A 125145-nucleotide genomic window follows, 5' to 3' on the forward strand; every position below is an offset into this window, starting at 1 on the left:
TGAGAGCTTCTTATGCCATAACCAACTATCTTCGGTAGACGCTTTAGCGTAGAAACAGAGAACTTCGTTTCCTGGTCCTGAAGATAAATCAGCTACGTATATGTTGCCTTTCCTTACGCCACATAGTGAAGAACGCTTATCCTTGATATGTTTGATGATACATATCTCCTTTTCAAAGTGAACATAATATCCCTTGTCACAAAATTGACTGACACTCAGGAGATTATGTTGAAGTCCTTCAACTAAAGCAACATCCTCTATGATGATTATTCCAATTTTGTACTTGCCATATCCCACAGTACGACCTTTGCTATTATCAGCAAAACTGACTGTTGGGCCAGCTCCTTCTCTTATGTCTTCTAGCAGGGATCTATTGCCAGTCATGTGCATTGACGCTCCACTGTCAAGCACCCAGGTAACACGAACAATTCCACTGGCACCCTGCACAAGACAACTTGATCAAACATTCTTTGGGACCCACACTTGATTGGGTCCAGCAGACTTAAAGAATTGATTTCTATCAGGTAATACAACAGAGCCTCTTGGACTGATATTTGGCTCACTCTTGACTGAACTTACTTCCTTAACAACAGCCTTGTAAACCTTGGTTTTAGGCTTTGGAACATAAGTCTCCTTTCTCACATGAGAAGGACTAGCAGTCTTTGATCTAGCATGCTTATTGTTTGTGTGTTGTCTAGGTGATGTGTTTTCATTTTTAGCATGCAAATTTCTAAAATAAGCAGACATAGTATTGAAAGCACAAAGCATACAGTTATCAACACCACAACATTTATGACATGCATCAAAAACAGGAGCAACAGGCATATCAGTCATAGTAGTAGGAACATCAACAGATTCTACTCTAACCTTGTTAACAGATTTAAAGTTCTCAGTAGAATGACATCTATTGTCTCTGTTCTTACTATTCACAAAGTTATTAGGCTTGTTGAATTTAGTTCTCTCAGAGTTGACACCTAAACCAGCTTTAGGCAACCTAACATTGCCTTTCACTTTGATTGGTTTCAGTGATGTCAGGATCTCATCTCTAATCTCATTACTCTCTTTCATTTTAAGATCTTCCTGTTTGAGTTCATATCTAATGACAACAGGAGTTTCTAACAGAGGTTCAGCTACTGAGGATTTAAACAAAGGTTGAGGGGAATCTTTCAAAACAAAAGGAATCCCTCTCTCCTCAGCACTCTTCTTAAAGGGAGTAATGTTACTAGCCTTACCTACAGATTTGTTATAGTCAAAACCTATTCCAACAGTTCTCTTGATCTCTTGTTTATCATTAAGCTCTTTGACTATAGTGGAGGCATCCTTAAAGGCTTTACATTTCACTTTCTCTTCGTCTAGCTGAAGTCTTAAAGCAATCTCACCTTTCTCTAGAACTCTGACTTTAGCACATTGTAATCCTAAATCCATAGTCAGTTGTTCTATTTTAGGTTTTAATACTTTCATCTCATTCATCTTATAAGCATGAATTTCTAAGACTAAAGTATTAATTTTAAGATTAGCAGCTTTCATCTTTTTAATAGCATCATCTCTTTCAAGTCCTAATTGCATAAAAAGTTTAGGGCATGTAGGATCTACCTGAAAGCTTCCAGCAGGAGGAGGTGAAGATGATCCAGCAATAGCCATGAGAGCAACATTCCCTATCTGCTCTTCTTCATCACTGTCTGTATCATCCCAGCTTTTCCCTTCTGCCAGATAAGACTTGCTTTTGAAACTTTGATTTCCAGAAGCACCCTGATGCTTTCTCACTAGTGCATCATACTTCTGCTTCAGCTCGTCGTACGAATCCTTTCTCTTTCCTTGAACCTTGGGCTGTTTGCATTCAGTTGCAAAGTGTCCCGGTTCACCACAATTGAAACATTTAAATTTGCTTCGATCCACCATCCCAGTCTTGTATCCTCCTTTGCTCGTAGAAGATGAATAACCTCCTTTTTGAAACCTGTTGGCAGTAGGTTTGTACTTGTAGGAGGGGTTCTTCTTGAATCTCATGTTTCCAAATTTCTTGGCAAACAGTGATAGAGATTGATCTTCTAACTGTTCTAGCTCTTCCATTGTATAGAACTCTTCGTCACCACTGGAAGAGGCAGTCGGACCCATCTCAGGCACAACAAATTCCTGAGTGGTTTTAGAAGGAACAACAACATCCTTCTTTTCTTCCGGTGCAGGTGACTCAACAACTAGAGCTCTCGAATGGTTCTGTGTTTTACCCCAGCCATATCTCTGTTTACTCTGAACTTGCTCCAGTTCATAAGTTTTCAAAACTCCGTAGAGTCTTTCCAGAGAAATCTCATTCAGATCTCTGCTTTCCCTGATGGCAGTGATTCTGTGTTCCAGATGTTCGGGAAGTGTTAAAAGAAACTTCATGTTGACCTCTTTCTTGTCATAGAATTTCCCATTCAGATTTAAATTATTTATCAAATTATTAAGTCTGATAAACACTTCTGAAATCCCTTCTCCGGGATTGGAACCAAATTGTTCATACTGAGCCATCAGTATCTCTTTCTTGTTTTCCCTAACTTCCTCTGAGCCTTCATTGATAATCTCTAATGTATCCCAAATTTGCTTGGCGTTCGTACAATTTACAACAGCATTGTACATTACTGGATTTAGAGATTCAACCAATATTAGTTGAAGAGCGTCATCTAAGTTCATCTGTTCACTCTCTTCATCTGTGTACTCAGAAAGTTCTTTCGGAATGACCTGATGAGGTATTAACACACCATCCTCTTCGTGTGCTAATATGACATTCATCGGAGCAGTAACACCTTTGTCCAAAATCCCGATGTATTTTCTGTTCGCTGTTCGGAGGAATAGGAACATGTGCCTTTTCCATAGGCCAAAGTGTTCTTGGCTGAACGGTGGGATTTTAATGCTACTGATCTTTTGGGTACTCATTTTTAAGGATTTAAAGTGAATAGTGTTTGGATGAGAAATGGATTTTTGAAAGAAAAATATTTTAAATCAAAATTAATTTTTTTAAAAAAAATTAATTCGAATTAAAAATATTTAGATTTAATGTGAATAGTGTTTGGAAGAGATTTGGATTTTTGAAAGAAAAATATTTTTAATCAAAATTAATTTTTGGAATAAAATTAATTCGAATAAAAAATATTTGGACGTTACAGAGTTTGTATAGGATCTGATACGGTAAAATGGTATCAACCGCTCTGATACCAATTGTTAGGTCCTGGAACGATTGTAGAAGGGGGGGTTGAATACAATCGTCACTAAAAATAATCGCGGCGGAATAAATCTGATTGGAATGTAACTTGTTAATCAGATTAATATTAATTAATATAACAATGTTTTAAGTCGTTATATAATTAATATGGTTCGTTTTAATGTCCACTAGTTCGTAGAATAAATTTGACAGAAAGTATTCTAACTCGGTGGAACAAAACAACCGAATGATCAAAGCACAGTAAACTGCGGTTTTAACGAATAGCAAGTTTAGCACAACTTGAAAGCTTACAAGCACTTTGAACACTTTGAAATGAAGGAGAATGAGCCATATTTATAGGCAAATCTCAAGAACTAGGCAAGACAATGGTGCAAAGACAATCTAGTGGTTGCTATGACAATTTGGCACTTTGTCTTGCTGAAAAACATAAGGTAAGACAATCATAAGCATTGTCTATAGCTTAGTAAGACAATCAGAAGTGGTAAGACAATCTTTGGGAAGCGGTAAGACAATCTGGGACATTGTCTGACACTCCAAGCGGTAAGACAATCATCCTGATTGTCTTTGGAGCCACACGGTAAGACAATCAGAATGATTGTCTTGCCAACCATGCGGTAAGACAATAGCAGGGCACGGTAAGACAATCTGAGGGATTGTCTTACCGTGTGTTGGAGGAGGGAAATGGCACGGTAAGACAATCTGTTTGATTGTCTTACCTTGTTATTTCTCAAGACAATCAAGGAAATTGTCTTTCCTTTTAATTCCAACAAGACAAAAGCTTATTTCTCTTTAATTAATTAACCAATTAACATCCACTTAATTATATTAAATGCATAAATTCATAAATTAAATTAATTCGAGATAGAATTAATTTAATAAATAAATTACACATCATATATAATTATTTTGAGAAGTGGATTAAATAATTAGATAATCAATTATCCCTTTTCTTCTTCTTCAGAGTCTTCAGTCTTCTGTAGACAATTAAGATCTTCGACTTGAGTGAACTGCCACTTTCTTTTGACGTAGAATATTTAATCAGATGAGCTGATGCACAAATGTACTGTCTGGTTCATCTGTAACTAGCTCAATTAAATATTCCTTGTCATTTAAACAATTAAGCTGTGACTTGTTCGTCGATTCTTCGTCTTCTTAGTTCTTCTTCATTTGTAGACACAATTTGGAATCTTCTGAATAAATAAAGTATTTAAACTTTATACCTTCTGATCTTCTGGACGTGCTACAAAAGATTATTTGTACACTGAGGCTTGATCATATTAATGAACTTCTTCCAGTGGTTTGCAGCAGCATCCTGAAATTCTTCTGACATAAAATCTTCAATAAATCATTTGACGTTCTTCGTACGGATTCCGGATAACAGTACTTGCTATTTTCTTGCTTTCTTATCAGAGTTGAGTTGATTCCTCTTAATTACAAATAGGCTTAACATATGCCTTTCATGCGCGTAAGATTGATGCTAGGCGAGATTGCCTGTGAGATGTTTACGAGGCTAGTTATGGTTAGAATTGTTCCATTTCAATTCAGTTGTAAATAGATTTATTTATTTGGTTATCAGTTACTCTTCTTATCGAGGTTTAATTGATAATGTAGTTTAAGTTGTAATAAGATTTGAGATTTTGGTTTCTGATTTCAGTGTTGTAACCTATTAGCGATCCTGTTTTTAGGGGGTCAAAGTGGTTTGATCTAAATCTCTTTTAAAATTTCCAGATTTTTAAATATCTGTTTTACCTTTTTCCGCAAATACAGGTTTTTAAATGATTTTTGTTTTAGTGGCACCAAATCCAGACCCCCGGATTTGAGGGCTGTCACAGTTGGTATCAGAGCTATAGGTTATAAGTTATTGAAATCAGAATATAGGTCGTGATAGGGGTGTGTTTAGTGAAACCTCACATAAAGGTAAGTCAAGACTATTGGTTATAGTCTTTGTTGATGGAACTGAGATTGAGGTTGGAGTAATGATTCTGAGTAATCATTTTGGGTATATCGTAGTTCCCAGTCCTAGAACTAGTGAGTTTGGATCTCAAGAGAGACATGATGGAAAACCTTTAGTTTTTAATCTTTTTGAGCTTAAGGTTGATTTTTGAGTAACCAGTGCCAGCTAGACTTGTGGATTAAGCTGTCTAGTCTAGAGTATTGCTTGTCATCTCTACCACTTATAGAGTATTGGGCAGAAGGTCATTTTTTTATTTCTTATAGAGATATTTAGAATGAGTATGAGAATTGTTGGCTCAGCTAGAGAAGCCAAGTGTAGAATTCTTGATTTAAGAGTTCATATATATATATATATATATATATATTTCTTGTTAGACTACTGAATATAGTGTTATGAGTAGGCTAGAACGTCATGAAGTTGAAGATGGCTTCTGACCGTGTCAATATGGATAGGACTTTTTACTAAAGCAAATTGTGGTGATGGAATCTTTAGAGTCGGATACGAGTCGGCCAGATAGAACTTCGAGAAGAATCGTTACAATCGAAACGAGCCATCGGGGGAATCAATCAAGGAGACATTCGTGATAGTATTGGCAATACCTTCCTCATTTGTTGATTATATTGATTATTTCCCCCTCGGTGAATTATTTTGATATCTCTTTCATAGAGGTATTTCATGAAGTATCAAATTCTCATTTGCTTAAGTTATCAAATGATGCTTATGTTTATTGTGTCAATTTTGACTATTCTTTTCATCAAACCTAGCACATTTGAAATCTATTTGACTTCGACTTCTTTTTATAGAGATGTTTGATGAAAAATATATCTTCTCTCTCATAATTATGCAATGATGCTTGTACTTACAGTATCATTATTAATTATTCTTTTCATCAAAAATAGCACCTTTGCTATACATTCAATTCTAAACCCAAAATGTCTCATTCATCAAAAGACAATCATTGTTAATTGATTTTGAAATTCTCTCATATTTTCAACTCTAACTGAGATGAACAACCCTACTCAGAGGGGACACAATGACTATCTGTCTGTGTGATAGAAGTTTGATGGGACGCCATCACTTGTGTGTTGTGCATTACAAGAAGGCTAATTACCTTTAGTAGTATCTTCATTAAGATACGCAACATTAAGTTCTCTGGATCAAATTGATCGCTCAGTAACCATTTATTCCTGATCAGCTATGCTTTGAAAACTCATAAATCTGATATATTTTAAGATTTGATGATTTTTATTTGTCAATCAGTTCTGAAGGTATGCCAATCAGGTTTGAATGAATTCATCTTGCCAATATATTTCAAGATTGTGTATAGTACTACAAGAACAAAAGCGGATCACGATGCGACTTGCAAGCAAGAAACTACTCTCGTTCTTTCTTCGCGGATTCCGAGGACGGAATCCTTATAAGGGGGGAAGTCTGTGACAACTCGGGAAATTCTATTATTATTTATTATTTTATTTTTGATTTTCTAGAAGTGCAGGAATAAAATTTTACATTTTATTCCAAATTGATGATTTTCAAAAACAATTTTGTGAGTGGATGCAACTATGTGATTTAACTGTGTTACGTGTTAAATGTTCATTTTTTTTGTTTATTTTCTGTCAAAGCAGGTAATTTAGAATTTTGATTTATTTTATTATTTTGATAAATTAAAATTGTCTTTTGATTTCAATATCAAAAACTTTGTTTTATTTGAGCAGAAAAGATTTAACCAGATTTAAATTGTCAAAATATTCAAATTTTGGTAATCTTATATTTCTGTCCGATTTAAAATATTTGAAAGGTTGCAAACAATTATTTTAATTAATTGTGTTTTAAATGATTTTGAGCATTATTTGTGGAAATAGAGAAAAGCTTTTAAAATATCATTTTCACGAATATTGTGTATTTGGGATATTAAATATTTTTAGAAAATTTTATTTTAAAATTTGGGAACAAATTTTGGACCCTTACATTTTATTGGTTGTTTGAATAGCTTTTGTTTGAGAAAGTGGGGTGTGCCTAGTTTTAATTATAAATAGATTTTCTAAGGAATAAAATTAGAAAACCAACTGATAATACAGTCGAGGCGGTGGAGACATTTGGGGAAAGGCAGAGCAGCAGCTAGGGTTTAAAGTTTTCAGATTTTCTTATCCAATCAACTAGAATTCATCAATCAAAGATGAGAAAGGTGAGAGTTGTGCGTGTCTCGCGTGTTTATATACATATATATTTGTGTGATTGATTGTTGTTGGCCGAGAATCGGAGGTTTGGTGGTTGTTCTATATAACGCTGTTGGTGTCGAAGGGCGGCGGAGTGCCGCGATGATGAGGTTTGGTTACAAGAAAGAACAGAGACAGAGGGGCAGGCTATGGGCTGGTGACTGATGTTGTGGGTTGTGGCGATTGGGAATCCGACGGAGAGGTGCCGCGGAGGAGATGCCTCCGATGGTGAAAGAGACGGTGGCGGTGTTGGGATGTGAAGCAGAACAGGTGATGCTGATGGGGGCTTGATGATGGGGTTGAGTGCTGGTGACTGATTTGTGTGAGGTGTCGAGGAAAAGAGCAAGAACAGGGGAGGTGGAGACCAGTAGAGGAGACTGCTGGTATGGAGGCGGAGCTGCTGGGTCGGGGCAGCGACACCGAGGTTGGGGAAAGTCGAGAGAAAGGACCGATAACTTAATCTAGCTACTGGTTTGTATGTGCAGTAGGTGCTCTTGTCAGTTGGTGTATGTGTATATGTACACAATCGTGTTCTGGTTACGCATCAGGGTTGAAGGTAACTAATTGTGTTGATTGGCTGAGATTTGGAAGTTTGCGGGTCGGTGTGGCTGGATTGATTGGTTACAGCAAGGAGTATGAATGGAGGTTGGGATTCGTTGGGTGACTGAGTGTTGGTGTAACCTCTGCAGAGGTGGAAGTAGTAGGGAGGTTAGAGAAAAGGGAGGAGGAAGTCAAAGGTGGGGGTTGTAGTAGGTGGTGAAGGAGTGTGGTTGTGAGGCTGTGCAACCCATGTGTGAAGAGACAGGGTGAGTAAAGAGGAGGCAGATTAGTATGGTTTCGTGGGGTCGTGATGATGGTGAGTCTGTGCGGGATTGATTTAGTGTGTTTTCCTGCTGAGCAGTGGTCCGAGACGAAGTTTCTGGGCTCTTACCGGAGATGATAGGAGATGTGGAGTATGTGTTATAAACAAAGGTTGTAAAGGGTGAATGACTGCTGAGTGGTGTCGACTTGTGGGGACTGCTTAATCGATATGTGATATCAATAGGAGTTCTGGGATGATTAATCAAAGGGCGGTGGTTGAGTATTGTTCAAGTAGCAAGGTTTGGGGTTGAAGCTAAAGCCGACGTAGATGACAGATCGGCTAACCGGCTAACTTTCAAGAATAAAATATTGATGATGTTATTAATATAATTATTATTATTGTTTTTATTAACAATAATGATAATGATTTTAATAATAATCTTTTAATATTTTATGAGGTTGATTATGGGTAATTGTCGATTAATTATAGTGAAATTGTGTTTTATCTATAGTGTTGATTTAAATTTCGGGTTGTACTTTACTGAAAATCTCGCGACAGTTAGTATGATTTTTAATTAAAATTCTAGAAGTTGTTATCTACTTCTGAGAATCCATTTTATTTTGGATTAAAATTTAATATTATATTGTCGCTATTATTATTGTTTAAATTCCGGAAATGATTGTTGATTATAAAATATTATTGAGTTTGACTTGTTAATTGTCGGATATGATTATATTTTGGGTCGAATGTTTATATATGGTCCGATATTTTGACAGACTATCCTTTTGACGTATATTTATACTATTTGGACATAAGAAGTTGTGTTATTGATTTGGGAGTTTCTCAACTTCTAGAGGATGTGTTATCCAAGCTTTATTAGTTTATTTTGACTAAAGTCTAAATCTGTTTGAGATGTGATTGAATTACAAATGGAATTGTAATTCAGATTGGCTTGAATTTTATTTTTTTTAATTAGATTGTAGTCAGGGATATATTGTCATTGTGATAAGTGTTTGTATATAATGAGATATAAGATTATATACATGATTACTATAATATTTATATTTTATATAAATATTAAAGCATGTAAATTAATTGGTACGTGCTGATGTGATTATGTGTTTAATTGTGTGACACTATGTGTATATATATTATTTGTATATAATATATATTTATATGGCGAAGGGTAGTAATATAAATTCGATTGTGCAAGTTAGACGATGCTCTGGATTATTCTTCATCAACTGAAGTATTGGTTGCTATCACATATAGTTTATCGAGAAGCGAGCATCAACGACTTTCGGAAGCAAGCAGATATTGTTGCAAGACAAGTCAGAAATATTTTGATAAGGCGACATTGTGCCGTAAGATAGTCCAATAGAGTATAGTCATTGCGGAACTAGCAGAATTGAGACAAGTGTAGAAACCTCGAGTAGAGTGACTGTGTGTCACCTGTTTTTCTGTCAGAGGCAAGTATCCCTATTCTTATTTTTTTATTTTAAAGAGCAAATATTTCAATTCCCTCTTTTTAGCAAGTTTGTAATTATGACTTGTACTTCCTGCAAGCATGTTTCCATCTTTAAAAGTGCAAATACTTTTACCTTGTCTTGTGATTTAAAATATCGAATATCTTTAGTTCGATACTTTTTACTGTTATATGAACAGTGGCAACTTTATTTGAAAAGTATTCTGATTAAGATTTAATCAGTTTTCTGGAAATTATTGTCTGAGTTCCTTTACAGTTCGAAAATTATTGATGACTCTATAGCAGTCATATTTCGACATTACAATATATGCCTGGTCTTCTGTCCCAGACATAAACCCTGGATTTTAAATAACTAAATAGCTTTGTTTTTCCTTTGATCCGTAATACGGTGAATTTTTATACTCAGACTTTGCTGAAATTGGTTTTGACAGTATTTTGAAATTGAGAACAAAAGAGTTTTCAGAAGGTTTTGAAAGAAATGATTATATGGCATCAGGGGCTATTTAATACTCCAGCCAGATAGACCAGCAAAATATTGTTTTAAAAAGAGATGATTAGTCATCTGCTTCTGGAAGAAATCGGAAGATTTCTTTGTTTTTGCGTAAGAGACCGAGACGGCGGTCCAGCGGAGGGCTATTTGGGTATTATTGAAATATTATAATACTTTTCTGCCAAAGGCCAATGTGTTGCCTTGTATTGGTACCTATTTTGAGGCATGTTTCCACGAAACATGCCCGGTATTATCACATGGGTTGATCAACTGTGATAGTACGCCGTTGTTTAAAACCTGGTCATTATTGTTTAAGCTTGTGATAGCTTATGTTACTGTCAAATATATTTTGTGAATTTTCAAACATATCGATTTATATGTTTGATAAAATTTTGAGTTACAACTGTTATGATTTACTTCAAAAGTTGTTTTATTTCAAGTACTCTTATTTAATTCAAAAGAAATTATATGTTGTGGCTCTTGCCTTTTATATTATCTTGCTGAGCATTTTCGCTCACTCTTGCTATTATTTCTAACCCTTTCAGCTAGGGGGTAAGATGATTGACCAGTGTAAGCTGCGCGTAAGATTGATGCTAGGCGAGATTGCCTGTGAGATGTTTACGAGGCTAGTTATGGTTAGAATTGTTCTATTTCAATTCAGTTGTAAATAGATTTATTTATTTGGTTATCAGTTACTCTTCTTATCGAGGTTTAATTGATAATGTAGTTTAAGTTGTAATAAGATTTGAGATTTTGGTTTCTGATTTCAGTGTTGTAACCTATTAGCGATCCTGTTTTTAGGGGGTCAAAGTGGTTTGATTTAAATCTCTTTTAAAATTTCCAGATTTTTAAATATCTGTTTTACCTTTTTCCGCAAATACAGGTTTTTAAATGATTTTTGTTTTAGTGGCACCAAATCCAGACCCCCGGATTTGAGGGCTGTCACAAAAATCCCCGTCTGATTTCTTTTCTATTTTTAAGGAATGTAACGGTCAGTGACATGAATGAAATTTAACCCGTTTAATGATCTAATTGCAAGTTTTTAGTTAGTTCAGTGACCGTACATGTCACTGAGGATTTTATTCAAGCTAACTCAGAAAGCTTAGTCAACTTTCAGTCCAATTTTTAATAGAGTCTAACGATAAGGGACTTGGATGAAAAAATTTAAGAGTAAAATGATGTGATTGAAAGTTTTTTGAGTTCGATGACTCAATTGCAAATTACTTGTTAGTTTAGTAATCAGAATGTCAATTTTTTTAATTTTTTTAACGTAGAAACCCGCAACCGCTACCTTTCGGGTGCGCACATGTTAAACCACATATTTATCGAAGTTCGTGATTGAAGAGGCGGGGTTGAGTTTTAAACGAAATGAATCACGATTGTCATGTTATTTTATAATTTTGTATCTAACTAATATAGAAATTTTAGGTATTTTATAAAAAAATTGGATTTTTTTTTCAAATCTAGTTGATAATGATTGGTTTCATTTACACCTATAATAATATAATGTGATTGTTGTATGAAGAGAAACTATCCAATTAAATAACTAATGAATTATTTGAAAAAAAAATTGGAAACATAATCCGAGTACATAGTATTATTCCATTTATATATATAATTAAAAATATTTATATTAAATAAAATAAATATGTCATGAACAAATCTATTAAGTTAAATGTTTGTCAATCGCAGAAACCCTTAAAAAACAACATTTATCACAGATGCTCCATAACCTGCCAACGTTTTCGAATGCAATTCGATTTCATTATTTCATGAAGCTGATACACTGATACATTAAGAAAATTTTGTGCCAAAACGGTTTGCCTAGGTCAAAGATAAAAAATTCTGTAAATTGTTTACAATCTGAGGATTTTACATTGTTCATATATCCGAGAAAGGTCTCAACGAGGTTTATAAACTACCCTTGGAGAGTCCTTTCACTCAACTGATTCATAGGGCTTGTCTTTAAGACAGCATCTTTATGTGGAACTCCCACTAGCACCGCAACACCTCAGCCCTGGAAAAGTGGTTCATTTCGATATAAGAGTTATGAAAATTTCCAAGAACTTATAGGACAGGGAGTGGTATTGGAATAGTTTGGAGATTCACTAAAGAAAACATACACACAATGCTTCTGTCTACTCCATTGGTCATTTCAGCAATCACCTAGACAAGGAGAAAATACAAACATTTGTTACACAAGGTAAAACTATACACACGGATTTTGTCAGCAAACATATTATGGGGCCGTTTGGCTGAGCTTAAAATAAGTGCTTCTTACTTAAAATAAATAAGTGGAGTAGAAGTTAGAAGCCAGACAAGACTTATAAGTGATTAAAGTGTTTGGCAAATAAGCAGAAGTCCTGAAACAAAAGCTAGCATTCCTAGCTTTTTATAAGTGCTTCTTGACTTATTACACAAACAGTACGAAATAAGTGCTTCCAACTTATAAGCCCAGAAGTCGGCTTAAAAGCCGTAGCCAAACACCACCTATATAAGGTTCAGCGGCCTGATTACAAAATGACAAATACGTTACCAACAATAAAATGCGTTATATTTTAATAAATAATTATAAAAAGGGATAATAGGCAAAAAGGTAACTGAACTCATGGCCAAATTGCAGTCGGGTCACTGAACTCAAAAAATTTGCAAACGGGTCACAGAACTAGATTTAAATTGCAGTCAACTCACAGAACCAATAAAAAATTGCATTTAGGTCACTGCGCCGTTAAGTATCAGTTGACTTTAACGGAATCCGTAAGAAAAATAAAAAAAACTTTAAAAAAAGTATAAAAAATTGATTTTTATAAAAAAATTGAAAACTTAATAAAATCTGAAACTTTTGAAAAAACTTTCAAAAATATGTAATTTTGAAAAATATAAAAAAATGTAAACATTTCGAAAAAATCTTGAAATTTGGAAAATGTAAAAACTTCGATAAAATTTGGAAATAATTCTGATTTCAAAATTTTAGGTGTATTTTTGAATTTCTAGATTTTTTTGATTTTTAAAAAAAATTCAAAATTTTTAGATATTTTTGGAAGATTTTACATTTTTTTTCATATTTTTTAAGTTTTTTCAAAATTTTCAATATTTTTTTAAGTTTTCAGATTTTGATTTATTAAAATATATTTTAATATAAAATCAAAGCTGTTTCTGGACCACATACAGCTTCCGTCCGGTTCACAGTTTTCAGTTTTCACTTCTTATTATTCTTATTTTCTATTTAATGTCAATGCATTAAAATCCTTGGAATTTTAAAAGTTTATTGAACAAAGAAGAAATAAAAAGTTTCCATACTAAAATTATTAGTAGATAGGTTCTACATAAAATAGGCAACTACCCCAGACGACTGTTATAAAAATCAAAAAGTTTAAATAATTATATGAAATTAAATTATGTTACTCAAATAATAATAATATGAATATAAACATGATATATTTCATATATACTTCAAAATATTGATATTTAAAAAAAAGTATATCATCAACTAATGTATTAGGTGAAATATTCGCAACCCTGAAAGCCAGTAAAATTGCACCAAAACCTGCAAACGTTTTCGAATGCAATTTTCGATTATATCATTCCATGAAGATGAAATGCTGATACATTAGTAAATAGTAATACATGTGCCAAGACGTTTTGCCTAGTCAAAGATAAAAATTCTGTAAATTGCTAGGAAGGTCTGAACGAGGTTTGTAGTTCCAAAGAAACTACCATTGAGAGTCCTTTCACTCGATAGATTCATGGGGCTTGTCTTGAAGACAGCATCTTTAGTTATGTGGAACTCCCACTAGCACAGCAACACCCCAGCCCTGGAAACGTGGTGAATTCGAGATGAGAGTTATGAAAATTTCTAAGAACTTATAGACCACAGAGTGGTATTGGTATAGTTTGGAGATTCACTAAAGAAACATACGTCATGTACACTTCCAAATGCTAAAATCACAGCAGCATCTATGTGTCCGGGACACACAATGCTTCTGTCTACTCCTCCATCGGTCATTTCAGCAATCACCTGCACAAGGAGAAAATACAAACATTTGTTAGACAAGGTAAAACTATACGCAGGGGTATTGTCAGCAAAAATATTATATAAGGTTCCACAGCCTGATTACAAAATGACAATATGTTACTATATTAGTTACCGGGCACCATAAACAATGAAGAACTATATATAGGACAGGAAGATGAAAGGGAAAGAACTTACAGCAAGCCCTACAGCTCCTAACCCCAAAACAGCCACTGTTAAGCCTTTCTTAGGCTTTGCAACATTCAGTGGAAACCAATCCTATGAAATCCAAAACCAGCAGCCATTATTTGTGTAATATATACAGGAACTTGGACATACAACAAAAGTAGATCATATTTACATTCATACCACTGGAAATTCAACACCTAGGGACAGAAATTTTGTCAAGATCAGCAAGAATCTTAGCAACACAGCCCACATGCACGAGAGTATACTCGCTAAACATATATGTTCCAACAGAATGTAGTATTGGTTTTCCATTTACTGAAAATCGCGACTTTCCATCACTAAGCATCACTCTTCTATCAGTATTGATCCCGAGGAGATCACACATATTGCTTTCCTCTGACATCATCCCCTGGTGCCAGATCAGCCACACCCTCTCCAAAACTAGTCTCCACAATTCCTCCTGCTTTGGGTCCAAGAATATGAGGAAGACGGGGGGTTTTCCCTGAAATAATCATATATATAAAACAAATATTAGTTTCTTCACGTTTATAGAAGGACTGTACTCTATTACATATACTGATTTGATATGCACAATCTTTTTTCTGTTAGGTATCAGCCCATTACAAGGTAACATGGACTTTGGTGATCCAAAATATATAAGGATAATAATTGTATGTTTAGACAATTATTATAAAGAATATGTTTTGGTCACAAAGATAGAAGACCTAGTTTGAATTGGATTCTGATTTTAGTTGGAAATCAGAATTGGATTAGGACTATGTGTAGCTGTTTTAGAATTAGATTCTGATTTGTCTAGTTTGAGATGGCTATATATACATAGTCATATTGTGTTTGATAGGTGTGCTCAAGATGTAGACTTAAGTATCGCTTGCGGGCGGATACTTGAGTAGTAGGCTTGAGTATCCAAGTTTGGTTGATTGTATTATTGATAATGGTTTTGATTAATAATACAAGTTGGGACGTGAGTTTTCCACGTCAAATATATTGTTGTGTGTCTGCTTTGTATTAGAAGATTGAATCTCGTGTTTTATCCTTAACATTTTTTACCTGATAATTGATATGCATTTCAGGTTGCTTGCTCTCATTATATTACCCCATTTAATTACATAAACATATATAAGTTCCACATGACATTGTAAAATTCCCAAAATTATATAATTATTACACATATAGAATTCTCCAACGATTATGTGCTTGTTACAAACTAACACCGGTGTTCGGCCAAATTAATTGTCAAGTGAATATAGCAAGTATCTAAAACAGGGATAGTAATTATATCTTTTAAGACTGATAAACTGAGTTATTATTTTATACTTAATCAAAGTACTAAAAATGGATGAAGATAAAAATATATTACAAGTTATATATTAATTTTCAAGCCGACAATTTTACCTCACTTCCATTATTGTACATAGGCATCTAGATTAATTAGAACTCCCGGGTATTTTTTAAGACTGATAAATTGAGTAAGAGTATTATTTTGTACTTAAATCAAGGCACTAAAATGGTTGAAGATAGAAAAAAATTACAAATTATATATTATTTTTCAATTCAAATTTTTTACCTCACTTGCATTGTACACAGGTATCTAAATTAGAACTCCCCGATGTCTCCAATCCTCCTCCATTTTTTCTCATGCCATCCAGCTTGTATCGTGTGTACCTTTTCCCCCCAAAGATTTGACATATAGAATCATGGCTGTCATGTAAAGACGTTCAATAAAAAGCATGAAGGACATAAGCACAGCTACAACAAGCACAATTAGTGACACTTGCAATTGCTTCCAAGCATCAATCACACTCACTGCTATCTGAGGCTCTTCAAAGATTGAATTTCTCATAGTTTCGGATATGTGTTGTAGGGGAAACTGAATTTATCTGATGCACTTCATAGTTACCCTAGCCCCCCTAAGCTATAAAAAGACTCCACTTTAATTCTTAGCACATTAGTTTTTTTTCCCCACAACACTTTCTTTTATCTTTGCACTCCAGTCCTCCCCCCACCCCCGCAACACATATCCGAAACTATGAGAAATTCAATCTTACAAGAGCCTCTGATAGCAGTGAGCCTTAGTGATGCTTGGAAGCAACTGCAAGTGTCACTAATTGCCTCAGTCTAATACTGTGCTTCAGCTTCACGTGCATGTTTAGCACCAGAAAACCCAGATGACATGGTGAGGAAAGCCCCAGATTGCAAGAGTAGATGTGATCACTGCCGTTAAACATGTTGCACACGGCTAGTGTTACATAATTATTTCCCATGATTGACTCCACCTTGTATAACCTGGTCAAACCACTGTATAAGTTACTAAAAAAAACAGTTCGAATGTTTCTCATGGTCAACCTCAATATTTATGAAAAATTAGTGTAGTAGAGCTAACCAAATAATACCTCTGATACGAAAAATGGTGCTCCAGATTGGTTCTTTCTCTTACTTCCAAGCTTTCAAGTGAGGATCCATCCGTCGCCTTGGTTAGCTTCTAAAAGTCCAATAATTGCTTTAGAGCTGTGGAGGGGCATGACATTTTTAAACAATATTATGAGGACAAGTAAGAATCTGGTATCAATTTTTTCGTAAATCAAATCTTTATATATAAAATAATTTCTATATACGAGACAAATTAATAGGATTTACGAAAAGGGTCTTTCTAACCCCCAAAGTAAACAAAAAACACATACATATCCCGCACCCTAAAGCTTATGAGCTAGTCCTGATGAGTTTTATAATGCTTTTTCGAGGCTGCTACAAACAGAAGCTAGAGAAAAGGCCAGACTTGAACGATCATGAATCTCTAATCTCTGTTTGCAACCAACACACTGACAAGTAACAAAGTATTGTCAAAGTTGCAAGCTTAATTAGTGAGCACAACCTGAAGTAGTGGTTCTACATTTCAATGGTGAATCAGATGCATAACTTTAAATGTAAAACATCGTATCAGTTATCACATTTTGCCCGATATTGGTATAATTTTTTGCTGTAAGGTATACAGAAAGGAAGAAAGAACGAGGAACTTTAACTTCTGTAATATGTATTGTTGCTTTTACATCAAATATATCTTGACACGTAATATAAGGTATTGGGTTCTGATAGAACATATTCCCTTTATACAACTAGTTACAACCTGCAGGAATCAAGCCACCTAATGAAAGGCCTAAGTATGTGTATTGCAACACTATATCATAATAACTAACTTTAGTATGTAAAATTTAAAATTAGAAAAAATATTAAAACATACTATCAACTCTGAAAACCATATTGTTGTTGTATCTGAATCTTTATTAGTGCTCACTTGCTTCTTGTAAGGTGTGTTTAAAAAAGTAAATATACATTTTATTGCAATTGATAGCGAGTAATCAATAATAGAAGGATACAAATATAAAATATAGGAAATCATGGTCTATATATGAAGTGTACTGACATAATATAATAGAAGGATCAAATATAAAATATAGAAAATCATGGTCTATATTCTATATATGAATTATGAAGTGTAATGACATATACCATTTTGTACTTTGAATATCTGCTATTATCGTCTTGGAATTAATTCATATTATGAAAATTTTAATATTTAGATGATTGTCCATAATATTGATTATTTATGACCGTATCCTACTTCATATCTTGTATTTTATTTTGTATAATTAGTTTAAGCAACCAACTAAATTTCCTTATTATAAGCATCAAAAAGAGTAAGAATACTTCACTGTAGTAATAAACACACACCCACACTAAGATTGAGATAATACATCAAGGCAATACCTTAGATCATCGATTTCAGTAACTTCCGTTTTGCATGTCCGCAGAGCGTCCTTGCCAACAAAGACTTCAATTCAAGTAGTTCAATCCTCTTTTGCAATACTTCCAATTGAAGTCCATTTGTCCTGCGTAACTGCAAAAACACAGAATCCGTCCAATGCACTTCATAGCTATCCCTTGCCGGCCTCATCTATAAAAAGACTCACCTTTCTTAGTCCTTTGTAAGCCCTGCAGTCTACACATCAGTTTTATTTTTCCCTAAACACATTCTTTATTATCTCTGCACTTCAGTTCACCCCACAACAGATCTCCGAAACTATGAGAAATTCAATCTTTCAAGAGCCTCGGATAGCAGTGAGCCTTAGTTATGCTTGGAAGCCACTGTGAATATCACTAAATACACGCCAGTATTCGACTTTGCCCTCTTTGCATATATGGGTGCTTATGTCTATCATGCCTGTTATTGAACGCCTATACATGACAGCCGTGATTCTATATGTTAAAGCTTTGGGGGAAAAGGCACACACAATACAAGCCGGACGCCATGAGTAAAAAATGAAGCATGATAGAGAATATCCGGGAGTTTTGATCCAGATACCTATGAAAAACAAAAAGTCAGGTAAAACTATAACTTGACATGTAGGGTTTCTGGAACTACAATTATGCACATGCATATATCCTGACATATTGCATTCATACAAGGAATACATATTTCTTGTAACCAATTAATTTTTAGGGTTTCTGTAACTGTCAACAAATGATGTACAATCCATCAGAATGATCATCAGTATATTTCTGATGAAAGAGAGCAATCAACCGACTTTGCATAAAAACACAATTAATTTACTAAACTAGATGCACCACCGTGCTATAATTTAGGGAAAAAGCTATCCGAAAGATCAAAAATCAGTATAATAATTCTATATCTGACATAATTGACAGAAAAATTCTGATTTTATACCTCAAATGAAAAGCAGATCCGATCCTTGCATCTTCTTGTTTTCTGGATCCCTCCATCACACTAAGGCGGCGGCGATTATTAAACTTTTAGAAGCCCGAATGGATTGCTTGGAAATAAGAGAAAGAACCGAACAACATCATAACAAATGTTGTGCATCTGTGTTTTCAAAGGGAGTGCAAGAAACCAGACTCTTCACTGCATCAATAGTTTTACAACTTGCGCACCAGATCATCGTACTAATCTCACACCTTTGATTCTCGCTCGATCTGTCCGCCGCCGCCGGGGAAATTCTCTCCCCGGCGGCGGCCGTTGAGGGATGGACTTTGCTCTGCAGACCGCGGTGCCGATCAAATCGCTGGTGGTACAATTTATAAAGTATGTGTTGGATAATGGATAAGGATTGCTAGAAAACCTACCTTGTCATCACAGTCCATTGCTGTTTGACACGTACTTCAGAAAGCTTACTATTTTGACACGTACTTCAACATACATATTTATCTGTTCATATGACATTTTAGTCACTCAACTAACAACAAATTTATAATTAGGTCATCGTACTCAAAAAATGTTTAATCAAATCACTTTATTCTTAAAAAATTTCATTAAAGTCACTTGCCGTTACACGTTAAAATTTGTAACGGAAAGCTAACTAATAGGGGTGTTTTGGATTGGGATTTTAAAACATTTTTTTGCATTTATGAAATCCGAGGGTATTCGATTGGGATTGTTTGAAATCCATTAAAATCTTGAGGTATTCAATTGGGATTTTAAATTATGCTACAAAATCCGGTGGTATTCAATTGGGATTTTAAATTATGCTACAAAATCCGATGGTATTCAATTGGGATTCTTTAAAATCCATTAAAATCTGATTGTATTCAAATGCTGATGGATTTTTTTGCATTTCATAAAATGATGGATTTTGTGGCATTCTTCAGTGTATTTTAAGTTTCTTGAAATCCCACCAAAATCAATGGGATTTTGAAGTATTGTGCTTAAATCCTATAAATTCTGCGACATTTTATCAAGAATCCGCACAAAATCAAAATCACACACAATCCATTAAAATCCATAGACTGAAAACAATCCATTAAAATCCCAATCGAATACACCCCCGTAAGCTTTTCAGAGTTCGTTTGAATAAATACACCACGGCATATGCAATCAGCCGAAGTAGCCTTTTGGTCACCGAACTTGATAAAAACTTGCAATTAGGTCTTTAAACTAGGTAAATTTTCATTCAAGTCATTGATCTTTTACTTACCTTATAAATTGAAAAAGAACCCGAATTCAGGTTTTTTATAATTATTTCTAAAATATAAAAGTCTCGGGTTGGGAATAATATTTATTCTAAAACAAATTCATCATTTCTCTTATATTGTTTATACATGTAAATATATTTATCATGTGTATAATTATTTATCATTATTGAATTTTTTAATAAAAGTTGTGTTTTTGTTTGTACTAAAATGATTTCTTATAATTCCTCTGTTTGGGTTTAATGGACGTCTAAGATTTTTGCACAGTTATTAAGGAGAAGAATTTTGTGAGGTGAACTACAATCAATGCCAGACAAATTCTCTTTTATGCCCCCATATAATTGAATAGAGTTTTTAAATCAACGTGAATTTAAAACATTAAATAGGGACAATACAGGAACTTACAAGTATGTTTGACATTGAAAACCGAGGACTATTATTAAATAACAAAACAAGTTTTTTAAAACGTCCATTAAACCCAAACAGAGGGAGTATATAATTATTTTTTTTGTTTTATCATGCTTGTTGTCTCATTTGTACTAAAAAAACCCCATCTGGTTTTTTTTTTCTTCTATTTTTAAGAAATGTAACGGTCAGTGACATAAATGAAATTTAATCCGTTTGATGACCTAATTGCAAGTTTTTAGGTAGTTTGGTGATTGTACATGCCACAGAGGATTTTATTCAAGTGAACTCAGAAAGCTTAGTCAGCTTTCCGTCCAATTTTTAGTAGAGTCTAACGACAAGTGACTTGGATGAAAAATTTTAAGAGTAAAATGATGCGATTGAAATTTTTTTGAGTTCGATGACTCAATTGCAAGTACCTTGTTAGTTGAGTAATCAAAATGTCTTTTTTTTAACGTAGGAACTCGCAACCGGTACTTTTCGGGTGTGCACCGCGTAAACCCCATATTTATCGAAGTTCGTGGTTCAAAAGACGAAATAAATCACGATTGTCATGTTATTTTATAATTTTGTATCTAGCTAATATAGAAATTTTAGGTATCTAATAAAAAAGTTGGATTTTTTTTTTTTCAAATCTAGTCGATAATGATGGGTTTCATGTACACCTATAATAATGTAATGTGATTGATGTATGCAGAGAAACTATCTAATTAAATTACTAATGAATTATTTGAAAAAGAATTGGAAACATAATCTGAGTACGTACGTAGTATTATTCCATTTATATATATAATTAAAAATATTTATATTGAATAAAATAAATATGTCATGAACAAATCTATGAAGTTAAATGTTTGCCAATCGCAGAAACCCCTTAAAAAACAACATTCCTACATTTGTCACGGATGCTTCATAACCTGCCAACGTTTTCGAATGCAATTCGATTTCATTATTTCATGAAGCTGATACACTGATACCTTAAGAAAAATTTGTGCCAAAACGGTTTGCCTAGGTCAAAGATAAAAAATTCTGTAAATTGTTTACAATCTGAGGATTTTACATTGTTCATATATCCGAGGAAGGTCTCAACGAGGTTTATAAACTACCCTTGGAGAGTCCTTTCACTCAACTGATTCATAGGGCTCGTCTTTAAGACAACATCTTTATGTGGAACTCCCACTAGCACCGCAACACCTCAGCCCTGGAAAGGTGGTTCATCTTGATATAAGAGTTATAAAAATTTCCAAGAACTTATAGGACAGGGAGTGGTATTGGAATAGTTTGGATATTCACTAAAGAAAACATACACACAATGCTTCTGTCTACTCCATTGGTCATTTCAGCAATAACCTAGACAAGGAGAAAATACAAACATTTATTACACAAGGTAAAAACTATACACACGGGTTTTGTCAGCAAACATATTATATAAGGTTCCGCGGCCTGATTACAAAATGACAAATACGTTACCATATTAATTACCGGGCACCATCAACAATGAAGAACTATAGACAGGAAGATGAAAGGGAAAGAACTTACAGCAAGCCCTACAGCTCTTATCCCCAAAACAGCCACTGTTAAGCCTTTCTTAGGCTTTGCAACAATCAGTGGAAACCAAACCTATAAAATTCAAAACCAGGAGCCATTATTTGTGTAATATAGGAACTTAGACATACAACAAAAGTAGATCATATTTCCATTCATACCAGAAAAAACATCACACCTAGGGACACAAATTTTGTCAAGGGGAGCAAGAATCTTAGCAACCCAGCCAAGATGCATGATAGTATACTCCCTAAACATGAATGTTCCAACAAAATGTAGTACTGGTTTTCCATCAACTGAAAAGCGCGACTTTCCATCACTAAGCATCACTCCTCTATCAGTACTGATCCTGAAGAGATCACACATATTGCTTGCCTCTGACATGATCGCCTGGTGCCAGATCAGTCGCACCCTCTCCAAAACTATTCCTCCTGCTTCGTCTCCAAGAATTCGACAAAGACGGGCTTTTCCCTGAAGTAATCATATATAAAACAAAAATTAATTTCCTCATGTTTATAGAAGGACTGTTTTTTATTAGGTATACTGATTTGATATTTCTACCTGAGATGCATCTCATGCTACTTATTCTCATTATATTACCCCATTAACATAAACAGATATAAGTTTTACATGACTTTGTAAAATTCTCAAAATTATATACTTATTACACATATAATTCTCCAACATTATAGACTTATTACAAACTAACACCAGTGTTTGGCCAAATTAATTGTCTCCTACTAGTGAATATAAGTATCTAAAACAAGATTGTAATTATATCTTTAACACTGATTAATTGAGTTGTTAATTTATACTTAATCAAATTACTAAAAATGGATGAAGATAAAAAAATATTACGAGTTATAATTTTCAAGTGGACAATTTTACCTCACTTCCATTGCACAAAGGTATCTAGATTAAAACTTCCAGATATTTTCTAAGACTGATAAATTGATTATTACTTAAATCAAAGTACTAACATGGATGAAAATAGAAAAAAGATTACAAATTAAAAATTATTTTTCAAGTCAAAAAATTTACCTCACTTCCATTGTACATGGGCATCCTAATTAGAAATCCCGCATGTCTTCTATCCTCCTCCATTTTTTCTCACGGCCTCCAGCTTGTATCGTGTGTACCTTTTTTCCCCAAAGATTTAACATAAAAATCACGGCTGTTATGTAAAGACGTTCAATAAAAAACATGATAGACATAAGCACGGATGGTGACACTCGCAATTGCTTCCAAGCATCACTGAGGCTCACTGCTATCAGAGGCTCTTCAAAAGATCACATTACCCATAGTTCGGAAATGTGTTGTGGGGTTGAAACTGAATTTATCTGATGCACTTAATACTTACCCTAGCCCCCCAAGCTATAAAAAGACTCCACTTTCTTAGTTCTTTGTAAGCCTGGAGTTCGCACAATAGTTTGATCCGCTTTCTTTCATCAATTAATGGGCGACACATCTCTGAAACTATGAGAAATTCAATCTTTTAAGAGCCTCTGATAGCAGTGAGCCTTAGTGCTGCTTGGAAGCAATTGCAAGTGTCAGAAATTGCCCAGTCTAATACTTTGCTCCTGCTTGACGTTGCTTGTTTAGGACAAAGCTGCGAGAAAATCCAAATCACATGCTGAGGAATGCCCCAGATTGCAATAGTAGATGTCATCACTGCCGTTAAACATGTTGTACACGGCTAGTGTAACATAAATATTTCCCATAATTGACTCCACCTTGTATAACCTGGTCAACCCATTGTATAGGTTACTAAAAAGAACAGTTCGAATGTTTCTCATCGTCAACCTCACTATTAATGAAAAACTGGTGTAGCAGAGCTAACCAAATAATACCTCTGATCCGAAAAATGGTGCTCCAGATTGGTTCTTTCTCCTACTTCCAAGCTTTTCAGTCAGGATCCATCCATCACCTTGGTTAGCTTCTAAAAGTCCAATAATTGTTGCCTTAGAGCTGTGGAGGGGCATGACAATTTTAAACAATATTACGAGGACAAGTAAGAATCTGGTATCAATTTTAGTTGTAAATCACTATAAAATAATTTCTATATATGAGACAAATTGATAGGATCTACAAATAATTGTTACGAATAGGAGCATCAAAAACAGTAAAAAATATTTAATAATAAACACACACACAAAGATTGAGATAATAAATCAAGAGCTATATATACCTTAGATCATCAATTTCAGTAACTTCCATTTTGCATGTCCGCAGGGTGTCCTTGCCAATAAAGACTTCAATTCAAGTAGTTCAATCCTCTTTTGGAATACTTCTTATTGAAGTCTATTTGTCCTACGTAACTGCAAAAACACAGCATCTGTCTAAATTCTAATGCACTTCATAGTTATCCCTTGCTGGCCTCATCTATATAAAAAGACTTGCCTTTCTTAGTTCTTTGTAAGCCCTGCAGTCTGCACATCAGTTTTATTTTTCCCAAAACACATTCTTTATTATCTCTGGACTTCAGTTCACCCCACAACACATCTCCGGAAGTTCCGGACCAGAATTATGAGAAATTCAATCTTTCAAGAGCCTCAGATAGCAGCGAGCCTTAGTTATGCTTGAAAGCAACTGTGAGTATCACTAATTACGCCCGTATTAGACTTTCCCTCGTTGCATGTGCGCTTATGTCCATCATGCTTGTTATTGAACGCCTTCACATGACAGCCGTGATTCTATATGTTAATCTTTGGGGGAAAAAAGGCACACACAATACAAGCCGGACGCTATGAGAGAAAAATGAAGCATGATAGTGAATATCCAGGAGTATTGATCCAGATACCTATAAAGTATGAACAACAAAAGTCAGGTAAAACTATAACTTTACATGTAGGGTTTCTGTAACTATTATGTACATGCATTTATCCTTACATTGCATTGCATACAAGGAATAATTTTTTAACCAATGAATTTTTTAGGGTTTCTGTAACTGTTACAGAAATATAACTCATCTTCAAATGTTTGAGTCCAGGTCTACAAGCTCTTTACTGGAGCTGCTGCTTGTCACTCTTAAGGCCGAGGGCGATCCATTGTTCAATTCTTAATGATTCAACCAATGAAACAATAATCGTACTAAGTTTCGCGCTATTAAACTATTACTAGAACTCTACTAATAAGAATAAAGTTCAAAATCTATTGTTCGAGGGCAGATAAATGTGAAGGCAGTACGAAAATGGCAAAATCAAGGTGTGAATGCCAAGTATGATAATAGGGCCAAAAGTAATGGCTATAAAGCAGGAGCTCTGCAGAAAGGGTTACACCAGCAGTATACCAATGACTCTGAATATGTCATGTCGATATTTGACGCAGATTTTCAGCCTACGACCGAATAATATTTTTTTGCCTGGTTAAAACCGATGAAAGTCTTCTGACTCGGCTTCAACAGAACTCGCAGTATAAATCAATATAAGCATCTCAGCAAGTAAGAAACAACACCAAAAAACTACTTTGATATATACTTAGGGGCTGGTATTGTATCATGACTTTTAATGACAAATTTTGGGAGGATGACTTTAGTGGATTCTATAGACTTTTAATGACTCTCGTTGACTTCTTAAGATTTCAAAAACAATTCATGACTCCCGATACAATGACTTTTAAAAACTTTAACAGACTTTTTATTCTTATAGCCCATTCACACAGGTATTTCTACTTGTGAAATGTTTATTATGCTCTGAAGTTAAAATAATGGAGATGAGAATATTGGTATCACCCGTAGATACAAATCATTATACATTGATTAAATCATTATGTAGGTGTTTTAGCTGGAAAATATCCTTACTCGAATAGGAGTACTGGAGCGGCTGGTTAATTGAGGGAAAATAAAGTCATGTCAAATCTTTTCAAAAATGGCCTGACAATTTTCTGAAGAAATATATGCAATTTTCCATAGAAAGTCATTAAAAGTCTATCAATTATATTTTTCCACCAAAGTCATTGATATATTGAATAACAACTGACTTTTAATAACTCTTTAAAAGTTGTAATTCAATACCTCAAACTTTGAAAGACTTTTTAAAAATCCTGATACAATACCTCCTCACTTTTAAAGAGTATTTAAATGTCTTAATTGAATACACCTAGATTTTAAAAGTCAATAAAAGTCATGAAAAATCATGATACAATACCAGCCCCTTAGTCTTTAAGTTTGTAGGTACTGCTGCGGTTTAGCGAATTCAAGCAATTAAAAATGAAGGTGGACGAAAAGAACGAACAACTGTGGAGGACATGGATCTTGCCGTAAGAGCCAGTTTACAGGGTTGGAAGTTTATAAATTACCTTAATTATCAATTTAATTCTTTTTAATTCTTTAATCCAGTAGTGCCATAAATCAAGAAAAAAGAATCCCAATATTCTTTTATAATTTAAAAATGAACTACCCAAAAGATCAAATCAGAATAGCAATTCTATATCTGACATAATTGACAGAAAAAATTCTGATTTTATACCTCAAATGAAAAGCAGATCCGATCCTTGCATCTTCTTTTCTGGATCCCTCCAGCACACTAAGGCCGCGGCGATTATTGAACTTTTAGAAGCCCGAATGGATTGCTTGGAAATAAGAGAAAGAACCGAACATCATAACAAATGTTGTGTATCTGTGTTTTCAAAAGGTGTGCAAGAAATCAAACTCTTCACTGCATCAATAGTTTCACAACTTGCGCACCAGATCATCGTACTAATCTCACACCTTTGCCTCTCGCTCGATCTGTCCGCCGCCGCCGGGGAAATTCTCTCCCCGGCGGCGGCCGTGGAGAGATGGACTTTGCTCTGCAGACCGCGGTGCCGATCAAATCGCTGGTGGTACAATTTATAAAGTATGTGTTGGATTATGGATAAGTATTGCTCGAAAACCTACCTTGTCATCAGAGCGAATTTAGGTCCATTGGTGTTTGACACGTAGTTCAGGAAGCTTAACATTTTGACACGTACTTCACGTACTCGCTTTGTCACTCCTGCGACGGAATTAACAGTTACTGTAACTCTGTAAGTGGATTGAATAGATTTTGATTAGCAGATTAAAATAGAAGTTTTCGTCGGCCGATTGAATTAATGATTTTCGTGTAAAATTATTTGATATATATCTATTTCATTAGATTTCTATCACACATACCAAAACTTCTGATCCATAAAACTCCATAATATAATTTATAAAAATTAGTTTTGAGATCAAATCTTTATTTCAATCTACTAACTATTAAACATTATTATTAGCGGAAATCACCCGAATCTCTAATTTTAGACCAAAACGCTAACTTTCAAATTACACATTTAAAGATTGTTTTTCACTACTTGGCACCCAGATTTTAAGAGATATTTATAGTATAGATATATCTTTTATAAAAACAATTTCTTATTCAGTATAAAAATTTAAATATTAAATTTTTATTTAGAAAATTAAATTTAAATTAATTTATCAAATTATATAATGAGCAATTTCAAATACGTTCTGAAAATATCCGTTCTCCAATATAAATAATTGAGGGACATAGTGAGTATATATTTCGGTTTCGTTGATGGAATGAAATGAAAAAGAAGTTTCGGAAAGAAAGAAAATAAAATGAAAAAGTAATGATTAAATATGGGTTAATCTAAATTTGTTATAATGAATATGACAGAAAGAACATGTTAAAACTTTTCAAAATATATATGTGGGTTATATTTTTTGTTCAAATTAAAAAAAATAGGATAAAAAGTTTATACATAATATTTAATATCTAAATATATAGTTTAAATATATAATTTAAAAATGTGATAATATGATCAAATAAAAATATTATATTTTTAATAATTATAAATTTAGCTAAAAGTTTTGTTATGCGTTTGTGAGTTGGTATTGTAAATGGGATGAAAATTTCCCTTTTCGAAATTGTAACTTGGTGTCGCGTGGGACACTCTATGTAGGTTGAACCTAGGGGCTAGGGCACAGGGATACGAGGAAATATGAGGGCTAGTTTCGGAAGTCAGTCTCCCCACCAGAAATAAAAAAAAAATATGTTTGTATCCCCGGGCCACAAGCCCCGTAAAGAATCGATACACTAGCATTTCGTAACCCATTAATCTTATAGACTTTCGGTCGACGAGTTGAAGAAGAAGATATCATCTGTCGAGCTTGAAGAAGCTCCATTGAATTCAAATTAATATTTGAATCGAAAACACAGGTATTGAAAGATGCAAAAGGAAGAACACATTCGGATTAGTGTACATAATCGCACTGCAGATAGATGCATTACTATAGTACTGTTGCTCACTAATTCGGTTTTTTTTATTGATTTGTTCAATTTTAATGATTTGTTGATTGCTGGATTGCTATGCGTTACGACTCGATTAATGACGGATTTGTGATTTCGATTGGGGTGATTCTGTGTAGGGTTTTGGAATTGTTAATCTTGTGGAAGGCGAGGTTTTAGTTAGATTTCTACTGTTTTTAATTTATTTTGGATTGGTATACGAATCTTCCTTGAGTGAGTATCTTTCTTAGACGACGTCTGTGGAATGCAGTGTACAACTGAAAGAAAAAAAAGGCTGTTAAGGTTTTTCCTCTCGAATATCGGGATTTTCGAATTCGGTTGATACTTTGAGTTCTCAAGCAAGAAAAGTATTTTGGGGAAAGTAAATATTCTGAAGTTCTTGTGAAGGCAAATTAGTTGTTTCTTTTACCTTTGTGGGGTATTAATGCTGGAAGATTTCGTGCGCATTTACTTGTAATTGATGGAATGCTGGCTGTATGGCACACTGAATAGCAGATCTGAGTTTACTGTTTTTTTTTGTCTGCGAGCATCTCTGTTGATCTGTCGACTTGTCCAGAATTACGGTTTGGAATATTTAGTTTTGGGGGTTTATGTCTTGTTTGGATTATTTTAAGTATTGGCATGCAACATAGCTTGAAAAAATATGCATATGTTTATGTGAATGAGAATGACCCTTTGTTATCTTCATGCAGACTTGAATTTGCAGTTGCTCTTGGGTTCTAGCATCAATGACTGGGATTAATAGGAAAGGGAAGGCAACTTGCGGTGAAAGTCCTGGGAGAGCGTTGGTTGACGGCATAGAACCTGAATCTGCAAGCATGCTTGGTAGAGTCGATCTGGGACTCAGTAGCTTCATTAATCCTGAGCTGACTTGGAAGAATAGGCGATCTAGGAACTCTCTCGATCTAAAATTGAATGTTGGTGCTGAATTGGGTACCAGAAACTGCAAAAGGGATCCGGACTCGTCTGAATCTGAGGAAGTATGAATCTTTTAATATTATTGTTCTGTCTTGTATACTATAAGCATGCTGCTTAGTGCTTATCTTAATTTCTAAAATGGCAGATTGGTGTTGCTGTTCTTGGACAACACTTTGATGAGAAAATAGTTAATGTTCCAATAAAGAAAAGGAGATTTTCGATCAGGCCTCCATTACCTCCATCACCGCCACCGAGAACTCTTTCTCCAGATCACAAAGATTCTTTGTTGCCTCCACTGCAAACTCCTCAACAAGCCATAGAGTCTGAGCAGATTGTAGATATCAAACCTTTTGGTGCAGGTATACAGCTTTCACAGGGTTTTCATCACAACAGCAAAAAAAGGGTTTCTGATAACTTTGTAGCACCAAAATTTGAAGGCAAAGTTGATGAGGTTCCAAATGATAAGAAATATGAGATGCTAAAAGAAGGGTATGCTAGTTATGACTTCTCTGGTATTGAACTGCTTGCTGCAACTGCCTGCTGTAGCAGCATTGACAATGATGTGAAGCTAGAGGAGACGTGTGCACTGAAAGCATTTGCAAAGGTGGAAGCTGTTGATTATCCTAATGCCACTATACCTTTTATTGAAGGTATTGCATCATCTGTAACAAGCCATGTCTCTGGCAACGAGTTGGTAAATGAAGATGATAGAACAACTATTGCTGCAGTTAGTAAGAATGTGCATGACGGTGTAGTTAGGAACCGTGCACATTGGGACCTGAACACTCTGATGGAAGAATGGGAAGACCCAGGTGATGTTACACCTATTGATTGTCAGATAAATTACTCAGAAATGGTCACTGGTGGTACTCATTGTGAAAAAATCAATACAGGGCAGAGCAATATAAATGTCCTGGCTAATACTGATAGAGATCAGAAATCTATACTGTTTAAAGAGGCTCTGTCGGATGTTGGATGCTTTAAGGAACTTGCAGACGGCACTGGTGTTGCAGTTGGCAGATCTTGCATAGATGAAGATGCATTGAAATTGTGCTCGTCTCCTGATGGAACTGATATGAAGCAATATTGTTCTACAACTGAACGAGTAAAAGAGGTCTCAAATGCTCCTGTTCATGATACAATAGCTTATCTTCCTCTTACAAGTATAGAGGCATCCGGTAATTATCTATGCCCAGAAGTACAACATACTGCAAGCTTACATGTTTTTGAAGAAAAGATGTATGCTTCCAAACGTGAACTCGAGCAAGTAGGAGGTATTTCATGTGGATTTAAGGTTGAAGAGAATGAGAAACTGTCATCAGAATGTCTTGAGGTTGGGAAACTCAATATTTTTGCTCCTAATTTACCACTTCTAAATATTAGTCCTCTTGAGATTGATGAAACCCAAATCAAAGATTGCAATTATTTTGCGAATACAACCGGGTCACCCAATAGCAAGACTCCTAAACGGGAGGTGATAAGCACAGCTACCTTTAAGGTGTCAGATGCAATAAACCCTATGGTTGAAATATATAGAACTAATCATTCCCATCTTTCTCCCAAGAGTGAAGCTTTATCTGCTTCAAGCACATCTGTTGCCGTTGGTGAGGTGAAGCTTCTTTCCAACAAGGTGTCTGCAGCTGATAGTAATGTAATAGATGATGCAGTGAATTATGGACCCATAGGACTCGTTGTCAAATATGATTGCCCAAGCAAGTTTGATCAGGATAATAATATGAGTGACTGCTATGATAAGGATAGTAAGAAGGCTTACAATAATTACGTTTCAGAATTTGAGACTGGTTATGATTCCTCATTTGAGGATGGAGAATTGAGGGAGCCGGGTGTATATACTTGGGAAGATGATGACTTAGAGGGGGAAATTGAATGCGTGGACTATGGTTCAGAATATGGTGATAAAGATTATTTGGACACTGTTAACTCTAACTCGGCACATGTGGAGAATGGTCATGATGGTTATCAAAGTTATAGAAAGAGAACTTTGTCATTAAATAATAATGGCATCACAAAAGTTGGTGATAACACAGTAGCCGTGGTTGGTGATTCTAAGCCACTTAAACAATGTTTTGGTGGCAACTTTCGGGATGATAGACATTTAGCTTTCACGGAGGCTAAAACATTTGGTGGGAACTGGTACAATAAACATTTTGCAGAAGGTAAAGTTAATGGTTATGATGACAAAAGTTTATATGCTGGTGAATCTGGGACAAGGACATTCAGGGGTAACCAATTATCTTTTAGCAAAGGACCTTCACCTTTTGATTCTGTAGAAAAGAAAAGTTATCTAGGCGTACATAGGAACAGGTTAGAGTGGATTTTCACTTCACATATATTTTTTTTTAGTTTATTGTTAATTCTTTTTGTGTGGATTCTTTTCCTAAATCTAATTACTGCTAATTTATCCTTGTCAGATTTGACAACTCTAATTACTCAAATTCTAGAGCTGAGAGGGGATCTTTTCTAGAAAAATCCAGGGGAAGGGGCAGATTCTCATATAAACCTTCTGCTGGGAGAAATGAGACAGATGGTCAACGGGTTGATTGCCCAACTAGCTACCGAGGCACAAGAAACCGTTACCATGGCCCAGAGGGTCATGCCTATTCCAGGCCCAGAGATTTAACTGCTTGTTTTGCCACCAGAATTGGTGAACCTAAATATGAAGATGACAGGCGATCAATAATTTATTCATCAAATATTGGCCGTCGCCAGTCTTCCATGGGGAGGAGATCACCAGCTAACAGGGAGGATTCTTATGTTGTCCAGAGAGAGATACCACCAGTTCGAGGTATAGACCAAGATAAGAGTAGAGGCAGGTGGGGACAATATACTCAAGGGATCAGGAGAATACCTAAACCTGAGTACTCTGAAGATATACCTCCTAATGACGCTGCTCGGTGTCGTATCCGTAGAGAACCGTATTTCGGGAGAGAAAAGGGGTTTTCTCCCTACTACGGTAGTGGCAATTTTATGCGTAGAAACTCCTGCTCACAATCTCCAACGCGCTCTCTAGTTGCCTGGAGTTCACAGAGAGATTGTAACATGAATACACGGAGGCGTAATCCAGATTTCAGGTCTGATTCTAGAAGCGAAAAAATAGGGTTTCCCTTTAGGAACACTTATCGGGTTGATAATAAAGAAATTTACATGTCTCCACCAAAAAGTAGAGTGTCCCCTCATAGCAACTCCAGATGGATTAATGATAGAAACTACACTGACAACCATTTCAGGGACAAAAGGTCACCTTTCAGAGAGTTTAGAGGTGGGAGGCAGAGGATGGAATATAAGGGCTATTTTGGAAAGAGGTCGGATGGTATCTTCCAAGCCAATATACATCATGGAAGATTTCAACAGGTTTCCAGCAGAAGGGAACCTGAACTTGAAGTAAACATTGATGAGAAAAGCAACCATGATGACAGATATGAGATAAAGCATCAAGTAAGGCATTGTGATACTGGTGGCACTGTAGGGAAATTCCGCTATAATGCAAATGATTGCAATGCTAATGATGACAATCTTGAGCATGCTATTAAAAGGGATATACCTAGAAATGGTGCTGGAGAAGAGAGAGGTTTGAGATTTAAAAGCGGTGATGATATGGGTGCTGGTGCTTTATTTGCTGGGCAGCTGGATTTTAGCGAGGATGCTGCAACCAGGGAAGAATAACATGACCTTTGTATTTGAATACTCATACTTTTTTTTTTCAATTACAAGTGAATCAGCACTTAGGAGTTTTGAAATGGATCTGAGGTGTTGGTTTGGGAGGAAGTATATATATTTTATTCTTCCTGCCTAATTCCAGCTGCCTCTGCCCTTAGAAATGGTACAATTTAGTTTTGCTTTTTTCCTTAGTTTCTTAAATTGATTCTATAGCTCATCCTTTTGTTTCCTTAGTCATGTGTCATAGTTTCCTGTGTGATAACATTGGCACTATACAAATCCATAATTTCACTGAGTAGCTATGAAATTTCAGCTATTTTCAACCTTCTGGCTCTTCTTAATTTTGAATTATTTTTACTTCAATGCGTCCTGATAAGTAAGCCTAATGTTATAGTACATATTATATTGGAACCACCATGTTATTTTGTGTTTTACCTTTTCCCCATGCATTATGCATATGACAAGACATTATATACAGTGCCTGAAACTGGTAAAATAAGCCCCTTGCAATGAGAGATCTACTGTTCTTTTAGAATCCGTCACTAGGAAAATGGGAGGAGCCTGGAGATTTCCGTTCTCACCTTCAGCATCTGCATGCGTAGAACTATATAAAGCTCCTACAGCTTTGGGTGAATCAGCCCAGTAGATGATGCAGCATGCTACATGAAGTAACTGAGGGTCGTGATAGTACGACGAGCAATATATGATACTTGATGTTCGGAGTCTGAAGTGATGCCAAAAAGTTGCCACAATATTATGCTCGAGATGCAGGAAAAAGAGCAAGGCGAGATAATGTTGCCAAGGGCTAGTAGGTCTGCTTTTTGTACTTGATGCAGGCTAACAAATGTGTTACTCCCTCCGTCTCAATTTATAGGTCTATTTTGAAAAAAAAATCTGTCCCAAAATACTTGTCATTCTCTTCTTTCAATACAAATTTATCTACATATTAATTGTGATTTTTTTGAAACTCAACATTATTCTCATTTCTCAATGCACTAGATCCCTATATTTATTGTGATTTTTTTGAAACTCAACTATATTCTCACTTATCAATGCACTAATTAATGATACATGAGAAAAGATTCTATCTAACTAATTTTTTTCTTAATATGCGTGTTTATTCCAAAATGGACTTATAAATTAAGACGGAGGGAGTATCATGTTAGTATTTTCTTATCCCATCATTACAACATTTTTTAAGGGTATATGAGTATTTTAATAAATTATCATCTGTACTGATAAAAAAGAAAAAACAAAAATTTTAAATCAGATACCTCTCTATCTATATAGGTAGGGATTCAAGTTGTATACAGAAAGTTTACGCTTAAAAGCTACTCCATATGGCTGATAGGTACACAGGAGTTCTGTATTTGCGGTTATTTTAATCACATTTATTTATAATTTTTTTATTACTTGATACGTATTTTAAGATGCATACAAAAATATAATTTTATAATTTATTTTTTTCTAAATATTTAGATATTAAATTTTTATTTAGAAGAAATTTATAAAAAAAAATTTAAAAATTGTTAAATTTCTGTCAAAAAAAAATTGTTACTCATGTAATATATTGACCGTCTTCTACATATTCTACCAGTTCATCTTTACTTTACCTGGGGAGTGCAATTTAACCAGCTGAAGCGTATGAATGAGATTTTCATCAAGTTCAGTGCCTTGGATATTTTCCGCAAACTTAAATGTAAATAATTTAATTATTTATCACTGTTCTTTTTTACAACTAATATAGTACTCCCTCCGTTCCTAAATAATAGTCGCTTTGACTTTGTGCACGTAATTTGAGGTGTACAAAAAATATATTTTTATATATTATTTTTCAAATTTTTTTTTTCTGAATAAAAGTTTGACATCTATATTTTTATTCAAAAAAAGAAATTTTGGAAAATAATGTGTAGAAATATGTTTTTATTGCACCTCAAAATACGTGCAAAAAGTCAAAGCGACTATTATTTAGGAACGGAGGGAGTAATATATTATAATTGTCCTAGTCTTGCATTGAACGGTTTATTTATATTGTACTCGAGGTAGCTCCAGCAGAAAACGTTGCAAATAAATGGATTTCTAGCCAACAGAATGTACTTGGATATCTCAACGTCCAAGAACAGCACTTGCTTTCAAGCTTTGTTCAAGTCTTGCAACACAGCAAGCTTCCACTTTTTGCCTATGTTTTACCTAATACTCTGCTTTCTCTCAACTCATAACAATTTATAATCTAAACTTGCTATATAAATCAAGCCCTGCAATCCCATATCACACACACACACACACAGTTGAAGCAAAATCTTCTCCCTGAGGATTTCCTCGGCAAATTATCAGCAGCATAAACGAAAGAAATGGCCCTTTGTTTTAGACTGTCGCGTGCTCTACTCTTTCTATTCGTTAGCTGCATTGCGGCTTCTCTGTTAGCTGAATCCGCATTGAAGACGTATCAGTTTGATGTCAGTGCAGTAGCTAATAGTACCATCGATATCTCTGTTGCATATAATTATTAGTTCAGGCTGATCTCAAATTTGTTGAATGTGATGCTCAACAGGTTCAAGTGAAGAATGTGAGCAGATTGTGCCATGCAAAACCAATTGTTACAGTAAATGGTTTGTTTCCAGGGCCTACTGTATACGCCAGAGAAGGAGATCAGATTCTTATAAACGTCACGAATCATGCACAATACAACATGTCCATCCATTGGTATACATAATTAGTATACAATTTTATCTGTTTATGCATGGTTTTGGCTCATTGAGTTGATTAATTATGATGTGAACATGACTGCAGGCATGGTCTGAAGCAGTTCCGCAATGGATGGGCTGATGGACCGGCATATATAACACAGTGTCCGATCCAAACAGGGAACAGCTACACTTACAATATCACTGTTACAGGCCAAAGGGGAACCCTTTGGTGGCATGCACATATTTTGTGGCTAAGAGCAACTGTTTACGGTGCCATTGTTATTATGCCTAAGGAAGGAACTCCATTTCCATTCCCCCAGCCTTATCGCGAAGCTAACATAGTTTTGGGTTGGTTATGACTTGTGCATTTGACATATTCATCTCAGTTCCTTGAAATTTCAAGATTCGGGAAGATGACTAAAATTTTATGTGCGTGCAGGAGAATGGTGGAATGATGATGTAGAAACAATTGTTAAGCAAGGCAATAAGTTGGGATTGCCACCACAAATGTCTGATGCTCATACCATCAATGGAAAACCAGGACCCCTTTTCCCTTGTTCTGAGAAACGTAAGTTCAAAATGAAATGAACGCGCTCACAGATACTCTCTCGTACTCTGACAATCTCTTGTAGTTATGTTAATGTGTTTTTTTTGGATATGTAGATACTTTTGCGATGGAAGTTGAGTCAGGGAGAACATACCTTTTAAGGATCATTAACGCTGCACTCAACGATGAGCTCTTTTTTGCTATTGCTGGTCACACCCTGACAGTAGTAGAGATTGATGCTGTTTACACAAAGCCCTTCACGACGAATGCCATCCTCATTGCACCTGGCCAGACCACAAATGTACTAGTGAAAGCTGACCAATCTCCAGGCCGTTATTTCATGGCAGCAAGGCCTTTCATGGATGCACCAGTACCTGTTGACAACAAAACTGCCACAGCAATCTTGCAATATAAAGGAATTCCCAACAGTGTGCTTCCTACCTTGCCTCAACTTCCAGCTCCTAACAATACTAACTTTGCACTAACATATAGCAGCAAACTCAAAAGCCTAAACACTCCACAGTTTCCTGCAAACGTTCCCCTTCAAGTTGATCGCCATCTTTTTTATACCGTTGGTCTCGGACAAAATGCCTGCCCCACCTGCCAGAATGGAACACAATTAACAGCATCCCTGAACAACATAACCTTTGTGATGCCAAAGACTGGACTCCTGCAAGCTCATTATTTCAACATCCCTGGTGTGTTTAGGACCGATTTTCCTGACCGTCCCTTGGCCCCTTTTAACTATACGGGTGCACCACTCACAGCTAATCTTGGGACTACTTTGGGCACCAGGTTAAGTAAGCTAAAGTTCAATTCTACTGTGGAATTGGTGTTGCAAGACACGAATCTCCTCACAGTTGAGTCTCACCCTTTCCATCTCCATGGCTTCAACTTCTTTGTCATGGGAAGTGGGGTAGGAAACTTTAACCCCAAGAAAGACCCTGCCAAGTTCAATTTGGTTGATCCCCCTGAGAGAAATACTGTTGGTGTTCCTACTGGAGGTTGGACAGCTATCAGGTTCAGAGCTGATAATCCAGGTAATTTATATAGCACAAAAATATATACATTGGGTCTAGAACTTCTAGATGAAGGTCTGAACTAATATTGCGGATTTGTTTTGTTCATTTTAGGTGTTTGGTTCATGCATTGTCACTTGGAACTCCACACAATGTGGGGTTTGAAGATGGCTTTTGTGGTTGAAAATGGAAAGTCCGTAGACGAATCTATCCTACCACCACCTAAAGACCTTCCTCCCTGCTAGATATTGAGAATCAAAGAGATCCCGATCTGTTCTTCCAAGCTTGCGTGGCATGTAAATTTAGCAATTTGTTCCAGCAAAGCTGAATTTCTTGTTTGTTCTGCAGTGATGCAATAGATTCTTCGGTGAAGATGATTAGATTGGGTAATACAAGAGTATTTCTTGCTTCTGGGTCTAAATTGGACCTTCATGTGTTAAATAAAACCTGATCAATGAAGTTTCAAGTTCAGTTATATCTTGAGTTTTATATTCTTGCTAGTTTCTCAGGTCAAGTACTCACACTTGAAACAATATGGCATTAGTCAAACAATTTGCTTGCCTTTTGTCTAAAGAAAGTCTGGTACCATAAGCCGAAAGTGGTGCAACACTTTCAGAGGTTTATAAGTGAAGTAAAAGCAAAAATCTTTAAAGTAAACCCACTGCCTAAAATTCAAACAAGAATGAGAAATTCAATCATGAAGCTATTAACAGACAGTGTTATTTTGACAAATTTACGTATGGACTACAAGTCTACAGGACGCGAATAAGTGTAGCTGTTTATGCACAACGAACAACTGATACAGCAAATGTATTGTGAGAAGTATTCATCATCACCAGTTGAAACTGATTGCCTCAAACTGCAGATTTTTCGCCAAACCAGATGAACAGATCCTCGCAACCTCATGCCTCATCTTCCTTGGCCCGCAAACTAAGACTCCGACATCTGATTCTTTACGTCCAAACAATATACCTATTTTTTTATGCGCAAATAATTAATAAACAATCATCAGCTCAAAATAGAAAAAGGCTACAGGGAGTATTATGAATTGCTTACTCTTGAGATCAGGCCTTGAACCATAATGCACTTGAGTAGCTTCGACGATGGACTGATGTGGAAGGCTTTCAAGCTCCATACCTTCATCATTTGTTATCAGTCCTCCAGGGGATGTTGGATTGGACATCTCCAAGTGCTGGATTTGCTTCCCTTCCTTGGCATTTCGTCTCTTTTGCCACGCGAAAATAGCACTGCTGCATACTATAACACAGACACATACCAAAAACATGTCCCACAGAATTCTGTAACTGTAATGGTAAACAATTGGATCAGAGTAATGATCAAATGGGTAAATGTAGTATCTAGTAACAAAGGCCAGGAGAAGAAGGAACATGATGAAAGAAGACGTGATGATGGCGCCAAGCCAGATCCAGCTGTTCGGGCCAAGCACTGCAGTGACAGGAGCCGTGATGGGATTAGGCTTAAAACGTATGGTTTGGAGATGTTTTTGGGATTCTTCTCCGCTATTATCATTCTCCTGAGTGATGTAGGCTTCTATATGGAGTTGGATCTTTGTAGTATCTAATGGAGTGGCAGATAATGGTAGTAGAAGGTTTAGCATGCTGAGATGAGATGAATTCTTGAAAGCACAAACGAGGATAAGCTTTGGGATTTTGCTCTGCTGTGTGCTTTGATATATGACTTCCCGGATGATGGAAATGAAAGGAGTGATCCCACTACCTCCACTGATCATCACCAAAGCCTCACGCCTGTAAAACAATCAACAACCCAAATCTAAGCATGGAACAAGAAATTATAATCATCAATTCAAAATAAAATTAAACGATAATATTGTTTCTATGATCCAGATCATGAAAGCTTGGAGCCGAAGGTGTTTTTTCTTCTAATAAAAAGAAAGAATAATTACCTAAGAAAATGAGATGAAGTAGGACCATAAGGTCCTTCCACAGATATCTCTAGTTGCTCTGGTGTAGAAGAAAGCTCTCGGTAAAGCTTTCGGGACCAGCTTCCTTCGGTTTTAATAACAATACTGAGAGTATTAGGCTCCAGGTTCGAGTTGGAAGTGATGGTAAACGGGTGCCACTGCAGCTTTGAAATGCTAGGCACATTCACAGACATTATGCTAGTGGGTTTATAATCCAATTCTGGAAAAATAAATTAACAATTATGAGAAATATTTAGAAAATCATGATACAGATCATGTTGAAATTAATTGAAAAAAATGGCTTCTTCATTAATTCACCTGGGCTTTTGCAGAAGTTGAGTTCAATGGTGTCGCAAGTTAATAGGCGTGCTGATATCAACATAGCATTATCTCGCGACTGTAAGTATCTTAGATATCGATCAATGAGGAACAGGAAAATTCCAGGAAGAATCAAGCAGAGATAGGCAACTCCAACATGCAGCATGTAGAAGATGAGGTAGATAATGTAGAGATGATGTGAATAATAGAATAGCTCATACATCTTTCTCCTGAATTGCGGAAAGCTTAATATCCACATGACTAGTGACACCGCGAATGCAATCACTCCCGCAACATTGGATAAGTATGTGCTGCTCCACTCCAGTGCCTGAAGTATAAGTGATTTATTGTATATAAGTGATTTCCATCACACGAACAAGGAGTCTGAACAATTTGGTGAAATGAATTATCACATACCTCAACCATTTGGTTAGTCATGGCCCAGTAGATGAAGAAGCCCACGCTGTGTGCGAAGAACAAGGTATTGGAGAGATGACCAAGCCAGATATGATATTTGATACTAGACTCTGATGTGAGGCCGACTAGAGGCAAAAGAGTAGAACCCCGAGTGACAGGAAAGAACAAAAATGCCCAGCATGTGTTACCGATGTATCCAAGTCTCAAGGACACACTACGAAACTTGGCTTCCCAACTGTCATGTCAAATTCAAGGGAAACAAGCATCAGTGAGATACAAGAACTAGTCCTTAATTTCCAGTGCAAAAGCAGCATAGATGAGATAATATCAGTTACAGATGCAGAGACTTACACTTTCTCCCCAGCTTTATGCATATGAAGGCTACCAAAGCTGACATACAAATAATTGGCAAGAGACCAGACCATAAGCACAAGAAACATGAGTGCAAATATGAGCTCCATCATGCTGACTATTCCCAGAGGAGCCATCACGAGGACTGGACGTTTCAAGAAGGACAGACGGCTGCTTTTCTTCGCGCTCCTGTCAGTAGAAAACATTGGATTATAAATAAAATCACTAGCTTGTGAGACATGCAAGGAGCAGTGTGACTCCTTGAGCCATGCATATACTCACCTTTCAGAACCAGACTTCTTAGATATCTTCTGCCAATGAATATAAATTCCTCCAAAAGCAGCTATAAACATTATGGGGAATGTGAATAGCAGAAGATTTGTACCTGAAACATTTTGAGATTGTTTAGACTTAAGAACCTATAACAATTAAAAAGATCACACACACACAGAGAGAGAGACTGTAGTGACCTTGCTCTCTGAAGTAAGTAGAGTTGAGCTTGGCTTTCAGCCTGGGAGTCCATGTGTTCTTGTAAAGCTTTGTTGGCAGCATAACCCAAGCAAAGAGCCACCCCAGAAACAAAATAAGGAATAACATCCTCATTGTTGCAGTTGCAAGTTTCAACATAGCTCTTAGTTTTGAAGAAGCTCTTCAGAGAGTTGGAAGATCCAATTAAGCACTAGGCTTTCCAAATGCAGTTGATACCTCAGCCTTGTACGTGTTGGCTATTTATAACATTCAGAATGTAATTTTTTATGCATCATCAGAGGTAAAGAGTGAAAAGAAGTTCAAAATTAGTCGGTCTTTATGTTGCTCTTCATGATCAAGAAGAGTCAGTTATATTAACTTTGTAATGTAGCAGAAGAGTAATGTATACATTAGTGGTATAGTTTTATTCATTTTTTCATTTTAGCATGGTGAAAATTTAAGTCTGTTATACGGTAGTCATATTATCTTAATTCATCAAGCGGTTATCAAAATAAATTTTCCTCAATAAAATAGTCCTTAATCACTTTTCTGAACATAAAAATGATATCTGACCCTCTTATATTCCCGCATGTGACATAACCTCTTATATAAATAAAAACTATAAAGGGTCGTTTGGTTGGAGAGGGGGTATGGGGTTGGAATGAGGAATCGGGTTAAGATGGTATGGGTTTGAGGTATCATTTGTGTTTGGTTGAGAAGTAGAATGAATAGGGTTGAATTATAATATTTATGAGTTATTAATTGTAATTAATTTAAAATTTCATTAAATCAATATCTACATACATTTTTGAGTCATTAATTTCATTTTGTATTAATATTTTACATGAAACGATATATATAGTAATGAAAATAAAAGAAAAATAATTTGATTCCTAAAACCCATGTTTCATACCCACCTCCCCCTTTAGGTATGAAAATCTCATACCTTGTGGGTTTGAGGAATGGGTTTGGTGAAAGAAAATTTGCAACCAAAAATCAGGTATGGGGTTGGAATGAACAAAACCCATACCTGATACCAGGAAAGCCCCAACCAAACGACTTTAGCTAAAGGGAATAAGAAAATTAAAAAAAAATGATGTGAAATGCCACATGCATTAGTGTACAAGAAGTAAGAAGCATATTCTATCTGTCTATCACATAAATATTGTAATTCAAATTCTTATCCTGGATAATAACAAGTACTCCGCAGATGATATCAGAATGTAGTACAGATTTGGCAATGGCTACCATGCTAGTACAGTTGACTTTTGGTTCAAAAAGTCAAGTACACTACACAAGGAAGTACAGTTTACCTGGTACAGTACAGACTCCATCTCTAGAATCTGGTATGCTTGCATTTCATTGACTAATTGCTAGTTTGTTCCAGTTTTTGAGTTGCCTTTGCAGTTTGCACACAAGTGTGTATTCTCTTAATATTATTTTGTATATATATGAATTATTATAAAATCATACAAGTGACATAATGTACATGGGGCGCGCTAACGCGTTTTAGCGTGAGAACACCGAGAACACTATTATTTATATAACATAAAAAAAATAACTACAAAACTGTTCTCACTTGAATCACGGTGTAATATACATGTTGTTTCAGTATCACATGTTTTTAAGCACCAATAAGCCAAAACTGATGCCAAACAATGTAGCAAGAGAAACTCCAAATATACCAACCAGAATTCCGGGGACAACTAAAGAACCCCATCCTTTGGCTGTAGCCATTCCGCATGCTGTCGTAGGACCTCCAATGTTAGCATTGGAAGCCAGTAGTAATAATTTTAGGTCCAATTGGAAGAGCTTTCCTAATCCAAGGATTACAAGCAGGTGGACAGTTACTTGAATGAGTGCAAACACGAAGATGCTAGGTGCTGTGTTAATGACATTCCAGATGCTACCACTCGCACCAAGCACAGCAAAAAATACCTAGTAAACAAATAAGGCATATGAACCAATTTGCAAAAACATTGGACAAAAGGGCATACAATTAGCTACAAAACTTCCAAGTTCATCCAGCCAAAATTCTAACATCGGAATTCTAATCTTGCACAAAGTTCATTTTAATTTATGGTTCAGTAGATAGCAGCAGTTAAACAATGGGCAACAAAAGCCGTTTAGGACAAAGTCTGAAAAATAATTTCTGCAAAACAAGGAATCTAAAGAAATAAAATCCCTAATTGTTCTCTTGGTATAGGTCAAAAGAGTGATAAATTTTTTAATGTAAATATAATGGGCCGGTACAAATAAAAGTACCTGATCATTCAGCGACAAGTAGCAAGCTATCATGGATTTATTCATAGATATGAGGGTGGATATGCTAATATTAAAGGCCTCTTGCGTGAGTGTGTTCGATTATCAAATAAATAAAAAAGAACGAATATGCCAATGCCTACAACTGAAATATCTTTGTCATAGAATGACCTTCAACAACCCATCACACTGAAAGAAAAACAAATAATGAAAGAGATGAAATAATAAAAAATTGAGATAATGTGGTACATAAACATTATGAGCTCATATTATGTGAAAGCTGTTGCGCATGTTCATTCCTAGTGAATGAATCTGCTCTGAACAATTAAAAATAAGGTTGACATCTCATCAGCTGCGCAAATTCCCTGATAATTAACTAGTGAAGAGATAATGATTAGAGTAAACTGTGGCAAGAATGTCATATTCATATTCTTGATGTCCATCGCTTAGTAATACTAATATTAATTAAAAATGAGATTTAAAATCAACAATGGAAACAAGTTGATATGAAATTTCAAGGTTCTCAACAAGTTCCTGATCATTGATAATTTACCTATACGACTGTAATAATCATCTAAAAACTATTTTCTTCATGTAGTACTAACAACTATATTGATAGGTATACACAATTACCAATTATATCAGAAGTGCAACTAATAAATCGTGTAAGATTTGGACAATCAGGGAATCAGTTGAATAATATATTAAATACTCATTCTGTTCCAAAAAAATAATCTCAGACATGTTTTAATACAATTCATTTACAAACTTCCAAAATTGAAATCATGAGATTTTATTTGATTAAAGGAAGATTTGCAACTGAGAATAAATTTTCTAAATTTCAAATTCGATGTATGCATCTTACAATCAAGATTTTATGAATATATGTTAAAAAAAACTTAAAAATATTGGACTAGTGGAATAGAGGGAAATAATAAAAGATGGTACCTGCATCAACACTACAGCAATAGCATCACCAGCAGGTGCAATGTAAGCAAATTGTGTAGGAAGCAAAGTTGCGAGAATCACAACAAGTGCTGTAACTATTGGCAGAATGCCTCCTTGAACACCAAGTAATTTGGACATCCACATAGCAGATTTGCAGAGGGCCATAGAAATAGCAATTGCAGCAGCAGACTGAAGAACAGGAAGGTTGCTTCCAGAAGTCCACTCTGTGGCAGCACCATCTGACATTATATGATGCTGTATGTCAGTGACAGACCCAGAATTTATGCAAGTACTTTGGGTTTTGAAGAACATGGAAAAAGGGTTGCATTTACCATATTTCTAATTATAACATATTTTTATATGATTTAATAAAATCATACTGACCTTCAGATTTCTACTCATTTAAAGTACTCTATATATACAGCTTGAGAATATTTGTTTGATTCCAAGCTGTTCATGATATCATTAATATAACCCAATGCAGTCTTCAACAATGTCAAATTCAACTGTGACTGTTAATGAAATTTTTTACTTTTAGCGTCATGTTATGTGAAATTTTTACTTTTATCATCATGTTATGTTAAAAATTACTTAAAAATTTACCTCGAGACCCAGTTGATCATAAGATATCAGTAATATAATTATAATAATATAATTAAGCCCTGGGTCAATTTATATACTGGTTCCACTACTGTGCACAAGCTTGTGTGAGATCCATCAGAATCTCACATAATTCAATGGCGTGAATATACATACCATTGGACGAAGGAGGCTCTGCAGGTATTTTGGAGGCTAGCATAAATAGTATAACAAAATATATGGCACAGATAACATTGTCAGCAGCTACACCAGCTGCCAGCACAGATGGTGAAACTTTAAGTGCTTCTCCAATTGCAATATAATTAACCGCTGCAACCATCAAAAGGATAACCAAAGTTCTAATGGTGATGAACTGAAAAAAAAAAACATTCTGAGCAAAAAAGAAATTGACAACTGCAAACTACATAAAACAAGAGAAATAGAGGAGCATTTGTTTTTATCTTCAACTACTCTTAACTCCCTTTGGCTTTCTACTTACAAAGGGGAGGACGGGCGAGGTAGGTAGCTGAGGGAGGTTTTATCAGAATCTCAGATAAATGTTAACGAAATTTACAAAGCTGTAAATATACCCAAGCTGAAACAGGCCAACTGGCAAACATTTATTACAGAACTTCATTTATTAACAAAATACCTCCACCGATGTAACTACCCATCAGACATGCAGCTATTTTCCAAGCATCTTGACCAAGTGACCGCATAGGCACCAACAGGAACGCCACTAGAGTTCCAATTACTGTCGCTACTGTCACGGGATCATAATGCAAAACAATAAAATGAATATACTACTTCCTACGAAGTAAACCACCCTTTCTATGCCACACATTTTATCTAAATAAATACTATCAAGCAAATGACTCTTCAATTAAATGTAATGTACATATATTGTGTTCGTGTGTTGCCAAAGAGAAAGAGAGAAGCCTCAAGCTTTTTACGCCAGTGGGATTTCTTTCGCTGCTTGTGCAATTTAGAGTCAAAATAAGTAATAAGAAAGCAAATAGATATATTATACATGCAAATTAGTATTTTATGGAATTAGATTTAGTGCCTAGATAGGAATCGGATTAAAAAGCATCTATGTCTATGGTCATGTCACTCTTCTTTAGGCATGATGGAATAACATGTTTACTTACGGTACAAAAACAAACAGTGATTTATAACTTCTTTCACATTAAACTAGAGTTGCTCGCGCCTCACATAGTTCAAATTTATCAAACTTTCACTCTTTACTTCATCACAAAAACCATGAGTCTAACATACCTCTAATCAGAATCTGCAACACCATCCAATTGATCAGCTAACCTAAAAATGACATAAAGACATGCTAAAGTGAAAGTAACCTGTACTTAATAAGTTTAAAAAAAGCACAAAGCACCTTCAAGTTGATTTAGAAATTTTCAAAAGAGAACAAGCCTTTTCCTTATTATAAAATTAGAATAAGTTCCCACACAAGTTACAGAACATACAATACCAAGATTTTGAACTTTATATCTTAAAAGTCAAACCCGAATAACGTTTTTTTATTTCCCCCACCCAAAAAGCTTATTTCATGCCATTTTAAACATTAGTGGTCCTGTGGACAAGCACAACATCATGAAGCAATGAGGAACTTTGCATAAGGTACTTGTACCGATGGACTTCTCTACAACTTAATTAGCCAAAGCAGCACAACGCTGAAGAGAATTCCATGTCAGATATATAAACACAGTTAAACTAAAGATAAAAACAATTATATATCATGAAGTAAGAGAAGTTTCCAATAGAAAAAAAGAGACTAGATACAGCCTTCTCAAAGTTTGAGAGCAATGCAAGTATGAGACTATGACCTGATCCAAGCAAGAAGGCAGAAAACAGTGTCCCTGTTGAGTGTATTACGTTCCACATATCTGCTCTAAACAACAACAATGGAATTGTCAAAGGTAGAAGATATTGAAACACAACTGAGTATGCAGGCGCCTCGTAAGGAATTACTCCCAAATTACTTGCAGCAATTCCAACCAAGATGGTGACCAATGCAGCACTAATCATACTCCCAATCTTGGTTCTCTCCGACCTTCGATCCCAAAATTACACATTTAAATTTTAATTTATCAGTTTTCGCAATACAACTGATGAAAGTATCATCAAGTAATATTGAATTTAAGGTGCTCATGCAATCCTAACATCCCCATAGGAAATATAAACAAACAAGATCAGATCTTTAAGCCTGTAATACACCCAAAAAAACACCTGAGACATAATTTACTTTGTTTGAGAACTTTGGTCACAAAAATAAGTAATTTATAACAAGTAATATACAAATAAGAGAATAATGAGCCGGAGGGTGACCTTCAGCAGTTCACGAGTAAGACTTCATGCTATAAAATTACAGTGGTACACTGGCAAATATAATGACTTTATAAACACTTGCCAAGGACACCAAGCATCTCCAACCCGTTACACTATATTTGTGTGACTTTTCACCAAAATGGTGTAGAAATTACACTATATTCATAATTAATCCCAACTCATTTACGCCAAATAACACATCAAAAGGAATTGTTCATACTAAAAGGATTATTTTGTAGTTTAAAGCACAAAAGGAATGAAACTGTTTTAGTTAAGGTATGTAAGAGTAATGATGGGATTAAATTTATAAGTTACACAACAATTTGGTTCTCCACCAGATGTGGTGTCAAGCCAATTTGTGCAACTTCTGGAGTTGTGCTGAGTTCCTTTTTATACTAAAATGAGGTAATAGTACATTTATAGAGTTGGGATGGAGATGGTCGTCTAAGGCCCAAAACTCTCCGTATATATTGTCTATGTTTCGCTAATAGACTTATAACCCTACCGCTCAACTAAATTGGACTATTTTGTACGTTAATATTCATTATTTCATGACCTCATTCCATTCATAAAAATTTAAACTAAATAAAAAAACAAAAAATTAATCCCACAAATGAGTAGATAAACGCTTCATTTCAACTTCTACTCGTGTTATTCACTAACCTTTTCAAAACTTGCACTCACTCATTTTTTGTCTCTCGCTATATTTGCTTTTAATTTTTCTATCATTTACTTTTCCAATATATTCTCTCAAACCAAATATCGCATTAACAGTCACATTATAGCGAATAACCTGATAGGTTGTACTATAAATCAGCATCAAAACTCAAAGTCCAACAAATCATAAGTCTCAGCAGTACATTATAAACATCACTAATTGTAAGTTTGTGTGCTAAATATGTTAATATTTATAGAGGTCACTGGTGTCACTTTAAATTATGCATTCAATTGCAAATTCCTTGGCACAAAAAATCGTTTAATAATATAGCAATATCATATACTTTCTAGCATATCTATCAGACACTGAATAACAAAAAAATGGAGAGAGTGAGTAAATACCATAAGCCAAAAGTAGCGGTGGCAAAGAGAGCAGCCCATATACCCCAATGATCTTGTGGTGAAATTAAAGGTCCCCCCGAATTTAAATTTAGCATTGCACCACCCACCGTTATTCCTCTTCTTCTTACCGGTGCTACTAGTACATGTTTTTGAGGTGGAAATGGCGGCTTCGATTTGAAACTGCTGTGGCCGTTTGAAGTTGAATATAAGCTGCGGCAATGAAGTGGGCGGATTGACGGCGGAGATTGTAGCTGTGCCGCCAAGCTTACCGATGCCACCGCCATCGGAGTTTACACTGTCTTCTCCCGCTCACTATTTTATCTCTTCTGCTCGTGTCTGTCAAAACGACTTGCTGTACATTGAATTTTGAATTAAATTACAGTCACAAATTTAAAAAAAAAATTTGATTTATTAAAAGATTTCTAACTAATCTCTTGTTAACTTTAAAAAAACAAAATCATCAATTTATTGTTTATAATATCAATTCGACTATGAATCTCTAATTCATTCTACAATTTATGATAAGTTTTGTATAACCAATTCTCGTTTTCTAGTATGAGAAGATGAATAACTAAAGAACAAAGATGCTGGCCTCATCAAAAGTAATATACTTTTGCAGCGGGAAACAAAGACGTTGGATCCGAGATTCAATTCATCGGAACATGGAGAATATGATTACCAGAAGATATTGCTACATGATTATTGATCGATGTTTTAACATGTTTTTCTTTAGCCTTTTGTCATTTTATGAATGTTTTTTGTGTGTATTTACACCACAATCAAGGTACGCTATTTTAAACTTTTGAAGATTTATTATTATATTGATTTTGTTGGGTTTTATGTTTATAAGTGTTAGATGTAGATGTGAATTTTGACAATCTTGAATTCATGTATCTGCTGCTTGTTATTTTTTCTCGATCATTTTGTTATGAGATGTTGAAGACTAGTACTATAGTTGTTTTGGTTAATCGTCATAGTCTGTTGAAGGATTATTTCTTGTTTAAAAGTTTAAGGTTCTTGTGCACTAACTCTTGCTAGTTTACACCTTAATATTATTATTTGTTTTTATTAATATTTGATTGGTTTTGTGATTACTTGTTGTTTCTTTTTCTTCTAATTTCTCCAATGAAATGTGTGAAAAAATTTAGTCAATGTTGGTTGGTTGGTATAGTTCGTCAAGTTTATTTGCAATTGTGTTATTTGAGTTTGTAAGAGTTAGAGTTTGTATATCGTTACTGTTGGTGACAAAAGTGCTTCAATGTCGATGAGATGGTGTTATCACTTACTGTGATTTTGAAATAATATATTATTGAATAATTCTTTTGCAAAATTTAAGGTTTGTTTGGTATAATTGGTGCCATTTTTTATTTTATTTAATTGGCTTTAATAGTAGTAAATGATGTATTTATTTTTAGCTATATTAAATCTCTAGTTGACTTGCTTAATTTGTGCTAATTTTTGAATTTTATTTGACTTGTTTGATTGATGCTGATTTTTGAATTTTTGTTTACCGAGTAATTGCTAATAAATATATTTTCTAAATGTTTTAAATTCATTAAATTTATTTGACCGTAATAAATTCATATTATGGTGAGATATTACATTAAGTAGTGATGGACTCTTTTAAATTGAATTGATTGATGTCATAATTTTTTTATAAATGATTTAATTGTTAATTGTGCCTTGATTGAGGCGAATTTTTATCATTCATGGGTGGCCATAAATGATGGCGTATATTTTAACTTGTAAGAAGCAATCAAATATATTTAATTATTTTAGTGTCTAACCAAAGATCCTTCTTTGGTTAGACTTTATTCTAATTTTTCAACTTCAGAAATATAAACACACACTTCTATAATACTTAATTATTGGATATATTATCCTTTATAATTTTTAACTTATATAATTTTGTATATGAACTTATCTTCTTCTTTTTTCATGTGTTTTTTTGCAGGATCCTTGGGAGGTGTTAAATGGGTATTTTCCTATCATACATTAAAGCATTATTATTTAAGCGTCCGGAGATATCTTTGCATGTCTTTCGGTTAGATGATAATCTTTTTTGAATGAATGAAATTCCCTGTAGCGGCTTATTGTATCTCGAGATACAACTCATCTACGAGTATGTAGACCCTGACAAAAAAAAATCTCGTTTTCTAGTCACATCTGGATACGTTGAGAGTTTTTTTTCCAGTTTTTTTTATTAATTTGGAAGTATTAAATAATTAAAATTAAATATACATAAGTCATAAGTTACTTTTTATTTTTATTATTATATTTTTAATAACTCATGGATCATTAATAAGTTAAAATTATCCAAATAAACATTTTAAACTCTCAACTTATCATATAAGTCACATTAAATCATAAGTCAAATTTAATTTTAAATCATGAGCTCAGCCAAACTGGCTCAGAATAAGTTATCAACTTCATTTATGATCGTCATGATTAATAAAATAAATTTTATGATCTTGATCATAAATAAATAAATTTAAATAAAAATTGACATATGTGGTGTTAGTTTTTGTAGTGTGTTTTTTTTTAAATTAATGCTAAAAATAATATGAAGTGTGATAATATCAGTATCGTAAAAAACGCATTATGCGATCGCTTAAACCTGCTTTGATTTTATACAAAACATGGAATTAAGCGGGCTGTTAAACAGATTAAGCGGATTAAACGATAATTAAGCGACGTGTTGACTTGCAAATTTTTTGGTTTTAGAATATTATTTTATTTATAATATAACTATAATTATATTGAAAATTTTAAAATATATATTTTATTAAAAATATTAGAAAATTTATATTCTTACCATATTATATTGTTTTTAAATATATTAATTTTTTAATAAATATTTAATTGTTTTTTATTAAACCGCTTAAAATTCCATTTGAGCGTCCGCTTTACCGCTTAAGCGATACAAAGTCCTTCTACTGCTTAAAACCGATTCTTTAGTAGCACTGGAAATAAAAAAAATAATTATGTTGCATTATGTGACAAGTTACCCACTCTTATTGACCAGTATAATATCTCCCTTTGGTATGGGCAGCGAGGGAGTGACAGTCCAAGCATTTCTCACAATTGGGCTCTTCTGTGAACAATTTTGAAACGCGACGCTCTTCTGAATTTGCTATATAGAACTTCTGTAGGCAATCAACGTCTCACACATTGTGCCCGTAGAAATCAACAACAGTGAATTACAGAGTTTATTTTGAGGAAATTTAAGCAGGCCAAATATACAATAAGAAATTGTATTTTCCAATCTATAATAAACCAAACATGTTTATGTAATTTTCCCTATCCATTAAAAATTGCTATAAAATGATATGAAGAAATATTTATAAACGATACCTGATTCTTAGTAATGGTACGAGTCATGATTTTGAGCTTCACCTGGTATGTTATCCCAAAGAGTACAGGTGGTCTAGCATGTTCTGAACAACTTGACACTAACAGTGCACCAACACCCCAACATCACATGTGTGGAAAATTAAGAGTAGCACAATAGTGCTGAACAGCCAAAATGCACTACAGGCATATGAATATGATACTAAATGTATAACTGAAAAAGGTGAAGTTTATTGACTTTTAAAAGCAGTGGGTATGAAGAAGACAGTTGTGCAATTATTTTCTCCACCACCTTGGTGAATACTAATTTAAAATCAGACACGTAGTTCACAGAAGTCTTCTGTTTGCCTACCCAGAATAGTAAGAAACTACTATAGATTGAGAATTGATATGTGGCCATGTGGAAGAGAACTTAATAGCTAGAATGTTGCTTCATCTTTGAATGATGGAACTCGAAATTGACCAAATATCAGAGTGGCTAAACTCTGCACTCGGACGTTCAGATCATTCGGTGCCATGTTAACAACATTCTGAGATCCTTTAAGTTTTATGAGAAGAATTTGGTATGTGTTAATAGTAGTCGCTCACTCAAAAATTATGCTATATCTACAAGGAAAAGAGCATGACATTGTACAAATCTGTATAGCAAGGACTTATGATATTGTATAAATCTGTAGAGAAACATCTTCCTGATACATGGAGGTAAAATAGAAGGTGCTATAGCAGGACAATCTACGTAGCAAGCCTTTTAACCAAGATTTCTCGGCACTAGTTAGTAGATTACTCTTTCAATATTAGTTACCAATTGTTAAGGCAAAAAAGAAATTTACCTAAAAGCAAATATAATGCTAGGTAAACAAATTATATGCAGTACATTCCAAAAGATCTGTAGAACCAAGACTCAGTATAGAGCAAGGATTAAGGATAACTTTTAATGGGTTTTATAAATTATCTACCTTCTTTGTTTACCAGCTGAGAAAAAATTTCGCCTGATGTCACATCTGTAGTAGCATCTTGAATATCACCATCCGTCCTAGAACTGCAAGAGTAAACCGTAGGAACAGCTTCGTGCTCTAGGACTTCCGGTGTTGTATGATTAGTATCCTGGGAAGGTTCTTTGCTATCCTGGAGCTGAAGTGCATATTCCAAATTCCACAACACATCACCCATTGTTGGTCTATCAACACCATATTCTGCCAAACATTTCTCTGCTGTTTCCCCTAGTTTTTTCAAAGAGTTTGAATTAATATTACCCACAAGATTTGGATCGATAATCTGTGCAAGAAGACCCTTCTTCTGCCATTCCATTGCCCATTCAGCTAAGTTTACCTGTTCCCTGTCTAACAACGGATCAACAGCTGGTCGAGCACAAAGAACTTCAAAAAGTACAACCCCAAAAGAATAAACATCGGACTTATCCGTAAGTTGCTGTCGGCGAAAGTACTCTGGATCAAGATATCCAAAACTACCTTTGACACCAGTGCTAACATGAGTCTCATCAAGACATGGGCCAGATCTTGAAAGACCAAAATCAGCAACTTTAGCAACATAGTTTTCATCAAGCAAGATGTTGGTTGATTTGATGTCTCTATGGATGATTCCTTGTGCTGAACCAGTGTGAAGATAGTGTAAACCTCTAGCAGCACCAATGCATATTTCAAGCCTTTGCTTCCAAGACAAAGGTGGCAAATTGGAACCGTATAAATGGTTTTTCAGCGCCCCCTTCTCCATATATTCATAAACAAGTATCATTTCAGACTGCTCTTCACAATAGCCAACAAGTGAAACAAGATGGCGATGGCGAATTTTTGACAAAATGGTTATCTCAGTCTGAAATTCTGGCAGGCCTTGCCTGGAACCACGTACACCTCGCTTCACAGCAACCCTTGTTGAATCCTTAAGAACTCCTTTATAAACCATCCCAAAGCCACCAGATCCAATAACCAGATTCTTGTCAAAATTATTCGTTCCTGATTCTAGTTCAGCAAAAGGAATCTTTAACGCAAGATACCCATTTTGTCCCGGAGATGTAGATGTGGTAACTATAGACTGTTTACTAAGTGAACTTCCTCCAAAACCACGAAGAGGTGTCCAACCCATACTCTCTGCAGGTCTTGGCTTTGCTTTTCTCCTCTTGGATCTCAAGACAACCAAAACTGCAAGTATTGCTAAACATACTACAGCAACTCCTCCAACTATAGAACCCACCAAAATCCATTTATTTATCTTTTTAGATTCTGCTCGTATGCCCACAAAGTTAACAATCCTCATGATCTCCACCCCATTCAATATAGCATTCTTTCTAAGAATATTACTTAAATCCGAAGGACCAATACTAACACGAACAATCCTTGAATTCTCCGAATCAACAACAAAATCAATGTAGTATGGAGACGCAAGAGAATGAAACGTCAACGAAGACAGATCAACATCTTTATATGCAACAAACTCATTTATGTAAACATCAAAGTAGAGCTGATTAAGCGCAATACTAACAATGTCACAAAAGTGCAAACGAACAAAATGTCTAACAGATCCCGCCCCCACTGGAAAATCCCAAGTTACATTGAAATACGAGAACCCCGACGACGTATTATCCCTATTCATTTGTTGTGCAGTCATGTACACATTATCCGGTGCAATTTCTCTACTAGCACCGCCTTTCTGATAGTTTGGCGGGTGTGTAGTATTCGCCAATTTAGCCGTTAATTTGGAAACCAAAAATTCCTCATCAGGAACCCAAGTCCTCCAAAGAGTATCATTAAAAGGAGTTAACTTAGGCCCCCCAACATTAATCCTATGAATAGTTTCCAAAGTTTGCAATCTAAGATCTTTAAATTCTTGAACACCATTAGGGCCAATCAATTTAACCCCATTATCAAGAATAAAATCATCCGGCGTCGAAAAGACTTCAATTGCACACACAAAAGCCAAACCATCCTCCTCCCCATTGGGCACAAACAAGACCTCAAAATTAACCTTATCCGCCATCAAAACAAACTCCTTAAAAACAGGTTTCTTAGCACTAAAATGACTCAAAACCAACAACCCATTAGCAGAAACACTAAAATTAGCATTCCCAAGATTATAATCCTCAGTAACAAACGGTGAAAAATGCAATCTTACCAAATGGGTCCCCAGTTTATTAATCTTGAACGTGTAAGCTGAAGCAGTCTTGAAAATCCTTGCAGTACCATAAAGTGGAGCCGCAATTGAAGATGGGTTCGGATTTGTGACTGAAACAGACTCCCCAGAACTCAAAAACACAGAGCCTGGTTGAATCCCATCAGCTACAAAAACCCTGTTATCAACACTAACATTGGTGTTTGATCCACAATTCACGAGATAATTATCAGGGGGTGTGAAAGATGATGTAACTACACTATGTAGAGAAACATATAAACACAGAGAAAGCAATTGCATAATTCTTGACCCCATTGTGAGAAAAAGTGAGGTTTGTGATTTTTGTTCACATAAGAAATTTATTTGTTTGCAGTGTGTGTATATAAAATTGTGAAGAATGGAGTGAGTTTCTGGAAGATTTTGACTTGTAGTGATGAAGATTAACAAATGGAGAAAGTGAAGGTGACAATGGGGGTGCAATGGATTGTTTTTGGGTGGGGTTTTTTATGGAGGTGACAAATGAACATAAGTTATCATTAATACACTTTTAACAGTAAGTTTATGGGACTACAGTTAGCTTACGTGGCTCACACCCACAACGTTAGCACTAAACTAGTAAACTTGTTTTGCTTTCAGGTTTGTGTTCAGATTTGATCTTGTTTTAGCCGGATTTCGATTTTGTTAAGTAGGCGTGTATACACATATGACATATCTATGACAACTGTTTGTTATAACAAATTATCAGTATTTTTCTTACGGCAGAAAGATACAAACTTGATGTCCAAATTATGAATATAGCTTATAGCCCGTGCAAGGCACGAGAGCTTTTTAATTATTTATAAACTTTTTAAATATATTTTAAATGGTGTGAAAAAATTTAATTTATATATAATAAATTAAAATTTTTAATAAAATAAAATTCAAAATTATGATTTGTTTGTAAGTTAGAACTTTGGTAAATACATCATCACAGCCATTAATGGTTTCAAATAAATTATTTTAATCAAGCAATTCCTTTTCTCGTATGTATCATGCCAAAGTATTAAATTTTATCTATTAAATTTTAATATATTTTGAGTGGAATACGTTATGCCAACTCCTATTAGATTATATTAATAAATGTATTTTATATTAAAATTATTATAATGTGATTTAAATATTTTTCAGAAAATTTATATGGTTCTAAATTAAAATTGATAAACATAATTTGTTTTGAATTAAGAAAAGGAATCATAAATATGCAATAAGAAGGTAGAATCTATTTTGGATTAAGAAAAAGTTTTTTATCTGTTCCTCACATAAATCCGGCTTATTAATTTTAAAATATATTATAAAAAAATTGTGACGGTGAGATTTATATGATTCTACGAATAAAACTGGTAGGAAATATTTATTTAGGATAAAAAAAAATCATATACATGTGAAAGACAGAATTTGTTTTGGATTCAGAAAATGAATTATAAACAAGATATCAGTTGCCTTCTAGAACAGAATTTAATTTTGTTCCAATCTAACGGTGCTTATTTGTTCAATATAAGATCCAACGGATGATAAGTTTTTGGACCAGAGGACCATGCGACCAAATTATCTCCCTTACGCTTATTATATATAAGTATATAATGTAATGTGAAATTCAGATAAAAAAGTCAGAAACTTTTATAAAAATTTAAAATAAATAAATAAATAAATTTCTATGGTGTTTTTATTTTAAATAAAAATCTTTTTTTTACCCTTCCTTATATCTATATATAAAAATTTTTTGATTATTTTAATTGTGAAAAATAAGTTGACGGGAAAAAAGGACTTGGGACTTGGGAGTACCCAAAACAAAAAAAAAAAGACTAAAAAGCCTCTCTCTTCGTTCATAAAATAAAGCATAATTTTTATGATAAAATATTGTAAAAAAAGTGCTCCAGATTAATTACAAGAAAAGTAATGCAAAATTTTGTTTGTAAATTACATCATCGATAGATGACTGATTTTAATTTTATAATTTATGTGTAAATAAAGAATCCCAATATTACTAGCGGGAGTTGAACAATTATAAATTATCAATTAAAATTTGAAAAAATAAATTGAAAATAATTTTAAAGTATCTAACATGTTCGTTAAAAAAATACTGAGTTTATTATGAAAAAATTGCTGCGATATAATTATAATAAATACAAGGCCATATCAAAATTAACACTTTGCCATTTATTAACTCTGCAGCTAAATCATTTATAACAACGTTTAGAAAATGAATTTGATATTTGGACATATTTGTAAAAAAAATCAGAAAAATTAAAAAAATTAAAAATATGTATTTAAGAAATATGGCAAGAAAATATCAAACACCGCCTTATCTAATTTGTAGCCATCTAGTTGAGCGGTGAGAGTTCTAGCGAGGTTTCAAGTGGACACAAAAAAGACGATTCACATTGCTAGAAATTGTAAAAGCCGATCCTAATCTATAGTACTCCCTCCGTCCCAGCCAATTCTTTACGTTTGATTTGAGCACGGAGGTTAAGAAATATGTATAAAGTAGTGGAAAAGAGGAAGAAAAGTGGATGAAGTGGTGAGACCCATCAATTTTTAATGAATAAAAGAGAGATAGTGGAGTAAAAGTAGTGTGAAAAGGGAGTAAAAATAGTGTGAAAAGGGAGGAAAAGTTGGGAAGTGGTGGGACCTATTGACTATTTTTGGTAAGTTTTGGAATGTAAAGAATTGAATGGGACATCCAAAAAAAGAAACTGTAAAGAACCTGGTGGGACGGAGGGAGTAGTGAACAACTATTACGGACAAAAATTTGAGTCACATGACATCAATTCTTTTCGATGACTACTTTTTTGTCTTATTTACTTGTTGCAGTCATTAACTTTTATTAACCGAGGACGCACTAAACACTTTTAATTATTCTAGTCCAGTCCGGATCTTTGTACCATCACAACATGTGATCTCAGTTAATCCAGAGCAATCAACACTAATGTGAAGGATTAGTGTACGAGTGATATGACTCATTGATGAGCGAAGAGAACACTGGGGGCGTCAATACTGTTATTATCGCATAATCCAACGAGATATGCTGTTTGTATACTACTACTCATATGATACGGTGGTGGTGGGACTATGTTGTTGAAATTTTGATTCACTTGTTCGGTGGATGTCGATCTCATGTGATCACGACTTTCATTCAGATAAGCTTGAAATATTTCAGTGCTGGATCATGTAAAAATTTTCTACATTTCTGTTTAAGAAACACAGACTAATAATATACGTGAAAAATATTAATAAATTTTAAATAGCGTTGTCAAGTTACGAATAGGAACCTTCCACTGATCAAGCCAAATGGCGGGCATCAAATTATATTTACCATATAACCAATTATTTTGGTACATCTATACAACCAATTATTTTTTTTAATTTGGGCCAAATTACGGACTTATCAATATAACCAATAATTCTTTTTAATTGAAATATAATATCTTTTTTATATTTCTGACTAAAAAATTCAATCTTCTAAAATAACATTTAGAAACATGCTAATTATTTTTTAACTAAAATATATTATCTTTTTATAAATTTTTTAACTTAAAAATCAATCTTTTACAATTAATACGGACATGAGCGACATATTTATATCTGAAGATAGTGTGCCACGACTCTAAACATCAAATAATAAAAAATAGAGGGAGCATTGTTATATTGGTTAGGCGGTTGGAACTTGGTCCCAAGTACGGTCTATCTATATAACCAATTATTTTTTTTAACTAAAATAAATTATCCTTTATATATTTTTTAATTAAAAAAACTCAATTTTCTAAAATAACATCAAGCAACATAGTAATGTCTTTTTAATCAAAACACGTCATCTTTTTTAGATTTTCTAACTAAAAAAATCAAGCTTTTACAATTAACACGGGCGACATATATATATAATATCATTATATATAATTATTAATAAATAACATGTGATATTATTCAACCAAAATACATTAAAAACATTATTTTTAGATAATCTAATGATCTTACATTATAAGAAATGTTACAAATATATCATTACTATATATTATTACTTTATTAAATCCAAAAATAAAAAGTTCAGTCAGTTAGTTGAGTTTGGTGAATCGGTTGGTATTCGATTCACAGGGCTCTTGAATTTATAAGTTATAACATCTTATAGTATATTTTTTAGTATCAATTAAACCAAAACGTTAAATTTAGGTTAGTATGATGGGTCGATATTTGGTTTCATGTGTCCCTTTAAATTATAACATGTTTTATATCATATTATTAATTATGAATAACAAAATATTAAAAGGTTGATTGGTTAGTTTATATCTGAGTTTACACGCCTCCTTAAATTATAACATGTAAAAAAAAATATTAACTTTCTCATTAAAATACATATGTTCGACCTAATTTTAATTAGCCATTCGAACGGACTTAATTATAAAGAATTTATCATTTATTTAACCACATTATTATACCATGATTTTATTTTTACAATACAATTATGTAAATTTAAAATATATACGATAAAATAACAAATATATTAACCGCCCGTGCATTGCACGGGTTATAAGCTAGTATGATTATAATCCGAAGGAAGGACATCTACTCTTTAAATAATCTTTTTAATTTCAATTTAAAAAAGATGAGAAAAATTAATATTATAATATTTCTAATTACACTTTAATAATTAAGAACATCATCTTCTTACTCTCTCGTTTACTTTCCTCCAATTTTATTCACTTTTCTCTTTCTCTTTGATTTTATCTTCAAATAATATTAAGATATAAATATAAAATTATGATTAGACTTATTTTTCAAAAAGTAATTTAGAAGTTTGCCGCAAAAGAAGTAATTATTTAGGAGTCATTATTGAATACGACATTCAAACTATAGGGTCATGTTCCAGAGAGAACCATTAGAGAGAGAGAACCGTTACCTTATAAGGCAGGGTTCTGCAGCAGAACTTAAGTATGAGTTAGGGTTCTGCAGCAGAACTTCACATGCAAAAAATGTCAATATCTATGTATTAGATTTTAAAATTATTTTTGAACACACACAACGATGAAAAAATATGAAAAAAACATGTATTTAAATTTAGATCCTAAAAATCTATTTAAAATTTAGGGTTCCGCAGCAGAATCTTAGTGGTTCTATGGTTCTATTTTAAGGACTGGTTCTTTCTTGAGCGCGACCCTCAAAGTATAATCTTAATTAGCACATTTTTTTTTTGAAAACAATCTTAGTTAGCACACTAGAATCAAAGAAGAGTGAACGGTAGTTTTAAGAAGGTTCCATGAGGAAAAAAAATAAAGAACACGTTTCTGATCGTTGATTATGGAGTGTTTGGGCTGAGTTTAAAAATCCAATTTCTAGATTGATAAATTGAGTAAAAATTTAAAACTTATTTGTAACAAAGTCAAGAATACTTAGTTTTGTTTTATAAATTTTAGTTTTTTGCTCAACACTTTAATCACTTATAAATTTTAACATATTTCGAACTTTTATTTTACTTCTTTATTTTACGAATTCAAATTTGGTGAGTTAAGAAGAAGAATCCAGGGAAAAGAATTAATTTGCTGACTAACGAATATCAATATCCGAGTGATAAAAAAAAAAAAATTTAATATTGAAAGAGAAGATTTGTGGCCATGTGGATTGATTCAATTCTTCGGTCTATTTCTTCTTTTTTTTGGAAATGATTTTTAGAAATTATACGCGATATTTGATAGAACTATTTTTTATATAAAATTCAGAAAAGATATATACCAGAAATAGTTTTAAATAGCTCACATTCGTTAAAAGGAAAAAAGAATACAGCTCATATGTTTGCCCTTGTTTTCTAATATTTATTATATTTCTAAAATTATTTTCTTTTTATGTATTTTTCTGAAATTGTCTTAAGAACGAGATGAAGATGTTATTTTCCAAAATCTTCTTCCAGTTTTAAAAAATCGAAATATCTTTAAAAATTTAGAAGGATGTGAAGAAAAAAGATAAATTTCGATATCTATTTACATCTAAGTCCTCCACAGTTCTACAACTAAATTATTGATTTTGGGTCAGGTTTGAAGATAAAGATGTATGAATTGACAGAAATATGCAATTTCATAATTCCAAGAGAAATATAAAGTACATAGACGAAGGTAAAAGAAGACTTTCAAAAATAATAAATTCATACAAATAAATTATTATCAATCTTGTGTCTCTTAACATGAAGAAAAATTAAATACAATGTGATATTAGGTTTATCCTAATAATCACGGTAGAAAAATGAAATAATAAAATTACAAACAACCACTTCTTTTCATCTTAAAGTTATAAATCCAAATTACTTCAAATATATTCCAATAATTGATACATAGCAAATATTTATATTATTCATTTTGACAACTATTCGTGTCTTTTACTAATTGTTACTAATTAAATAAATGAACATGAAAATATGTATTTTACTAATTGTTACTGATTGAATAAGTGAACATGAAAATATGAATGAGACTAGTTGATACCGAAAAATTGAATATGAACCAAACCAATTATGTTTTAGTGTTTATATTATACTAGCTTTTAACAGACTATATAATTCTTAATTTATCATTTATAATATAACTTTTAATATTATTTTAGTATTATAGATTAATTAATTGGATTTAATTAAATTATATTAATCAACTAATTTTGTTTTATTATAAATCATATTTAAAAGGATAATGATAAAGTTTTTATCTTGTATTACAAGGCCAAGATGACTATAATTTGTAGTCGTACAATATTTTAATTTGATCATGTGTTTGATGATTCAGTTTATAACTAAAAATCCGCTTTATCTAGAGTTCTCATAGTCTTACATCTCTAAACACAGAATTCTCATAGTCCTACATTTCTAAACAGTTTGATATAGTATAAGATAAAAACTCCACCATCATTTTTTTAAATATAATTTATAATTAGTTAAAAAATGTTACCCGTTTGTTAATATAATTTAATAAGATTTCAATTCATTAATACTAAAACACTAATAAAATGTTGTTAGAATTTAAATTATATATAATAAATTTAAAATTATAATATATAGTATATAAATAATATATAAATTATATTTAAAAGAATAATGGTGGAGTTTTTTATCTTGTATTACATCACAAGTGTTTGTAATTTGAACGGTATAAAACTCTTTAATATTGTAAGAGCAAGAGAAGTCTGCATGTGACCGACTTGTAGTTATAAAGGAGATGACCAAACCAAAATTTTGTACGACTACAAATTAAACCTATGTTGGCTTATTATAAAATTTTGTACGACTACAAATTAAACATATGTTGGCTTATTATATTATAGTATAGATGACCCGGACCAAATATATTTTATTCCCTCCGTCCTCCTCAATTGTTTATATTTTGGAGGAGGATACGGAGACCAAGACAATGTATAAAAAATGAGTAGAGTTAGGTGAAAAGTGGATAAAGTAATGGGACCTATCAATATTTAATAATAGATTTGAGACAGTGGAAGAAAGTAGTGGGTGTAATAGTAATTTTTATTGTTAAATATATGAGATAGTAGGAGAAGATAATGGGTATAATGATAAGAAAAACTTACTATTTATAATAACGTAAAGAAATGAGAGGGACATCCAAAATAGTAACTGTAAAGAAATGGGACGGAGGGAGTAGCGTTCATATTATTTTATTTTTAATTCTACCTATTTAAAATCTAGACGAGTAAAAAAAATAATTAAACGACTGCTCCTTTCAATATTAGGTGAATGGTTTGCACGTTGAACCATACCACCTGCGTTGGCAATGTATATATCGGTTTTAAATTTTTATTTTTTATTTTTGAAATTAACGTATGATTAAAACTGGAAAATGCTTTTCATTTCGTGCTCCATAAAATAAAAAAAATCGGATAATGCAGCCATAAACCATTACTCAAAATCAAATCTATCCAGCACCAAACGCAATAATTGACGCCGGCGGTGTTTTTATTTTGCCGGTGGTCGTGGATTACAATCGTGATTATTTTACTCGTAACGCGCGCGCTCCCACCTCTGTACACACATACGCACATACAGAGTAAGTAATTGGAAAAGGGGGTTAGGGTTTGTGGATCTAACCCTAAAAAAATCGTTAGTGAAGCATGACGGAAGTGAAGCTACATATATACGACGTTACAAACAGTGATTCTGATAAGACTAACAATACGATTGTTCAGATCAATAAGATCTTTAAAGATCGCATTGGTCTTGGTGGCATCTTTCACAGCGCCATCCAGGTATAATCTCTCTCTCTCTCTCTCTCTCTCTCCCTCTGGTGTGTGATTTTGCTACTAGTTTTTCATTGTTTTAATAGTTGTTGTGTTTATGTACTGCATACATGTATAATTTAAGCGATTACACTAGTTAGCAAGATTAATATGTCAACTGATTATATTTTTAGGAGGTTATCTCGTTTTGATTTGTTCCTTTTTTCTGTAAGTTAGACTTTCTGTTTATGTTGACACATTGTGATCAGACACGATGCTCGTTTAACCCAACATGTAGTACTTTGACCAACTGAAAGGATGAACTTAGAATGCCACAAGTATAATAGGGGAATCCAGTTTAACAAGAAGATGATGATTATTTTGTATTATTCTGTTCAAATTTAGGTTTAATTTGAACAATAAATTGAAGTTTTACTACTGTAATTTAATTTTATGTTTGTTAAAATTTTATGATGTCTTTCTGTAGACTTGTGCAAAATTAGGACAGGACTCTGTGTACCCAATTTTGTAAAAATTCAGTCTGACCAAGGCAGCATATCTCTCTTGTGCATTGTATTATAATATGTTTGTCATTCCTATTTATTGATGGAGGAAGACAGATCCATTTTAATTTTGATTAGTAAAATCTATGATTTACATATTTGTGATTAGATAAGGCTGGACAAATTATGCAGGTTTATGGGGATGAGGAATGGTCATTTGGCTTTTGTGAAGAAGGGTCTGGTGTTTTTAGTTGCCCTTCTGGAAGGAATCCGATGTATACATATCGTGAATGTGTTGTCCTTGGTAAAAGTGACCTTTCTATCTCCAAAGTTAATCAAGTTCTAAGGGAACTTAGTAGAGAGTGGCCTGGAGAATGTTATGACTTGCTTTCGAAAAACTGCAATCACTTCTGCGATGATTTTTGTGAGAAACTTGGTGTGCCTAAACTTCCTGGTAATATTTCTTTTTGTATACCTCTCTACAATATTTCTTTCATATATATTGTCCTCCTCTTCCATTCACCCACCAACACTAAAATATAGATATATATCCAAGGATATATGGCTTCTCTATGAAGTATCACACTGGAAGAAGTGTTTCATTATTGTAGTTGGTGCAATAAAGATTATGCTGGCTATCAAGTGCTGCACACACACACACATGTACCTGTTTGCCGAATGGTTCTTTCATTGATTAAGTAACACAAGATCTTAAGTCAATTAGTCAAGTTTATAAATGATATTTGGGATCAAGTAAGATATTGGAATGACAAAAATCCAAAAAGCCTGTTATGCAGAATGATGAAGACTACTGCTTGCGGTTATCTTTTTTCTCCATCCTCCATCATTGCAATAAAAATAATTTTGTAGCTATATTTCATTTCTGTGAAACCAAATTTACAGTATTCTGACAAGTTGTTGAACGCTTGTATATTTAAACTGCATAATTAGTTAAAAGCTAAGCAAAAGAAACTGTTTTTAGTGATCTGAGATCATAGAAGTCATGGTCGGTCCTTAAGTGGGTAGACTCTTTTTCCCTTTACATAATTTCTAGCTACATGCCTACATCATTAAATTCTTCTTATGTTCTTGTTTCACCTGAGGAGAGAATTAGTAAGAGAAACAGTTATTCTTTTTTACAAACTTTATGCAAGTAGAAGCGGAGAATATTCTAACTTATTCTTTTTACAGGTTGGGTTAACAGGTTTGCTAATGCTGGTGATACTGCTGTAGAAATAGCTGGGAACACTGCTTTTCGGGTAAAAGTCTGCAACATTCCCGTTGATTACTAATTTTTAAAACAAAATTCAAATGAGCCACAGGGGCTGTACAAATTACAATTTGGGGTGTGGGGGTGGGGGTTGCCTCTTTGATTGACCTATCTTATACAGGACTCTCGGACTTTGCAACTAAACTATCCAACTAATTTGTTTATATAATTAATCAAATGCACACATACGTGTATCAAACTCCTCACTTGATTAATTGCTTTATCTAACCTTGTCAGTTTTAGTTACTTCAATAACTTGATTATGTATGGATGTTATGATTGACACACACACACACACACACAAATCATCGATTCTGAGGAAGTGGGAAGTGTGGACCTTGCATTGTGCCTGAGCAACTAATTAAGAAAGTGAAAATCTGCCAATTATACCCCTGTTTGCTAAAAGTGTACCCCAAGAAATATATAATTTGGATTTTTCTTATTTATATATCTTGTACATTCCTTCAGAATTATTGTAGTTTTGGAGAGAATCAACATTATTACATTTTTTTATTAAAGTGAATTTTGAGACCATTGGAAGTGTCATTATTATTAGTATTATTATTTATTTTTCGGGTGAGGGGGCTGGGTTGCACGATCATTTAAGTTAATTTTTTCTATTTAATTGTACGTTTTGTTGCCCGGACTCCAAGTCTGGAAGTGCCCACCCTGGATGTGTGTCCAACTGCCTGACTTGGCAATTGTTTTGATAATATTAAATGCTTTTAAGCCCCCCCCCCCCCCCCCCACAAACACACACACACAGAGGGATTTAACGGTACTTAAGACTTCTTTTAACTCCTCATGGCCTTGATTAAATCCTCACTTTTCCTCCGGTATATTTTAAAGAGTTGGTGGTTAAAAATATGTAATATTGTTTTTAGCAGAATGTGGTTTGTATGAAAAAATTCTATAAATTAAAGCCTTTCTTGTTTTAGGAAAAATGAACAGAAAGAAAACGAGAAGTTTGAACTTTCCCGTGTTTGTTTGCATCTTTGTTAAAGAAATTATGTGATTGTTTGCAAGTGTTGAAGAAGTTGGAAATTTGGCCATGACCCAATTATTCTAAATCAGATGAGTGGACCTGCTAAGAAGAGAAGTTAATAAATATATTGTTTCTCTGGTTCATTGGTGTTGAAGTCTAGTTGAGACTTGAGACTGATGTGCATTTGACTATACATATATTTACTTTTATAGCCGCGCCGAACTCAAGATATTTTTAATTGGTCATTGACTTTTGTAATTTGGTTCTATGCTGAACTAATATTATTAATCTGCACACATACAGAATAATATATATATATATATATATACACATTTATTTATTTATTTATTTACGATTTACTTTTATCATGAGATTTTATTTAATATATGTTAATTCCCTTATAAGTTCTATCCAACCAATCATAGTTTATCTTTCTCTTTTGACTAAGCACTTCCCACTATTTCCGCTGATTAAGATTGAAACTTTCATAAGGTTTCAAGAGTAAATGAATGGATAGTTAGACAATAATGAGAGTGTCTGTGTGGTATTTTGTTGATTGAGGTTGGATTTCAAGGACCAAGGTGATTTTATAAATAATAAACTGATATTAGGCATATTATACAAAAAAAAAAAAATAGAACAAAAAATTATAAGAAAATCAAGTATTTTTTTATTGTGTTTTATAACATCAGAACATGCTACTGCCAAACACTAGAAAATAAGATATACAGCTCTTTTTCAGTTGACATACCAAATTAGTTGAATTTCTATGACATAAACGGGTGCCATTTTGAAAACACATCCACATACAATTTCAGAAACATGACCCACCATCTCAAACCATATTTGAAGATGAACATTAGTAGAATCTTAATGTTATTGGTGTTGTTTCTTTACTGTTATCATGTTGAAAATGCCTTTTCTTTCTATAAATTGTCAGGTTAGTGTTGTATAGATATTTATTACAAAGATTAACTAGGCCATGGCAATCCATAACTTTGTACTCCTTCCGTCCCTCTCATTTCTTTGTAGTTTTTTTTTTTGCACTGTTTGGCATGCATTTTAAGGCTCCTATAAAATATAGTTTCATAATTTATTTTTAAAATTTTCTTTTTTTGTATAAAAATTTAAGCGTTAAATTTTTATTCAAAAGAAAAAAAAACTATGAAACTAACTTTATAGGAGCCTTAAAATGCGTGCCAAGCCCTCCGCCCCCCAATGTAAAGAACCTAGGGAGACGGAGGGAGTATCTTGTTTTGATGCTTGAATTATTATATGTTATTCAATGTGATCACACTTCCCTTCCTTTTAACAGTTTAGGCAGGCTAAAACTGAGATTGTATCAGCTAGCAAAGTGGCATATCGGTTTCTTTTGGGTGCTAATTCCAATGCAGCTGCGACTTCAGAATCCCCAGGAATATCGAATAGAGGACCTCCTAGGTTCCAAGCTACGTGGTTCAAAAACCTTGTTTCATCTGGTCCAAAACCAGCTGAAAGTTCAGAGGTGGAAGTACGAGCTGGGGATAGTCTGTTGCAACAAAGGCAGAAATGATATAGATGCAGTATGAAATGTGTTGTATACTAGTCAAGGCTCTCTATTGTTCAAAGACATCCAAAATGTTAGCAGACTGCTTCTCATATCTTGTTCAGATATTGTAAATTTTAATTGAACTGTTCTTTCTATTCTTTCTTAGCAAGCCTTCGTGTTTATGTTGAGATGCTGTTTCTTGAAAATATAATCTTGTGCTTTTATTTCCATGGCTTAGAAGCTAAAATTATGTACATCTGTGTAGAGCTGTAAACGAAACGAACCAAACTGAACTTTCAGGGTGCTCGGTTCGTGTTCGGTTCGTTAAGCTCGTGTTCGGTTCGAGTTCGAGAAGTTCGTGTTCGTTCGACAATAAATAAAAAAATTTATAATATTATATGTGAATATAATATATAATATCCATAATTTAGGTATTAATTTTATTTTGTAATTGTAAAATTATTTGAAATTGATATTGTATATGTTGTATATATATAAATAAAATATTTGGGTTAATTATTTTCATTAAAATAATTAAAAAATAACCTAAATATTATTTAAAAATATACATTGTTCGTGAACTGTTCGTGTTCGGTTTTGTTCGACATGTTCGCGAACAGTTCGTGTTCGGTTCGGTTCGTTACCGAACCGAGTTCGGACATGAAATTTTGTTCGATAAAATTATCGAACATTGTTCGGCGAGTTCGGTTCGCTTACAGCTCTACATCTGTGTGAAGAAGTTAGGATTCCATGGTGGGAGCAAACACAGCTCTCCTACTGCGGTCTTTAGAAATGTGCTCTGGAGGATCCACTTGATTGATAGTCTGTCACACCTGAAGCTCGAAGTAATGATGTTGAAGACTCAAAGTGAGATATACTGGCTGCTTTAGTGAGTTGTGTGTGATGTTGAGCGTTTTACGAAAAACTGAAATTATTTGTTGATAAATGTAGGTGTTTTATAGTTATACTGGTTGTCTGGCTGTTTTAGTTAGTTGTGTGTGTGATGTGATGTTGAACGTTTTACAAAAAACTGAAATTATCTGTTGATGAAGTTAGGATATTTGAAGTAAAATATCATAGAGTTTAGAGAATAGTAGATAGATTTGACATCGCAGCCCATAGTAGGCATAAAGAGAAATAACAATCAACACGAAAAGGTATTACAGAAGGTCACACTTATAGAAGATGACTACATAAAACCTGAATAAGCTTGAATTAATCTCACCAACTATCTTGACACACTGGACTGGTAGGGAAGTCTGGAGAATGATATCTCGTTTCCGATCTTCGAAATGGATCTTCGAATTCAAATTCAAATCTGTTTCCTGGCCGATCTTTGTCGATGATTATATGTCATTTCTGTTTTCTGACTTAGAGCACAATAGAGATTCAAGTTTGACATTCAAGAAACAAGTCTACATAATCTGTTTCAACTTCATGTCATGCACCGTCTCAAGCTGATCTGATTACTAGCTTATAAAATGTGCTCTTAGATCTAACGAGATCTTCCGTTTGCCGGACAAAACATATGTGATTTCCTCCAATCTAGTTACCACGTTTATAAACGATATTACATTTTCAATTTCTCCTTCAACTGATTGATGTTGTCCGATTAATCAAACTGTCATTTTGGGCACTTCATTGCCCACTACTAGACTTCTGCATTCTTCTTCTCTTCATTGTGCTCCCTACCAAAGTTTCATTCTTGATACGATAGTATTATTTGATTCCACAAATCAAATTGATAAACGTATTTAAACATGGAAATATCAAGAATGAGCTCAGTCTTGATTCATTCCCATAATTCCACTTAAAAGATATGGCTCCTAACTTCCAAAGCTATGAACATTCCCAGCTTAAGCGGAGCTAAAGATGCAGCTACTCTGCATTCATGTCTGGACAGCCAAAATGCTTTCCAGATTTGATACTCTGCTTATATATCATATTGTAACGTCCTTGGATATCAATAATGGAATAATACAAAAATGACTTCTAACCCGAAGGAAAAAAAAAAAAAGAAAAAAAAAAGGGTACATTGAACTTCACTGAAATCACAAAGTTGCATAATCACTTCAGGTTGGTGAAGAGATTCCAGCACCACGAAGAAAAAACCAATGTGACGGAAAATATCTAAGAAAATCACTGAAACATGTTGTCACCAATACAGGAACAATATATGATAAACTGCACTGGTAAGTTTAAAGCAAAGATCTATTAAACACCATTGAGAAGACAATCTTATACAATCTCAACTACAAAGACAAGCGGACGGAAACAACAGATGCTCTCTATGTTAGCCTCTAAGCATCTGGTTGAAAAGGAAGTTGTCTGCACGCGAGTCTTCTGTAATTTTAAGTGATGAAACAGCTTGCGCAGCTATGACACCTGCAGAGATATCTTTAACCTCCCAACCTTGCTTATCGATATATGTCATGTTATCATCCCTTATAAAAGGTTCAGTGGGGACTGTCCACCCATTATTGTTGTAACCGTTCAATGTGCATCCGGATCTGCACACATTAGAAAACCTATCAGCTCCTTCCACTGAACGTATCCGCAGTTCTTCATGAGGAAGACCTCTTCTATTTCCACCCCCAAAAAAGTCAAACTTTCCAGCACTATCCAAAGGTTTGAACTCTTCATTCTTCTTCAGCATGATTTTACATGAATCGTCCGAGTCTTCACCAAGTAGAACATGCAAGGCGACTGCTTCAGCAATTGCAGCCCCTTCCTCATCCAGCCTTTTCTGTTCTTCTTTCTTTTTCAGCAACTTCTTTTCAAGTTCAGAACGAATTGCTGCAGAAGTAGCTAGCGCTTTTTCCAAGCGTCTCTTTTTCTTTTCAGCCTGTCTGATGCGATCCAACTCATCCTTCACTTGCTTCTTCTTAACTTTTCTATTACTGCATGACACTTTACCACATTCCATATTCTGTCTCTGACTGAATTCTATCTCAGGCTAGTCTTCTAAACTTCTTTCCTGTAATATCTCCGTTGTCCCCTTTGATATAACTCCCTAAGATCTATAATATTTCTGAATATCCTTTTTTATAGTTTCTCTAAATTTATTATACCAAATTTATCAATAATAACAACTAAATTACTTGCGCGAAAACCTTTGCAGCTACACCCACTCAAGTCTGAAGGAGTACCTCATCTTGCGAACAATACAGTCCCAAACAGAAACAACAGGTGATAACAGCAAAGAAAACTGATAAGCAATAACAACCATGTCTCTTAGCACCATTTTTTCCAATATTCCACAACCCTTGCAATTAATTATATCATGTATACTAATGATAGATATTACTGGAATGCAATTATTAAGGGACAGTGCTAGTTCAGCTAAAACCACACATCACCTCTCCTGCACCCAAAACAAAGAGAAGGAATTAATGAATTAGCGCTGTGGAAGGACCTAACAAAGAAGAATAAAAGCAGCAAAAGTACTAAGAAGACAATTACTACAATTTACAAACGGAAAAAAATATAGAACAAGTAACCATTATGCAAATCCTTCCACTATACTTTATACCTGCCACGTAAATTTTTTTATTCCAACAAACCAAATTTCCCATGCATCAGAAACTTAATGATGTGAACACGCCAGTAACTTTATAAGCCTTAAAAGACTGAAACAAAGTAATAGAGTCATATTTCACATAGATGTCATTATCGTGAACATATTTACAAGACAATTTATAACAAGCACTTTCCAAATTAGTGGAAACTTATTGTTTCACTAACTACATGTATAAAAATCATATTGGTTTATTTTACAGGATTGGTATAGGAAACAGAGCAGTGAGAATATATGACATCGATTAAATTTGTTCTGATTGGCACACCGCACATGTACTACACACACACACACACCCCTATAGAAAAGAAAATCTTGTAGTTGACATATCACATAAGTAACGCGAGTGTCACAGAAAATCAAGTACATCAAATATTAATTATAAGTTATGAGTTACTAAAATTGATAGTATTATAGGCCAATATACCAAATATACCAATGAATATATAGAAGTGTGACAATGTAACACATGCATAATTAACATACCATACATACGTACCAAATAAGTAAAGGCAAACATAAAAATCAACCCAGAAGTATGGTATTTGTTATTTAAAACAGACCAAAAAGAATCAAATGCAACCCAAGGACATTGGCAAAACCTCTACATTTGAAAGGACAATTTTGTGAAAATCACACTTGCATCAATAAAAGGACAAAAGTTACTATTGAGAACTACTTTGGAGGCGGAAGCGACAAAATATACATCATAATCAATAGCTATGAAAGCACATGCAGACATGATGTTCGTAATCGTACTGCAACGTGTTTTTTGTTGGATGACCATAATTCTCCGCCACTGACAAAACAAGTCATTTGTCATAGTTGGGTCCGGCTTCTATATGAACTCAGCCGCTAAAACACACAAAGGGACACAAACATAGTAACATCATCTTTTTAAAGTCAAAAGAGGACTAGTCACCAGAAATCCAGAATCATCACTATTTCAGGTAATTTAGCCAGGAGGAGTATTCAACATTCTAATTGTATATCAATAACTGTTTGACTAATCACATCTAATCCAAATCTATAATATCCTTTAAACCATCTCTGTGTATTCCTTGAAGTCCTCTACAATAAAATCCCAATAAAAAATAAAAAATTTCTACTCAAAATATTAGTTTTCATTTCATTACAAATTTTCCATACAAACTAATGTGTTCCTTGTGTTAATGGAGAACCATTAAGTACTTACTGCCTTGAGAAAGATTCATTTTGCATTACGACCTTCAATACAAATAACACCTGATCAAGGACCGAGTATATCGAAACCACAACTAAGACCTAGAGTCACAAAAGACGCCCAATCATGGAACATATCAAAATCATATTAAAGCCTGAAACAACAGAACATACTAAAGAATAACACTAACAAATCATTCAACAAAATCCTAAATTCACAATTTCACCCCATTAACATTGAAATAACTCCGGTTTCCGACTTCCATAATCCCTCATCGAAACACGGCTGGTTACTAAACACTCACCGAACTCTACACTCGCATAATTACAATTCACTCTCTTTTAATCTATACAAAAGTTAGCTGATTAAAAAAAACACAAATTCAGTTCAATCAGTTAATTCTTAAATCTTCTACACAATCGACTGATATACAAATCATCATTTTAATACAATTAATCAACAAATTACACGAAACAGCATAAGATCAAGTACGGAATAAAGTAAAATATGTGCAATTGAATTCAAATAAAGTACGAAACAGATAAAACCTGATGATCAAGATTCAAAAATCATACCTTGTATGCAATTGATGAAGAGAAGAAGATTGAAAATCTTGTGAGTGGATCTGAGAAAGCAACACAAACTAATACTAATTTGTGCTATATGTATACATACACATGCATACACGTATGTATGTGAGATTAGGATATTGAGATGAGAAGTAACGGGGAATAGCAGGAGAATGGTAGTATCTTACTTTTTTTTATACTGAAAAAAAGTTGCTTTCTTACCAAATTTAAGAGTAATGTGTTTATTATTCATTATTAATGAATAGTATATATAAGGTCCATTTAAAAAAAGTAAGTATATAAGACTTAAAAGGAAAAGGAGTAATATATTATGTAAGATGGGATAGAGATATTATTAATTAAAGGGTTTTATATCAAACTGTCCACTCGCTGTAAACTAAATATATATCATTTTACCCACCTCATTATTCATACCTCTTTACTTAATCATTTATCAAAAATTAACCATTTAACTTTTTATTACGAAACCACTTCGAGTACTTTCATAATTGTCTCTGGTATTTATCAAAATAATTTGAAAATTTATAAAGTAACATAGCAAGGGTGATCATATAAATATATATATAAATATATATATATATATATATATATATATATATATTTTTAACTATATATTTTTTTAACTACATAGTAATGTTGCTTTAAGAATTCCTAAATTATTTTGATATATACTAGAGACAATTATGAAAGTATTCGAAGTGGTTTCGTAGTAAAAAGTTAAACAGTTAATTTTTGATAAATGATTAAGTAAAGAGGTGTGAATAATGAGGTGGGTAAAATGATATATATCTGATTTACAGTGGCTTAAATGAGTCCCCGATGAGATGGGTGGGTCAAGTGAGATATTTTGACGTAACGGGGTGGCCATTTTGATATAAAACCCATTAGTTAAATATTATTTGACGTTGAAACTAAAAGAATATAATAGAGAAATGATTTTGTTTAATAAAGTGTCTGGAAATTTGAAATGGGGAAAGAAACAGTATATTTAAACTAGAGTTAATATTTTATTGCTATTTGATGCTAAAATTGAAAAATGAAGAAAAATGATTTTGTTTAATACGTGACCAGAAATTTAAAATGAGGAGAGAGAAATAAATTATTTGAATTATTATTTTAGTTTTCACGATTTTATCCGAAACTTATGTGGTTATCTTCGTATCTATTTTTTCATTATATTATATATTTAGAAAATGTTTATTATATTTATATTTCTAACAATATATTTTTTAGAAAAACATTTAAAAAAATATTTTAATTAACTAACTACTTTAAAATGATCACAATCTCCACCTGCATAAGTGCATATCACAATATTGCATACTGTGTTTTTTTATTTTCTGTGAGACGAATTCTGCAGATTCTACATCAGTATTAAGCCCCACCTTTGCTGTAACTCGCAGTTGACACATCTGAACTGTTTGAGGTGGTACTTGATCTAGTTTATTGCTCTCCTCTCATGGTTTCTCTACTACTTAATAAGTCAAATAAGCTAACAATAATAATATCTAGTTTCAAAACTTAACCAGTCTTTTACAGATAGGAGCTAGATGATTAGATTTACCACACGGTTTGTTTCCAATTCAGGCATGTTGAGGATTACATGCCTTCCTTTTATTAATGCTTCAAAGACTCACAACCAAAATAGCTCTAGTCTTGCATAATCTTCCAGCAATAGAGTAAACATGGAATCCTTTCTTAGGATCACTGAAGCCAAACCTTAGCAGGAATCGGGTCTGAGAAACAAAGGACGGAGAACTCAGCATCTGTCCTTGTACAAATAAATTCATTGGTTTCTACTGTCATTAAGAGTTTCATTATAATTCAGAATGCCAAGAAAAGTAGCAGCAGAAGTGAGAAACAAAATGCTGGGACATTGAAGTTATTCGCCAAACCAATCAGAAACCTCTTACATTTTTTTTTTTGACAGGAACCTCTTACATGAGTTTACTCACAAGTACAATAATAAGAGAACTTACAGCCTACAGGATAAATCACCAGGCCTGGATCCCTCCACGGCTCCACCTATAGATTGCCCGACATAGAAGGTCTAGATCAAACAGAGAAGCTTCATGTCACTTGACACCAGAAATTTTTATGAACGTTTGATCAGAAGTACAGCTCAGAGGTTCATATATATATTATTTGCATAGAACTCACGCCTCCTTTCAATTCCGGATGTTATCTATTAGGTCCTCAATAAACTGTCCAGCTGAATTATACGAAGAGCCGCCTTCTGCAATTGCCTTTCTGCATATGTCTTTCATCTCTTTCACTTTCTTCCTCATCTCACATTCTTCATCCATGAGACACCTTATGCCCCTAACTATCTCTTCTGCCTTCACAAGTACAGTCGGACCAACATCGTTTTTTTTGTAATCCATTTTAATTTCCACTGCGAATCCTAGCTCCTTCACCAACTTGAATGCATTTAGTTGTTGCTCGGCATACAGAGGCCAAGCAGCCATTGGTACCCCAAACCATATACTCTCTAATGTCGAGTTCCACCCACAGTGGGATACAAAACCTCCCACGGACGGATGGGAAAGAACAGTCACCTGCGGTGCCCACCCAATAACTTTTCCTATTTCTGCTGTTCGCTCCAAAAATCCTTCTGGCAGTACACCATTGTAATTCTCATAATCTTTTGGCAGTGCCATTGTTTCCTTTTCTTGTGATGGGCTCCGAAGGGACCATAGAAAACGCTGTCCACTGAGCTCCAACGCGCATGCTATCTCTGTTACTTGCTCTGGATCAAAGCTTCCCATGCTCCCAAAGCACAAAAATACTACAGATGATGGTGGTTGGCTGTCCAACCAGCCCTTAATGGTCTCCCTAGAAGTCGACTCACCATCCGTTAACTTAATAATGGGGCCGACATGGTAGATCGCAGGGGTGTTCTCATCATCACCAAGGGACTTAACTGAATGAGCTTCCAGTTCCAACACCGTATTAACCACAATAGCTTTGGTCTCACGTAATCTTCGAGCAATACTTGCAATCATGTCAGATCCATCCTTGCTTAGCATCACCGAAGGCAAAACCTTAGCAGGAACCGGCTTAGAGAAACTAGGGATAGACAGCTCCACATCTAAATCATTAATTTCCAGGTTTTCATTGTCTTTGAGGCTCTGAATATAAAGCATAACGCCAAGAGAAGCAGCAGCAGAAGTGAAGAAAACATATGAAGGGACATTGAACTCATTTGCAACATCTATCATTGGTGTGCAGAACATGTCAATGACAAATCCAGCCAGCTTAAAAGATTGGGACCGACTCATAATCGACGCAACCATATCTCTCACCTGCACTTTCTGGCACTCAATAAAAGACATGAGGAAATTCAGGTGACCCTTAGACATGAGCCCTGCCATAGTCGTCTCGTCCGGAGCAGGGATGTCTACAAAGGCTATTCTGTCGAGAGCCTCTTTCTTAAGGTTCTGAGTGAAGGCAACAATGGTGGAGTCAGAAGATGGATTCATTATCATGATGGTAATGGAAATCCGATCATCTCGACTGACAAGGAGCTTTGAAACCTCTACTGTAGATCCCAAATGACCAACTCCAGGTGCAGGGATAAAGATTACCTCTGCTCTCGTCATTTTTTATGCAAAAATCACTCCAAATGATGATCAAAGACGTTCGGAATACTTATACGGTCTAGCAACAAATCTGACTCAAACGTCAGTTTCGTTCAAGATGAACTATACAATCCGCTAGAACAGAGGGAGTATATATCTTGTAAATTGTAATAATGTTTTGCCAGACTGGATAACACTTTTATGTCCCAGCAGAGATAAACGTGGACGTCTCCATGTACAAGAACCCGATTAAATGCGCCTTGCCTGAACCATTCATATCGTTTTCCAATTGTTGGCAGCCTACATTTTTACTATATTTAATGAAAGTATTAACATGAACGTAAGCTAAATAGCTAATACGTAAAGTAAGTTGACATGTCTTAAGAAACTAGCACAAGTTCAGTTCCCGGTGGGTCACTAGTATTTTGCACTTGGGTCTTTTTTACTCCTTGCAACTCATTTTTATGGGTTTTTCCCTCTTCTTTTGACACGATCTTTGAATTTACAATTTGTGGCTAGTTCACTTGACCATTGAGAAATGTTCTGCCATTACATAACCTTGTTTCACAGTGTAAGGGGTGTTGGATTGAGCTGACACACGATAAAGACTTACTCCCTCCGTCTCAATTTATAAATCTCTTTTGGAAAATAAATTTGTCCCAAAACACTTGACCCTCTCTTCTTTCAATACAAATTTATCTACATATTAATTGTGACTTTTTTGAAACTCAACATTATTCTCATTTCTCAATGCACCAAATCCCTATATTTATTGTGATTTTTTTGAAACTCAACTATATTCTCACTTATCAATGCACTAATTGATGATACATGAGATAAAATTCTATCTAACCAACTTTTTTCTTAATATGCGTGTTTATTCCAAAATGGACCTATAAATTGAGACGGAATGAGTATTACAGTTGGTTGTTTAATCCAAATAAATACAAGAGATATTCCGCAGAAGGTTCCTCATATACGTGCATAATGAAATAAAACAGGTACTCAAAGTCAATAAAGAGGATAATTAATTTTCCTAACTAATGATGATAATAGAGATCTGGGAAACTGACAAATCAAACTCATGGCGTGGAAGAAGTCACAATTGATGTGCATTGATTAACATTCTCTGGTCCCCTGAGCTCAAAATCTCCGCTCATTACCTTGTTAGTCTTATCAGCCATTCTATCAGTTGAAATAATCCACTGGGATTTTGTAACAACTTGCAACCAACGCCTTCTAAATTTTAAAGACCTACAACCCGTCATGCACTAGCTCTAGAAGCAGACGACTTCATACTTCTATTGATCTCTATTTCTAATGCTTCATGGCCTCCCACATCTTCAACTTCCTGTCCACAGAAAACAAAAAATAAAACACAAACACGCGCACAAACAGGATAGACCTCAAACTCCTTGTGGTAGCGGAGTTCAATTATCACCTCCTTCCCTGGCTCCCCATGTAATTTTAAATTTTTTAAATGTTTAAAATATATGTTAAATTAGGCTTCGCGGTTTAGTTGTACTTAAATCACAGAGAGCTAGTCAAAGTGGACCAATTTTAAGCCTCCACTAAACTAAACAAAGGTTCGTATACTGTGCTGGAATTGTAAAATCCTCGTCAATTCCTTGCAGGTCTTTTCCCCATGTCTGCTTGATTGCGGTATTTATATATTTTATTTAGTTGTCTTGTAAGGTGATAATGGGTCGTGAAATGTATGATGCTAAGATTATATAGATTTTTGAGAATTGGTATACTATCATCGATCCTCATGCAATTGGAATGGGTTTGAGAGCATTTGCAAAATATATTATCAACCAGAAATCTATTTGGAAACGCTATCCAAGAGGCTAGTCAAGCCAGTTTCGATTTTTCTACCAATTATGATGACGTGTTTGATCCCAAAGCGGTGAGTTGGTATCCGATTACGCCACGTGAAGATCAATTCTTCATCAAGTTACCGTGTTATGACTTCGTGTGGAGTGGGAATGACAATGATCGTATACGATCGATTGTTAGTCGGATCATGCTTAACAATCCCGGTCGCGCCATTCCTCCAAATAAGATTGTCGAGTTTCAAGAAGCTTTTAGTCTTTCGACAAGGTGCGATCTTTCCAATACATAAAACTTCACGATTATGGTTATGTGATTATTTATGGATTCACAGTATATATTATTATAGTGTGGCTCATAATTTTCATGATTAAGTATAACGGTGTGGTGTGCTTGAATCTATTAGTGTATGTGTTGTTTTGTATCCTATTTTGTCATTTCTTGATCTATTTTGCCTGATTCGGAGGAGATTGGGTATATGTAATCATTTTTATATCACATGATTAGTTACATTTTTGAGTTTTGGATTCGCATTTTCGATTTTTAGTTTTCGCTAGTGTCCATGATGAATGTTTGCGTTTTTCCGGTTCTTGCACGGTGACGGTGGAGGTAGTGTAATGGCGCTTAATTAGCGCGTGTTTTGATATTAGATTTTTCTGATTGACTTATTTTGTTGCATGATTTTAGTTTAGATTTGAAAATTTGGAATTTATTTGATTTTAATAGTAGTAAATGTAGGTCTTAATTTTAGTTTTTGTGAATGGCAAGTTGACTCTTTTAATTTATTTGGTTTTAAAATTTGAATTTTCTCTTCTACTTTAATTTGAACTTTTATGTAGTAATTAGAAGATTAATTAAAAGATTCAAATTTTGAATCTTATAAATGAATGCATTTAAATCTATTTGTACCATTTATTTATGGGTTATTTGAATTTTGAATCTTGTAAATGAATGCATTTAAATCTATATACCATTTTGGTGGCCGAGGGTGACGACGGCGACGGTAGTTCCGGGATCAGCATGCGATCCGGTTTCAAAAAGGAAGGCGCTTCACTGTGCCTTAATGAAGGCGTTAATTGTGCCTCTTAATTGAGGGCGTAATTTGTGTTCCATAATTGATGGAGTTAAATGTGCCTTATTTGAGGTGTTAATTGGCCTTAATTGAGGACGTTAATTGTGTCTTAATTAAGGGCGTTAATATTTTATTAATTGTACCTTAATTAAGAGCTTAATTGTCTCAATTATGAGTTATCATAATTGTGGGAATTTTTTGATCAGCTCATGCAATATACACGTGATTTTAATATTAATTAATTATTGGATATATTATCTTTTATTTTTATAATATATATAATGTGTTATATATGTCGACTTACATTATTCTTGTTTCCTTTCTTTTATTCTCAGGATTCTTGGAAGAAGACGGGTTTTTCTTTTCGGACATTAAAGTTTTATTGTCTAAATTTCCCCGGTCATCTTGCATGTCCGACGGTTAGATAATAAGCTTTCGAATGAAAGAATTATCACGGTGAACTGCTGATTCATATTGTTGAGATTCATTCTCATTTTCAAAAAAAAAAAAAAAAAAAAAATATATGTTAAATTCTACTTTTAGGAATAGAGTTAAACTCTGATGTAACATGCCAAATGACGAAATAAAACCATAGTATAATACATAAATGTTTTAAAATTAGAAATAATTTATACTTCTTTTAGTCATAGATCAGTAATAGTGGAGTAAAATTTATAACTGGGAATTTAAGTAATTTAAGAATAATGATTAATAACGGAAATAAAAAAAAATATAAACCGCTGTACATGTATAAGAAAACAAGAAAAAACTATAACGTCACTCACAAAAACAAGAAAGAAACATAGGATATATTTGTGTCTAGTACGATTAAAAACCAAAGACAATCAGTTTTTTCCTATTGAATCTGATATATCTTACAGGTAATATGAACTTCAGTGCCAATACACACACACTAATCAAGTAAATATAACCATAACCTCATGTGTAAAAAGCATAAAAGAAGAAGCTAGAAGAGCAAAAGGAAGGACCACGTGCATGAATATACCTTAGGACCCAAAAACAGCCCATAGGGGACTCCTTTGAACATTCCCATGTGGTGCAGCTATAAACAAAACAACAGTATCAGCTGAGGTTGTGGTGATAATATAATGTATAAGACTATTCACAAAATATCTTTTTAAATCAAATTAACAAAACAGTAGAATTAGTAGTAGGTAAACAATACATAATGAACCATATAAGAAGTTACCTGCAGCACTAAAATCATTCTCACAATGGCTTTTTAGGCAATCAAGTGCAAAAGAAGTCAAAAAAATGTTTTTTACTTATAATAAGTCCTTATTTTGACCACACAAGTTCACCCAAGCAGCGCAATAATGAATTGTGTATCTGCATTTAGACAAAGTCTTTTACTACCGCTCGGAAGATTATGGATTTGGCACATCTTCTAATTGTTATCGTACAATGAAAGACCGGAGGTTGAGAATCAAGGAGTGGTGAGCGGTGGCAAGGGTGTTCCTAGTGCTAGGTGAGTTTGGTTCTCATCTCCGCCGCATCCTACACTTAAAAATTGATGAAATATAAAAACTGGCGATACATTAATTCATGCTTAAGCATTTTTAGGAAAGTGTCCCACTTTTTATACAGCGTAAAGCAAAATTAAAAGGGTTGATGACCTTCCAGCACTAATATTCTTTTAATTGTGTGGGTGACATGGAATTCCTCATAATTTATGAGCTAAGATTTTTAGAAGTGTGCACAAGTACTTGAATAATCTAGAAGATACCTGGTGAGCAGCAGCAACTTTTCTGAAGTAAGGGATATCAACAATGGGACCTACTGGAAAACGTTTATGGACAAGGCCGTTATGGACAAATATGTAACCAATTCCCAATACCGTGAATCCCAGGCCCTAATATCACAATCAAAAATCATAAAAGAATGAACATGTTTCATTCTATTACTGGAAGCAGGGTGCTTTTTTGGCATTATGTAGTAAATTAGTAAATAATACTAGTAGTAGTGAAACAATGTAATAGACAATAAGAGGCTCGCTAAAAAAGTGTCATTTTGGTACCACAAATAAAAATTGTCTCTAAAGTGGTGGAATACTGGAATGGAATGAAGTTGTGAGAGAGACTTACCGCACCAAAACAGATACCAGGCAAAAGGCCTTTGTAGAAGACACCATAGGCCAGCAAAACAATTGCTGGAATTGCATTCATTACTGCAAATACATCGTTCAGCTCAAACACCCCTTCTCTTGGTTTATGGTGTGACTGTCATGTCAAGCAAGAATATTTGCAAATCTCAACTTTTTAAATCCCCGTATGATGATAATCTTATTGCACTGAAATCATGTGTATCAGTTATAAAAGTGATAACTACCTTGAAGCTTTTGAAATTCTTAAATTGAGTTTAATAGTATAAATTAAGTTTACACGTACATAGGTTCAGGGAGTCTGAAAGAAAAACATACGATATACCTTGTGCATATGCCACAATGAAGTATGCCACAAGGCTTTGTGCACCCACTTTGACATAAGCTCCATGCTCATCTAACAATTGTCATAGTATTCAAGAAATCAACCAAAAACACATTAGACATTTAGAATTATAAGAAAGATTCAGAATATTTTTCTGGAAAATTCAAAACATGTTGATGGCCATTAAACTTATTGTAGCAGTGAAATATAATTATCAGCATATAGCATGTGGAACTTACAGCAGCACCAAGAGAGAGCGCAAAAGTACCCAACATCTCCAGGTAAGGAATTTCTCCACCCTATGAATTACACACATTATGTATTGGTCACCTCAACTACAAGAATTTAAATACTCAAGAACACATGCCTCCACTAAAAGAGCCCTCAACCTCTTTCTAAGAAGTTAGGAACATCTTTTTAGCAAGAAAAATATTGAATACGCCCTAACAATTTCACGTCATATTGGCTCAACAACTCAGAAGCAAGCTCGATTAAAAGGCTCGTCAACTCTAGATTAGTAGATCTCATATATATATGGTTTATGACGACTAAATGTACTTAACATATTACATAAGCATTCCAGGAACGTGAATGCATGTGAACGAATTTTAAGCAAACAAAATTCCCCCAAAATTATAACATTTACAGTTTTTATTCAAAAAGAAGAATTCCTGAAATTCTCCTTTTCTTAACGAGTTGTTATCGAAATTCGAACAAGTCCACAAACCACTTTTAGAGGGATCGTTTTAAATATTTTATGATGAATTTCAATGCACTTAACATATAAATGAGTTTTTGGGCACTTGAATACATGTGAACAAATTCCTGACAAAAATTTCTCTTTGCAAAAATGTAACATTTACATGGCTTTTTCAAAAATAAGGATTCTTAATGATCTATTTTTCTTAACGAGTCGAGCTCCAACAATTGCACATAACTTATAGAGTGCTCCCAAAGGGAAGGAAATTCTTACCTATATTCCCCCACATAGACTAATTTAGAAGTTCTGCTACAACCACCCTCCGCATCCCCAATAATTTTTAGTGTAAAGAAAACGCATCTCTTATTTGAGGGATCAACTTTGTCCCTTATAATTGAAGCCTCATCTTCCATTATCTATATTATTTCAATCATCCTCTACCTTTACTAGTTAAGTATTATTTTGTAGGAAAATTTGTAAAAATACTCATGTTTTCAAAAAAAAAATATAAAATACAGTCAAAGTTGCATATCAGGTTGTAAGTTGAAAACAGTTGTTTTTCAGGTGGCAACACCGGCAATTGAGGTTGCATATAAGGTTGCGATGTATTTTTGAAAAAAGTTTCCGCAGCTTGGGTATTTGTGGAAAAAGTCCATATAAGCAAATGAATATCATTGTATAAAACAACTTTTTATTTTCTATATTTTGAGTAATCATTATTTTTATATATTTTAGAGAGTTACCATATGGATGGTGGAGATCCTCTTCCTCTAAGAGCAGGTTGAATGCATAATTATAATTAGTTGTACAGCTATAACATAGAAATTGCAAAATACCAATGCATTATAATTAGTCCGGTAAATGCATAAACGGATAGTTGATCATTATGACTAAAGATATACTTGCCGGATCATCTAACCAACAAAAGGTAAAGGAGTTCCGTGAAAAGTTGGTAGATTTGAATGTAGTTGGTCGTATTCTAGGACTTTGCATTGGAGGACATTTTTATTTTAAGACCAAAACTTATTTTTCGTTCTCAAATTAGAGCAATGGTTGTAACTTTAGCATTGGACTTGCTCTCGCAAACCATCGAAGAAACTGGAGTAATAGAATAACTAGAAGTCTACAGGACTACAAAATAGGAAGTGTGTTAACAACACATAAACTAAATTACCTCCTCCATTTGGTAAGAGAATTTGTAATAAACAGCCAAGACAGTCAAAGAAATAATTCCAAGACTAGACATAACTGCCGCGACAACATAAGTAAGCCTCTCCCTTGTCTCCTTCTCAACCAGTAACACTTCGAGTTTTGCCGGGTTGTCAGCTGGAGGATCCGATTTGCCACCCTCCATTATAAAACACGTGCAGCTTCTCTGTTGCAATTTAAAAATAACTGAATTGAATATACTAAGAGATGGTGTAAAGGGTTTCGGACCCAGAAACGGGTTTTTACCCAGAGAAAATGACCCGGTGGTGGACATCCCGACCTCCATAGATCGTGGTGAGTATGAGTTCTGTGTGCGGATAGGGAGCGGATATAAAGCCACACATGGGGTCACACTCTCACAAGTCACAACTTTATCTATTCAGTTTGTTTTCTTAAAAAAAAAAACACACTGTATATCTATTCAAGATAAATACTTCAAGTCGAGTTTTGGCCCAAACAATCTCTCAGTAAGATAACCTGAATCCCCCTCCCCTTCCTCTCTCTCCTCCCACTCTCACCTCCTCCTCTTCCCCCTTTCATATGTAATTTAATTCGTGCGTTTCTCGCATTTATTTGCCGACTCATTCATCGTCATCGTCGCCAAATTCTACTTCCACTTCCAGTCTATCACCGCTCTACCGCTCGTACGAGTCAGATCACTGATCGTTCAGTTGCCGTACTTTATTCTCATTTAGGGTTTTTCTATGCCTCTTCTCCAACGACCATGATACACACGTCCTGTGATCGTACGGCTATGACTCATTTACGTATAAAGATTTCGACATTCAAAATAAAAGGTGTAGTCTCTCCGATTCTTAACTGACATGTTTGTGTTTTTAAAAGTGTAGATGTAAATATATGAATTTTTCCATTAATTTTATTTTATGCTCGATAATCAATTATTGTAGGTGTTGTTTTATGTCTTAATATTGTCTTTTAGATTTATCAAGAAAATGAGAAAGTTAGTGAGGTGTAGTCAAACTTATTTGTATACTTTGTTCTATGTTCATAATATGTTGTGTCAAAAGTTTTACTTGCAATTGTGTTCCCGAGGTTGGAGGGATTAAAGTTTGTACATCGTTATTGTGAAGTGACAATGATGAGATTATGTTGGTACAATGTCGGTGATGATGAGATGTTGCTATCAATTAGTGTGATTTTGAATAGAAATATTCTTGCATGATTTAAGATTTTTTTTGTTTAATTGGTAAATTTTTTGTCAACTTTATTGAATTGGCTTTAATAGTAGTAAATGATGAGTTAAATTTTATTTATTTTAGGGAAGTCGACTCGCTTGATTGTTGCACATTTTGAATGTTATTTTGTTTCTCGAGTAATTGCTTATAAATATGCTCTAAATGCTTTAATCATGTGTTAATGCTGATTAATGAATTTTATTTGTACTATTTATGGGTGGCCATGATTGATAGCGTATATATATGGCCTTGTATAAGGCAATTTGATGCCATTTTGTTGGCTTGTTTATTATATGTAATTGGTTTATTAAAATTTTAGATATTATCTTGTAGATGTTTTATATTATATTATTTATATTATTAATTATATATTTTAGCAATTATTTAGCTTGTTTTATATCTAGCCAAAGGGTCTCCCTTTGGTTAGATATACTTTTTTCTATTTTCTTTTATTTATCTTCTTTTTTTGATAAATTATTTCTGGTTTATCTTCTTTTGAGAACTATACCGATTTTAATAATTAAATCTAATATTATTATTTTCTTGTTATTAATTGGATTGTATTTGTTTCAGATAGTGTGGTCTTACAAGTTGGGACTTTTTTTTTTTGGACATTAAGTGTTATTGTCTAAACTTCCGGAGACATTTTCATGTCTTTTGGTTAGATAATAAGATTTTTGAACGAAAAAAACTCCTCTGAATATTGGTGTATCTCATTACGGGCAAGTGCATTTCTGTCAAAAAAAAAAGATAAATACTTCAAGTCAAAACAATCATTCCTTTTTATATAAATTATGATAAGAAACTATTTAAAATTTATATTAGTATTTGTTACGCATAATATGGATATATTAAATTTATAAATATTATATGGGACATCTATAATTGGTTCTTATCATTTTTTTTCCCCTTTAATCAGTGCTAACATTGTCTATTTGATTGTTTGCTTATAACGTCTTTTTCAATTAGGTAGAATCAAGAATGTAATACATTTTTATATATGCATACATGTATATTTGATTTTTAACATATTATACCTTCTCGTGTTAAGCTGAATATAATACATTTGATTTCATTTTGTAAAAAAAAATAATGACAAGAATCAATAATCAATAATATATAAATGATCAAAAGTTAGAAGTTTGAATATATTTTACTCATTTTAATTCACTACATGATTTGGATTCGAATGTGTTTTTAGTAAAATGAAATATACAATCTATTTTCATAATCTTACAATTTTATTATATTTTGTCTAAGACGAGACATTTTAATTCCGTTATATATGCATGCATGTATATAAGCGAAAAAATTGATAAAAATTGACGAAGATCAATTGTATAGCTATGAATTTCTTAAAGATTTATTATGATTTTTCATGTTTATAATCTTATAATAAAAGTAAAAAAAATAAACAACTTTTATACAGGACTTATTAAATTTCTAATAATATTTGTGTTACTGCTAACACATTATCATATGCGTTAGCAATAAGGAAGTAAGAGCATTCCTCATTTTCAACACTTAAAATATATTAAAATAATCATTACCTAAAATATCGGGGTTCAAAAAACTATTTCACTCCAACGGTATTTTTTATATTATCCCTATACATGATAATTTGATGCTTGAAATGTCTTAAGTTAAGAGCTGAAAAAACAAAGAAATGAAGTGCAGAAGGAAAAGTGCAAAGAAAATATAAAAAGGTCTGATGGGAGCTGAGCTAACAGATATAGGGGAGCTTGGTTTGCTTCCTCAAACAAGGGAGTGAGATTCTCTCTCCTAAAATTTTTAGGGAAAGAGGAGATGGTTGGAGACTCTGTTTTTTATCCCAACCCCTGTAATTGTCCACCTGTAATGTCCATCTGTACATGTTTTAGGTAAGGAGGAGGGGCGTTGGAGTTGCTCTAACGCTGAGGATTTTGCAAGTAAAAACTTATCTACCGTAAAACTTTACAAGCCTACGAACTATTGTTATAAATGACATCTCACATCAACGAAAAGTATGGGTGCTTGATCAATGATCACAAACATATGACTAGTTACTATATCAAGATAAAACAAAATAAGGAAAAAAAGAATGGGAAAGGAAGTTGCCTGGTTCCTCTGAAGAGAAGCCCACGCGTGCTTAGATTAGGCTGAGCAATCAAACAGCTGCAAGTGGTATCCGCTTCTTTGTCGTACTATACACACGCTATGCATACGCGTCCGGGTAGCATATACCACAATTTTTAGAAATTATTTTGTCAGCTGTTTCTAGAAATATCTCTGGGCGTCTGGGCCGCTCGGAAACAAAATATCTAAACTAAAGTCAGCAAGAGCCCCCACTACTTGGCTTTTTATACAAGTCATTTAGAGGTTAGACTGGCCCATTTCTGTGACGCTTGTTTTATTTGCGCGACACGCAGATATGGACATATCGTTTATTTTGATTCACAGTGAGCATTTTTTAGGTTTATATAATTTTATTGTAAAATATTAATATATGTTTGTAATAATAGTAGTTATAAAAAAACATAGCACAACCATATTTATCTAATTATCACGGTTATTTGACTGGGCGTAGAACTCAGCTTCCTGGTGTATAAGTTGGAAGTAACTTGTTCGTATTGTTTATATAAAAATTGTTTAAATTAACTTCCGGTTTATAAATTTGAATCTAAATTGTTGAAATTTTAATTTTTTAGTGATTCATTTTTATATTTGAAATTGATTTTATAAAAATATAAACGATCATATTAAAAGATAATTCATAATAATTGTTTATTTTATTAATAATTTTTATACCTAATAAGTTGTAACAAAAAAAATATAAAAATAATATATAAATTAAATTTTATTTTTCACTTATGTATAATTTTTTTATTTATAATTGATAAACTTTTCTTTTAAGTTCTTCCTTTAAGCTGAGTCAAATGATCTGATGACGCTATTATATTTGTGATTATAGAAACAACATCACTACGATATTAGGCGATTTCATCAAATACATGAATTTATTTATAATAAATAAGAAATTAAATTAATGAAATTAGAAAATATATCAGGCACATGGCTGAGGAGGTTTAAGCACGTAATATATTGATTCGGATAAAACAGCTCACAGTGTCTCTTGCATGCGTTTCTCTTTTAAAACATTATTAAGAAGTCACTAGAAATACACTAATAAAATAAGCGCATCATTGTATGACAAGTGGCAATATAGTGAAGGTGCCACGATAGGCAAAACGAAACCCACGCGTCTACAGATAAGGTGAGTAAGCAAACTGCTGCAAGGCCATACAAACTTCTTTGTGTGTACACCCCACACACTCCACTCCCGCGTCCTTTGTAACCCCCCTATATAACTATCTCTCACTCACTCAATTAAAAGTATCAAGCCAACTCAGAACTAAAGTTCAAAAACACACTCTGCTTTTCACAACTGAAATAGAAAATCTACCTACATATATGAATAATTCACTGTTATACTCGGATGAAGCTAGCTCATCTCAATCTACCGAATACTCATCAAACACCGAAAGCACTGCAAATTGCAACGACATTACTCAAATTTCGCATGAAGTTTTGCTAGCCTCAAGAAATCCGAAGAAGCGGTCCGGGAGGAAGAAATTTAAGGAGACGCGCCACCCTGTTTACAGAGGAATCAGGCGTAGAAATTCAGGCAAGTGGGTTTGCGAGGTTAGAGAGCCTATCAACAACTCTCGAATTTGGCTCGGGACTCATCCCACTGCTGAAATGGCTGCTCGAGCTAACGATGTTGCAGCCATTGCGCTCAGAGGTCGAAATGCCTGTCTTAATTTCGCAGACTCTGTGTGGAGGCTGCCAATTCCTGCTTCTAATGATGTTAAAGACATTCAGATAGCTGCGGCCAAGGCAGCAGAGGCCTTTAGGCCAAAAAAAATTGAAAAGACGATAGAATCGAGTCCGATTAAGGCACTCGTATCTGAAGAAAATGATGAGGTGTTATTCATGGATGAGGAATTGCTATTTGGAATGCCTCAATTCATCAAACACATGGCCCAGGGAATGTTGCTTCCTCCTCCACAATATCTACAAAGTGATAGATGCTATGGGGACGATGACTTGGAATATGCTACCGATATGTCTTTGTGGTGTTAAACTATATTTTGATGAACACATGCACTGCAAACTTACCAGTGTTAGATTGGAACTTGGAAGTACCAGCGGATTTACATAAAATTGTGTTTAGGGATATATATTTCATTTCAAATTTTAGATTATAGATTTCACATCTTGTTATCTCTATGTATCCGGGGCTTTTTTTATCCCGGAGACTGAATATTAGAAGCTGTTTTGTTTAAACAAAGGAATGACGGTCTCGTGTTTTTTGTCAATCATGTCTTCAGAAAATACGAAATTCGGATATGTTGATATGCAGACTTGTTAATTGCATTTCCAAAGAATTTAGAATGCGAATGCTGAACAGCGGGGAGGTATTGGCGAATCAACCGCTAAATATAAAAAGGTCCTTAAAAACCTCCGGAGAGCAAAGACGTCTTGCCAGAATTAACAAAGAACCTCTGGAGAAGAAATCGGAACAAGAGGGATGTTGGAGAACTTTAGAAGCTATGTAGATGGTCGATATTCTGGAAAAATGAAAAAAATTGGAATAAGGCTTACTTTTGCAGATAAATAATTAAATTTTACTAGTACCATTTATCAAAAACTTAAGATCTGTAACAGTAGAGCACGATCGGATAGTCCAGTGGTTAAGGGTTTACTCTGTCATCCCAGGTCATGGGTTTGACTCTGGCTCATCCCGAAAATATCTTCGAACAGATACTCAGTACTTTTGTAAGACTATAAGCCATATTAGTAAAAAAAAAAAAACTGTAATAGTAAAATAACCAACACTTTCCGGAAATATCTACTCTATCTATTTACCAACTTCTTGTCTTGTTCATATTATCATCCATGCTCCGATTAAAATATCCAATATTAAACTAAGATACTACAATAATTTTGTTTCAAAAAAAGATAATACAATAATTTGATCCGAGACTAAATTATAAAGTTCATTATCTTGAAAAGACTAAACGTCAATACACACACACACACACAGATATATATATATATATATATATATTTAACATTTATCTGTTTAATCATATCTGACTGATCCGTAAATTCATATACAAGTCAGTCATCAAATATATACGTATTCATTGATAAAATTGAAATAATAACGTACTTATCTAGTTTGGTGATTAGAAAAGAAAACTGTGTCAATAACATTTAGCTAATTGAAAAAATATATATACACTTCTTACGTTCCTACTTCTGGTAGTTATTCGCCGAGAATTAGAGTTGCTCACTGCCACAATCTTACTGGAAATAATGACACATTAACGAACAAGTATGGGTCGTGGACTCCTGGCTGTTAATGAAAACAAAAAAGAAATACTGATGAAAGGGAAGTTCCATGGTTATCCTGTAGGAAGGCCCACGCGTGCTAAGACTAAGTTGAGCAGCAATCACGCAGCTGCAAGCAATTTCTTTATATGTCCCCTTCTCTGTCGTACACACACTGTGCATACGCGTCCAGTTAAAACAAAACATCGCTGTTACTATATTTGTTAGTATTTTTATTTCGGGAGCTAGTTATAGAAAATATCTCCTACCCACTCACATACAAAAATATCTAAAATAATTTCACCAAACTCTCTTTATACTCCTCCCTCTCATTTGTTTACTGTTACTATTTTGGGATGTCCCTCTCATTTCTTTACGTTACTATAAATAGTAAGTTTTTTTCATCATTACACCCACTATCTTCCTCTACTATCTCATATTTAACAATAAAAACTACTATTACACCCACTACTTTCCTCCACTATCTCAAATCTATTATTAAATATTGGTAGGTCCCACCACTTTATCCACTTTTCATCTAACTTTACTCATTTTTCATACATTGTCTTGGTCTCCGTGTCCCCCTCCAATGTAAACAATTGAGGGGGACGGAGGGAGGACAAGTCACTAGTCAGTCATGTACATGGGCTCCATTCCTCTCCTCCTCATGGGACCCTGTGTTTATTTGTGGTACTACGTTGCATCTACACTTGCATAGGAAGTTTTTTACAATTTACAACTGCATTTTGTAAGTATTTATTGAATCAATAATATTATTTTTGACTTATTTAATACTGTTTCATTCATTTATATTTACTTGATATATCTTCTAATTTTACATATTTCAAAACTTATTACAAATACTAAAATTTTATAATATAAAAATATATTTACATTTTTATAACAAAAATCAACGAGTTCCATCTCTCGACTTAAGTTTTTTTAACTTTTATTCCTTATTTCATTTTATTATTCTTTTTATGAAAAAGATTCTGTGCACAACTCAAATTTAAACATTTATATCATAGGTGTATATTATTAGTATGTAATTATGTATAGATAATTTTTGGTATGGATATAAAGAAATTTAAAATAAGCTTTTGGTGTCTTTCTTTTTTCTCTTTCTTTTTTTGACAGAAGTTATTGGTGTCTTCCTTCTCTAAGCATTATTAATCTAACTAGCTTTATAGCCCGTGCAAGGCACGGGCATGCTTTAAATACACTTTGTCTTGTTTGAACTCGGTTCTAAAGAACAATGTAACAATTTCATCGTGACTACAACCATCATCATAAGCAGGAATTTTTTTTTACAAGTATACATTGTTTGTCACAAAAATGCCACAATCAATATTACCGATATCTTTAAAAGTTAACACATATATTTAGACATAGAGATCTGTCCAAAAAAATAGAATATTGAAAACGCACTTTAAACAATTTATATATGTAAACAAATGAGTTTCTCTTCATAAGCAAAATTTCTCTTGCAGTCAAGGCTTTCATAAGTTCCGTCTTGTTAATACCATATTTTTGGATGGTAAAAGCAGCAGGATGGGTTTTTAGCTTTGTCAAATGAGGTTGGAAGACCATTCTTAACATGTTTCCAGACATAAAATGATCGGAGAGCCTCAGCAAATTCTTTGGATGCTATAAACCTGTAAGGCTAGTCTTTGTATAGCCAATACTGTTTCTGATCTTTCTTCAATGTCACCTGCACCACAATTGTACAAGGTATATCAAATTCTATACCAAGTTACAACCTGAGCAAGCAGCAGGACAAGGTAGCAAGAAAATTTTACCGTATAGAAATGAATGAGAAAGAGAGAGTAGTAGTTTCACCCTGAATTTACCAGACTATGCAGCAGATTATGTTGTCCGATGTAGGTAACAAGAAATGCTAGGCACTTCATATAAAAGCTTATGTAACAAAAAGCATGGACCGCAGAATGTCTCCCTCTTTAGAAGTCTAAAATAGCCTTACAGATTTCATTAGCTTCTGACAGTTGCGAAGGCATCACAATCAATTTGCATCTGCCTAAGCCGAGCCACACACAGGTGACAGGGCAGTATCACAGTCGCATGAGCTAAAACCTGATGACATGCATTAGATAGCATTTAGTAATCCACTATATATGATACAGTTATATAAAAATAAAATTTCATCATATACCTCTCAAACTTTAATCGTTAACATTTTGATTCGACTTGAACTAAAACTTTTCATTTAGTAAAACCGTGTGTGGACGCACAGCCTACATAGTCATGTCTAGAGCACAGGAAGAGGCACAAAAAGAAAATATGTATGTCATTGCTTGTCTTTTAAATCGTTCTCTTGCTCAACAGGTTCACAAGGATGTCTTGGTTACTGATTTGTTAGTACTTCCACCTGGTACAGATTTGCATGATCATCATTTTGTGAAAAATGGAATCATCCTTTAGGGCAAGGCAAGTTCTATGGTGGCAGTAGCCCTTGATCTTAGACCAGGGAGGTGAGTTGGACTTGTATCAGTCATGACTTGTGAGTTATCTTTATTCTATTGTCTACAGAGGCCTATGATGGTTTAATCAAATTTCTTTTTTCCTCCTAAGGTTCTTGATGCATGGTCAGCCTCAGGAAACAAAACTGTTCATCTGGCTGCCTTAATGAGAGGGGAGGGGGAGATAATTTCCTGTGAACAGAACAAGGAGAGGGTTAAACTGCTTGTTACACTCAAAGGTAACTTCCAGTTGTGTTTCTTTTCTCGTATGAACCCTGAAAGAGTCACCTAAGTTGAGTTGCGGTTGTATTAAAGGGTCTTATGTATTTTAAATATGCAAATTAGATGAAGTAACTCAAAACATTAACAAAAACCAGGAACTGAAGCAATAAACCATAATTGGACTTGCCAATATTGGTTTATTGCTTGAGTCTGCAAGTCAAATTTTGAAAGTACTTAATCACTGTCATTGAGATTGCCATGTATAACTTGTCTGTGATATAATATACAACACATAAAATAGTTCATACAAATCAAATATGAAATCATATCACCCACTTAGTTATGAGGAGGAGTTTGAAGAAAAGTACTTTCAAATTTAGAAGACCCGCATCATGTATTTGATACGCCTTAAACTCCTGCTATGCATGGCTTTGTAGATACGGCCCTAAGCGGACCTGTAATTCATCAATCAAGCTGGGCAAGCCAGATTGGAAATTAAAATTGCAGCTCCAGCTCCACAAACATGTTGCCGAGTTCTGAGCAAGGAACCAGGTCCTTACTTTATTAAGTATTCATTTTGTCTTATTACTGGAAAGAGAGCTCCTTCCGTCCCTTTTTAGTTGTCACATTTCTATTTTTATTGGTCAAATTGACTAATTTTTGACCAAAGATTACAAGTCACTATTTCATTATTTTAAGAAACTGAAAATTACATCTTAAAGTAGATTAAAAGTTATTTCAAGTTTTTATTTAATCAATTGATAAAATATTAAAAAAAAATAAGTCAAACTTTGGTCAATTTGACAAGCACAAAATCAAATGTGACAACTATAAAGGGACGGAGGGAGTACTTTGTTAAAGTTCACCACAGTAGCAACTGGGACGCCCATACCTTTGACAAGACCCTTTATGCCTTCAGCTACTACTACTTGGATGGCTTTGCAATTTGACCATGATGGCATCTAAACTCTAAAGTCGCCCTCATATCAGGTCCTCTGCCACATCACCCATCTGAAAAATGCTATGCTTATTATAACGTTTAAATAGTATAGCGACATGAAAGAAGGATACACGTTACATAAGTTTATATTCTAGAAATGAAAAGCCTCAGAGAGCCTAAAACACAGTCATTTTATTATTTTTTATTATTTGAATAGGACGAGATGTACATGCAACATCTTGGCTATAAGACGTGCCAAGTCGCTTCAATATGAACATCATAATATATTGCATTTTTCAACCCAGTCAAGATTACATTCTCATGTAGATGAGCTTAAATTCCTAATAAACAAATCTTGGGCCCTTGGTGTTTATGAAATATATTCAGTGGATAGTGAAATCTACAGTTCTAAGATTGAGCTTAAACTTAACGAAATGTATATTATTATAAACTGATGTTCCCTGGAATTACCATTATCTTTGCTCCCTGTCAACACAAAATCATACTCTCCCGCTTTTTAAAAGTTGATATCTCAGCCTTAACAATGTTTAGACTTCATCGGTATTGTCGCAAATGAGGGGTTCTTTGTTGGTTTCAGCGGCAGAAACATTTAGTTGTTTACTTGTGAAATAGTTTCTACAAATAAACTGACCTTGTCAATCTATACATAAGCATATGCCAAATGTCGATAATAGACAAATAAAGTTCAATAGAAAAGTGAAGTGAAACTAACTTTTTAAGTTTTTATTATTCTGCTCTCTCTGTCCCTCTCATTTCTTTGCAGTTTTCTTACATTGCTTGGCACACATTTTAAGGCACATAGAAAACATAGTTCCATAATTTATTTTTTAAATTTTCCTTTTTTATGTAAATATTTAAACATTAAACTTTATTCAGAAGAAATAAAGTGTAAAGTAATTTGTGAAACTACACTTCACTGGAGCCTTAAAATGTGTGTCAAGCGCCCGTCCCCCAAGGTAAATAACCTAGGGGGACAGAGAGAGTATTATCTTGATTATATATGACCCCCTCACTTGTAAGAAAACCTTGTCTCAACTATACTAACAAAGATAAGCGACCTAATAATTAGTTATCATTGTATAGATGATAATCATGATATAAAGACCAAGGAAAAACATAAATAGAAGAATCATGTGAGAAAATTGGCAAAAAGAAAAAGAATCAGGCACGCCTCTGAAAAACCCCTTTGATTTTTTATATATCACTTTCCTTGTCCTCTTTTTATATAAGCACCAGCACCCAAATTCATCCCAGAGAACTCACTACCTGATAGAATTGAAACCGAAACATTAATCAACATAAGAAACAACAAATCAAGTCATTTAAACATTTCATCAACCAGTGTGGCACTCCATATTTGATAAAAAGGATTTGTGCCAAAATAAAGAGAACACCCGTAACAAATACATATACAAAACACAAATCACCTAGTGATATTGTGACGAGCGGTGAAAAAAATCAAGGAATGAAATGCTTGCAATAGGGATAACAGCTTGGAAAGAGCCTAAGAATGGAATGTTAAAAGGCATATTAGACATAAGTAGTTGTGGATACCTGAGATATAACAGATCTGACGTGGCTTTCTAGCTCGATCTACGTGGCTGATGACATGGATTAAAATGGGTCAAAACTACCAGCCGCAATAAAAATGTACATGCACCAAGTTAAACCTATATACCTGTGGAATCAAGTAGGTGCTGACATCACACGGCAATGGCAGATTTTTGACCTCATCTTCGTAAAATAGTCTACAAACTGTTTTTGGTAGATTCTAGTCAAATTCTCTTTTTGACAATGTCAACAGTAAGTGAATATGTATATTTTGAATTGTAATAGTATCTCACTGTATACACTCCAAACTCAGACACACACAGCATATTCAAAGTATTTAATGTGGAAAATAAAAGCACTACTACAAAATCAAGCTAATGCGACGTTCTTTGCCATACAGAGAACTGGAATGCCATTTGCAGTCTTCCCAGTATAATTATTTTATAAATAGCAGAGGAAAATGATACAAAAGGGTAAACTGATTATATATCAAGACATCACAAAGTGTTTGGGAGTATATTGATGCAAAAGCAGAGCCTCATACCTCTGCCAGAGGAGCACAATACGGAAGAAATGCTGGAACAACTTGAACTCGAGGTTGATCTATGTCTTCCCAAACTTTTAAATGATCATCGATGACCTTTACCTCTCTCGATGGAACTTTTGATCTTGGAAGACCCTGTGCAAAGGCTTCCTATAACCTATTAAATTGAATGAAGGAAAAGGTAAAGGACCTTGATTTAATAAGATATATAAAATGAGAAGTACTTGGGAGCAAAATACAGCTACAAAAAGGATATTGCGAAAAGCATGTCAGCACCAACGATATATACTTGCCTGAGTTAAAGGATACAATATGAGCTGATATATAGTTTCTTATGATCAATTAGGTGTGCTTCTGGGTCAAGCAATCGCCAGATTTCTAATGTATGATTTCTTTCAGCCATCGCACACGCATAAACTTCAAATCTTTTCCGCTCTTTTGTATTCAGGTTTAGGGTCTTCTTAAGTCCTCCAAAGCAGAGCAACCTGAAAATCACGCTAGTATCGCGTATCTGCAGTAGTGAGAAAACAATGTTTACTTCAGACAATAAAGGAGACCCGGCGCATTTAGGACGACCTAAATACATAGAATTCTTTACCACAGGAAGCATTGATGTTAATCAAGTTACACTATAGAAGATTTGAGTAGAATAGTATAATTGCATCTTGAGCTATATATAACAGTAACGAATCAGAGCTATGCCCAAGCTCTTGATGATTTTGGAATCTTTCTACCATCTTATGATTTTATTTTTGGGACTTAAAAGGAGATACGGAAGAAAAGAAAAATAGTTTGGTACTTGGACACGAGAATATGAATTTTGAAGGTTGATACATCTGTCCTCATTGGAATTTGATCAGAACCACTTAATGGAGTGCAATGAAGTTTAGGTTATCACTTAAGTTCTAAGCGTGCACTGTTCAGTAAGTATTATAAAAGCCTCCTACCAAGGAACTGATTTTGCTTTCTATACAGACTAAATCTAGGATTGTGGACCTATAACGGGGCCATCAAATTCACATGGCCTCGCCTCCCCCATAACAATCAAGGTGGGTTGGATGCTTACCCATAAACTATCGCTTTTCCCCATAGGTCGACTGCTAAGAAAGTAGGTAGCAAGCTAGTTCATAAATGCATGTAAAATTTTATATTCAGCAGATATATTGGCCTATATATTTACACTATGTCAATCAGATTTTCCCGGCAGCTCCAGTAGCATAAGCATTTTGCAAATCATAAGGAAATTTAATAACAATAAAAAGTATAAGAGCCATATAAAATCCACTCAGTTCTAATAATTACGGAGTAAGTATACTAATCTTTCAACATGTAGAAAAAACACTCAGTAACATTTCATCATTTCATATATGATTGTGTCGATTTAACCAATCTGCACTCTACATTAAGCCCAGCAAAAACACCTGCAGAGCTTAGATACAGAAAAAAAAATACAGAAGCGCTTAATTATGTGCCTAATATCTGACGTGTGTATTAATTCGAGTTAAGACTATGCCCCTATCCAACAATCTTGTAACAAGAAGAATAATACGATCCCGACTTTCGCAAATCTTAACCACCTCTGCTTGAACGTTATAAACGTTTCCACTATCAACAACCGAATCTCGATCATTGTATTGCTTGAGTAACCTTTGATCTTCTTTGCACAATGCCATTTCAGCAAACATTCCCGATTTTCAAACTGGATCAGTTTCTCTAGCAATTTTACTCCACCATAAAGAATAAGTCATTCAAGCATTTCATCAAACAGTGTGGCACTCCATATTTAATAAAAAGGAGCTATGGCAAAATCAAGGATAATATAATCAAGAATCATAAATATTGCTATATAGTAAATGAAAAAAAATACTAAATAGCATTCAGGATTCAAGATAAATGTCAAGTACCAAATTAAACAGGTAGATAGGTGTATTTGGAGCACGCATGCATAGATAGATGCTAGCATTAAAAAATTGATGTACCTGCATATAGAGGACCTGTTGATGTTGAAGACCGGTGTAATTGAAATAGTAGAACTTGTCGCCTTCCCTAAATGGAGCATCATACTTGGGATAATCATACATACAATTCTGTACAAAAAATTTAAAGCTTCTTTTTTATTGTTTCAACACCGACTTTGTCAGGTCCACCTTCTTTTGGACAAGTAAAACAAGATCATAAATATGCAATCCCAAGAAGGAAAAGTCGATGAAAAATAGAAGCAGGCCATCCGAAGTCCAAGAACTCTTTGCAGAGTGGTCTAGGGAAGAAGAAGGGGCCGGGCTCGAGCGATATACGTAAATATGATAAATAGAGCAAATAAGAGGGGTAAGATTGTATTTTCACACCAATTAACTGGCTCACCAAAAGTGATGTTGCAGTAGACGACATGGAGGGAAGGGAGCACGATGACGCGAAGAGAGCTGGTTTGAACAACCGAAGCTACAGAGAAACGCACGTGGTAAAGATGCACAAAAAAACCGAGATCTGGGGTGATGAGCATGCAAGGGGAAGTGAAGAGTCAGAAACAATCAGACAAGGACGAAGGGTTCTCGAGGGGTATATAAGTAATTACACACGATTAAATTGGCTCCCCAAACCCCCCTGTTGCAGTATAAGATATATAATAGATTTTAATAAAAATATAAATCAGATTCCGTAAATATTGAATACTGAAGTGCTCAGCCAACATTTTTCCACACTAACGGAATTTTAAGTTGAAGAGAGAAGATTCCGTAAATGTGCCAAGTGAGGCAAAAGGAAGCCCACGCGGATGAAGATAAGGTGAGTCATCGAAAAACAGGAACGCCATATAAACTTGTTTGTGGTACACCACACACACAACGCTCCCGCGTCATTAACAATCCCATTAGTTCTGCCCCTACCTATATAAGTGTCTCTCACTCACTCACTCGAAAGTATCAAGCCAACTGAGAATCAAGTCCTAACACACTCTCACAGTCTCACATACAAAACAAATCTTCTAAGTATTATTTTTCTCCTCTGCTTTTCACAAGCTTATAAACACTCCCGTTAGATAAAAGTCCAAGCATATATGAATAATTTTCTATCATACTCGGATCAAGCCATCTCTGAGTATCAATATACCAGCTCACCTCAATCTACCGAATCCTCATCCACCCCGAAAAGCATTACCAATTGCAACGACATTGAGTCCCCTGCTCACATTTCACATGAAGTTTTGCTAGCCTCAAAAAATCCGAAGAAACGCTCCGGAAGGAAGAAATTTAAGGAGACGCGCCACCCTGTTTACAGAGGAATCAGGTGTAGAAATTCAGGCAAGTGGGTTTGCGAGGTCAGGGAGCCTGTCAACAACTCTCGAATTTGGCTAGGAACCTATCCCACCGCTGAAATGGCAGCTCGAGCTAATGATGTTGCAGCCATGGCGCTTAGAGGTCGCAATGCCTGTCTTAATTTCGCAGACTCTGTATGGAGGCTGCCAATTCCTGCTTCCAACGATGTTAAAGACATTCAAATAGCTGCGGCCAAGGCAGCAGAGGTCTTTAGGCCACAGAAAATTGACAAGGCAATAGAATCGAGTTCGGTGAAGGCATTCGTATTTGAAGAAAATGATGAGGTGGTATTCATGGATGAAGAATTGCTATTTGGAATGCCTCAATTCATTAACAACATGGCACAGGGCATGTTGCTTCCTCCTCCACTATATCTACAAAGTGATAGATGTTACGGGGACGATGACTCAGAAGATGCTACTGATATGTCTTTGTGGTGTCAAACATTTTGATAAGAGATTTTACATCTTGTGATCACCATGTATGCAACTGCAGAAATTACAGAACAGGGGAATCCCGTTTTTTTTGTTAATCATGCCTTAGAAATGCCGAATTGAGTTAGTGCAACTTGAGAATTTGGTACGCGGACGGTTAATTGCATTTCCAGAGAATATCTGAGCCTCCGTTGAAGGCTGAATCGCGTGGAGGTACTGACGGATCAACCATTAAAAAGAGTCCTAAGTTAGCAACACCAAATCATGAGGCTGTTGGTCTCCGCTTATTATCTAGAGTTTGGTAGAGTTAACAAAGTTCTCAACGAGAAACAAGCCATAAGGACTGAAATATTGGTAGAAGTAGTTTAGTGTGTTTCCAGTGAACCTTTAGAGAAGAAATTAGAACAGGAATTAAAAGCTAAATACGTCTATGTTCTGGAAAAAAGAAGAACAATAAATTCTTGCGAGTCCATTAGATTCCAATATTTAGCAAGCAATTCATCCCAGTGTTATTAATTTGATTCACACATTAGTTTTGTTATTAATTTGATTCCACATATTAGTTTTGTTGGTCAATTATACACGATGTTCTCAGGGCCTGTATTTACGACTAGTGCCGTTGCCTCTGAAATTAAAGGTATTCTTTTTGTCATCAAGTGTCTCATCCTTCGGTATCTGGTTCACAAAAGAACTGTTATTTGCTCAGACTCGGTGCAAGCTGTAAATACTATCAATAAAGGTCTGCATCATGAGTTCCCGTTACTCATCCCAAAATTTCAATTTCAGCACCTCATAAATTATAAAATCTTTGTTCACTTTGTCCCGAGACAACTCAATGAGAACGCAGACTCATTAGCAAAAAAAGGCGTTTCAAGGCCTTTCATGGCGGCCCGCTGGAATGATCTGGCCTGTTTTGCAAGGTGCTTGCTCTAATGGATTTCCCCTCCAAAGTGGCCTCGACTTCTGGTGGCTCGGCTTGACATCTCAGGATATAGTTTCCCCCTCTGGATGGTTTCTGCATGGGTTCTGTAATGGGGTTTTTAATGGGTTTGTTTTTAGGATGGTATGAGTTGTTTTGCTTCTGATGTAATGTCCTTAGATTACTTTCTTTCTTTTGGCTGTGGTGCGCAGCACAACCTTCGTTAGCAGTTCGTAGGTTTCTTTTGTGATTGTAAGCATTCCGGGGACACTTTTATTATCTAATACATCCGTCACTTTGCATTTAAAAAAAAAAAAATATTTATACACGATGTTCAGGAATACAACCAGCTGAATAAAAGTTAAAATCGTAATATTTTAAAATTTCCCGATTATTTACAAGTTTAAAATAAAATTATACAAGATTAAAATTACAAAAATAAATTAATCTAATTCATTCTACTGATTCGATTCGTTTGATTCGTTCAACTGATTTGATTCGTTTGATCCAAAGGAGTGCCTGATTCGTTTGATTCGCGGGCCGATTCCGATTTCTTATATAACGAGTAATATTTTACGAGCCGGGCCGAATCGAACCCGCCAAGAGCCGAATTTTGACGAATAATTAGGCGGTTCGAACCCGTTCATTTGGCCAACTCTAACGGTGAACTTAAAAGTTAAAACATATATTTTAACTTAGTTTTGAACCTTAAAAGTGTTTATGGGTTAGAAATAACTACGAGTTAATAATAAAACGGTCATCATTCTTTTCATGAGTTCGGGACAGATAAAAAAAAGTTGATTCAGATCTTTAACAGTGGTATGACAAATAACAATGAGCATGTTTGTGCTTTTTCGGTCAAAACATGATTTATTTCGGGAAAAATTTACCTTTCCCTTTTGTATAGGAGTACTATTTTTTACATTACATATTTAATAAATATTTATAGAAATTACTCACTTTTGTATATATATAAAAGACAAAAGTGATTTTTGAAGAATGAAATACATTCCGAACATAACCACTGTACTTTCTGTAACTCTCTATTTTACCTACATGTTGACATCCCGGATTGAATTCGAATAAAAGCCCATGAACAATTGGATATTAATAATTCGAAATATATGGGTGTAAATATCCTACAAGAGACCCTACCAACACTTTACCCTAGGTTTTTTCTAAAATAGACCACGAAACAAATACTTGGCTCACAAATCATGTGGGTTTACCAGACAACGACAGCACCAAAGAGGAAGGTGCTGCGTTAGCAAGAACGAAAGCCCACGCGTCTTTACGCTAAGGTGAATAATCAAACAGCTGGAAACTTGTTGTGTCAGTCCATCGTAAACCACACACACTCAGCCTTCGCGTCTGAGTGTGTTGAGCCACATACATAGATAAAAGGTTTTCACTTTCCTTATTTAGTCAAACAATTAAATATGTTTTTAGGTTAATTTGTCATGTGTGAGTCTGTCGCACACAAAATTATGTCTGTACATTTTATTCTCCCATATTATACAACTAAAACAAGTAACCTTTTATTTAGCAAATAATCACTGCTTATTGTTTAAGCTATATATATAAGGATCAATTCACAGTTCCTTCCATATACAGATGTATTCTTACTCAGTTCTTAGTACTCAGACCAACCTCAGCTCATCCTCTCTCAATAATATCACCTCAGTTCCCAGATATCTCAAGCCCATATAATCACAATGGCCCTGGCACCCATGCACAACCACATTGAGCTCCATGGACCCTGCTGCTCATGAATATGTGACACCAAGTGCGCGCTGGCCCTGAAGGAGTATATGATGATTTACAGAGGAGTTCGGCGTTTGATTAAGTTCAGGCTAGCTAGCGGGCTTCTGATCCAGGTATTAGTACTAATCATTAATGAGTTTCTGATGTATGTTATTTCCCATCTCTTTGTCAGAAATCTTGAATCATTCTTTTTCTAACAGAATCTTGCACTACGTTTTGTCTATGTGATGAACCTCGCTCAATCTTTTTACTAGCTAGCTACTCGAATGTTTTGCATTTTCCACCGTGCACACTTAATTTTTTGGAAATTATGCGTTATTTTCCCTGCCAGATAGGAACATAAATTAGTGCTTACACCTCCGTGGCTAGAAAATAGAAATAGACATTAGTAGTGGAGAATTTATTTTAAATCGGAACCCAACACAGTTCCCAATTAAAGTAAAAACCTAGAAATCAATTTTGCTTTCTTATAAAATTATAAGTATCAAATATGATGGAATCACATTCTAAAGACACGGCGTGTAGATATGAATCCCTAAAAAATTTGGTGACAAAATTTTAAATACCTGACACTACTCATATTATAACTACAGTCATATTATATATTTTAGTTTAGGTTTTGTTAACGAGGATAAATTTATGAAAAGTTATTACTCCCTCCGTCTCGATTTATAGGTCCATTTTGGAATAAACACACATATTAAGAAAAAAGTTAGTTAGATGGAATCTTATCTCATGTATCATTAATTAGTGCATTGATAAGTGAGAATATTGTTGAGTTTCAAAAAAATCACAATAAATATAGGGATTTAGTGCATTGAGAAATGAGAATAATGTTGAGTTTCAAAAAAATCACAATTAATATGTAGATAAATTTGTATTGAAAGAAGAGAGGGACAAGTATTTTGGGACAAATTTTCTTTCCAAACTGGACCTATAAATTGAGACGGAGGGAGTAATTTCTAAGGCTTAATTTTGGTAATTGAAATTGAAGAAGAATATATATATATATATATATATATATATATATATATATATATATATATATATATATTGCATGTTACATTTTTTTTTGAAACAACATGTTATTACAGTTTAGATCTCACTCTTTATAAAATGTATAAATTGTTACTTATTGTTTACCTAATTAAAGTTATTTCTATATGCAAAGTTTTGTGAGTTAGATCTCAAATTAGAATATACGTTACAAAATGAATTTATATAAAAGTCACAGTACTTTATTATAAAGATTTAATAAAAACTCAATAATTTCTTAGTGGCCAAAAGTATTTTTAACTGTGCCTCACACACAGCACTGCACAATATAGATGCGAAAATCTCAATATAAATAATAGCTATAGTTAGATTAAATTAGATATTTCTAAAAACAAATACTATAATATAGTTATATATTTAAAAGTATAATATAATCTTGTCTGAAAATAACAGATTTAATAATAAATATATGATTGATAAGAAAATTATAAATATAATATGTTGATGATCTAGAAATTTAAATATACTATGCTAAACTATAAAATATACATATAATTTGTTACTCTATTATATCTAGTTATTTTTGTATAAATAACTAAATCTATGATTTATTGATTATATCAAACTACGTAAAATGTTCTATAAAATTTTGTCCGTTATATTCGCCTGCTTTTTCTTTCTCAAAATTACTGGCCGGCGCGTTGATGAATATATTGCTTAGTTCTCCATCTGGATTCAATAAAAGTCCATGTCCAATTAAGAATCTAAGATGAATGATAGCATAATACATCATGGCTTGAAATATCATATGGGGGAGGGGGACCATACCGGATATTACTCCAGGTTTTTACTCTCAATAAGACCACAAACCAAAAAGTGCGAGGTTTGAATACTTGGCTCACATTTCATGATAGATGGGTTTATTAGAAAACGACAGCACTAAAAGAGGAAGGTGCTGCGTTAGCAAAAACGAAGCCCACGCGTGTTTGTACTAAAGTGAGTAATCCTACAGCTGGGAATCTTCAGTGTCAATCAATCGTAAACCATACACACTCAACCTTCGCGTCGACAATGTGCTCGGCCACAAAAGTGTTTCACTTCCTTTTTTAGTAAACAAATAAAGTAGTAGTAATAAACTATTATTTGTCGCCTGTCTCACACAAGATCCAGTATTCCGATGAGTTTAAAATAAATGATTCTTTTATAAAATAAAAAAAGTTGAGCAAAATTAAAAATTAGTTAATACTCATAAATAAATAAAGTGTTTGAGAAAAAAATAAAAATCGTGAAACAAAAAGTAGGATTCTTAACTTTTTATAAGCGTTTCTCGACTTTTTACACAAATAATACAAATAAATACTTCTAACTTATAATTTTAGAATTGCGGTTTAAAAAGTTCATCAAACACCCACAATATAAATTATGCACCAACTCTTTTCGATCAACAAATCATCCCCACCTTACATAAACCACTCCCCTCAGTGACCTCACCGAGATCCCGAATTACTCATTCACCTCAGTATTAGGCACATGTAATCACAATTATTACAAAAGACATAGAATATGCTGCCCGGAAAAGAGTATCTAGACTTGGGATCAAAGGTAAGAGAACTAATCGGTAACTTTCGAGCTGATTTTTCATTTTTCTTCATCACGGTATCACCGCAACACATCCTTTTTTTTTTTCCTGCGAGACGCTTTTGACGGATTGAAAGGAAGTCAAACATTTGACGGAAACTGATCTTTCCGCAAAGAATTTTAGACAAACAGGAAAGTCGATCCAAAAACTTGAATTGATTTTTTTCTTCTAGAAGTGATATTTGAATTATAATGAAGTCTACATTTTTCATACACAATATATTCCCCTGTAACGTGGTTTATATATACTTTGTATGTGTTCTTTTTATTATTAGTATAGCTTTCACACAATAAAAATTATTAAAATAAAAATCAAGTACATAGGAGGAGACCGGGAGAAGACTTCTAGTTGAGGTTTGGGATGGCAACTGGTGAGACTATGTTGGCTCAAATTTTAGTTCTTGCATTGTTAGGTTTTAATTGTTCGAGACCTGTCAAATCTAAACACAATTCTACCAAGTTTAGGGTGAATTAAATGGAGACATAGATGAACTTTGTAGGGGACATGTCATGTGTGAATGAATCATGATATATAGAATATATGTTATATTTTTATTTTAATAATTTGCAGTATCTACACATATATATAATTTCAAAATCATCACACAAACTTATATGTATCTTTTTACATTATTCCATTAATTAAGTTGATGAATTATACTAGATAAGTAGTACATGTATTTCTTCTTTTCCATTATTGATAAAGGTTTTAATTATAGTTACAATTGTGTTATTTTATCCAAATTCATTCTTATAATATTATGTTGTTTTTCTTTCATCCAAATCTATTCTTCTAATATTAGGATGGGACATCAAAAACTATACACGTAAACGGACGCCCTATAAAAATTATGTGCAATTTCTTGGATTTATAAGATTTTATTCTTTTCTTTATGATTTTTGGAAATTTTGTTTGTGCTTGATCTTAAATTTGAAATCTCTGACACACATATAATATTTTATTTATTACATGTACTCTAACTTATACCATGTTCAAACTATTTATAATACATATTTCACACATTATATGTAAACATTTCTTTGATAATCTATAGATAGAATTTAGGTACTCATGTTGTTAATACGTGGCATGTGCAACCTGTTTAATATAGTAAATGATGGAATTATGTGATATTTATAGTTAAGTTGAATAACCAGGATATGGCACCCCACTAGCTAGATATTGAGTGTATTGAAGAGAAGATAATTAAGTTCGTACAACTAGATATTTGTCTCAATATGATTCAAACGACCCCACCACGGACACTTTAGGGTTGTTAATTAAAGAAATAAAAAAGGCTGTTTTAATACTTGGCTCCCAAATGTTATGCTTAGCAAAAGGAAGTTGCTCCGTTAACAAAAACTCAAACCCACGCGTGTTGAGATTTAGGTGAATAAACAAACGGTTGCAAGGCTTTGCTCCAATGCACTAGCTTCTCTCTCGTACACCACACACACTCGCGCACCGCGTCATATTACACTCATCCAGAGTTTTAGCCACTCACTCTCTCTTATAAAAGAACTCATAAAGTCAGTGTTAAGCTCACAACACAAAGAGCCTTTTCACTACTCCATATTTGAACACTTCCTTATTTAGCGTAACATCTTTCTTTATAAATGGATCAATTCTTCTCCTTGTCGGACCAGACTCTTTCTCAGTATCCATCTTCTAGCTCACTTCAACTTCCGGAATCCTCATTTCCCACTGATATCACAGGCAATAGTTTTGTTAGTGAGAACGGGAAAGGCATTGATTCTGATGACTTGCAAGCTCATGATTCGTATGAAGTGTTGTTGGCTTCGAGTACTCCTAAGAAACCCTCTGGAAGGAAGATATTTCAGGAGACGCGCCACCCGGTCTACAGAGGAATAAGGCGTAGGAAGTCAGGCAAGTGGGTTTGTGAGGTTAGAGAGCCTGTCAATAACTCTCGAATTTGGTTAGGAACTTATCCCACTGCTGAAATGGCGGCACGGGCTAATGACGTTGCAGCCATTGCACTCAGAGGCCGAAATGCCTGCCTTAATTTCGCTGATTCTGTGTGGAGGTTGCCTGTTCCGGCTTCTCCTGATGTCGTTGACATTCAGAAAGCGGCTTCCAAGGCAGCCGAGGCCTTTAGGCCCCCGGAAACTGATAATGCAGCGGGCTCAAGTACTCAGGAAAGCTCAATAGAATTGCAAGAGAATGAGGTGTTGTATATGGATGAAGAGGTGGAATTTGGAATGCCTGAATTCATTAATAACATGGCACAAGGAATGATGCTTTCTCCCCCTAAATATGGGCAGATGGAGGGGTGTTATGGGGATGATGACATGGAAGACCTATCTTTATGGAGTTATTGATTTCAGTGCACGATTCTAAGACTAGGGTACTACAGTACTCGTACTAGATTGGACGTGCCCAAGTGACAACTTTGTCTATGTTCACTTCTTTTTTCATAAATTCGCCGTATAAAAGCCTGTTTTGTTATAGTGGGTCGAGATACACCTCTTGGCGAGACTGCAAAGTAATGCCCAGGCACTTCCGGCATACAATTTGGAGTTTCGGTAAAAAAAAAAAGAGAACGTGGATCCGGAATATGTGTCTGTTCTGTTTGCGTACCTCTCTTTATATTTTGGTTGTACCTCAATTCGATCACTCCAGTGTGTTGATGTGGGTGGTAACAACTTGTTCTGTTGCAACCTATAGCTGAAGGGTCAGCTGTCATTTTACACTCCATGAGTGGTGACGACTTGTACTCTGTTGCAGCCCATAGCTTGTGAAGCGATCCTTTTAGGCTGTCCTCATAATTTGTACCAATCCCTTATGTTGTGTGATAATAGGGGTTGTACATTTTTAAGTTTTTGGTGTCTGGGGAGAGTGACTTGATATTGGCTCTTTCCAATTTTCAGTTCGTTTCTTCGTTTCCAGTGCTTGATGGTTTTTTTTGGAGCCTTGATGTCTTCTGGGCTAATACCTTCAAGATTTGATATGGCCTTTCGTACCCTTCTCCATATAGCTCAAATGGACATTCATTTGAGTTCTCCACATGCATATTGTGAACTCCGTCAATGTATCATCACCGCAGACATCTCCTCATAATCACTTTCGGATAATTGTCTTATTGAGACTTCGCGATATGGGCTCAATTTCTTTTGAAACTCCTCGGACATTTTTTCAACTTTGGCCAAATTAATCGACTTAATTGACTTCAGTATATAAAGATTGATGGACTCCTCGATACATCAGTTTCTCCAACCTCTCGAGACCTTTAATGAAATTTATATATTCATCTTTGTTGGCTATTATTGATCGGTTGCCCCTAACACTTATTTCAGAGACTTCTATGTGTTAGTTAAACAGAAACAAGAAGTGTCCATGGAACGAAAATTCTTGACCTATCTACCTGATTCTTCTGGACTTTCTGATCTCTGAACTCCTTCATCTCAAACCAAAATACAACTGACAATAATTAAATTGTTGAGTACAACAATGACCAATGATATAATTACTAGGTTTCAACATCTGGAGTACTTTAAATATATAGAGTCACTTAAATAATATACAGATATACGTACAAAATATGTGATATATTAATCTTGATCACGAAATTTGAACTAGATTGACGAGCCCACTTAGTTATAACTGAGTTTAATGAATAACTACGTAATAAAAAACAAGCATGTTAACAACTATCAAGTCTAAATCTTTTACATGCACATTTCGCTTAATAATAATTAATATTTAAGTCAATTCGAATATCACTCCTTGGCAACCAATTACTAGTTCAATAGATATTTCTTTCAATTGAACATGGTATTCACGAGTGTCATAAGTTATTTACAACCAGAATAACACGTAAGCAACTAAGGAAGGTGGGCTTAATCAATAGGCCCGTGATTATGATGTGTAGGGTTTTAAGTTTCACAAGAGTACAAGAACTAGAAGAATCTAGCACATCAAATTCAAATTTTAAACTTTTTTCTAAACTAAAAATTTTAACTTCTTATATTAACATGTTTAAGCACCTCATAAACTCAGTTGAACATTCATACCTGTAATATCACTCCCTTTCTAAGTTTTTATAATTTCATTGAAAAAACAAATTCACAAAATAGTTAAAAGAGTTTTATCGACAAAATAAACTAAAATTATATACGAATCATTTTCTTCACAGAAAAGAAATACACCTATATATGCAAAATTAAAGAAAGGGTTGTCGGGCATATTCGCCTCATGATGCATTGGCAGACAGCGAAATGGAAAAGGAACTTGCCATGATAGGCACCAGAGGAAGAAAGCCCACGCGTGTTTAAATAATGTGAGCGATCCAACAGCTGGAAGGCCATACAAACTTGTTTGTAGTACACAGCACACACCCCACGTCCGCGTCGACAGTATAATCATAAACCTATACTACTGTATATCGTATTGATTACCTCTGCAGACAATCAATTTTTCAGCACTCTTTCCTACTGACCTCACACAAACTAGAGCTTGTTCTCAGTTGAAACTTGAGATACACGTGCCCCTTCATTCTTTACAGTAGGCACTTCTTATTCTACAGCGGTGGTGGTGGTGGACATGTCAGTGTTTTAAATTTCTGACGTAATCAATTAATAATATTAATTTGATTTTTGAAATTTGATTAATTCTTATTTAAATATACTTGTTAATTATAATTAAAATATTGTATCACTTTAAATATCAAGTATTATGCAATTTATGATATAATAAATATATATATTTGTTGATAAATAAATAATAAATAATATTTTCATATATAAATATATACAATTTTCATTCCAATTAATATTTGATTTTCGATTAATTCTAAATCGGTAGCTCAACCTATTAAATTTAATTCCTATATAGGCCATCTTACGGGTCATAAATAATTTATAAATTAAATCAAACAAGCGCATAATACAAATATTTAAGAATATTTGATTCTAATTGGACAGAGAAATATTCTTCTATGTGCGTAGGTATTAGGGTGAGCCAAAAACATGTGAAACTGAAACATGAGAACTGCTAAAAATAGAAAAATTAAAAATCGAAAGTGATTGTTGGGTTGAGATAAGAACCGATCCGAAAAATTCCAAATCAATCCGACTTTAAATATATATATAAATATATATATATATTATTTTTAATCAATATAAATCTCACCTAAACTTACCGTTATAAGTTTCCAGTATGGTAAATGGCTTGTTTATTATTAGGGTAATATTTTGAGGTTAATGATTTTTAATTACTATATTTGTAAGAGGATTTTGAGCTGATAAAATTATATTGTGTTTTAATTTTGAATTTAATACTAATATTTTTGTAATATCGGGATGATATAATATCAGCTGGTCATCTCAGTGTATGTGTTATCTTTTTTTCTGATTATATGGATAATATGGCATAGAGGGATAGAACACTCGGCTGAAATGAAAATCGAAAAGTAAGTTGCTGTGAAGTAAAGAATATCCCACGCGTGTGTAAATAAGTTGAGCAATAAACAGCTGTAAGCCGGTACGAGTCTTTTTGTGGTACACCACACACTCTGTGCTCGCGCGTCCGAAGAACTGCGAGACATGCATAGCCACACACTATATATCGGATATACCCTACACTAGATTACAGATTTACAGCTCTTTCAACGGACAACATTACATTCGTTGTCACAACGAAATATGCATCCACCTTCCCCGTTTCTGTCACCACGAAATATGCATAATACATCCACTCTTCTCCGTTTTTATGCGTTATTAGTGTTGTGATAAATTTTAAATTAGTTTTCAATCAATTAATTCAGATTTTTAATTTCTCACAATTATATTTTGTACGCATCCTTGACTTCTCGCGCGCGGAGTTGTTTATTTATTTGATTGTGTTATATTTTATTTATTGTGAACAAGAATGTACTCCCTCCGTCCCCCTCAATTGTTTACATTGGAGGGGGACACGGAGACCAAGATAATGTATAGAAAATGAGTGAAATTAGATGAAAAGTGGGTAAAGTGGTGGGACCTATCAATATTTAATAATAGATTTGAGATAGTGGAGGAAAGTAGTGGGTGTAATAGTAGTTTTTATTGTTAAATATGAGATAGTGGGGGAAGATAGTGGGTGTAATGATGAGAAAACTTACTATATATAGTAACGTAAAGAAATGAGAGGGACATCCCAAAATAGTAACTATAAAGAAATGAGAGGGACAGAGGGAGTATAGGAGACTAGGAGCAAGTGAAATGGAAATTTAAACCCAAGCTGGTGGACAAGGCAAGGAAATCCCACGCGTGTCGAGATAAGCTGAGCAATAAACATCTATTATGCCTGTACAAATTTCTTCGCGGTACATCTACACACTATGTATTCGCGTCCCACGGATCGAGACGCATTCATAGCCACACACCAAAATCGGATACCCTATGCAATCAATTTCTACTTTAAAGCTCTTCGTGGCTAGCTTGATAGCTGACATTATTTAGAAACACCTCAATGAGGTCTATCTTATTATATTTGACTTGGTTGTTTATTACCTTTACGCAGTGTTGTAAAAAGCGGGAATCGGACTTAGTCGGTGAGGGCACCGTCCAGCGATTAATCGGATAATCGGAGATTAATCGGAGTGATTAATCGGATCATTAATCGTAATCAATTTAATATTATTTTTAAATTATATATATATATTTATAAAATTATATATAGTATAAATTTATAATCATATAAAATCAAAAGAGTAATGATTTTTTATAACCCAAAACATGCCTTTATATACATATACAAGCCTAGTCATCTCATATATTTGATTCAATCTGCTAAGAAATATATATTGCAAATTTAAGTAATTAGAGTTTGGAAGTTAATATTAAAAGAGTGAAACGTAATAAAAACAAATTTAAAATTTATGTGTTTTGTCTTTCTGTGCCTTTTATTTTATTTAAAATTAAATTTAAAATTTTAAAAAAATTTCATTTTTTTTAATTTTTTTTAAATTCACCGATTTTTGACCGATTTTTTCCGATTAATCCCGACTTTTGACCGATTAATCCCGATTTTCAGAAAAAACGATTTTTTCACCGATTAACGCTTAATCGAGACGGTGGCCTACCGAACAGCGATTAATCGGCGATTAATCCCGATTAATCGCCGACTTTTAGAACACTGCCTTTACGAGATAGTTTACGTTAACTTTTTGCATTTTATATTTCTATAAAGTATGATTTTATAAATTCTTTAAAGAAAAATTTTTTGTGAATAAAAATTTTGTTTAAATTTTTATTTTGAGGAAAAAATTTCAAAAATATATTATAAAACCATACTTTAAATGAGTGTTGAAAATCGTGTCAAAAAGTAATGCAAAAAATGAGGGGTAGAGGGAGTATTAAATAAGTATAATTTACACTGTTATTGTTTCTGGTAATTTGGAAAATATTTTTAATATAAATAATAATAGATTTTATTTTTAAATGCTCTACTTCAGAATTACTTTTACACATTCAATAATCGTACCCTCGATCATCCTAATTTACAAGTAAGGCTTAGTTTATAAATAATTCGTCAAACATGTTCTGACTATATTGTGGAGTAACTAAATTGTGAAAAAGTTATTATTTTTCAATTTATAGTAGTCTTTCGTCTGTTTTTTCACTCAATAGTATTTTTTGGTTGTTTATTAAAAATAGGTACCACCACTCAACAGCACAGGCGTCTTGCCTTAAGGTTGCACTGGACTCTAGAGGAAGCAAAAGTTCTTAGGATGACATACTTGACGGATGACTCATATGTAGTTTTCCGGGCTGCCGGTACTCCGGCGACAGCAAAAAAAATAAATAAATTCATAAATGTGTCTGTGATTTAGAACTAAACAAGAATTCTGGAATTGGGCTAATAACTTTTTCCACCGTTAAAATATTGTAGTGATTAATTGCACTTAGGGGTGGAAAATCATGACTGAACTGTATATCCTGATTCTATATGGAAGTTGCTAGCCTAGTTGTCTGATGCCAAGGTGCTATAATTTCGGAGTAAAAGAGATATGCTACATAATGACCAGCTTGTATAATGCCAAGAAGGAATAATTTATTTTTTTCAAGTTTGGAGAGTCACTTATATATGTTTAGGGTTAATTGCCCTGAGAGTTGATCAATCTTAATTTGCCAGGATAGCAGGCAGGGGCACAGCGCTGGATGATAGAGTAGTGCTGAAAAGTTTGAGGTTGATTGATAGAACTTGCTGGGGTACCTACAGTGTGGCCTGATGTTGAATCCAGTAGGGTTGTGTATGCCATTCCAAAGAGCAGATAAATGGCGTCAGGTCATGATAGGATATTTAGTTTTTGTTTTCTGAAAGACAATTGATCTATTATTATAAATGCTGTACATCTTCGACAGTGCTGGTGAAAATGGTGGTATAAAAGTATACTCCCTCCATCCCCCTCCCTGAATTATATATATTGAGGACGGGAACACAGCACAGGCTTTAATGCTTTGCGGTTGTGTAATTCATTTTTAAAATTTTGTTTTTTTGAATTAAAGTTTGAATGTTATATATTTTTATTCAGAAAAAACAAATATTAAACATAAATTACAAAACTATATATTATAAGAATATTGAAATACGTGATGAGAACTTGAAAAGAAACCTACAAAATTAAATGAGATATAATTAAATGAGATAGAGGGAGTAATATGTTTATGCGAAGGTTTAAATATTCCGAGAGAGGTGCATAATGGAAGAAAAAGTATGATGATGTATGATAATGATTTTTCACAAAATAACTGTACTAGTATGTTTTTTTATAAAGAAAATAACTTTACTCAATGTTTGTAAAGGAACACCAACTGCATCTACTGATCGACGGTGTACGGTTGCTCTCAGTATATTTCTGCCTTCAAAAGTATTAATTCTTATTTCATATTTTCATCAATTATATCCGATTCACATTTTTTATATCAAAAATTTTAATTAGAGTGGGCTTGTTTTTCTATAAACTGTGGACTGTCATCGCAAAGACAGTAAAAAATTGGGAAAAAAGTATATATTAAAATTCGCTACTACGCAGCTTGGATTTTATTATTTATATACAGAAAAACTGTCCACGTGCCTTAAAATACATATACATGACTATAAGTTTATTCGGTATTCTTATTTAAAATAATTTTTCGGACAAGTGAATCATTACTTCACACTTTTACAGTATTGTCCATCAAGAATATTTTGTGCAGTAAAATGTGGTATAAATAATATGTACCGAAATGGAAACGACAAGGAAGATGCGGGGCAATGCAAGGGAATCCCACGCGTGTGCAGATAAGGTGAGCAATAAACGGTTAAAGCCTGTACAAAACTTTAGTGTGGTACTCCACACACACGCTGTATTCGCGTCCGAAAGAAGCAATGCCCTAACAGCCGCACACTATAAATCGGAGCGAAACGCACTTACACCACACACTATATATCGGATCCCACTTCTCTTTTTGTAAGTTATACTCCATAAATAACTCAATACCCACTACTGTCAATACCCTAAAAATTCAATTGTTTTTGCTGCTCTCTCTTACTCGCAGCCTCACATGCATGGAAAAAAAAAAGCCGTAGTTACTAAATTAACACAGACCTCTGTTTTTTACAATTCTGCTTTTAACTCAATAGTGTATGATGGACTGAATTTCAGCTCTCACCAGAACACCGAACGCTCCGCCCTACACGAACCCCATATGTAAGGACTGTAGGGCCGTAGGCCCGAATACGACACCCAACCCTACGGGAATACCCTCTTCATCTTCCCATATCCTACCCTACAACCCCTAACAAGCCTACCTAAACCTCAGCTATGACACGTGTCCTCCATAAATGACACTTGTCCCCTACCCATGCTGACTCACCTACTTGCCTGAACCATAGCTTATAACAGTCATCTACCTACATGTCCTAGAGGAAGCAAGGTGGCAAGAGAAGAGAAAAACACGGATTGACTCACCAGGACCAGACTTTAAAAGGAAAGAAAGAAGAGAGAGAAAAAAGATTAAGACTAAAAAATATACTATCAATTTGGCGGCGCCGCCGGGGAGCGAAAAGGAAAAAACCCGTCAGAACTCACCCCACAAAAACAGAAAAACAACGACCAAAAAGAAAAAAAACCCTAAACATGAGTGAAGAATCAACTAACCAACCCAGCCACCCATATGAACCACCTTCGCCACCGCACCTCTCACCACCTCAGTCGTCAAACTATGATCATTTTTACTACTATGAAGCTCAGCAAAAACATCTGCAAGAACAGATGGACAACCTTGCGGCACAGATGGCCGCCAACTACTACGGTATGTATGATCCACCGTACGTCCCGATGGATATATCTCAGACTTACACCACTCAGTTTGCTGAACCAACTTTATATAGTCGCTCACCATCCCCTTCCCACGAGTTGGAGGAAAGGGACGACCAGTACCACCATCGAAGAAACCCTTACCGGCAGAGCCGTTCTTCTTCAGGATCTCGAAGCTCCACGAGCTCACGCAGCCACTCCAGGAGAGGACCGTACGACCGCCATGCCTCTCGCCACGAAAGAAGGATAAGAACTCAGTCACCTGATCACCAGAGGATACACACTCCCCCTATAGTGATCCAACAGAACCTACCAGATCCTTACGCCGGGGGCCATCCGGATGTAGTGGCAAGATTAGCCAAATTGGAGGAAATGGCTACGGGCCCCCATCCCGAAGCCACCGGAAGGAATTCCCCATTCACAGATCTTCTGGAAGCAGGCCAGATTGATCTTGGCGTCAAAGTGACCGGGCTAGAATCTTTCGACGGCACTACCGATCCTGGAGACCATCTGAGCTACTACGAAAACCTCATGATATGTCACCGTCATAACGACATCACCAAATGTCGTCTGTTTGTATCCACCTTCCGAGCCTATGCTCGAACTTGGTTCTCCACACTACCTCCAAGAAGCATAGACTCTTGGAACTCCTTCAAAGAAATATTCCTGGCCAAATTCCGGGTTAACACCCCACATGCTGTCCATACAATCTCCCTTGAAAACGTAAAGCAAAGCCCCGGAGAATCTCTACGGGATTACATACAAAAGTTCAAGGCTGCAGCCCTTAAGGTGAAAGACCTCAGGCCTTCCAATGCTGTAGACTCCTTTATTCGAAACATGAATTACAAGGAATGTAAGGACTGTTGCAAGGAGCTGTGCAACAAGGAGCCGAGAGACCTTTATGAAGCTTACAATATCGCCTCCACCTACATTGCAACAGACGAGAGAATCCGGGCCTACTACCCCACATCTCGAGGAGAAGGGTCTAGCCAACAAGCCATGCAGGTCGATGACATGGAAGACTTCCGGAGGCCCGCAGAGCCCTTGAGGGATTCAAGGGGCCCCCTCCGACAAGTTCGTGAGGAACCCAGATTCACCCCTCTAAACCAAAGCCCCTCCTTTATCCTCGACAAAATCCGTAGCCTTGAGTTCTTTCAAAAGCCTACTCCCATGCGAACCCCTGCAGAAAAGAGGGACGGCTCACGGTTCTGTCAGTATCACGAAAGTATCGGCCATAATACTAATGAATGCATATCCCTGAAACAATTCATCGAGAGGATGATCAAACGAGGCCTTTTGAAGGAATTTCAAGGCCCACGGAAGGATCCTGTCCTAGCCCCTACCCAACCACCAGGAGAGACGAGAACCCGACATGTAGTTGATATGATCTTTGGAGGCTGTTCCCCCTATACCGAAGTCATGCAGATTAGGCAGGTGTCTGAAGCCTTCAGATTTCCCTTTTCATCGATATCTTTTACCGATGCCGACTACCCGCCAGAACCCTGTCAGAGCAGCCCACTCACGGTTCAACTAGACATCTGTGACCAAGATGTTAAAAAGGTGTTAGTAGATAACGGTTCTTCAGCCGACATCATCTTCCGGCACACCCTCGATAGAATGATATTGAAAGAACAAGGGAAAGTTTTGCCTCTAGAGCCCGGTAAAGGCCCCTTGTTTGGCTTCGGAAATCAAGCAGTGCCTATTCAGGGGACTATAGACCTTCCAACCACATTTGGCACCATCCCCAGAGAGGTAACAGCCCTTGTTAGATATAATATTGTAGATGTTGCATCTCCTTACAATGTTATTATTGGGAGACCTACATTGTTTTTCTTGGGAGCCATCATTTCCACTCCTCACATGAAAGTAAAATTCCCAACTGCACATGGTGTCGGAGAGCTCAAGTCCGACATTAAGTCATCCCAATTTTGTTACTCCGCTTCACTCTCTCTAGCAGAAACCCACCCAAAAAAGAGAAAATTCTACGGAGAATCCTCTCAAGAGGTCACCAGGACCACACGACCCAAATCACCCCAGATCCTCACAATCGAAGATTCCTCCTTTGAAGCATCCGAAGCCCCGAAGCCCCGTAAGGCTCCTAGGCCTATCCCCGCCGACAACATGGAACAGATTCCCCTGCATCCAGAAGACCCGTCCAAAACCATATCCCTGGGAACAAAGATCGACCCCGCCCTTAAAGAACGTCTGGTATCCCTCTTACGGAGCTACGTCGATGTGTTTGCATGGGCACCTGAAGATATGCCAGGATTAAAGCCTGAAGTGGCCCTACATAGCCTACATTTAGATCCCTCGGTAAAGCCAGTAAAGCAAAAAAGGCGTAATTTCGCCCCTGAGCGACAACAGGCTATAGATCAAGAGATTGGGAAGCTGCTGAAGGCAAACTTCATTTACGAGATCCAATTCCCCGAGTGGATCGCGAATGTGGTGCTTGTCAAAAAATCTACCGGGAAGTGGAGGGTATGCATTGACTATACCGACTTAAACCGAGCCACACCCAAAGACTATTATCCCCTCCCAACCATTGATCAGCTTGTTGATGCTACTTCTGGTCATGTCATGTTCAGTTTTTTAGACGCATTCTCCGGATACAATCAAATATCCCTAGATCCCGAAGACCAGCCGAAGGCATCCTTCATAACTCACAGAGCAGTTTACACCTACCGGGTCTTGCCTATGGGACTCATGAACGCCGGAGCAACCTACCAAAAGACCATGAACAAGATCTTTCATAAGCAGATCGGCAGAAACCTGGAAGTTTATGTCGATGACATGATCATCAAGTCAACTACAAAGATCGACCATCTTGAAGATTTAAGGGAAACCCTACAGACTTTACGAGAATATAGGCTCAAGCTTAACCCACTGAAGTGTTCTTTCGCAGTTACCCAAGGAAAATTTCTAGGTCATCTGATCAGTGAAAGGGGCATTGAAGCTAACCCAGACAAAATAGATGCCATCTTACAGATGAACTCCCCTTCAACGCCTAGACAAATTCAATCCCTTAATGGCTGCCTAACCTCACTACGTCGGTTCGTCTCTAGACTGGCGGAAAAGAGCCTTCCGTTCTGTGAGGCTCTCAGAGGAATAAACAAATCCAAAAGTATATGCTGGACACCGGCTTGCGAAGAAGCCTTTCAATCATTAAAAGAATATCTGACCTCTCCCCCGGTTCTCTCCCGACCGCTCCCCGGAGAAACCCTCTACTTATACCTTGCCGTAGCGGACCTAGCCGTCAGTTCTTGTCTCTTTCGAGAAGATTCAGGAAAGCAACTCCCTATATACTACGTCAGCCACGTCCTGTGAAATGCCGAGACACGATACCCTGTCATCGAAAAAGTAGCCTACGCTCTTGTTCTAGCCAGCAGAAAGCTTCGGCCCTACTTCCAGGGACATGACATAAAAGTCTACACTAATTACCCTCTACGGAAAATACTCCACAAGCCCGACCTCTCTGGAAGACTCGTCAACTGGGCTGTAGAACTCAGCCAGTATAATGTCCAATATATCCCGCGAAACTCTTTACGAGGACAAGCCCTGGACGACTTTCTCCTTGAAGACAACAATCATCCCCTTGCTGACGATATCGAGAAAACATCTGCACCCGAGCTTCCTCCTATGTGGACTTTGTATGTTGATGGCTCCTCAACCACAGATTCCAGCGGGGCCGGAGTCCTCCTAATTAGCCCCGATGGCTTCGAGATCCAACAGTCTATCAGATTCGAATTCCCTGCTACAAACAACTGCTCAGAGTATGAAGCCTTTCTGGCCGGCCTCCGGTTAGCCCACAATCTCAAAGTAGACTGTGTACGAGTATACAGTGACTCACAGTTAGTGGTCAACCAAATACTGGGCAGTTTTGAAGCCAGAGCTCCCCTAATGGCCCGTTACTTGGCTGAAACCCGAGAAAAACTCTTAGCATTCAAAGTGGCGATAGTAGAAGGCATTCTCAGAGAGGAAAATGCCAGAGTCGACAAACTGGCAAGGCTTGCCACGGGTAACATCCCTAACGACGAACCCCAAACCTATTGCAGCTGCCTTCTATCCCCTTCGGTTCAGCTAAACCCCGATCACACCAACAGCATATTGACCCTATCCTATGAACCCAATTGGATGACACCCATCCTCTTGTACATTCAGCAGGGAATCCAGCCCGAAGACACCAAGGCGGCAAGGGCTCTAAGAGCACAAGCAGCACACTACTCAATAATTGGAAGTAGACTCTACCGCCGCTCATACCTCGCACCCCTTCTTAAATGCCTCGATTGCCCTGAATCTGAATATTGCATGCTCGAGATACACGAAGGCATATGCGGAAGTCACTCCTCTGGAGAAGCCCTAGCTCACAAAGTACTCCGCCAAGGATACTATTGGCCTAATCTCAAAAAGGATTGTCATGACTATGTCCGGAGATGCCCTAAGTGCCAGATATTTTCCACCCTGCCCCAACAACCTGCAGTACCACCCCTGTTTATTCTCTCCCCTATCCCTTTTGATACCTGGGGTATGGACATTATGGGGCCATTCCCTACCGCCAGAGGAGGACTCCGGTTCCTCATTGTTGCCGTAGACTACATGACGAAATGGGCTGAAGCCAAAGCCGTGCCCCATATCACCGCTCCCGTATGCCGCAAGTTCTTCCATGAATATGTTGTCACTCGCTTCGGAATCCCTCGCGTTCTAATTACAGACAACGGCCGTCAATTTGTCGACCGCGAGTTCGAAGAATACCTAACATCCTACCTTATACAGCATAAGAGGTCTTCTGTAGCATACCCCCAGTCCAATGGCCAAGTAGAGGTTACCAACCGAACTTTGCTCCGTAGCCTTCAAAAAAACTTAGAAGACCAGAAGACACTCTGGGCCGAAGAGCTGCCAAACATCCTCTGGGCTTACCGAACAGATGTCAGGAAACCTACGGGGGAATCTCCCTTTCGTTTAGCCTTTGGAACCGAAGCACTCACCCCTGTTGAAATCGGTGAACCCTCTCAGAGGCTCCAAGCCTACGACTCTGACAGCAACACCCAGGGCCTACGAGCTCACAAAGACCTCCTTCCTGAACTACGAGAGACTGCAGTAATCAGGATGGCTAACTATAAAAACAAGACAGCCCAATACTTCCGCAAGATTCGCCCTCGGGACTTCCAACAAGGAGACAAAGTACTCAGAGCTACCAGAGTCTCTGACCCCACGCACAACCGCAAGTTAGATCCCAACTGGGAAGGACCCTACATAATACAACAAATCAAAGGGCCAGGGACTTATGTCCTTTCCTCCCTTGACGGGGATCCAATTCCCAACACATGGCACATCTCCCACCTTCGACGTTTTTACCCGTGATCCACCCTCGCTTTCCGTTAGGTGATCCAAAGCTGTGTAAGTAAATAAGACTTATGCTTGTAAATATTTCCATCACCTAAGGATTTTCCTTTTTTCTACTCTGAAATTTATATTACCGCAAAAGGCCAACCTAAGTAGCCCTACAATCGCTACGGCCCAACAGCGAAGAGCCAACATACATAGCCCCATTTGCTATGGCTACTTCGCCAAAAGGCCAACCTAAGTAGCCCTACAATCGCTACGGCCCAATAGCGAGGAGCCAACATACATAGCCCCATTTGCTATGGCTACTTCGCCAAAAGGCCAACCTAAGTAGCCCTACAATCGCTACGGCCCAATAGCGAGGAGCCAACATACATAGCCCCATTTGCTATGGCTACTTCGCCAAAAGGCCAACCTAAGTAGCCCCACAATCGCTACGGCCCAACAGCGAAGAGCCAACATACATAGCCCCATTTGCTATGGCTATTTCGCCAAAAGGCCAACCTAAGTAGCCCCACAATCGCTACGGCCCAACAGCGAGGAGCCAACATACATAGCCCCATTTGCTATGGCTACTTCGCCAAAAGGCCAACCTAAGTAGCCCTACAATCGCTACGGCCCAACAGCGAAGAGCCAACATACACAGCCCCATTTGCTATGGCTACTTCGCCAAAAGGCCAACCTACGCAGCCCTACGATCGCTACGGCCGAAGAGCCCTACGATTCTAACACCCTTTAGGCGAAAGGCCCACTTACACCCAAACTTCCTACAAACTCCGTAACTTACAGATGCTGCGAACCCAACAGTTTTTACAAACCCTACGGTTTCTACCACTTACACCCAAACTTCCTACAAACCCCGTAACTTGCAGACGCTGCAAACCCTACGGTTTTTATAAACCCTACGGGTTGTACAAACCCTACAGTTTCCACAAACCCTGCGGTTTCTAAAAAACTAACGCAAATACTTTTTCAATCTATGAATCAATTCCCGCAAAGAGTCATCTAAAGATCACTCCCTCATCAGGGGGGGGCAAGAAACAATAATCTCATCCCCTCACCACGAACCACAAATCGAAAAATTAATATTATTACAAAAAAGGAAAAAAAACTACTACAATTGATACTACGAGGGCAACACATCGAAAATAGGCTGCATACATCTAAAAGAAACCATCAAGGCAAATAAACACTAGAAACAATAACTTCTCACATTGATAGCCCTCCCTCTGTTTTCACTCACAATACGGAAGGCCAGTAAACAAACCACACTAACGTTTGTTAAAACATTCAAAATTACAAAATCTTCAGCTTCCCATACGAAAGAAAACCGCGAATTAATTTTAATTCAAATTTCATAAATATCGCACAAAATTAATAAACCGAGTAGAGATAAATCTACCAATGTCAAAACGATATGTGAGATTAAGCATGACAATCGACTAAAAGTCCTTACAATATCATCATCTAATGAAAATTCTTGAACAAACAACCATAAACTCCAAAAGAATACTCTAAACACAAACATCACAAAAGTCCAGCAAAATCAATCTATTCAGCCCTGAAGATCGGTACCTTTCCCCTGCTCCGCCATCTCTGCCAAAACCTTGGCCCTATAATTTTGCACGGTATGGACGACCGGATCAACCACGTTCCCCGCCCCGACAAAAGCCACACAATCATTGAAACCCTCCTCATGGAGGTACCCTGCCTTGGTGTTTAACAGTTCCTCGAACTCTTTAGAGCCTAGATACTTTTCCACAGCATCCTTGTAAGTGATGACGGCTTCCTTCTCTACCTTCTCTAGAGTCCCTAGCAACCCTGCGGCCTTATCCTTCTCTTTCCTTAACTCCTCCTGCAACCCCTCCACTTTCTCGCGTAAAGAGGCCACCACCTTCGTTTCCTCCCCCAGAGCTGTTTCAACAGAACTCAACTTTCCGTCTAGCTCCTCCACCCTTTTTTTCTCTGAAGTAACCTCCTCGACCTTCGATGCCAATACCCCCTGCAGCTCTTCCAACCGCTTCACAGCTTCGGCCCTTTCCTCTTCCTTGGCCTTAACTTCAGTCGCGGCAGATGCCACATTTCCACGGTTTCTCTCAGAACGCTCTACTAAGTTCATCACATAAGTCCCCAATTGCAAAACAAGAAGTAATCAACAGACAGAACGACTGTTAAACCCGACAAGAAATTAACACACATGCTACAAAAAAAAAAAAAGAAGGAAGAAACAAATCATACCACTCCTAAAGCGTCTTTGACCCCTGATATGACCTCCTCATCCTTCTTCACATCTAACTTCTCCTGATCGAGACCCAACTCAAAAGCCCCCAAAGCTGCCACAGGTGTTATAGCACCCAAACCTTTTCCCAACCACCCCGACCCCACTTGAAATCGAAGCAGTGTATGCTTTTGGACCCCTTCACCTGCCACCGACGATGATAGCGGACCTTTTTGCATCACTGAGCCTCCTAAACCGGGATCAACTCCCATCCTCTCCTCTTCGTTCCGTAGTTTCAGAACTTCACTCTCCCCCTTCTGGGCCGAAGCCTCACCCTGTTGAAATTTCCTACGACTCCCCTCTAGAACCTCCATCCTAACCCTCTTAAGAGAAATCTGCTTCCCCGGAACATCCGAAGCCTGAGTAAGCTTCGTCCCTTCAGGAACCACTCCCCTTCCCTCAGCAGGAAGGCCACCAGAACTTTCCTCTCTTTCACTCTCTTCCTTTAAAGCCCGCCTTTGAGCCAAGAAGAGTATTTTAGCCTTGTCCATTCCTATAGGATAGGGCTGATCCTCCAGAAGCACTGAAAACCACAAAAAAAAAAACAACAACAGAAGCAATAATAATGAGAATCGTCATTAGGATTTTCAAGAAAAACACACACACCAACATTATCCAAAACATATCACCAAACTCCATTACAGATACGACAAATACTACTTTGTCACGCCGCTATCACCAAACTTACAATTATGAGAAATTAGGAAAGGCACATTCCAAAATTGCCTTTCTGACCACAAGCCCTTGAGTTCCCCCCCCCCCACAAAATTTTTTGCTTCGAGAATTTCATGATCCTCCAACTCCTCTGATCTTTTCAAACCCGCAAGTGTCCCATCTGGGAGGCGATACCTAGGCAGATAGCCTAAATCCCCACCTCGAAACATCCCATATTCCTCGTGCCACCCTTTATTTGTGCTAGGCACCTTCACCAGGATTCCCCCCAAGCTCTTGCCTACCCAATGAATTTCGAAAAGGGGATAATAATCCCTCGAAGACTGCAAACGGTGAAGGGACCAAAACAATGACAATGTCGGCTCCATGCCCAACTCAGTACACCTGGCTATGAACGCACATATTTTTCGAATAGAGTTCGGTCCCAACTGCCCAAGGGCCAATCTCATATTGACAAACAGAGTGTGGAAAAATCTGTGCAAAGGTAACCTCAACCCAGCCCTGAAATGCTCCAAAGGTATTCCTACCCACATATCCCCTCTCCGATGGTAAACCATTTCTCCTGCCTCTGGCATCCTCACCTCATATGTTGAAGGAATCTGGAACGAAGCCCTTATCGCCGAAAAATATTCAGGGTCAAAATTACAAGATCTATTGATGTGCTCCGACTTTCCCAACTCTTCACTCAATAATCTATCTGAAACCTCCCCCCATACCGGTTTGTAATAACAGGCTACCCCATACGATTTGAAGTATTCCTCCCTTTGGAATCCCTCCGGCGTCATGACAAACTTCTCCGAGCAGTCTAACCAACCAGAAGCATCCCCTAAACAACTGCGGACAGGAATCTGTAACGTCTTCAACCTCTTAACAGCCGAAGGACCTGATTCCCCCGCCTTTTCCCTTCCCTTGACCGTAAAGACCTCCTCCGCTTTCCTTTTTGAACCACTAGGCTGTGATCTCCTACGAATCAGTTCACCTATAGGGGTTTCCTCGCTAGATGATTCACCCCCATTCTCCGACCCTTCCGAAACACCCTCTGTATTAGAACCCCCACTATCTGTACCACCATCTTCGTTAGCCTCCTCTCCCACACTACTGGAAGCGGATAGCAGTTCATTTTCCGATCAGTAGCACTAGAATCATCGCTCTCTTCGATCGTCCACTTGCGCCTAACCATGTCCCCAAACAGTGATATCTACAAAGAAGTGAAAAACAAAACAGAAAGCCCCCGAATGAACTCATCAGTCTCCCAGATACCCTCAAGATCAACCATAAACAAAATGCTCACCCACAAATCGATCCCCTTAAGCTTTATCTCCAATAAATCATACCCATACTTCAAACACATAACTCTTACAATTATCACAACGCACCTCTTCGTTTAACACAAACCCTTCCATTGAAGCCCCCCAGAAAAAGGAAAAAACGGAAGAAGACAAAGAGAAAAAGAAAGAAAGCTTACAAGTGAACACAAATAAATTTTACCTTGAAAAACGACGAAGACGAAAAGGAAAAGTGCGCTGATGAAAACCCCCTCTGCTCTCTCTCCACCCGCTTCGCACTCCGTCCAAAGAAAGAAGAAAAGACACTCCTGAATGAAACCCTAACGTAATAAATTTAAACCCTTTCTTTTAAAAGAAAAAAAGGGGCATCAAAACCCGCTCACTTCCCAAGGTAATTGAATAGAACAACAAATGGGACCCGCCCCTCCCATATTAAAAAGAAAGAATTTATTTATTTATCTAAAGAGAAGGTTTATTTTGACACACGTACCCCCATAACTGAAGCCCAAAGATAAATAAATAAGGGAAATACATACAAAATTAGAACCCCATAAAAAAATATATATATATATAATAACCCGAGACA

The 125145-nt window shown here is 35.2% G+C and overlaps 13 protein-coding genes and 1 long non-coding RNA gene across 36 annotated transcripts; 6 read left to right on the top strand and 8 right to left on the bottom strand.

Moving 5' to 3' along the window:
* Positions 1-13668: 13668 nt before the first annotated feature.
* LOC108214349 (alcohol dehydrogenase 1-like) lies at positions 13669-19513 on the bottom strand. Of its 3 annotated transcripts, none has more exons than XM_064090583.1 (8): positions 19087-19513; positions 18129-18723; positions 16757-16871; positions 15931-16649; positions 14526-14847; positions 14355-14435; positions 14064-14162; positions 13669-13959 (listed from the first exon to the last, which is right to left on the bottom strand). In XM_064090583.1, exons 5-8 carry the CDS (start codon positions 14655-14657, stop codon positions 13918-13920), a joined length of 354 nt encoding a protein of 117 aa, XP_063946653.1. In that variant the 5' UTR covers positions 14658-14847; positions 15931-16649; positions 16757-16871; positions 18129-18723; positions 19087-19513; the 3' UTR covers positions 13669-13917. The 3 variants fall into 3 exon arrangements, with proteins under 3 accessions (XP_063946653.1, XP_063946655.1, XP_063946654.1); XM_064090585.1 differs by having other exon boundaries at positions 18129-18596; positions 19087-19496; XM_064090584.1 differs by having other exon boundaries at positions 15931-16661; positions 19087-19496.
* A 2225-nt stretch (positions 19514-21738) lies between these two features.
* Positions 21739-27268, bottom strand: LOC108214350 (alcohol dehydrogenase 1-like). 5 transcript variants are annotated; one of them, XR_010290444.1, is made up of 9 exons: positions 26762-27249; positions 24696-25095; positions 24484-24613; positions 24146-24263; positions 23337-24038; positions 22474-22766; positions 22290-22370; positions 22058-22100; positions 21739-21951 (listed from the first exon to the last, which is right to left on the bottom strand). XR_010290444.1 is itself a non-coding variant. In XM_064090582.1 (9 exons), exons 6-9 carry the CDS (start codon positions 22610-22612, stop codon positions 21914-21916), a joined length of 318 nt encoding a protein of 105 aa, XP_063946652.1. In that variant the 5' UTR covers positions 22613-22766; positions 23337-24038; positions 24146-24263; positions 24484-24613; positions 24696-25095; positions 26762-27268; the 3' UTR covers positions 21739-21913. The 5 variants fall into 5 exon arrangements, 4 of the variants coding, with proteins under 4 accessions (XP_063946652.1, XP_063946651.1, XP_063946648.1 ...); XM_064090582.1 differs by having other exon boundaries at positions 22457-22766; positions 26762-27268; XM_064090581.1 differs by lacking the exon at positions 22290-22370 and having other exon boundaries at positions 26762-27250.
* Positions 27269-28268: 1000 nt separating this feature from the next.
* LOC108215121 (uncharacterized) lies at positions 28269-33483 on the top strand. Its single transcript, XM_017387473.2, has 4 exons — positions 28269-28474; positions 29257-29544; positions 29628-31807; positions 31915-33483. Exons 2-4 carry the CDS (start codon positions 29293-29295, stop codon positions 33164-33166), a joined length of 3684 nt encoding a protein of 1227 aa, XP_017242962.1. The 5' UTR covers positions 28269-28474; positions 29257-29292; the 3' UTR covers positions 33167-33483.
* Positions 33484-35357: 1874 nt separating this feature from the next.
* Positions 35358-37888, top strand: LOC108215122 (laccase-11-like). Its single transcript, XM_017387474.2, has 6 exons — positions 35358-35616; positions 35712-35863; positions 35951-36195; positions 36287-36415; positions 36511-37434; positions 37528-37888. Exons 1-6 carry the CDS (start codon positions 35512-35514, stop codon positions 37656-37658), a joined length of 1686 nt encoding a protein of 561 aa, XP_017242963.1. The 5' UTR covers positions 35358-35511; the 3' UTR covers positions 37659-37888.
* Positions 37889-38103: 215 nt separating this feature from the next.
* On the bottom strand, positions 38104-41205 carry LOC108211955 (ferric reduction oxidase 4). The gene is made up of 8 exons (XM_017383682.2): positions 40912-41205; positions 40724-40826; positions 40442-40630; positions 40091-40325; positions 39674-40001; positions 39338-39575; positions 38470-39179; positions 38104-38385 (listed from the first exon to the last, which is right to left on the bottom strand). Exons 1-8 carry the CDS (start codon positions 41066-41068, stop codon positions 38246-38248), a joined length of 2100 nt encoding a protein of 699 aa, XP_017239171.1. The 5' UTR covers positions 41069-41205; the 3' UTR covers positions 38104-38245.
* Positions 41206-42330: 1125 nt separating this feature from the next.
* LOC108214255 (uncharacterized) lies at positions 42331-48600 on the bottom strand. 4 transcript variants are annotated; one of them, XM_017386174.2, is made up of 6 exons: positions 48104-48596; positions 46543-46769; positions 45351-45461; positions 44876-45028; positions 44120-44358; positions 42331-42847 (listed from the first exon to the last, which is right to left on the bottom strand). In XM_017386174.2, the coding sequence occupies exons 1-6, from the start codon at positions 48385-48387 to the stop codon at positions 42524-42526; spliced, it is 1338 nt and encodes a 445-aa protein (XP_017241663.1). In that variant the 5' UTR covers positions 48388-48596; the 3' UTR covers positions 42331-42523. The 4 variants fall into 4 exon arrangements, with proteins under 4 accessions (XP_017241663.1, XP_017241665.1, XP_063946694.1 ...); XM_017386176.2 differs by lacking the exon at positions 48104-48596 and adding an exon at positions 45977-46018 and having other exon boundaries at positions 46543-46681; XM_064090624.1 differs by lacking the exon at positions 45351-45461 and having other exon boundaries at positions 48104-48600.
* Positions 48601-52095: 3495 nt separating this feature from the next.
* On the bottom strand, positions 52096-55094 carry LOC108214254 (probable receptor-like protein kinase At5g24010). The gene has a single exon (XM_017386173.2). It carries the CDS (start codon positions 54890-54892, stop codon positions 52403-52405), a length of 2490 nt encoding a protein of 829 aa, XP_017241662.1. The 5' UTR covers positions 54893-55094; the 3' UTR covers positions 52096-52402.
* Positions 55095-62417: 7323 nt separating this feature from the next.
* On the top strand, positions 62418-67259 carry LOC108215390 (deSI-like protein At4g17486). Its single transcript, XM_017387892.2, has 4 exons — positions 62418-62845; positions 63511-63772; positions 64510-64577; positions 66889-67259. The coding sequence occupies exons 1-4, from the start codon at positions 62711-62713 to the stop codon at positions 67123-67125; spliced, it is 702 nt and encodes a 233-aa protein (XP_017243381.1). The 5' UTR covers positions 62418-62710; the 3' UTR covers positions 67126-67259.
* A 1859-nt stretch (positions 67260-69118) lies between these two features.
* LOC108212148 (anthocyanidin 3-O-glucosyltransferase 6) lies at positions 69119-76262 on the bottom strand. Its single transcript, XM_064089765.1, has 2 exons — positions 74629-76262; positions 69119-70057 (listed from the first exon to the last, which is right to left on the bottom strand). The coding sequence occupies exons 1-2, from the start codon at positions 76051-76053 to the stop codon at positions 69395-69397; spliced, it is 2088 nt and encodes a 695-aa protein (XP_063945835.1). The 5' UTR covers positions 76054-76262; the 3' UTR covers positions 69119-69394.
* A 640-nt stretch (positions 76263-76902) lies between these two features.
* Positions 76903-84112, bottom strand: LOC108214828 (beta-carotene 3-hydroxylase, chloroplastic). 4 transcript variants are annotated; one of them, XM_017387040.2, is made up of 8 exons: positions 83540-84112; positions 83259-83459; positions 81624-81683; positions 81385-81456; positions 81043-81177; positions 80685-80810; positions 79944-80000; positions 76903-77383 (listed from the first exon to the last, which is right to left on the bottom strand). In XM_017387040.2, exons 2-8 carry the CDS (start codon positions 83436-83438, stop codon positions 77297-77299), a joined length of 717 nt encoding a protein of 238 aa, XP_017242529.1. In that variant the 5' UTR covers positions 83439-83459; positions 83540-84112; the 3' UTR covers positions 76903-77296. The 4 variants fall into 4 exon arrangements, 2 of the variants coding, with proteins under 2 accessions (XP_017242529.1, XP_017242528.1); XR_001805809.2 differs by adding an exon at positions 80148-80455 and having other exon boundaries at positions 77302-77383; positions 83259-84112; XM_017387039.2 differs by having other exon boundaries at positions 83259-84112.
* A 3732-nt stretch (positions 84113-87844) lies between these two features.
* LOC108214829 (dehydration-responsive element-binding protein 1A) lies at positions 87845-88847 on the top strand. The gene has a single exon (XM_017387041.2). The coding sequence runs from the start codon at positions 87940-87942 to the stop codon at positions 88609-88611; it is 672 nt and encodes a 223-aa protein (XP_017242530.1). The 5' UTR covers positions 87845-87939; the 3' UTR covers positions 88612-88847.
* Positions 88848-91137: 2290 nt separating this feature from the next.
* Positions 91138-98315, bottom strand: LOC108210394 (uncharacterized). Of its 11 annotated transcripts, none has more exons than XR_010289602.1 (9): positions 95914-98315; positions 95621-95777; positions 95204-95280; positions 95080-95126; positions 93457-94791; positions 92933-93100; positions 92036-92534; positions 91665-91956; positions 91138-91576 (listed from the first exon to the last, which is right to left on the bottom strand). It is a non-coding gene; the product is annotated as an uncharacterized LOC108210394 (long non-coding RNA). The 11 variants fall into 11 exon arrangements; XR_010289600.1 differs by lacking the exon at positions 92036-92534 and having other exon boundaries at positions 95914-97417; positions 97600-98314; XR_010289603.1 differs by having other exon boundaries at positions 92933-93038; positions 95914-98314.
* A 238-nt stretch (positions 98316-98553) lies between these two features.
* LOC108213275 (dehydration-responsive element-binding protein 1B) lies at positions 98554-99920 on the top strand. The gene has a single exon (XM_017385055.2). It carries the CDS (start codon positions 98673-98675, stop codon positions 99381-99383), a length of 711 nt encoding a protein of 236 aa, XP_017240544.1. The 5' UTR covers positions 98554-98672; the 3' UTR covers positions 99384-99920.
* A 6218-nt stretch (positions 99921-106138) lies between these two features.
* Positions 106139-107775, top strand: LOC108212149 (dehydration-responsive element-binding protein 1B). Its single transcript, XM_017383881.2, has one exon. It carries the CDS (start codon positions 106300-106302, stop codon positions 107020-107022), a length of 723 nt encoding a protein of 240 aa, XP_017239370.1. The 5' UTR covers positions 106139-106299; the 3' UTR covers positions 107023-107775.
* Positions 107776-125145: the final 17370 nt, after the last annotated feature.

This window comes from Daucus carota, chromosome 3, assembly GCF_001625215.2.
Source record: "Daucus carota subsp. sativus chromosome 3, DH1 v3.0, whole genome shotgun sequence".
NCBI lineage: Eukaryota > Viridiplantae > Streptophyta > Magnoliopsida > Apiales > Apiaceae > Daucus > Daucus carota.

Excerpts from the sequence above, each read along its gene's own strand:
- LOC108215121 (XM_017387473.2), top strand. The coding sequence starts at position 29,293 with ATGACTGGGATTAATAGGAAAGGGAAGGCAACTTGCGGTGAAAGTCCT. Across the intron at positions 29,545-29,627 it reads ACTCGTCTGAATCTGAGGAA|ATTGGTGTTGCTGTTCTTGG; the intron begins GTATGAATCTTT and ends CTAAAATGGCAG. Across the intron at positions 31,808-31,914 it reads CTAGGCGTACATAGGAACAG|ATTTGACAACTCTAATTACT; the intron begins GTTAGAGTGGAT and ends TATCCTTGTCAG.
- LOC108215390 (XM_017387892.2), top strand. The coding sequence starts at position 62,711 with ATGACGGAAGTGAAGCTACATATATACGACGTTACAAACAGTGATTCT. Across the intron at positions 62,846-63,510 it reads TCTTTCACAGCGCCATCCAG|GTTTATGGGGATGAGGAATG; the intron begins GTATAATCTCTC and ends CAAATTATGCAG. Across the intron at positions 64,578-66,888 it reads CTGGGAACACTGCTTTTCGG|TTTAGGCAGGCTAAAACTGA; the intron begins GTAAAAGTCTGC and ends TCCTTTTAACAG.
- LOC108211955 (XM_017383682.2), bottom strand. The coding sequence starts at position 41,068 with ATGTTGAAACTTGCAACTGCAACAATGAGGATGTTATTCCTTATTTTG. Across the intron at positions 40,631-40,723 it reads AAGAAGTCTGGTTCTGAAAG|GAGCGCGAAGAAAAGCAGCC; the intron begins GTGAGTATATGC and ends TTCTACTGACAG. Across the intron at positions 38,386-38,469 it reads TTCAAGGCCTGATCTCAAGA|GTATATTGTTTGGACGTAAA; the intron begins GTAAGCAATTCA and ends ATAAAAAAATAG.
- LOC108212149 (XM_017383881.2), top strand. The coding sequence starts at position 106,300 with ATGGATCAATTCTTCTCCTTGTCGGACCAGACTCTTTCTCAGTATCCA.
- LOC108214255 (XM_017386174.2), bottom strand. The coding sequence starts at position 48,387 with ATGGCGGTGGCATCGGTAAGCTTGGCGGCACAGCTACAATCTCCGCCG. Across the intron at positions 46,770-48,103 it reads ACCGCTACTTTTGGCTTATG|GTCGGAGAGAACCAAGATTG; the intron begins GTATTTACTCAC and ends TTGGGATCGAAG. Across the intron at positions 45,029-45,350 it reads GGGTAGTTACATCGGTGGAG|CGGTTAATTATATTGCAATT; the intron begins GTATTTTGTTAA and ends TGATGGTTGCAG.
- LOC108213275 (XM_017385055.2), top strand. The coding sequence starts at position 98,673 with ATGAATAATTTTCTATCATACTCGGATCAAGCCATCTCTGAGTATCAA.
- LOC108214350 (XM_064090578.1), bottom strand. The coding sequence starts at position 23,399 with ATGGAGGAGGATAGAAGACATGCGGGATTTCTAATTAGGATGCCCATG. Across the intron at positions 22,767-23,336 it reads CCATGTACAATGGAAGTGAG|GGAAAAGCCCGTCTTTGTCG; the intron begins GTAAATTTTTTG and ends TGATTACTTCAG. Across the intron at positions 22,371-22,456 it reads TAGGTGTGATGTTTTTTCTG|GTTTGGTTTCCACTGATTGT; the intron begins GTATGAATGGAA and ends TGAATTTTATAG.
- LOC108214828 (XM_017387039.2), bottom strand. The coding sequence starts at position 83,579 with ATGGAGGTCGGGATGTCCACCACCGGGTCATTTTCTCTGGGTAAAAAC. Across the intron at positions 81,684-83,258 it reads TCTCTTACCAAATGGAGGAG|GGTGGAGAAATTCCTTACCT; the intron begins GTAATTTAGTTT and ends TGTAATTCATAG. Across the intron at positions 80,001-80,684 it reads AAGTTGCTGCTGCTCACCAG|CTGCACCACATGGGAATGTT; the intron begins GTATCTTCTAGA and ends TTTTGTTTATAG.
- LOC108214349 (XM_064090583.1), bottom strand. The coding sequence starts at position 14,657 with ATGGAAAACCAATACTACATTCTGTTGGAACATATATGTTTAGCGAGT. Across the intron at positions 14,436-14,525 it reads TAGGTGTTGAATTTCCAGTG|GATTGGTTTCCACTGAATGT; the intron begins GTATGAATGTAA and ends TGGATTTCATAG. Across the intron at positions 13,960-14,063 it reads CATTTGGAAGTGTACATGAC|GGCTGGGGTGTTGCTGTGCT; the intron begins GTATGTTTCTTT and ends CCACGTTTCCAG.
- LOC108215122 (XM_017387474.2), top strand. The coding sequence starts at position 35,512 with ATGGCCCTTTGTTTTAGACTGTCGCGTGCTCTACTCTTTCTATTCGTT. Across the intron at positions 36,196-36,286 it reads CGAAGCTAACATAGTTTTGG|GAGAATGGTGGAATGATGAT; the intron begins GTTGGTTATGAC and ends ATGTGCGTGCAG. Across the intron at positions 37,435-37,527 it reads GTTCAGAGCTGATAATCCAG|GTGTTTGGTTCATGCATTGT; the intron begins GTAATTTATATA and ends TGTTCATTTTAG.
- LOC108214829 (XM_017387041.2), top strand. The coding sequence starts at position 87,940 with ATGAATAATTCACTGTTATACTCGGATGAAGCTAGCTCATCTCAATCT.
- LOC108214254 (XM_017386173.2), bottom strand. The coding sequence starts at position 54,892 with ATGGGGTCAAGAATTATGCAATTGCTTTCTCTGTGTTTATATGTTTCT.
- LOC108212148 (XM_064089765.1), bottom strand. The coding sequence starts at position 76,053 with ATGACGAGAGCAGAGGTAATCTTTATCCCTGCACCTGGAGTTGGTCAT. Across the intron at positions 70,058-74,628 it reads AGGACCTAATAGATAACATC|CCTGAGATAGAATTCAGTCA; the intron begins CGGAATTGAAAG and ends TTAGAAGACTAG.